The 111606-nt window shown below is 32.8% G+C and overlaps 9 protein-coding genes across 13 annotated transcripts; 3 read left to right on the top strand and 6 right to left on the bottom strand.

The window, feature by feature from the left end:
- Nucleotides 1–2262: 2262 nt before the first annotated feature.
- LOC146901809 (hydroxyproline O-galactosyltransferase GALT6-like) lies at nucleotides 2263–6344 on the bottom strand. The gene is made up of 7 exons (XM_085735617.1): nucleotides 5625–6344; nucleotides 4069–4301; nucleotides 3696–3986; nucleotides 3482–3610; nucleotides 3214–3387; nucleotides 2761–2868; nucleotides 2263–2641 (listed from the first exon to the last, which is right to left on the bottom strand). Exons 1-7 carry the CDS (start codon nucleotides 6328–6330, stop codon nucleotides 2432–2434), a joined length of 1851 nt encoding a protein of 616 aa, XP_085591743.1. The 5' UTR covers nucleotides 6331–6344; the 3' UTR covers nucleotides 2263–2431.
- A 6821-nt stretch (nucleotides 6345–13165) lies between these two features.
- LOC146901808 (uncharacterized) lies at nucleotides 13166–15335 on the top strand. Its single transcript, XM_085735616.1, has 2 exons — nucleotides 13166–14068; nucleotides 14726–15335. Exons 1-2 carry the CDS (start codon nucleotides 13301–13303, stop codon nucleotides 14879–14881), a joined length of 924 nt encoding a protein of 307 aa, XP_085591742.1. The 5' UTR covers nucleotides 13166–13300; the 3' UTR covers nucleotides 14882–15335.
- Nucleotides 15336–28827: 13492 nt separating this feature from the next.
- Nucleotides 28828–35377, bottom strand: LOC146901807 (mitochondrial inner membrane protein OXA1-like). The gene is made up of 9 exons (XM_085735613.1): nucleotides 34820–35377; nucleotides 34621–34711; nucleotides 34491–34538; nucleotides 33237–33295; nucleotides 32563–32638; nucleotides 32328–32459; nucleotides 31976–32083; nucleotides 30252–30306; nucleotides 28828–29461 (listed from the first exon to the last, which is right to left on the bottom strand). Exons 1-9 carry the CDS (start codon nucleotides 35281–35283, stop codon nucleotides 29154–29156), a joined length of 1341 nt encoding a protein of 446 aa, XP_085591739.1. The 5' UTR covers nucleotides 35284–35377; the 3' UTR covers nucleotides 28828–29153.
- Nucleotides 35378–38463: 3086 nt separating this feature from the next.
- Nucleotides 38464–40924, bottom strand: LOC146901806 (putative myosin-binding protein 5). The gene is made up of 2 exons (XM_085735612.1): nucleotides 39831–40924; nucleotides 38464–39596 (listed from the first exon to the last, which is right to left on the bottom strand). The coding sequence occupies exons 1-2, from the start codon at nucleotides 40552–40554 to the stop codon at nucleotides 38809–38811; spliced, it is 1512 nt and encodes a 503-aa protein (XP_085591738.1). The 5' UTR covers nucleotides 40555–40924; the 3' UTR covers nucleotides 38464–38808.
- Nucleotides 40925–50290: 9366 nt separating this feature from the next.
- MOS14 (ARM repeat superfamily protein) lies at nucleotides 50291–65074 on the top strand. Of its 3 annotated transcripts, none has more exons than XM_085738475.1 (27): nucleotides 50291–50588; nucleotides 50952–51029; nucleotides 51152–51214; nucleotides 51389–51436; nucleotides 51561–51707; nucleotides 52489–52620; nucleotides 52737–52777; nucleotides 53441–53532; nucleotides 54880–55007; nucleotides 56206–56281; nucleotides 56426–56546; nucleotides 56632–56731; nucleotides 57030–57111; nucleotides 57957–58039; nucleotides 58328–58447; nucleotides 58934–58985; nucleotides 59153–59308; nucleotides 60001–60124; nucleotides 60219–60300; nucleotides 60382–60470; nucleotides 60577–60651; nucleotides 60775–60829; nucleotides 61598–61717; nucleotides 63230–63322; nucleotides 63407–63552; nucleotides 64115–64292; nucleotides 64404–65074. In XM_085738475.1, exons 1-27 carry the CDS (start codon nucleotides 50466–50468, stop codon nucleotides 64680–64682), a joined length of 2883 nt encoding a protein of 960 aa, XP_085594601.1. In that variant the 5' UTR covers nucleotides 50291–50465; the 3' UTR covers nucleotides 64683–65074. The 3 variants fall into 3 exon arrangements, with proteins under 3 accessions (XP_085594601.1, XP_085594599.1, XP_085594602.1); XM_085738476.1 differs by having other exon boundaries at nucleotides 50573–50588; nucleotides 51574–51707; XM_085738473.1 differs by having other exon boundaries at nucleotides 60219–60470.
- A 1883-nt stretch (nucleotides 65075–66957) lies between these two features.
- LOC146901804 (serine/threonine-protein kinase AtPK2/AtPK19-like) lies at nucleotides 66958–70111 on the bottom strand. Of its 2 annotated transcripts, none has more exons than XM_085738477.1 (6): nucleotides 69501–70111; nucleotides 69329–69411; nucleotides 69118–69238; nucleotides 68839–69012; nucleotides 68298–68405; nucleotides 66958–67765 (listed from the first exon to the last, which is right to left on the bottom strand). In XM_085738477.1, exons 1-6 carry the CDS (start codon nucleotides 70026–70028, stop codon nucleotides 67478–67480), a joined length of 1302 nt encoding a protein of 433 aa, XP_085594603.1. In that variant the 5' UTR covers nucleotides 70029–70111; the 3' UTR covers nucleotides 66958–67477. The 2 variants fall into 2 exon arrangements, with proteins under 2 accessions (XP_085594603.1, XP_085594604.1); XM_085738478.1 differs by having other exon boundaries at nucleotides 69618–70111.
- An 8283-nt stretch (nucleotides 70112–78394) lies between these two features.
- On the top strand, nucleotides 78395–79211 carry LOC146901803 (uncharacterized). Its single transcript, XM_085734391.1, has one exon. The coding sequence runs from the start codon at nucleotides 78410–78412 to the stop codon at nucleotides 78869–78871; it is 462 nt and encodes a 153-aa protein (XP_085590517.1). The 5' UTR covers nucleotides 78395–78409; the 3' UTR covers nucleotides 78872–79211.
- Nucleotides 79212–90977: 11766 nt separating this feature from the next.
- LOC146901802 (Homeodomain-like superfamily protein) lies at nucleotides 90978–92998 on the bottom strand. The gene is made up of 3 exons (XM_085738472.1): nucleotides 92623–92998; nucleotides 92317–92525; nucleotides 90978–91777 (listed from the first exon to the last, which is right to left on the bottom strand). Exons 1-3 carry the CDS (start codon nucleotides 92879–92881, stop codon nucleotides 91376–91378), a joined length of 870 nt encoding a protein of 289 aa, XP_085594598.1. The 5' UTR covers nucleotides 92882–92998; the 3' UTR covers nucleotides 90978–91375.
- Nucleotides 92999–103851: 10853 nt separating this feature from the next.
- Nucleotides 103852–109151, bottom strand: LOC146901801 (uncharacterized). Of its 2 annotated transcripts, none has more exons than XM_085738470.1 (6): nucleotides 108997–109151; nucleotides 108716–108925; nucleotides 104976–105293; nucleotides 104547–104708; nucleotides 104312–104395; nucleotides 103852–104230 (listed from the first exon to the last, which is right to left on the bottom strand). In XM_085738470.1, the coding sequence occupies exons 1-6, from the start codon at nucleotides 109024–109026 to the stop codon at nucleotides 104123–104125; spliced, it is 912 nt and encodes a 303-aa protein (XP_085594596.1). In that variant the 5' UTR covers nucleotides 109027–109151; the 3' UTR covers nucleotides 103852–104122. The 2 variants fall into 2 exon arrangements, with proteins under 2 accessions (XP_085594596.1, XP_085594597.1); XM_085738471.1 differs by having other exon boundaries at nucleotides 108716–108910; nucleotides 108997–109145.
- Nucleotides 109152–111606: the final 2455 nt, after the last annotated feature.

The raw sequence follows: 111606 nt of genomic DNA, 5'->3' as shown, positions 1-111606 counted from the left end.
CCGCTACATTCAGCTTCGGCGGTAGTTAACAACCGCTGGGTACCAGCGGCAGTTAACAACCGGCGTATTTACCAGCGGCAATTAACAACCGTTGGGGGCATTAAGGTCATTTCCATGTGTCAATTGGAAGTATTCCTTGTCAGAAAAGCAACCTTCTTTAGGGCATCCTCAATGGAGGTTTCTTTACCTATTAGGGACCACTTTTATATCCCCGTTAAAGGGAAAATACTTGGATGTATTTGGCCTTTTGTGTCAATATTGGTGTTTTTAGTTCATTTTAAAGGAGAGAGAATTAGGAACACAAACACCAATAACACCAAAATCAAAGGCACCCAAATGCAACACCTATTAAAGATTAATAAAAGTGGGTGGCTATTAAGAAGGGTTAATTGTTCATTGTGCTTTTGACAAATCCGTCAAGATACAAACATGCACTAAAAAAATGAAAAAAGATTGAAGGGGGGAGGAAGAAAAGAAAAACATTGAGGTCAAAAGTTTATGAGCATTTGTGGAAACAAAACGTTTTATTGAAATTTACCAACAAAAAAAAAACGTTTTATTGAAAACACCTGCTTGTCACTCTGACGGTAATTCGTAGCACCGGATAGGCTGGTTCTTTTAAAAAGAAAAATGCATGTCACTGATTATAAGCTAAGTGAAATTGACGTCATCGATACACATTTGATTTGATGTTAATATCATGGTTTCTTATTCTATAAGCACCTTAAACTTTTTGGCTAACGACGTAGTTTTTAATGCTTGCATATACAAGTATGATTTAGATTTACACTCAACCCTTACCTCGTCATTCCAACCAAAGAATGGGGAAAAAAAAGTTCAACAAAGATATTTTTTGGTCTAACAGGTTGTGGTGGTCTCTTAACGAATTTAGATGATAGATAGTTTAAAAGGTACTTATGTAAAATATACATATGTGATATTCTCACCGTTGAAATGTGGGGAATATAATTGGGAATGCAACTCATTTGGAAACAAGGTTTCACTACCTTCAAGTGGAAAGTGGCTCAAAAAATTTGGTTGACATGATCAAAGGAAACGTCAAAATTAATGGCAAGCCACCTCACCTTGGTGTGTCGTATTCAAGAGTTTTTAAGTTCAACTGACAAGTGCAGTTCAATCATAGCTGACGAGAGAGAAATAGAAGTGTTGATTGACTTAGCTAATTTTAGCTTCTCTTTAAATCATTGACATTCATGTTATGAAAATTCATCCTAGTAAGGTTTTGAATCCCTTTTTAATGACATTTTCAGAACTTGCATGCAAGGATATTGAATTTTTTTTTTGCGGGGGATTTAGCCCTCTTTTTCCAACCAAAAAAAGTTAGTATCACCATCGTAATATCCAGTTCAATGAAAGGTAGACAGAGACAATTATTTTTTGATAGTGTCACACACAGTACATGGTAGAAAAGACCTTAAGATCCAAAAAGCGTTTACACATGAATTTACATTTATCTTCTTTTAAAGATACAAGTTGGACTCAAACTCAAAATCATCAAGTCTAAGACCTTTCTTTTAACTGCTAGATCAAATTTCCAGAGTTAGATGAGTCAATATCCATATTACAGTCAATAGCGGATCTTGAGTGATCTTTTAACGGTTTGAAACGAAAAGAAAAAAATTGGTGCAATAAAAATTACCCCCAAAGTGAGGGTTCGATTCTCGACGATGACTTATTTCTTTATCAAAATTAAAAAGAAATACAGTTAAAGATGCAATTGAGTATCGAATCATTGACCTCTTATCCACGAAAAGCTCCCCTTTTAACCTCCACAATTTTAGAGACAGTTCCCACATAATTTCAGTAGTGTTGAAAGAGTGTTAAAGTGAGTGTTCTTACACTCTTCTAAGAAATCAGTTTAAAACAAACTTAAGGCAATCACAGCCTCATAAGAAACCCAGTACCAAATTCAAATGAAAACCAAAGCCAAGCCTGTGATAGATACCTTGAAGAAGAAAAGACTAAAACTTGAAAATTAAGAGTAAAAAATCCCAACCAAAACCCAAACTCGCTATAATTTAGAAGAAAATACTGAAACTTTAAACCTTAGGAATAAAAAAGGCTGCAACTTTGCGTGAAATTCATGTGACATTGACTTAGATCATGTGCCTCACGTTAAAAGGTGTGTTGATAACCTTAATCTTAGCAGTATGTTTGCAGCATCCACCACTCCCTTTCATCTTACCAATCCTAGCCGAAACAAATGACCAACTAGAAAGGGAAAGATGAGATAACCAAATATAACAAGGTGTTAATGAAATTTTTTTATCAGAAGGGCCATTTATACAGTGCAAAAATTTCTATCTGAGCTCCGATATATTTACAAATATACGAAGCTAAACTATGACTGCAAAACTTGTTTTCTTTGTTCATCTATAAATTAAAAAATGGAGTCTAACACCCCACTTTGTTATCTCATGTTGCAGCATTGAGGACTTGTATTCCGCTGCAATTTATCCCAAAGGCACATCATCTGCCTTGGAGATTGGTAATGAGCTGTGTAATAACCTTCTATACAGCCAAACTGGCAGAATCTTAAGCTATGCGAATAGTGTACTGATATCGTGCTGTTAAATTGCTCTACCCACATTCCCATACTCACATCTTCCATTTTAAACAACTGCAAATAAGAGGGGGAAAAAACACCTTTAATCACAATGAACGCACTATGCATCGACCTGGAGACTTGATCAAATAACAAGAAAACAAGAAAAGTGTGCAGTGATATTTTACACTCACCCTTAATTTATGCTTCTCAAATTCAGAAACAATGTAGTGTGCGATATCATAAGACAGAATATACCCCGGTCCATTAGCATATGGTGGATAATCCTCTTCAGGCCACTCCTGAAAACAAAAGGCAACCAATAAAAATCAATATTCTCAATCACAAAAATTATAACCAGCAATAAGTAATGGAGAAAAACTTAAATACAGCTGGATAGACGATGTTTTTGATGATCCTCTCACAAAGGGGCAGTTTTTTTATTTTTGAAACAGTTTTTTTACACATTTTCAAAATATTAAAAAAAAAAATACAAAACTGCTTATTTGAAAACACCACCTACAACACTGCATCTAAGTTTTGTTCTCAAGTTAAACATGATGAGACAACAGCAACTCATTATTTTCTTTCCAAGACAACTCCCGCTCTTTAACAACGAAAAAAACATTGCATCAGGTTCTGATTACCTCGTATGTCACAGCCCATTTACCATAGCGCAAAGGTTTGTGGTGATAATTTATATTCCCAATATAAGCACCCATTGAATCTGGAACCTTCCTTACTTCGTCTATAACAGCATCCACTCTAACAAATGTGTCATCATCACCTTTCATGATGTACGCCGCAGATACTCTATTAACCTACAAACAATGTAGCACATCTTATCTATCCTCTGATTCCTCTTGAAATTTATTTATTTTTCAATCTGACAATTTTAAACAAATAGCAACTTACCCCATATTCACATATAGCCACTGTTTTCAACACAACAAGGTCGTACTTATCCATGTAAGGCACTATAACAATATCTCCAAAAAATTCTGCTTCCTTCTTCAACTCTGCATTAATTTCTATTTTCGGGTGCTGTAAAAAAAATGAAATGTCAAGAACCCCGTAAGAAAATAATAAAGCATGAAATCAAAAGGGTGTGCTATCTCATCAGCATTACCAGTGCTACAAAGAAACGAGCCACCACTTCTGAAGATTTGATAAGACTATGCTGCATCCATGACTTTCTCACAGCCATCCGCTCAGCGAAATGGTTTCCAGCTGATAGGATGCCGATGAACAATTCGACACCAAAGTTAGGTAGTGGTGGGGCACGCCATCTGGTTGAAAATTCAAGATGCTGCTGTGGAGAAATATTAGGATGTGTTGAAGGCAAGGAGGCAGCAAATATAGAATGGACATCAATATCTCCATGTACAGTGAGTCCAGTAGCATCCTCAAGAGTAAAGCCCTGCTCCAATTACAAAAGCAAAATTAAGAAATGGTACAAATCAAAATTCTGGTCAGCAAGTTGAATGACATTCATTACTCACAGTGCGATAAGGAAACGAGACCACATGCCTCCCATCAACATTAAAATGATAGCCCTCCAATCCAGCACTAACAGTAAGAACAAATAGCTTGTTCTCATTAAATGGGAATGGCCAATCAACTGTTACTTTTTTCGGCCGACCTACGAATCTATTCAACCACCATTTTGATACAAACTCCTCTGCTTGCCTATCATCTCCCCCAATCCACTTCTCACACTTCACCTGCCCATCAACTGTTTCAAACACAAGCAACAACTCAATTTAGAGGCATCACAGTTATAATGAATAAACAACACATCAAAGATTCAAAGATAAACTGGACCATGGCATAATTACACTACGAGGCAGTTATTAATGCCATATTCCCACATAGTAACAGTAGAATCATTTCATCTATTTAGTACATTAATGATTCAAATGCAAAATCAAGCCACTTTTTATCCACAAAATATAATATATAATCTCCACTTCGTCAACATTTGACAAAAGTGATTCTAAATTTCGAATTGAACTTGATTTTTGATCTGTTTCTAACCATGGTCGACTGACCTTTAAAAACACATGGTGAACCCCAAATCTACAACTAGAAACTTCCCTACCAATGCACGGTGCATACACTCACATATTCAAAGCAAACACTCCCTTTACACAGTCAACTTAGTTGTAACTGGGTTAAAGTGAAATAACATGCTTCAATGATTTTAGTCTAAAATCAAGTTCAATATAAAACTACCGGAAAACTTTCAAGCGGTGATGTATATTTTATCACTTCAAGTCAAATCTAGTATTCGTAACCAACATGTATACATTACCATCACTCTATTCATTCCGCATGAATTTGAAGTATTGAACACATACATGCATACATCAAAGATGAACCGGACTATGGCACAATTTCATAACGAGACAGTAATGTATGACACATGCCCACATAATAACTGACATTAACATCATTTAATCTATTTAGTACTGAATCATTCAAATGCATAATCAAAGCACTGTGTATAATCTGATTTAAGTGAACATTTGACCAAAGTAACTCTAAATGAACAAACGTGAGAAGCTACAGCTTGGAGGTTCGCTATCGAAACACTCACGAATTAGATGCAAAACGCAAACACTTGCTTTGTAAAATTGACTTGGTGCTAACTAAATTTAAAGTGAAACAACATGTTTGCATGTTTTTACTCTAAAATCAAACTCAATATAAATCAACAACTACAACCAAGTCTTATCCCACTAAGCGGGGTCGGCTACATGAATCAAATTACGCCATAATGTTCTACCATAAACAATGTTACAAATTACAATACAATCCAACTCATTGATCTCTAAATCTTCCTTAATAGTTGTTCTATGTCTTCCTATGTCTCTAGTAATCCGACTTATGTAAAATTTCCAATCCAACTCAAATCACTTCAAGTCAAGTCAAAACTAGTATTAGCAACCACTAACCAACATGCATATTCAACTTAAACAACAATAACCCAAAATCAAAATCTATACTTTACACATGCATTCATAAAATTATAACATAAAGTTAGAATAATCATTACCAGTATCTTGATCAGCCCGAGATTTCCAACCATCACATCTCAAAGAAGTACCCCACTGCATCCTATAGCAAGAATTAAGCTCAATAACAGGCTTCCCACTCCAATCCCCTTTCAACCTTGGATTGAAATGCAAAATCCTTGGTGGGTCTTCACCTTCCACCGTTTTCAAACCCTGCAACTCCAAAAAAAAGTGATTTTTCCCTTCCGAACTCAACGGTTTCCCAACCACCGTTATATGCGACCCTAACGTCAACCCACATGGAATCACCATCAAACTCCCATTCGCCGCAAACTCCGACCCGGTAACCGAAACCGATCGAGGACATGACCCGGGTCGTTTCTCGGGTTTCGGAGCGGTTTGAATTGGGGTTTGCGTTTTTGCAGATTGAAGTTCATTCCAAACGCGTTTTCCATCTTTGACCGATAATTGATACTCTTTGGAATCGAATGCGGCGTTGTTTAGAATCAAACCAGAGAGAATCGAATCAGCTTTGTGATGAGTACTAGGTTGAAGCTGCTGCTGTTGTTGTTCGAGAACGTGCCTTTCAGAACGAGGTACGGTGGTTTTGTTGAAAACAAAAGGGATTTCGAGAGTGAAGAGAAGAACATACAGAACAGCGATGATTATGAGAATTTGAAAGGATCGTTGTTTACAAAGAGAGGAGAACAAAGATGTTACCTTTGTTGTTGTTCTCGCTCTCTTCATAGTTTTTTTATTTTGCTACAGTTTTGCGATGACTATGATATTTTAAGAGTCAAAGGAAGGTTTGTGTTTGAGTCGGCGGTGTTGGTAGCATTCTAGTAGTAAAATTACGGTCGCAAATAAGGAACTTGTTTTAAAGTGGTTTGAGAGAAAAAGGGGAAGTGATTTCAAATTTGCTAATAGGAGTTGTATTTTATTTTTTTACTCTATTTTATTTATTGTTTGGGAATATATAAGAATGGGAATGTAATAAATTGGGCCTAACTCGTGTTTGAATAGTTTATCAACCTTTAAGCAAAGGAATATTCTTATTTCTTACAAATATATTAATTATACCTATAAAAAAAAATTACACCGATTAAAAGAAAAATTAATCAGTTAGAGCGTGTTTGTTTCAAGATTATCATAAGGTTGTGAATTTTATAATCCCATTTTCATACAAGTTTATAAAAATTGTTCACTGATAGTATTATTTATTCATAAGAATAAAATTTACACACAACTTTTTATTCTCAATGTTAAGAGGATGACAACTTTTTATTCTCAAAAATGGAACATAACTACCAATAACTACTCACTTTCATCTATTTTTTTTATTTCTATTTTATATTTTAAAATTAAATAATTTTTTAAACTTCTCAACAAAGTGTACAAAATGTAATATATTAATGTGACAATATTTTAAGACTCTTTAAAGTACATTATAATTAGAAATTAACTTTAATTATTTCAAATTTCATTAAAATGAAATCATTAAATAGGATGCAATACAATTAAATACTAATTCAATGTTGCTTTTATTTTCATTATTATTAACGCGCATTCAACAACTCATTATCATTCCCTCAAAAAAAAAACAACTTATTATCATGTACATTTAGAGGTTTTCTTCTTAATTTTACTAATCATCATTAAATAAATAACTTGAAGAAAAAAATTGACAAGAAGTTAATTAAGAAATTTAAAAATGGTTTGGTGACACGAAAGATGATAGTATTTTTTTCAAAGAAAGAAGGTGATATTTTCCTATTTACTATTTTTAAAATTTTAGTTTTTGCGTTAAAATTAATTTAAAATAAATAATTGACTAATGTTTAAATTAAGGTGCCTCTAAAAAAAATGTATAAATTCAAGTAATCAGACCAGACATTGAACCAATATATGTGACGGTTTAAGGTTCAAAAATCTGATCGCAATGAGTTTAATAGTGATTAATGTGTGTATACTTTTTTAAAAATTTATCTATTAAAATTTGAAGCTTTAAACAGACATCTCTCGTTGATTTGCCAGTGATAACATTACAAGATCATTTAAATATACTTTAATTTATCATATTAAACTTACTTATTTCAAAATAATTAAATACAAAACTAAATAAAGACTTAATTACATCATTAAATTATTCATCTTTTAAAGTTATTTCATATATCTAGCCATCGTTTATCTTTAAACAGACCTCTCTCGTCGATTTGCCTATGTGATAATTGATACTCTATGTTTTTAGCATTTCCCAGTTTAAGATTAATTTCCCGTAAAAAAACATAAAATAAAATCAATTGTAAAATAACAAAGAGACATTTCTTTTTTTACAAAAAGAAAGAGATGTTAAAAAAATAAGATTAATATACCTTCACTCACATTACCATTTTCTTTCTATTTATGTACCAAGACAAGTAATTGCTTACGTGGTAACATAGTAAAATTAAGAAGCCATCCAAATATACTGTGATTTCTTATTCTATAAGGAACTTAATGCATCATTAAACAGAGACTTAATCACATCATTAAACACTCGACTGGCTCTTTTTTTAGGGATTTCCTCTGGCTCGTATAATGATTTTGCTTAAAAAAATTATTGTTTCTTTAAAAAAAAATTGAGGGATTTCCTCTAACCCGTATAATGATTTTGTTTTTGGTTAATAACTTAATGGCTATAATTCCACCATTTTAAGTTGAATAAGCAGAAAATTTGAAGTTCAAACTTTGGTTACTGTATATATAATGCAATATTCATGTCAACTAAGGTATGTTCACAGAAACAATGATTATTTTCTTTAATTTACATAATTAAAATAAAAATGACCTCATAGAAAAAATCAATTTGATTCCTTATGGTTCTCTCGCAATCAAGCTTAGTTACTAACAGAAAATAATACTTCTTAACATCTTTTAACACTGGCTCGTAAATATTTCAATGTACACATAAACGGAATTATGCTCATGGAAACCTCTTTAATGTTAAATTTGTCTTCGAGAGCTTAACCCAGTTGGTATAGACAATACATAATATACGAAAGGTTCGGGTTCAAATCCCGGCCACCGCCAAAAAATATCGTGAGAGTTTTTTTTTCTTTTTGTTCCGTCACAATGATGTATAAGTATATGACAATATTATCATCGGTTTTTTTTTTTTTGTTACAGTAAAATTATCGAATATGACTAGAAATACTTCCTCTATCTTTCAAAAAAAAGTAATTCTATATGTATGCATGTGTAACAAAAAAAATGTATGTATGTTTTTTTTTTGTTACAGAAATGGTATACAAAATGTATGTATGTGTGAACAAATAAAAACCATTTTGGAAATTACATATTTCAACACACGGTTACACAAATATTCTCACGCCAAATACGAAGGACATGATAACACTAAATGCCCTTAAACAAATTAATTGTTCTTGTTAAAAAAAAAAAAAAAAAACTTTGATTGTTTAACAAAAGAAATAACTAATTAAATGAGGACTAAGATGGTTTAAGACTTATAATGTTGTCCGACCTCCACACTCCCATGGATAAGGAATGGGTCCAATTTTATTTATTTTATTTTTTTATATGTGAGAAAAAAGAAGAAAGAAAAATATGAGGGGAAAGGAGGACTACATCCATAAAGAAGACGCATCAAGGGCATCAACTAAATCTAACAAGCTTGATGACAAACTAGGAGTAGACGGGTAGAGAATAAGTTATTAGTTTCTAATTTTGTAAGACATCTACGGAAGCATTTACTTCACGAAGAATGTCCGAAGAGATCTTGTCCAATTTTTCTGCATGAATTCTTTATTAATCTATATCTCGTTATTGTAATGATGAAATTGAGAGGTTTCATCAATGATCTGTTGAACCACATATAAGAAATATGCAAAACACACAATTTTCGTAAACCAACATAATTTGATGCCTACCAAGAGTGCTTAAATTTTTGTATGAAGAATATAAGATAAACCAACAATGTCATAAACACCAAAATGTAATGTTCCATCAAAATTACGCACCAACCCACCAAAACCAGCCTTCCGTGAATTAATCAAAGTTTCTTTGAACACCCTCCTCCAAAAGGCATATATTGTTACCATTTTAAGTCCTTAAAGAGTGCTCTGGAGGTACTCGTTAACATTTCCTTTATTTATAGTATGCCTTCCTCCAAAGTTTGAAATGAATGAATTAAAGTCAATCAAACATCTTTTACACTCTAGAAAATTGCAAAGGAAATGTCTGTTACTTGATTGTGTTATACTCCAAACTCTAAAAAAGTTTGTACACAGATAGAAAGTTCTTGTTCGGGTTCTATTCCAAACTTTGGGATTTAGAAAGAAAGGGTGTTTGAATATATAACTTTCCTTCAAACTTCAAACAATTTGAAAGTAAGAGCCAAGTGTATTTTAGAACCATCCTCCCAACTCAAGAAAATTCGAAAGGAGTGACTTGGGGCTGGCTATATATACACAAGTTATTCTGATAATATTTAAACAATGTGATTCAATAAATTATAGAGATACATAATACAAGTAAATATATATAATGCACGGGATATAAAATAGTTTGTACAATAAAAAGCCTTTTGTAAAATAGTAGCACAATTGCATCTCCAACCAACTCATCATTTTAACAAAAATAAGCATATTAGGAACAAGTTGGAAGAAAAAACTTTTTGTATCCTCGACTAACACAACTTAGTGTAAGTTTGGCTCCATTTCTAATGAAAGCAAAATGATTATGACATGTTTGGTTGATTCAGGAGGAAAATTGATTTTTCCTTTAGAATTGATTATACTAAAAGTTATGATTTGTAGTTCTTGATTCTAGAATTGATCTATACACACATATTTATTTATTCAACTCACTTTTACATAGATGTATTTAAATACAAATCACTTTACCATTGGTTCACTTTTAGTAAAAATCAATTTTACATAATAATCAATACACTCAAAACCAATTTGTATTTTTATTCAAAGTTCCACATGCTTTTGGTCCTTGCCGATTAAACCATCCACCATCACTACGCTGCATCACGTCGATCCAATTTTAGTGGCAAACTACCATACTCATCCATTCCGCTGGCAATCGTTCTTCTCTCATATTTGTTTGATGTTTGCATCACCGTTTCAATGACAATCTTTCCACTTCGGTCTCACGCTTTCCCTCGCCTTCTTTATTTGTAATAATAAAAATTAAACGACCAACTTGTTATAATTATCTAACTTAAAATGCTATTTGACCTTAATTATAAGTTTGTTTGAAGAATAAAAAGAATTGGACTAAAATATAAGCTCACTTGCAAGTACTAAATACTATATAGTATTTGTTCTAAAAAAAATGTTGACATGCCACTATTCTTGGGAGATTAGAAATCAATATTGTACATATTTGTACACAAAAATAAAATTAATATTAGACATACATAAAATGCATATATTAATTACAAGCTTATAATTTGAATTAAATTATTTGAGTTTATCAATTACTAGCATATTTGTGAAATAATTTAGAAGAGTTTATGAAAATAACTTATGATATGTTAAAAAAAGTTGTTTTCAACATATTTTTAATGAAAGATTAATGAAAACAATTCATCATTTACCTTATAAAAAAAAAGTATACAAAAATTTAGCAAAACATGTTCATAATTTTTATCGTTGTTGTCTTAACCCTTTTGTTCTTAAATGAAGGAGACTTGATGATGTAAAGAACTAAATATGGCATGATCAATATTCTTTCAATCAAAATTTGAATTTAGATATCTCAAATGATTCATCTTTATATAGTCTTACTAATCCATTTGAATTCAATTTATGTGGAGAGAAGGGAAATATCAAATATGTGATGGGAACATTGTCCATTTTGGACGGTATTGATCAACAAAGCACCGTCTAGAATTAATGACTCCGTTCGTCGACCACATGTGTAGCATGAGACCACAATCTAGAAACACGATAGACATGTTGAATGGTTTGTTTATCTTCATTTCCTCCCACACTAAACTACGAAAGTGAACAGTACTTCCAAACATATTAGATATTCATAAGTTCACAAATAAAAACAACATTAATGCTATTTGGCTTAAATTATGAGTCATAGCAGTATAATTTTTTCATTCTCATTCTCCTTAAAAATGGACCATATTTTAGCCTAGAGAAGTTTTTTAACCCCCTAGTTTAAGCCATAAATAAACTACTGTATATGAGAAAATCCATTTTGTACCTCTCTCTGAGACATGACCTAACCTTACCTAACCTATACTCCTCTGCTCTATTTTTTTCATTCTCACACACGTAAGTGCTAGTCAAAGGTCAACAATCCCTACATTCATGTGTCATATCCCAACACACACACCCCTTGGCGCGTGACAAAACCAAAACAACACTCAACTTGTGTTATCTAATCTCACCGCACAAGTCTCGGTGGGATTTAGTATGGGAAAGGCTAGTTTTTTCCCACCATGGGAAAGTAAGTTTTAACCATTAGATCTCATGAAGAATACACCCTTATCATACTCCCTCAACACTCAATTTTTCTCCCTCTCTCTTCAACCACACAAACATCAACGATTTCTCACTTTCTCTCTCTACCTCCTCCTCTCTCTCTCTCTCTCTCTCTCTCTCTGAGCAGAACCACCACCACCACCCCTGTTTAACACCTAGATCTCCCTCAATTTCTCTATATTTTGTGATGATTTGATTAATTTGATCAAAGATTGATATGATTTTGGATTTTTTTTTTAATTTCTTATTTTTATTTTATGGCTTTTCATTCCTAATTTTCTGGATTTATAATTAATTTTGTGAGATGAAAATAATAATGGAAAAGATGAACAATCATATGCTCTGGTGTAAGGAGAGATTTCTCACCCAACCCATGAAGCTAGGAACGGAACTCGTCTGATATCGCATAACTTCACACAATTCACATGGGGGAATTGTAGAGCAATGGAATTGTAGAAGCACCAATGGCAAACACGTACAAATTTGACGATTGGAAAGGGACATAGAAGAGGAATTGTAGAACTAACATTTTTTATACTCTTTAATTATGTTTTTGAAATTAAGTTTAGATTTTATAGATGTAGTTTAGTTGTTGTTATGGATGTATTGTACTGTGTGGTTTCTATTCTCTTCTTTTTCTTTTTGCTGAATTTTGTTTCTCTTTTGTCTTTTTAGAAGGTCAATGGATCCAATATTTCAATGAAAATGTTTGATTTTTTTTTCTTTCAATGACAAGTGAAATTAAACATACAGTGAGATTGTTTAATGGCAAAGGTTGAAGACTGAAATTAAACATGGTGGTGGTTAGAATGGTTATATTCTTGAGGGTGGAGAGAGGAGGTTGAGGATAGAGATAGGAGATAAAGAGAGATTTGATACAGACAGACCATAATAAATCTGTGTTCTTGGCTAGATCTAATGGCTTAATCTAACTTTCCCATGGTGGGAAAAAACTTCACTGTCCCATGCTAAATCCCACCGTCTGCCCACCCACAAGTCTCAATCTAATGAACAGTTTCAAGCAAAGTTACCTTCCTCTTCTTCATGTTCTTTCCCCAACAACACCTAGAAAAGCTAACCCAATACACTTTACCACTTTCTACTTCTATAACCCTTTTCTTCTATCTTTCTCCACAACAAAACAAAACCACCCAAAAACCAAAAAATATCATACTAAAACAGAATATTGCTATTTGCACCGTCTATTCAACATGGCACACCGTTCTTCCCGCCGGCGAAACACGGCACCACCGGAGACAAATCCACCTCCTGCTTTAGCTAAGCAACCAAAACCCACCACTACAAAAACCACCATCTTCTCATCATCACCTTCACCTTCTCACTATCCAAAACCAAACCAAGATTTGATTCAAGCTACTAAATCTTCTTTTTTAGTTAAACCTTTTCAAAGTCTTAACTTAGGTAGCAAAAAAACCAAACAACATTCTCAAACCAAACATGTTGACTCACGTTTGCAAGGTAAATCCATGACAACCTCAGCTATATTTGATTCATCAAAACCCAACAACAACACCCACCAAACAAAAATCACAGTACTAACACCAAATCATGAAAAAGATAGTGTTTTTTTGCATTCTAAGAGGACCCTTAAAGAGAAACCACCTCAAAAACCTAGTTCAGAATTGGAAAAGTGGAAACTTCAGGGGTTGTTGAAGAATGAGAAAAAGGTGGTTGAGGATGTTAAGGTTGAAAAGTCAAGAAAAGTAATTGTTGTGGAAAAAGAAGGTGGTGATGTTAAGGAGAGAGTTTCTGTTTCTATGGGTCAAAGTGGTGGTAGAAGAAAATCGTTATGTGGGTCAATGATTGATTTAGGTGATTTCTTTGCAATTAATGGAGCAAAAATGGTTTCAGCTGATATGCCACCGTTTATGCAGATCCATGCTGTTGATTGTGCTAGAAAAGCTTTTGATAGTATGGAGAAATTCACTTCCAAAACCCTAGCATTATCCCTCAAGAAGGTATAATTCATATCATCATTACTCATTACTTGTTATGTTCATTATTCAATTCAATTGTTTTTATTTAAAGTGATTTGATTCTTTCTTTTTTCACAAAGATTCTAAATTAGTTTTGAATGAATTGATTATGGTTAAAAATGACTTAATGTACTATTTAAACCTAGTTCAATTGACAATGTCGGTATTGTTAGACTTGACACTTTTATCGGGTTCGAACCAAGGGTAGGGTCTTGTAGCTGTGTCCGAGTTTTAGTGGTCCTTAGATGACTTTAGCGTATGTTGACGAGAGAATGATTGGTTACGAGAAAGATAGAGACAAAGTCATCAATGTCACCCAAATCAAATTTTGTCTACATGCCCAAAATGACTTGAATGTAAGTGTATGTTTGAATTTAGTGTGGAATTGTCAAAATTGCAGTGATTTTTGACAAACGCACCCCGATCCAAATTTAGCAAAATGATTTGAACAATAAATTATATGTTAGCAATTGTAGTTTTGAACAATCATTTGTCTCCTCCTAAAGAAAATCATTATAAACGTGGTTTACTTTTGCATTAGGAATAATTTAGGGTGTAATTCAAAATTTGAGTGAGTCATTGAATATTTTAGTGAATGATTGGTCAATGAATTCGGTTGTGTGGGTTGAAATATTGCAGGAATTTGATGGGGTGTATGGACCAGCATGGCACTGTATTGTGGGGACTAGTTTTGGATCATTTGTGACCCATTCTGTTGGAGGATTTCTATATTTCTCAATGGATCAAAAATTGTACATCCTTATATTTAAGACTGCTGTACAAAAAGCAGATTGAAGGAAGGTGGTGAATTTGGCAGCAATCACAGAAGATGAAACGAATTTCGGTATAGATTTGTCATAGAAAGGTAAAAAGGCTTAGAGTAGAAACATCCTTTGTACATTGGCTTATGCTTCCAAAATGAATCACCCCCGTTGTTTGTCTTATCATGATTTTACAGAACCTAAGTGCATGGTTAGAATCATAGCGAGTTTGATGAAATCACATTGCTGTATTGTAGCATTGGTTAAAATCGATTATACTAAATTTACCGTCAAATTAAACATGCACTAAGTAGACTTACTTGAAGATATGAAGGCTATGTAAACTAATGGTTTAATAGAAGTAATCAACATTATTTCCAACGGTGGTCACAATTGTTGCTGCTGTATAATCAACATGTATTTATCCATTTAACTGAAATCAAATTTGATTGTACAATAATTAGAACTGGAATTTACTTTCCCAGTCACAGATGTTGCAGTTTAAGCACAGTTTGACACGATCAATTTTTGAGCTCGGTTAGCTTATATAATTTCATATGGTTAAAATATACTCCCTCCGTTTCAAAATGAGTGTCGTTTTAGGTGTTTACACACATATTAAGAAATGCAATGATTAAGAGAAAGAGAATGGTTATTTTACCAAATTATCCTTATTAACTATTGGTTAGTTTTAAAAGTAATATTTTGGAAGTAGTGTGCAGAGTATTAATTGGAGGGTACAATTGAAAAGAAAAAGTTATTATTGCATTGGAAACTGAAAGCGACACTCATTTTGAAACAAATTTTTTTGGCTAAAGCGACACTCATTTTGAAACGGAGGGGGTATTTGTTTGGCAATCATGTTTTCCTCACAAGTTCATGCCGTTTTTTTACTAGTTTATAATATTGTTTGGTAATCTATTTCAAGTTGCATTTGAATTTATAGTGTATAATTTTTCTATTATTTTTACCCATCTTTTATTTCATTTTATATGCATCATCTGGTTCAACATTTCAATTTCATTTTATATGCATCATCTAGTTCAACATTTCATTTTATCAATTTTGTCAATACTATAAATTTAATCTAATAGTTTATACATGTTTTTTTTGAAGGAAAGTTTATACATATGTTGTAAACTAGCTTATCAACAATAAATTTATTTGTTATAAGTTCATCCACCATCAGTTCACTCAATAATCTGCATCAATTGATTTCTTAAAAAAATGTGATATGTTAGCCGCAATTTATGTTGAATCTGTTAAATTGGTTTTTTTAACGGTGTTAAGTTGATTTATATTGATGCATAGTTATGTATTTATTATAATATAATAATATATTACAAGTTTTTATTTTAAGGAATTAATATATTACAAGTTGAATAACATCAACATGATATACACTTCAAATAAACATTGTAAAGTAACAATGGTTAAAATATATTTGTTTGGCAATCATGTTTTCCTCACAAGTTCATGCCGTTTTTTTACCCATCTTATATTTCATTTTATATGCATCATCTAGTTCAACATTTCAATTTCATTTTATATGCATCATCTAGTTCAACATTTCATTTTATCAATTTTGTCAATACTATAAATTTAATCTAATAGTTTATACATGTTTTTTTTGAAGGAAAGTTTATACATATGTTGTAAACTAGCTTATCAACAATAAATTTATTTGTTATAAGTTCATCCACCATCAGTTCACTCAATAATCTGCATCAATTGATTTCTTAAAAAAATGTGATATGTTAGCCGCAATTTATGTTGAATCTGTTAAATTGGTTTTTTTAACGGTGTTAAGTTGATTTATATTGATGCATAGTTATGTATTTATTATAATATAATAATATATTACAAGTTTTTATTTTAAGGAATTAATATATTACAAGTTGAATAACATCAACATGATATACACTTCAAATAAACATTGTAAAGTAACAAATATCCACTATATTTGAAAAATCCTTGAAAAACAAAACTATATTTGAAAAAACAAAATTGTATAAATGTTTACGTTAAAACCAGTAAGTATTGCTTTTGAGAGTATCGTTAAAATTTTTAAAAAAAAAATCAACAAATAACACATTAATATATAACATTTCAAAATAATAATAAAAAAATGATATTCCTTCAAAACAAATTATATGGTATTCAGAGGAAGTATTGTTTTTGAAATGTGATTTGATTTCAAAAATACATCTCAAAATTTGACATTATTCCAACAATTTTTACTAAAAGATATTAAGAAAATATCAAATGAAAATTAATTTTGTTCGGCTTGGTTTTTTTATTGATTTGCAGATATCAATTTAGACCAATTTAAAGGTGAACATCCCTTTACATAAATTCCAAAACTATGTTCGACATCAAAAAGGTGTGCGCCTAACGACCAATGTTTATGTGGCTCCACTTCCTACACCATTGTTGGATTTTTGCCCATTGTCCCATTTTGGCACCAACGTTGTTCATATATTCGTCAGTCGTCACACCAGTTATATAAACCCTACACAACACAACGCAGGCAAATTATTATTTTTAACTACCCGATATCTAGCGGAAATGACCCTAATAACCTAAAGTTTGGTTGAAAAATAAGAAAAATCTGATCAAGAATTGTTTCACCCATGAATCAAAATGATATGATTTTTCTGAACAATTCGTCTAATTAAACGCATCAACCACTAAAACCTAAATATTTGGTTACGCGCAAATTTATCTAAACTTGTGGCAACTAGACTAATGACGAGATGATATATTTAAGTGCATGTTTGTTATCTTGTTAGATTTGACAAAATTACGACACCATGATTTCGACAAGTTCACTATGATGTCAAATTTGCACTAAGAGAATTTTTGTTTCATGTTTTTCCACTTATTTCATGTTTAGTATATGTTTGGTTCCACGGTGATATAAATTGGTTTTAAATGAATTAACAAAGTAAAGATGTAAAATTTGTTAGACTAAAAAATGATTTAAATGTAAAATGATTTATATTTAAATATCAATGTAAAAATGGATTGACAAATAAATTTAAGACTAAAAACTAACTATAGAAGTTCAAAACTATAAATTGTGGTTTCAAATTATAATCAATTTTAGATGTAAAATCAATTATACTTTAGAATACTCGAACATATCAAAATGAATTCTACGACTTTAGAAGTAAAGGTCATGCTAACAATGTTATGTAGAAATTGTTAAATGTTATTCTAGGACACTTGTTAATGATTAAAAAAAAATTGTTAAATGTTATGTAGAAATTTATTTTTTAATCTTTCAATAAATTAAATACACAATTTTTAAGATAAAATTGTTACTTTGAGCTTATTATCAAGTGTCTTAGAGACACTTGTTAGTATTTTTTTAGAATTGGTCGATTTTTCAAAAAGTTAAACAAAAACAAACAGATGGTATAAATATGTAGAATCATTCAAATTTCAAATCTTTTTTTATTTTATTTTATAAATTTTAACAAAAAAGAGAGTGAAGATAAAGTTATTGCATTAATTTCTTTCAAAAAAAGTTATTGCATTAATGTTAGAAAAAGAAAACAACAGGTGGTATATCTCTGATCTGATAATCTGCACTTGCAGTGATGAAAAGGTCATAGATTGCGTGCAGTTCGTATTCACACGTATATCTCACTTTGGTCGTGTTAACTTGTCCCTTAAGGGCACATGTTAAGGAACCTAAAAAGAGTAATTTTGTATTGGAAAACATAATATTTTAGCTTTTAAGAAGTTGACTACAAGACTTTTAATATGTATATTTTTGTAATGAGTTCCTTAACATGTGTCCTTGAGGGCACAAGTTAACATTTGCCTTTTAATTTTTATCTACTAGGAAAACTTATTTGAAACATTATTTGAATCTCATAATTATTCCATTGACCCGAATGACCAGGAAAATGTCGTTAGCAGTGGACACTGTGGTTGGAATTGGTTCACTTGTGATAATTGATAGTATGGGTCTGTTTGATAAGCCCATAAAAGAGCTTTTAGCTTTTAGCTTATAAGATCGTTTGATAAAAAAAAGTCTTGTTTGGTAACACTTTTCACCATGAGCTTATAGCTTATTTCACGAGCTTATAAGCTATTTTTCAGAAGCTACTTCAAGTAGCGTTTGAGCTTATAGCTTTTAGCTTCTCATGTTTTATTCCATATTTACCCTTACCACTTTAACTAAAACCCATGTTTACCCTTAATAATTAATTTATTATAATTTAAAACAAAACAAAAACGATGCTACATCTGCATGTACACACGATTGCTGAATCTCTACCGCGAAACCATTGTTCAGTACAAGACACATACAATTTTTTTTCCTATTGTTGTTGTCCTTTTAATTGTGCAATATAATTTTTATTTTCAATTGTGCTACTGCTGGGTATGTATGTATGTATACGTATGTTTTTTTTTGTTTCATCCTTCGTTCTTTTTAACAAAAATTTTTAATCTTATGAATTGATTATTTTTTATTTTATTCTTAAAATAAATTTGTAAACTTTAGTTTTTTTATTAATGTATAATAACTGGAAACTGAATCGAAATAAATTGAAAATAAATTTTTACCGAAAAACAATAATTTAATAATATTTAAACATTTATTAAATTTAAAATATTTAAAGTATCAATTATCTTAAATATTAATTTATAGTGGTATAAATTTTAGATGAATTAATAATGTCCTTTTATGTAATTTTACATTTATCAGCTAGTTCAACCGCTAATTTTACCAAACACTCTAATTAGCTTATCAGCTATCAGCTAAAAGCTATTAGCTAGCTTATCAGCTATCCGCTATTTTTACCAAACAGAGCCTATATGTCTTCCAAGTTTCAAAGATTCAACGTCTCTATAATGATTTTATGTAGTATTATTTATTTGAATCTAAGATTATTTTCCTAAGAACATCTACAATTACATATCCAAGGAACTTTGTAAATTAGTTTCATAAGATTGAAATATTAATTTTCGCTATTTGAAAGTGTAACAGTGGAAAAGATAAATATGTAATATGGAAGAGAAAAACCATATGTGTGAGTTAAACAACTTAATATCCATATGTGTGAGTTAAACAACTTAATGTCCATAATTTTGGATGAGTGATGAGATTGACAAAATCACATTGCGATAGCATTCTTGAAACTTCAAAGTATAGTTTATGTCAAAATTATATGGTTCGATATGAACTCAAAAGATGCATGTAGGTGATAAAATATTTTATTGGAGTAAAAATCATGTGAATATCATAAAAATTATAATTTTTTATGCAAACAAATTATGTCATATGAAAAATCTGAGGACAAATCATACATGTACAGCCCAAAAAAAAAAGTTTTAGCGGGGTGGTATTTCGGTGACTTTGAGTTTGGTAACTTTAGTGTATTTTAGATGAGAGAGAATGATAGATGAGTGATTAAAATAAATTATTTTAATAAAAAAGAATTATTAAATAGGAGAGAGATAGAGACAAAATCACTTAACTCATCACCGAAATGCTACCCTTTTAGCATTGTTTTAAATGTTATTACTAGAATTGGACTCCCTGTTTTCTATATTTCAATTTATACCCCTGATTCAAAATCACCATTTGATCCCTAATTCAATATTTTTTAATATTACATAGATTCAAATACCGTGACCTACCATATTCATATTCCAGATTTCAATTCCATAATCTCCTAAAAAAAATCGATTCCTTATCCTTCAGATTTTAGTAAAACAAACGTTCTTTTGAAAACGAAGAATTATGGCCTGTGTTTCTAATCTATTCTCATCGTCTTTAAATTTGATATCTAATATCAAACGAAGAATTGAAATGTGAAGTTTAATATTGATATCGAATCAAATTTCAAATATCAAACGAAGAACCAAGAGGTAAAGTTTGAGATTGAAACAAATGAGATTAGAAAACTCTCAAAAAATCTGCAAAGATAAGTTTGATTGTTTTTGGGACAATAAGGTTGTGCTTAAAGAGTCTCAATAATAATCAATCATGAGAATATGCTTGATTATTGTTGAGATACGTTCATGTATTCTGAGAGAAAACATGATATACCAATTGCAAGCCTTATTCTTTGAACCATTTCATTATAGAACTAGTAACAAACCCGTGCTGACGCACGGGTACAGTAAACATTTGTTATTTGTAAAAGATCATTAAATTTTAATAAGAGTTTTGATGTAATTGAATTGTTTGTCAATGTAAAGTAAATATTGAATTATTTGTGTATTATATGTTTGATGGTATAATAAAGTAAAATTGCATTGATTAAGTAATTTAAACATTTTTAAATTAGATTTTTGAATTAGTAGAAGACAATTGATATTAATTAAAATGTAGAAAAGACAATTGAGATGCAACATTAATGCATTGGCACAATTTTAGGAATAAACTATTAGAAAATAACCTACATAGTCCTTCAAAACATTGAGATTAAAACCTCAATCCCACGACGCTTTTTAAACATTTGAATTTTAAATCAAATAAACTTATTCCTTTTCAGCTAACTAAAATCGAGAAATAAATTGGTAATCACATAAAACTCCTTGTAGACCAATACATTTTTTACCACTCGATAGAACCATCACATCCTATCAAAACTCGGATAAATGAACTCAATATAAAAATTTATAATAAACAAATTGAGTGGTGGTTTAGATTATTCAATTATTCTTCCCATAAAAAAAAGGTTATTCAATTATTGGTTTTACTTAAGCGTTAAAAGAGTTAGAGGTTCTGACTTTAAACCTGAACAAATAAGTAAATATTAATAGAAGAATTAATGTTTATCGAGTTTTTTTAAATAATAAAATAAACATTTTTTTTAATAAAAAACAATTTGGGAACGAAAAGTAAAACAACACCATCTTCTACATGTTCCAAATCTATAAATATATTGAAACTAGGTGATTTAATATATTGTTTCTATTGCAGCGAATTTTTTTTTTTTGGTTGAATAATGTAGCGAAATAATTATATTTTAAAGAGATTAATTTTTTTAATTTTTTTTTGACAAGGATTAATTTTTTTAATTAAGATTTAAAATAATATTGCTAACTCACGGTCAATAGAATAGTTTAAATAATCCTTAAAAAAAAGTTTAAACAAATAGTAAAATAAGTAACAATAATAAATCAGACGTGAATTAGAAAAGAAAGTTAAGATGTCCTTAACTCACTTGGATGGGGACATATAGGTAAAGTTTAAGGTTTGAACCTGACCACCACCAATAAAGAAAAGAAAGGGAAGATGTTTCCATTCGTTTTGAAGAAGCTACTTTCCTGGAAAAATAGCTTTTGGGGAATCACCGTTAAAGGTTTGTTCGAATTGAATATATAAAAAGAAAAAGATATCAATAGATAGTTCGAAAAGACTTTGTGTGTATTGGACCTGGAAGCGTTAAGATAGTGCCGGTGGATTCAGATGATTTATGGTATGCATATAATTTGATAGCTCCTGGTGATTCGATCATGGCTGTTACTATTAGGAAGGTTCTTAGAGAAGCTGCTAATGGTGGAAGAGATGTTGAACGTGTTAAACTCAAACTGGAAATTAAAGTTGAAGATGTGACTACTTGTTTTCATATTCACTAATTAACGTGGCAACACATTATTTGATGCATACGTAAAATAAGTATACACTAACAGAGTACCATAGAACTCAAGTTACAACGACCTTTTGTGCTCAGGAAGGTAACTGTTATGATTCATGTTTCTGTTTCGTATATGTATGTGCTTCACGTGCATATCAAGTTATCAACTACATCTTTTACTTGGATAAATCATTTTGGTTAGAACTTAGAACTATATCAAAATTTCGGGAGATTTATGACAATTTCTTTTCGAAGAAAGTCGATATTACTAAAGATTGTGTTTTACCTCTCGTAGGATGTCTGGGATTCTTATGCTTTCGATATTACTATAGAATTAGTGATATTGATATGCTCTAGATCTAAGCTGCCTTCACTAGTGCCAATGATATGATGCGATCTAAGTTGGCTGGTCATTTTTTATTTACTACCTTAATGTCACTCCCATTATGGGAATCCCATACCCATGTAACGTGAGATGTTTATGCTAATTTTATACCCATGTACTGACCATGTGTGTCTTGCTACTGCCATATATATGACCAATTTTATGTTGCATAGGTGAGACAAATTTTATACCATACATAAGCTTGTTTTCACAATTTGATTAATAGATCTTACGTTGAATCAAATGTAATATGACATGACTTATTGATCTGATAGAAGAAAGCATCATTGTACATGGTGCAAGACTAATGCACATTAGATAAAAACTCCATACATAAAACTCAAATCCATCTTCCGTAAGTTCCTTTGTTCACAACAACATATTTCAACTACAACAATATTGGTAAGTAAGTGATGTTAGCGCAGCAAGCTTGTTCAACAAGCAATCAGAAAACCAGAAGCAGTTTTCTATCAGAAGCAGTTTCTATCAGAAGCAGTAACCAGAAGCAGTTTCTGGTTATGGGGTATTTGAGAGAAATTAAGAGAAGAGAAAGAGTATGAATTGATGAAAGTAAAGTTGTTTATTGAATGATATCTATCAAATATGTACAATGAATTGTAGCTTATATACACAACTAGTTAGGTAGCTTAAAGCATAAGCAATGTAACAAACCCTAACCTCTTATTGGCTACACTCTAACAAACTTGTAACAAATTTTAAAACAAACTAAAACAAACTGTGAATAATCATTTAAACATGATTACCACTAAACTAAACTTGAATTAGTAACAAAACTAACATCCTCCCTTAATTCAAGTTTCCACTTCCTTCATTCCAATCAAGCTTCTGAGCTTGATGAACCTGTCAACCTTCAAGGCTTTAGTGAATATGTCTGCAAGCTGCAGCTTAGTAGAGCAGTGAACAATCTGCAGTGCTCCTTTGTTTACTTGCTCCCTTAGAAAATGAAACTTAGTCTCTATATGCTTGCTTCTCCCATGCAGAACTGGGTTTCTTGCCAAGCTTATAGCAGATTTGTTGTCTATAAACAATGCTATAGGTCTGCTAACCTCTATCTCCATTTCCTTGAGTACATTCTCCAGCCAGACTGCCTGACATGCTGCCATACATCCTGCAATGTACTCAGATTCACAGGTTGACAATGCTACAATTGGTTGCTTCTTAGCACACCATGAAATTGGAGCATTTAAGAACTTGAATAGGTACCCTGAAGTGCTCTTTCTATCCTGTTTGTCTCCACACCAGTCAGCATCAGAATATGCTATCAGTTCCATAGAACTATCATTCAAGCCTTTTGGAAATAGAATACCATACTGCAGTGTCCCTTTGATGTATCTCATCACCCTTTTGGCTGCTAGAAGATGAGATACTCTTGGTTCACTCATGAATCTACTGATTATACCAACTGCATATGCAATATCAGGCCTACTATTGCATAGATACCTCAATGACCCTACAATTTGTTTGAACAATGTAGGATCCACCAGTTCTTCATCTTCATTCATCATAAGCTTTACATTTGTCTCAGCAGGTGATGATGATGGATTGCAGTCACTCATATTGAACCTTTTCAATATGTCAGATGCATATTTCCTTTGATGCATCACCAGACCCTCTGCATCTTCAGTAAATTCCATGCCTAAAAAGTATGTCAATCTTCCTAAATCTGACATTTCAAACTCATTCATCATCTGAGTTTTGAATGCTTCTATTTCAGCTTCATCACTACCAGTCACTATCAGGTCATCAACATATAGACAGATAAGAAGTTGATTACCTTCATTTCCTTTCTTCACATAAACACCATATTCAGACTTGCATTTGACAAATTCTTGCTGCACAAGAAAACTGTCAATTCTCTTGTTCCAAGCTCTTGGTGCCTGTTTCAAACCATAGAGGGCTTTGTGTAATCTGTACACCATATTCTCCTTCCCTTTGATTTTGAAACCTGGTGGCTGTGTCACATATACTTCTTCATCTAAAGGACCATTTAGAAAGGCAGATTTTACATCCAGATGATGCATTGGCCAGTTTCTGCCACAAGCTATAGCCACTATCAATCTCACAGTCTCCAGTCTTGCTACTGGAGCATATATTTCAAAGTAATCCATACCAGCCTTCTGCATGAATCCTCTAGCCACTAGTCTTGCTTTGTGCTTGGCTACTTCACCATTTGGTTTCAATTTCAACTTGAAAACCCACTTCACATCTATTGGTTTCTTGTTTGCAGGCAGTTCTGTGAGTTCCCATGTGTTGTTTCTGTTGATTGAATTCAACTCTTCAATCATTGCACCTTTCCACACACTCTCATTCAGTGCCTCTTCATGATTGATTGGTTCAGCATCTGCTAATAGTGCAAAGTGCACAAATTCCCCATCTTCATTAACTAAATTATCTGGAGTGACTTCATGTCCAGCTAATCTAGTTGAAGCAAATCTCTGTCTAGTTGAAGTTCTGATGACTGGATTTTCTTCAGCTTGCACTTCAGGTTGAACTTCAATATCAAGTTGAACTTGTTCAGCTTGATCATCTTCTACAATTGCAGTGGGAATTGTATGACTGGAACTCTTCTCTTTCCTATTCCAATCTCATGCTTCATTTTCACAGATTTTAACATCTCTACTAATCACTATTGAATGATTTAGAGGATGATATAATCTGTAAGCACCTGTTTCATGATAACCAACCAATATCATAGGCTCACTCTTGTCTCCCAGCTTTCTTCTCTTTGCATCAGGGATATGTATATAACATAGTGAACCAAACACTCTTAAGTGTTTTGCTGACTGCTTGCAACCAGTCCAAATCTCTTCAGGAATCTGATCAAGTCTCTTAGTGGGGCATCTGTTCAAGATGTAGGCTGCAGTTCTTACTGCTTCTCCCCAGAAAGTGTTAGGCATCTTCTTCAGCTTGAGCATGCTTCTGGTCATGTCAAGCAGACTTCTATTCCTTCTCTCAGCCAAACCATTATGTTGTGGAGTGTATGGAGCAGTGACTTCATGCACAATACCATTGTCTTCACAAAACTTCTCAAACACCTTTGAGGTATACTCTCCACCACCATCAGTTCTTAAAATCTTAATAGACTTTCCACTTTGCTTTTCTACCAAGATTTTAAACTTCTGAAACATTTCAAATGCTTCACTTTTGGCCTTGATCAGATATAACCAGAGTTTTCTGCTGAACTCATCAACAAAACTGATGAAGTATTTGTTGCCTCCTAATGAAGGAACCTCTAAAGGACCACAAACATCTGAATACACAACATTAAGTGGTTCCTTTGATCTACTAGCCATACTAGAACTGAATGCATTTCTGGGTTGCTTTCCCAATAAGCAAGTATCACAGACAGTGTTTGGTATTTCAATTTTAGGTACACCAAGTACCATTTCTTTATCAACCAAATGATTAAGACCTCTAAAATTGAGATGACCATACCTATAATGCCAGAGCCAGCTATCTTCATCTTTCACCATAGCTGATAAGCAATTCAGTTCCACAGCTTTCATATTGGTCTGAAAAGTTCTATTCTTTGCAAGAGGAGTCTTCAATACTAGCCTTTGATCTTTATCAAACAGCTTGAAGATGTTGTCCTTCATAACCACTGAGTATCCCTTCTGAATGAATTGACCAACACTCAGTAAATTGCACTGCATTCCAGGAACATAGAGAACTTCTTCAATTATTGCCCTTTTTCCATTCTTCCCTTCAATAGCAATATTCCCCATTCCTTCTGCAATCAAGACTCTATGATCTGCAAGCTTCACTTTTGTATTCCTTCCAGGATCCACTTGTCTTAACCATGTCTTGTTACCAGTCATGTGATTAGAACAACCAGTATCTAAGAACCAACTTTCTGAATTGCAGCTCTCATTACTGGTTGTTGTAACCATCATGAATAATGATTCTGAATCTGAATCATCTTGTGCAATTTTTGCTTCCTCTTCATCATTCTTTGATTGTTTTCCTTTACCAGACCAACACTCTGAAGCATAGTGCCCAAATTTCTCACATTTGAAGCATTGAATCTTCCTCTTATCAGTTTTCTTCTTCTGATTAGAATTTCCTTCCTTTGAAGATTCACCTTTTTCAGATCCATTGTTCTTGCCTTTAGATCCATTTCCTCCCTTAGAGTTTTTCCTCTCTTTCTTGGAATTCTTTCTATCATTTTCATCCTTCTTGGTAGTTTGAACTTGCAAGGCTTGTTGAATTGATCTTTCACTGCTCCTTTCTGAAACCATCAATTCATGAGCTTCTAAAGAACTCTGCAACTCCTCAATCTTCAATGTCTTCACATCTTTTGATTCTTGAATTGCTACCACAATGAAATCAAATCTTGGAGATAGAGTCCTCATGATTTTTTCAACAATCTGTTGATCTGTCATTGCTTCCCCACAAGCCTTCATCTGATTCACAAGATTGATAAGTTTGGAGATGTATTCAGCAATTTTCTGATCATCTTCCATCTGCATCAACTCAAACTTCCTTCTTAGTGATTGAAGCTTAATCAACTTTACTTTTTCATCACCTTCATGGTACTTTGAAAGAATATCCCAAGCTTCCTTGGAACTAACCGTTTTTGAGATTCTTTCAAAGTTGGCTTCATCAAGACTTTGTTGAATCAAGAACAGAGCCTTGCAATCTTTCTTCTTCAGATCTCTGTGTGCGTTCCTTTGCACTTCTGTCGCATTCGCTGCTAAATCAGCTACACCATTCTGCACAATTTCAAGCAAATCTTGTGCTCCAAACAGATTCTTCATCAGTGCACTCCATCGTTCCCAATTACGTGCTTCAAGAATTGGAAGATGCGTATTGAAACTGCTGCTACCGTTCATGGTGATTCCTTCAGCGTTTCTTTCTGCAATTGCGTGATTGAAGATCTTGTTTAACCCCTTTTATCGAAACCACAGGCTCTAGATGCCAATTTGTTAGCGCAGCAAGCTTGTTCAACAAGCAATCAGAAAACCAGAAGCAGTTTTCTATCAGAAGCAGTTTCTATCAGAAGCAGTAACCAGAAGCAGTTTCTGGTTATGGGGTATTTGAGAGAAATTAAGAGAAGAGAAAGAGTATGAATTGATGAAAGTAAAGTTGTTTATTGAATGATATCTATCAAATATGTACAATGAATTGTAGCTTATATACACAACTAGTTAGGTAGCTTAAAGCATAAGCAATGTAACAAACCCTAACCTCTTATTGGCTACACTCTAACAAACTTGTAACAAATTTTAAAACAAACTAAAACAAACTGTGAATAATCATTTAAACATGATTACCACTAAACTAAACTTGAATTAGTAACAAAACTAACAAGTGACAAGGATAAAAACCAAAATTATTACGTTACAAAGAACATTTTCATGAAATAATGCGGCAAGACAAAATTAGTCTCGTTTAATCCTTTTGGTCACTATTATAATTAAAAAACTGATTTTAGATTTATTGAATTAATGATGCATCTGGTCTATAGACCAGATACATCTGTAATTCATACCTTCTTGATATTCCTGCCAAAAATTGAATTCAGGCACAATTCTCTTTACATTTCACCAAAAAACTTGTTGGTACCAAATTTCATGAGTAAAAACATAGGTGCGTTTGATGTGCTAAACAGGATGTACTAAACAGAACAGCATAACAGCACAAGACAAACTTTTATGGTATTAAATAATTTTTGGTCTTATACAAAATTTTGGTGGACAAAAAGCTATTTTTGTATTTTAGATAACTTGTACGTGAGACAACAAGGTGTGATGTGGTTTATTGAGGGACAAAAATTTATGTTTTTGTCCTGTCCCTTGCCTCCAGTTTATCATGTCCCGGAAACAGTTTTACAAATCAAACATTGTACAACTTGAGTTATTTCATTTTTTACCAGATCAAAATGCCATAATAAGTAAGATAAAGAAATAAGTACGTAAACTGGGGAAACTTTGCGAGGGTAATTGGATAATAATAACAACAAGAGGATAACGCTAAAGAAATCTATATCATTATAATGTTGGGCATACACAAATAAATTATTATGCTTGCATCCCAGGGTTTTAAATCCTTCATGTATTTCGTCCATATATACCATAAATAAAAATAAATAAATGTAAACCATGGTTAACCAAAAGCTTTAGCTTCCTCGGCAAAATCGATCATAAGCCTTTTTAAAAAATTTATTCTCTCCTCCTCCCTATCTTAATGAAACCCCTAATTTCCACTCCATCCAAGGATAATAACAATATGACAAAAATCTAAGCATATTTGCTACACATGTTAAATGGCATAATTAAGGAACTAATAAAAAATTATCTCTTCTTGTTTTTCTTTCTTCCTTTTACTTGTTTCTCTAAGCTTTTAAGCCTTTGACTAATAACAGCAGCAGAAGAAGAGGAAGAAGATATTTTCTTAGTTGGTTGTTTTGATGATTCAACAGGCAATGATGTTTGACCATTTGCAGCTGATGCAGCATTCGCGGCTGATGCAGCCTTCGCGGCCGACGCAGCTTTTTTTATTTCTTCAAGTATAGAGAAGGAAGCTGGCGGAGATCTGGTGGGGTCTGGAGGAGGTAAATCAGGAACACCCAAAGTTTTCTTTACACCAGGAACTTTAAGCACTGCAAAATTGGAAATAAAAGAGCATACAAGGATCAGAAAAAAATCAAGAAAATCAAAATACAACAGTTCACTCATGTTTTGTAATCCCACCATCCCAAATTATGTTATTCTACCAAAAAATGTTATCCCTTTTTACATGTCTTTTTTGACAACACTTATCTTTGGAGAAGTATAAAGGAAGTCTCACCAATGACATCAACAATATTTAGGCCACATTACTACATGACTATTAGAATATCTTCGAAACAAAATATTATACTAAAGAGATAAATATCCATAAGTATTGACTCAAGGAGTAGGCAGAACTGCTCTAATAAGTCCCATGGTTGAGAATAAGTAATTATACTAACGAGATGGATATTATGTTTTTGAATAGGATAAAATACTGATTGCAACTATGCAATCTTGGCAGAGCTTATAAAACAATCGCATTTCCAGTATAGGGGGTGATTACTTAGCAACAGCAGTCAAACATGAAGTTAATAATTGTGAGTTGCACTGAATTTCATTTATATGTTTAAAACTAGGAGTGCAAGACTGTAAGTTTGAATGCAAGTTCGTCTCAGAAAGATCTGGATCGGCATGCATATACAAGTGAACACTTGACAAGAATAACAAGATGCAGGAGCAATGGATTCTCCAATTACTTGCATCATACAATCTATCATATACTCAAAGCAATAATAAATGGCAGAATCAATGCCCTAGGCAATATGCATTTTCTGAAAACAAATCAAAATTTCAAAATGACAATGTGATATTACAAATGAAAATTGTGTAGTTCCTTACCCATTCCATATGTAAATGAAAACAAATTCGATGTAAGCCAGTAACAAAATATTGCCTGCAAAATTATACATAAACACAAGTTCAAACCACATAGAATGACAGATAAAAGCAGGAATGGTTAGAATAAAATCGGCAAGCACTCCTTTTCTTAATTAACCAAACACCATTAAATCCCTTACATGTCAATTTAATTTTTTATGTGTAATGAAAATGGAGAATCAATAATCTAAAGCAATTTCCTAAGTATGTTTGGATGGAGGGTTTAGGAGGGGGGGCTTACTTTTCTTTTTTAAATTACACACTGCAAAATGATTGTGTGAACGAACTATTATATGATCATTAATCATGATGTTCTTTAAGTTTTTTTAAATATTAAATATATATCAAAGTATATATACTTAGCCCTCCAAAGCCTTCCCCTCCAAAACAGACCCTAAGTTTCCTGACTGGAATAGAATGTTGTTATGTTTCAAGTCAATAGATAACATTCTCCAGATTTCCCAACAACTTTAAAAAATTGAAGGGGATATAAAAATTGGTTGGGTGATTGGGGTGGAGGAGTTAAGGAGCGGAGTGATAAGGAGGTTAAACAAGTTAAACATATACCATTGTCTCAAGTTAATCCTTCGAAATACAAGTTAAACACATCATTAAATATATCATTTTTCCATACAAACTTACCTCTTTTGATTCTTTAACTAATGGCTTAAGGGCACTTATTAGCATATAGTAGTAGTAGTAGTAGTAATAATAATAATAATAATAATAATAATAATAATAATAATAATAATAATAATAATAATAATAATAATAATAATAATAATAATAATAATAATAATAATAATAATAATAATAATAATAATAATAATAATAATAATAACAACAACAACAACAATAACAATAATGATGATAATAATAATATAATGAGAGATGATATTTGTACAACCATTTTGTGACAACTTTCTCTCTCATACTCACATTGTGTTTTTACTTTCTCTCTCTCTTTTATTTTGATATTTGTGACAATACCTACTTTTCTTTGTATATTTTGGTTGTCAAATAAGTTGTCACACAAATGGTTGTTCATATAACATACCTCTAATATAACATACATGTCAGATGACCAAAGACATAAGGTTGAACTTTAGGAAAGGAAGGAGTGTAGTATGGAGCAATTGAGTTAAGTGGAAGCAATTAGGGAAGTGTAAACTTATGGAAAGGTATGATGGGAGCTCTGTTGCACCGACACTTCTGATTGAGGGAGTGTCCCGATGTCAGACATGTGTCATGTCCGACACCGATACAACACCGGCACTTGTGATTATATTAATCTATGTCATTTTCTCAAAAATTTATCGGTGTCAGGTGTCCATGTCTATGTCCGTGCTTCATACGATGGGAGAGAACTGGGTCTCTTGAATCCTAGACAACCCCTGTGATTGTGTTTTGCTCTTTAAATTTTCTCCAGTTTCATACACAGACTCCGCTTAATTATGATATCACCCTGATACTGTTGGGTCAGTAGAGGTAAATACATACAATATTTTCAGCTTTACATGCCTAATCTAGTTTACATGCGTTAAATATACACAACACAACTGATTTTTATTTTATGGATGTCGTTATACTTACGAAGTTGCTAGTCAAATCACATAGCCTCAAAGAGCTTACCATAGTAACATGTCCTTTCAAGACAAAAAGAAGGCCCAGTTAGGGAGGTTTACCTTTGGAAAACTCATGGTGAAAGGAACTGAAAGAAAAGCGAGAACCCTCGAGAATTTTTTCATGGTGTCACCCACAGGATTTCCTTCCATTCCTTCTTGCATATTAAACTGAAGAACAATATAAAACCAATTGACCTTAATGGGAAATCAAATATAACAGATATTATAAGACCACTTTTGTCATCTCAACTTTAAACTGTTTTCTTGTCATATGAAGTGGCTGATATTGGCAAACACTAAATAAAATTCAAAAATTTAATGTAAGACCACACAAACTTTCAGACAAGAACTCAGAAGGACAAACTAGAAAGATAGTAGGGAAAAAAAGGTTTTCAGAAAATGAAATGCTCACCTCTACTACTACTAAGAATGACAATGCAGTCAAAACTGGAAAAATGTATAAGGCATCTGGAGTTGTGAGATCAGTAAACCAGAAAGCTCCACCATGCTTGAATGATGGCATTTTTTCAGCCATGTTTGTTATCTACACCGAAGAAAATAAAATAAAACCGTGAATGGGTAGAAACAATTTAAAGGCTCCTCAGACTCCTACAGGTAGGAGGAATATCGAGGCAAAGTTAGCTTACCGCAAGAAAAAAACTAATGAAGACAGGACCTTGAATAAGGAGTCCCTTCAATGGCGAAAAAGGAGTCACGCCATATCTGCATTAATGAAACCAGCAAAAGAAAAGGAAATCTAGTGAAACAAAAAACCATGATATTTGATTTAATACTTAAAATAAAGGTTCCTTAGAGCCAGAAATCAATTACATCATATTTCTTATATATTAATCATAACAAACCTTCAATCAACTATATAGATCACACGTCCAGCCAAAAGAAATATTAAAATATCTAATTCATTTGATTGTTTACAGAAAGCACCATTTTCAATATAATGAAAACAGCAGAATCAAAATGTAGCAAAATAGTAGTGACACTGAACAGGAGAGGGGTGGAGGTTGAGTAGTTCAATTGGTTTGAGCTAAGAGTTAAAGGAGTTGGAGGACACAGGTTCAAACCCAATGAAAGATAAAATATTAACATAACAACTAATTACTAACATTAATTGGCCGTTTAAAAAAAAAAAAAAGTGGTGACAATGAACATTGAATGTTATGATTTAAGTTATGGCCATCTCAAGTCACCACAAAGATTACTCCGCTGATACATTGTATCACTGAATGCAGTGATTACACTAAACTTGGAGATTGAACTTGACTATTAGCAGTTGTATTAAATAAACAATGAAATGGCTTACTCTTTGAATAGCTCTTTCATCTTCGCCTGACCTTCAGCAACAGCCTGGGGATCAAATGTCTGAAAAATGGATCTTATTGTGATTAGAGAGAAATTGTCTTTGATATAATAACATATAACATGCATGTAAGAAAATAAAAAACTTAAATACGTTTCTCCAATATGTCAAAGAACCAGTTTGTTAGAGATTATTTCATCGAAAAATCACTTATTTAAAATGAAAATATTTTTGATGGTTTGTGTCGGAGTTGTTAATTTTAGATAAAAAGGAGGAGATATATAATAAGAGCTTCAGATTATTTATAATAACTGGATATTGAAATGATTCAACAGATTAAACACTGATTCCTAATTATATGGATATATGACTCCTAATCCTAAATTAAAACGAAAAATAATAAACAAATCACGATAATAAACAGTAATATTAAACTGATCCTACCTAGGAGATAATTTAAAATACTCGAATAGACGAGATTAGAAAATGATCATAAAAGATAAACCAAGATACTCAAATAATATCAATGATTTTTTGATATACTTTATATATACTAAAACTCCCTCAAGCTAAAGCTTTTTTAATCTTCAGAAAATGGAACGAACATGCGACATTCAGATCTTCAGTACTGATCCCTATACGTTTTACTAACGACATGGATCATCAGTAAGACACTTCACTGGTGAACTAAAAACAACAATAAACAAGCCTTATCTTATTAAGTGGGGTCGGCTACATGAATCAAATGACGTCATAGTGTTCTATCAAAAACCATGTCTTTCTCCAACTCATTGATTTTTAGATCCTTCTTGATAGTTTCTCTGATAGTTTTTCTAGGTCTTCCACTAGCTCTAGTGATTTGCCTCCCCTCCATATACTCTACTATCCTTCCTACATCATCCATATGTCTTCTCTCTACATGCCCAAACCACCTAAGTCTAGTTTTTACCATCTTTTCTACTATAGGTGATACCCCAACTCTCTCTCCATCTAATGTTGTCATTTCTAATTCTATCTCGCCTAGTCTTACCACACATCCAAAGCAACATCTCATCTCTGCTATGCTTAATTAATTTTCGTGTTGGTTTTTTACCGCCCAACACTCTATCCCATACAACATTGCCGATCTTACATACTAAAACTTGAAGATATAAGGCTCGTGCTTCTTAACTCACATACATGACAATATAATAGCAAAGCATTGTATCTACTATGAATGGTATTAAGAAATGAATTGATGAAATAAAGCAGCATTACCTTCCCATCCATCTCTGCCTTTAACTCTTCCAAGCGAGGCCTCATGATCTGCAATGCAACAGGCATGAAAGCAAGAAACAGGTATGAAAAGAAGGAGAAAGAGGTATGAAAGCAAAACAGCAGAACATACAGTAAGCTTAGAAGTAGTCTTGAGTTGATTTATTAAGAGTGGGACAGTTGCGGTTCGAATCAAGAGAGTTGTTACAACAATGGCTGACCACCTGATACAAAGGAGCAATAAGGTAAAAAGCACTTAGAAGACACCGGACACGACACTGACACAAACACACACGACACTGGATGAAGTGATAAATGAATGAGTGACTAACCAGTTAAGGCCAGTGTAGGTATGAACAGCATCAATTAAATACTGCAAGCCTTGAACAGGCAAAAAAGAATCTGCAGCAGCAATGGCGACTTCACTAACAACGGGAGCAGCCTGAGAAGATACAGCATCTACGGCCGTGTCGGAGAGAACATGAGCTACATCAGTAGTCAATTCGGTGATCTTGTCGAAACCCTGATCCGGTGTCGTGGACATATTTCTACAAAAATGATTATATCCAGCAGCGAATGGAGAAGATGGGGAAAAACCAATTGATCCATTAAGAGAGTTTCTGAATCCAAAGGACCTTGTTTGGATAAAGCTATTACTGATTCTTCCTGCTGAATCTGGATGGTCGCGTTGTTGTTTACCTTCATCGTCGCTATGGAGAATATAGGTGAAAGAAGGGTTGCATCTTCGATCTATGAGGTTTTTTCCTCTTTGTAAGAGGCAGCGTCTATAAGCCATTGATGAATTCTTTGAAAAATTATATCAAATTAGAGGAGAGAGGAGAAGGGAAATCCGAAAGAGAAGAGATAATGAAATGAGGAAAACCTCAACTGGGTTCAGCAGTGCGACGCCAACATTTTAGGGTTTTAGAATTAATTAATTCCAGTCTTTGTTAATTTTTTATTTTTTTTAACAAATAGATTTTAAACTACAGATTAATTAATAAACTAATCAACCTCCGTCAAAATTTGTTTTTTTTTTTTTTACGGTAAAGACAATTTCAATAACCAAAGTCCGGCAATAAATCAAATGTCAAGACTGCAGAAATATAAGGCGGAGTTTCTTCTACCCATATGCAATATAAATTCTTAAGAGCATATTTAGCTAAACAATGAGCAGCTTGGTTGGCTTCACGCCTAACATGCAAAAAATTTAAACTACGAAAACTACCCTTAAAATTAATACAATCTCGAATAATAGAGCCAACATAGTTGGAAGATTGTTGGTGAGCATTCAACGCTAAAACCACATTAGAAGCATCTGATTCTGCTATAAGATTCAGAAAAGACATGTCTTTTGCAAATTCCAAACCCTTCCGCATAGCTAAAACTTCTGCAACCTCTGAATCTGGTAATGAACAGACTTGCCAACAACTAGCACCAACGACAACACCTTCATTATCTCTCACCACAACATCAATACCCCACTTATCACCCTTTATCGGACATGCTGCGTCAACATTAAGCTTATAGAAACCACTAAACGGAGGTGCCCAATGAACATCAGATTTTGGCATAATTGGACCTCTACTCAGTGTCTCCACCAACATCGTACTAGCACTCTTAAAATTCACAATAGATCTTTGTGCCTTTTGAATAGTGGCAATCACATCAACATCAGTCCCCTCAAAACATTTCTTATTTCTAGCACAGCATATCTCATAACACAAGGCCAGAACATGGACTATGATATCCTCATCGACATCAATAACATTTTTCTCTAACCACTTATGAAAAGGAACATACCTGAATTCATGCGAATCAAATACCACCCCTAAAGAGGAAGCAAACCATATCTGCTTTGACCAATGACATTCCATAAAGAGATGTGAAATTGTCTCATTATGTTCCCCACAAAGAACACACAATGGGTCACTGTTTATTCCTCTTTTAAACAGATCATTTTTTACTGGTAGTTTTTCATGTAGAATCCTCCAAGAAAAGTGGATGTGTTTTGGAATACTTTTTATTTTCCATAATTTTTTCCACACTTTGTGATTATTGTCTTGCATTGAGCTATGTGAGCCATCTGCTGCACGCCTTGCCTTTAAGAAATGGTATGAACTCTTCACAGAAAAAGTAGCTGACCGTGAAGCACCCCACACAAATTCATCTTGCAATTGAGAGATTGAAATTGGCAATTGAAGAATTTGTTAAGCCTCAAAAGGGAGAAAAGTTTCATTAATTAAAGGAGCATTCCAACATCGACTCTCATGGTGAATGAACCTCCGTCAAAATTTGTTAAACTCAAGAAACAAATCAAACTCATATTCCTTAAAAAAATAAATAAACTCATATATAAAGTAAGTAATTGAAATCTCTAAGATGTAGGGCTGGACAAAACCTAATACCCGATCGACCCTGGAAAAAAAAGGGAAAAATTGAGTGAAATGGGTGGGTGCAAAGGGCAACGGCCCATCGGGTTTAAATTCCGGTTTGGTCTGGGTTGTTTCGGGCGGGTTCGGGTGTTGAGTTGTGAACCGTGGGTAACCAAACCCGCCCGCATATAATAAATCCTAACAAACTTGTCCTCGTTTATTCACCAAAAGTTGCCCTCGTTTATTCACTCAGTCTGCCTCCTCACGTTCTCTCACTTTTTTCCAATGTCCTCATCTTCTCTCCTCTTTCAATCTCTCCTTCCCCCCACCTCTTACAAGTCTTTCATTTAATTCGTCTTTCACTCATATCTCATTGCATGAAAACTACACAGTAGAGTTCTATTACATATTCCATCATCACCGCCATTCAAATCAATTTCTTCCCCTTCTCAAATTTGATCTCACTTTTTTTATTTCTTCTTATTTTGTTTCTAGTTTTAGTTTTTTAAGTTAATGAGGTAAACAATGCATATCTATGCTTTGTAGTATTTTTTTTCTTTCTTTTCTTAGTTTTAAACTTTCTCTCATTCCCATTAACCCACAGAAATTTGGTCTGGAGAGTTTTTTTTTTTCAACTTCTGCATTTCTTGTTTGAGAAAACCATGTATTACCCGACCAGCTAACTCGTAACCCATTCAAAATTGAACATGTCAAACTGAGTCTTTAGATTGATCAGAATATGGTATGGTGTCTTCGCCCGCGAGTGCAGTTGGGTTGAGCTATTGGGCCCGAGCCCGCCCGTTGTCTACCCCTAGTAAGAAGTGGATTGTCCAGCACTTATAGCAGGTTGCACTAAAGCTCTCGCATATGTAGGGTCTAGGAAGAGGTCCCACCATTTTGGTGTATTGTACACCGTCTTACTCTATTTCTTACACAAAAGGTTGTTTCTAGGTCTTGAACTCATGACCTTTCAGTTGCATGACAACAACTTTATCGTTGCGACATGACTCCCCCATCGATTGTCCGCCACTTATGGTATTGAATAACTTTTGGTCTTATACGATTTTTGGTGGACAAAAGACTATTTTGGTATATCATGCAACTTGTACGTGAGACAAAAAATTGTGGTGTGGTTTAATGAGGGACAAAAATTTATCAAACACTGCACAACTAAACTTGTCATATTATATCCTTCATTTTTTTAACATATCAATAAAAAAAATGCTTGTGTGCCTGGGAGTATATGCATTCGCGTATGAAAATGACCCCATGTTGGTAAAATTGAGTCATTGTAAGAAGCAGATTGAATGACATTATAACAATAAATGTTTCAGCTTTTTTATCGTATTGTTTGCTAACAAATGGTTGAAATTGATATACGTAATGACCCTGATAAGCCTTAACAAAAAATTTGCATTCATTCATAAGAATATGAAGTTACAGAAAGTCCCCATCAAACATAAGAATTCAATTTATAGTTTTTTCCACAAGAGAAGTTTAGACTTGCAACTTAGTGAAGCTGTTGAAGCAACAAAGCCAACATTATAACTTGCACCGCTTCAATGCAATGCAAGACAGAAGTATATAGTATATACCGATCATGACAGAGAAATGTTGAATATAATTAAATAAACATTTAAAATTCACACAAGTATGTCCAAATTATCATCCTAGCCAATATTACTACAAGCCTAGTAATGGACTAATGGGGATGTAACACATCTTGAAACTCCAAGGCATTCTCACCCCAAAGGATTGCAAATATCTTAAAGCAGTGAGATCAAATAATTTTACTCCTGCTTCTGCTACTTGCGTGGCAACCTTATGAAACCAAACTATCGTGACTCTTACCATTTGGGTTTGAGCACACTAAACATGAGTGAATCAAATCGTGATCGTGCATTGTTTACCTTAAAGAACACCAGTGCAATACTACCATCTCATATTCAATTCTCTGTCAAGGGAGATCCATTTTCAATTTTCTTCCGCGCAAGAAGATATGTTTTCTCCATTCTAAAATCTTTTAGTGATTCCTTGAACTTCCCCCCTCCATTATCTGCCTTCGACGAAGCAGGTTGACAAAGATCAAGGTCTTTTTCCACATCATCCTCGCTTTCAACGGACCTAAATGGAAAGTTATTTCCGCCATGAGCCTTAATATCATCTTCTGTCAAGCATCCATATTTATCTCTATAAATCTCCAATTCGGTATCTAAAGTTTTGACTGCTTCCTCTAGTTTAAGAAGTAATTCATTAGTTTCTTGCAGGACTTCTTCATCATACTCTATCTGCTCCTCCATCATTCTTTGATACTGTGAAGCATCCATTTGCATAGTCGCCTTCTCTTCCTGCAAGCGGGTGATCATTGCCATAGCATTGTTGGCAGCAACAGCTGAAGCACTTCTCTCTTCATCCAATTCCATGTACAAAGCCATGAGCGACTTGCGATCCAAACGAACTTGCCTCTTCAAATTATTTAAGACGGCATCGACTTCTTCATCTTGACAGTTCCCCTCAGTAGAGTCAGATGCAGATTCCATCTTTTCTAATGGTGATTTCTTGCCCGAGATAGAAGACAAAGAAGACCATCTTGGACTGTTGTTTGGAGAATCTGTAGGTGGGACTCCAAAGAACCTGTTACCCCATGGAAATGACGGGGTTTTGGGGGATTCTATGTTTATATCGTCCGATCCTATTAATAGAGGCCAAAAGGCACCTTTGTTTACTTCCTTTACTGCATAAAAAATTGAAAAAGACATTATAAATGTAGGAGTAAATAGGTATTTTAGTCCAATTGAAATTGTAAGCATCGGTTGATTTAATCCTTCAAAAATACAAAATAGTGATTTAATCCCATAAATTGAAAAATATCAATTTAGACCACCAATATGGTGCATTTTTTATTAAGAAATTGCATAAGCTTTAGCAAGCATATTACTACAAAATTCATGTTTTTATTTGCACTCACATTCTAAACTCTGATTTTTCAGGTTGTTGTCATCCTCGTTCTGTTGAAGTTCGAAATCTTTTTTTGCATTCAAGATTCGAGGCGATTCTGTAACACGAGATTCCTCGCATTTTGACGCGATGAATGGATGAGTTTGTGGCGAAGCGGTCGGAGCTTGTAAATTTGAAACAGAGTTCTTTCCTTTAGATATGGAAGACTTGAGTTTCAATGGTGCTCCACAACATGAACACTTTTGAGTACCGTTTTTCTCAACTTGTATAACCCCTTCATCCTTCAAACTCAATTGTATGTTTCCACTATCTTCAACAAAGCAATCCAGATTCTTATTCAAAACCCCTACAAGAGACTTATAGGTATCACAATCTGATTCCTTTTGCGTTGCAAATGAAAGCAAACACCCTTCGCACATCTTCCTTGTATCAGAAAGTTTCTTGTGATTATAACAAAACGCCAAAGACGAAACATCTTTCTTATGAGCCTCACACATGGAACTGTTGTAATAAAAATTAGGAGTCTTATGAGTAAGAAAATGATTCATCTTTGCGCATAGCCAACATGGAATTTCCAAATCAAAAAACCTTGCAAATTCTGTGATGAAAAATGCTAGAAGCCCATCAATGAACAAGGAAATTATCAACACCCACTCAAGCATCATGCACAACACAAAGTGTGGGAACTTTCCTATATTTCTCTCAACAAAACGTATAAATGATCGAGTCGCCATATCAAATTTCCTTCTTTTTTTTCTTGCAAGACCCAACAACAAGTAGAATGCAAAAGATAAGGATAAAACCAAACTTTTTGCAATCTATTGTGTTGGAAAGGATTAAAGACAAATTTGGTGCAATTATTTGAGAAGTTGATAATATCACATGGAAGGAAAGACCATGACCTTGTTTGGAGGGGGAGATCACGACCTTGACTTCTCTGTGTGTTTCTTTGGCTTCATGTGCATGCTTTTGCAAAGGAAGCGAATAAGAATGTTTTGGATGGTTGAACACATTTGGTTATAATTAGAAGAAAAACAGTTGTTGCTATGAAAAACCAATCACAATTATCATCCTAAAATAAAGGTTTGTCTATCAACTTTGTTTTATTATCAGACATGCTGCATAGGATCCTACAAACTCATAAGTACTTGTCAAGAATCACCAACTGTTTTGATTGGCCAGTCAAAGCATTGACCCACCTATGTTTTCCATTAAAATACTTCATCTGTATCAAAATGAGTGTCGTTTTAAGTTGTTGCACACATATTAATAAATGCAATAATGTTGTCTATAGAGATGACACTTTTACTAAAATAGCCTTGATAACTATTGGTGCATTTCCCATCATTATAAATTAAAGTAAAATGTGGTACTTTGTAAGTAGTGTGCATAGTAATAATTAAGGGGTACTATTGGAAAAAAGTAATTAATAGTGCATTGAAAACCGAAAGTGACATTCATTTTGAAACAAATTTTTTTGCTAAACCGACACTCATTTTGAAACGGAGGGAGTAGGGAATTAAAGTGCATTCTTTGTTTATTTACAAAATCAACACATTAGCTTGTTCTTTATGATGTATTTTTTTCCGAAGGAATAGTTAAAACATGAGTAGTGCTATTTGCAACGAACTGCAACATAGCGAATGGATTGCGAATTGTTTTCCATCCTTAGATTTCTTTTGGTGGAAAACATGGGCCCTTGGATAAAAATAAGGAAACCACTACATTTCAAAGTAATAGCCAATGTCGGGAATTTTTCGCTTGATATTCTCTCGCGAGATCAAGCAATTCCCTTAAAACATATCCGATACATTTGTTAAAAAAAAAAAAGAGGACTGCTATTTCTAGCGAGGCATTACTTCACGAACTTATCAAGAAGAGTAAATGGCGTTGGATTCTCATTTGGTGGCATAAACGAGTGGTTGATATAGATTATGGATTATGCTATAATACCTCATGGATTTGGATATAACTGCTCGTGGTAGATTCGCGAGAAAAACGTTCGCTACAAGAAGCATTACTAAAAAAAAACGTACATGTTTAATTTTTTTGTTCGTAACTCTTTTTTTTTCCCGAAAGATACCATATGTGTTTTAAGAAGTTAACACATTCCCACCTCGGAAGAGTTTAATTTATGCTTTTGAGTGAGACCGTATAATTGACACCGTATAACGAGTGCTACTAATACTCTATTTTCAATACTCTGCTCATTCATTTACCGAAAGAGATCAGTGTATATCACATTACTTTATGTGGGTCTCATTTATAAAGTGTAATCCTCATATTAATTAACTCAATAAATGAGCAAGTGTTAAAAAAATGTTGAAAAAAGAGTGTTTTTAGCACTACATTGTTTATATACTTATACATTTTATATTTCTTCCATTCTTTATACTATCCCACGAAGCAAAAAAAAAAAAAAAACACACTCCTCCATTTTTTAGTTAAGGCAAAGACCATCACATGGGAAAATTCCAAAAGAAAGAACTTGTTCTATAAAAGGACAACAAGCCTCGAGTTGCAAGAGTGTGTGGTGGTGTGGTGTGCTGAATAGAGTAGAGATCGGAGGTAGCGGCCTCCAATCAACCAATACCCCCTCCTTAGAGATTCAAATCATTTTTCTTCGTCTCATGCCTTCATCCATTTAATATAGAGAACACAGTAGTTAAGTGAGTCATTAGAGTAAATTGTTAAGGGATTTATGCAAAGAACTCGCTTTCATCCTCGAAGGATTGTAATTTCCCTTTTGTAAACCCTACTATCTTAATGATTTATTCAATTATGTTTTTATCTCTTGTTTTCTCCATTTCTATTTTTGTGTTTTTGTATGAACTAGCCACTTTTGTGGTTAGGAAATGATTATGTAATAACTATGTTTGCAAGTTTAGTTTGTTACAACCCTTAAATCTTCTTTCAAACAAACTGTTTTAACTCAAAATATTTGAAAGTAAAACTTGATCTCTTTTACTTTTGATGTTATAGTTCCTCGAGACCGAGAGGGTACGAGAATGGAACACGTTTGTTTGATATGAGTTAGTCCCTAACTCCTTATGCATCGAGAGGTGGGGGGATCAAGAGACTATTTTGCATGAGTACTATATCTTGGAAAAGCCTGGAAGCACTGAGATCTAACTTGGACTCTTGTCAAAGGCCAAAGGCTCAGTAGAATAACACTTCGGTGGAATCAAACACACACACACACACACACACACACTAGTATATCTCTATTGTATATAAAGGAATACATGGTTTTGGGATAATTTTTCCACTTTCAATTATACCCTTAAACATATTTTCTCATAATTCTACTATGTTGGTGTCATTCAAAAATATAATAATTTATATGGTATTTGTTATATTTTTTTTAGTGATTATATTTACTATATTGTTGGGTTATTGAAAAATATAAGTATATTTTGTTCTAATATCTGAGTGCAAAATATTGACACCTATAATTTTAATAAAAATCAAAATAATTTTATTTAAAATGAAAGCTACATATCTATACTACATATAAAGAAAATACATGAATTTATTTTCAATTTTACCTTTAATTTAAAGCATTTTACTTACTATTTTATATTTTTTATAAGGTCTTAAAGAGTGCTCCGGAAGCAGCCATTAACATTTCCCTTTTTATAATATTATTTAAATTATTAATTAATAAATAGTTAAATCTCAATAAAATAAAAACTCACACTTCAATATGAAAAATATTTTCTTAAAAACATGTAAATGGTTAAATAAGTTTTTTGTCCTAAAAATATAACTAATTATGATTTTAGTCCCTAAAAAATAAAACGGGTTGTTTTAATCCTCACATGATTTTTATTTTGTTTTTGGTCCCCAATATAAATCTGACATGTTTTTGACATTTATTGAATGTAAAAATACAAACATACAAGAGTTGAACATAATAAATGAACATGACATAAACACGTTTTGAACATAAAAAAGTTATAATCTTGACATTAGTATGAAGATAAATTGCCCCATTAGGAACCAAAAGCAAAACGGAAAATTTTATGTGAACGAAAACATTACATTTTATTTTTAAGGAATTAAAATCAAAATTCGATATACTTTTAAAGACGAAAAAATTCACTTAACCCAATTTTAAATTAGAACTTGAATACAAATCACCAAGGTCACGACAATCCAGACTAATGATACTCGTTTCTTATGGTAGGCTTGATTTCATGGCATGCCTCTAAAAAATGCTCCTGAAACGACACGGGAATATACTGGTTAATCATCATAGTCTAATCGGAACGTGCTGCCTCATTATTACCCCGTTTACCACAAAATCCATCACAGTCACTGCATTATATGCGGTTATCTTTGACCAACTTCATTTAATACCAAAGGAATGTTACTATTTTATGGAATTTGTCGGGTTGTATATAATTAGAAGAACCGCTATTTCCCTCGTGGAAAATGCACTTATAACCGGCATTACTCACATGAATTATAACCACTAAAGTTGCATCTCGTAGACTACCATCCTTCTTCAACCACCAGTTACTTACACCATCGTTTCGAGAAATTAATTTTAGGAAATTTCTCCATCCCAAAGAAACACATGTTGAACAGGGAGCATATAGTTATCAAGCAAACATGCCCCCCTCCCCCCAACAAAACCCTTTCTATACCTAATTTAGGGCGGTAAAATTGAAATAGGTTTGTCAAAAACTCTCATGCCAAACTTCCAAATCGTTTTCAGATGCTCATTCATGACATGGAAACAAATTGACTTGCATAGAGGAAGTCATCAATCAAAGAGTGGCCCAACACTTCATTCATACCATGATCGTCCTCCATCTAAATGTTATACCTTTTTCATCTTCAGAAAGGGAAAATCCTTCCATCTTTGCCTCCACAACACAAGCACATATGCAAACAACACTCGAGAAAGCAATATAATAACATTTCGAAATTCATCCGATAGAACAATAAAACATTCGTGCAAAAACCAGAACACCGTGAAAGAACTCAAGTTTTGGAGGCCATCACTACGTCATAGCTGAAAAAGTCCCGGATAGTAAGTTCACAAAAGAGAGCATATAAAAAATAAACAACACTTTTAATATGTTAGTATATCAAATATGACAGGGATAAAAAAAACTCATATCATACGAATGAGTATTCATCCTCACACATTTCTTTATTAAAAAAAAAGTATTTTCACACATTTCCTTAAACCTAATTGCATGTTTAGTTCAACAAAAGGAAATGAGAAATTTCATTAGAACAAAAATGTTAAATTGCAATATTTTTCTTTCTTATAGTGATAATTAACGTACACATTAAATAAAAATATATTCAAACACAAGCATTAAATTATTAAATTATATTTTTCCACTTTTGTAATAATTATTTAGAGGGGTTAAAATTAGTTTTCTAGAAGATTTTACCACCATTCCCTCCCCTCTCCTCTCCTTGAGAAATGAAATCAAACAACTAACATTTAATAGTGTGTCTAAAATCGCGTCAAATCCTTGCCATTCACACATCTACGAAAAGATAAGAACTACTAGTATGGATACCCGTGCCAAGCACGGGCTAGAATTCAAGCATACTTAAGTAAAAAAAATGTTGTATGTATCAAGTGTAAGTTACATTTCAACATTGAATAAAAGAGTGGAGGCTGGACAACATATAAGTTGGAAGACTCATATACTTAATACCTTAAATATTCGGTGAAAATGTAATATCATTCTCACTTGGATGATTGCTCTAGCTCCAATGGATCGATCCACACCATCGTGAGTTCCCCCATAAATTCCAACGGTCGTAACAAAACTCGGTTCGACTTTGTATCGGAAGCGCGAGTGGGAGAGTTGTTATTGTGTCAAATGTGAGTAAAAGTTCAACATTTGAATTCAAGAGTAGATGTTGAGCAACATAATATATCTAATGTCTTAAGATTTAAGGTGAAGATGTGGTGTCAATATCACTTATGTGGTTTCTTTTAGTCTAAAGTGATGATTAAACTAAATGTATGATCCCCGGTAGTAAGAAAATTATGAACTATTTTTTTTAAGTTTTTAGATGTCATGTATTTCTTTCAAACATTAATTTTAAATGAAACATGTATTAAATTTGTATGAATAAAAGCTCTTGCCAATTTGAGATTTTGAATGAGTCGCTTATACACATTACTCATTTATCTTTTAATAATAATACTTAATAAGAATGTAATTTCTTCAACAAATGAGTTCCACAAATAACTATATTGTTATATTCCAACAACACTTATTTATTTTAAAATAATTTATTTAATTAGATCTGTATAAAAGTGAAAAGAGTCGTTTCATAAACATTATTCTCTATTAGGCCCACCATTGTTTATTATGGTGTTAACCCTATGGCTTTAAAGGTAAAGGGGTCCTAGTAATCTTAAATTAAGTTGGGAGGTTAGTAAAGTTTGACCATTAACTGTTCCACCTAGAATCAAACTCATGTTTTCCATAATAATTCGTCGTTGATGGAGCTAATTAACCACATGAACAAAATTTCTTGTTTTATTTATTTAATTTTTTAATTTAACATCGTGGTGATTTTGTTTGAATCTACAACAATTAATAATCAACATTTATTTATCCTCTAAAAAAATTAACATTTATTTATTCAATATTGGTATTAGCATCTTCTTTCTATTTTCATAAACTCCTAAAACATACAACACTCATGACATTCATATTTTTAAATGGTTTTTATAATATATCATTTCCATTATTTTTTTGGAGAGAATATCCTTTCCGTTTATATAAATTAGAGCAATTAGAAAAATATACTCATGAGATATTTTGTATCTTTTTTCTCAAGTACTCCAGTGGTTAAATTCACACAATGAGGGGTATAAGTTTGAACATTGACACATGCATATCAATTTCAATGGAGCTTCCAACCGAGTTGCAATTATAGGACTGTAAAATTTATTTGAGCATTAATATGAATTATGAAATTAGAATTATTTGAAATATTTTTACTAAAAAAACATTGATTGTAATGTGATTGAACTCAAGTGGTTAGTGAGTTCCAAATTAATTAGGAAACCCGAGTTTGATTTTTCAGTAGAACAATCTTTCGATCAAACTCCGGTATACAAAGAGTCCTTTACAACAAAAATATTTTTTTTCACAATGAAAAAATTCCTATTTTGAGAGGTAAAAAATTAATTACTTCACAAATGTTTATAATTTAAATTTAATTTCAATTGAATACCGGTATTAATCATATTTATGTGGTTAAAGGTCACTGCATGAAATATATTAACAATATAAATATAAATTCCATATTAATAAAAAATGGGAATACAATCTTGGTTTAATTTCAAAGTAACTTTTTAAAAATTAGCAACAAATTTGCTTAAATTTTTTTTTTTGTAGCAATTCTCATGGTCCAAGACAAAAAATTGTAAATTATAATAAGTGATGATGGTGCTATGAATAAGAAACTTCTATAATAAGCTGAAAAAATATAATGTAGATAGTATAATATTTAAGGCTTTAGTAAAAAAAATTAAGGCATTTTTTTACCAAAGTTTAAGGCATTGTTGTATACTTAGAAATATTTTATCACAAATAAATTTTAGCATATGTGGTCATATCAATGAACAAAGTTCATTTAATTAAATGTCATAATATTTTCAAATGAAATTCAAGATGATAAAAACAACAATTGGGACAAAGACTATCACTGAAATGAATAGAAAAGACCGTGTTGACTCTTTTTTTGGATTCGATTTATGTCCCTAATTTTTTATCGGGTTAGATTTACATCCCCTACTTTTTTTTCTCCATAAATTTTATTTTTATCTTAAAAAAACTTGTTAGTGTAGATCCTTAAAATGTCAATTATTTTCTATTTTTAATTTGCAAAATGTCTTTTTTTTAGGGAATTAGCAAAATGTCTTGAATAATATTTAAAATGAAAGACATAAGATTTTATTGATTATCATAGTTTAAAAGTTATATATTTAATTAAGAAAAAAGATATCGTATAAAACAAATGTTTTTTTAATGTCAAATGTTAGTAATTAGTTGTTAGATTTTTTTTCCTTCCCGAAACAAAATTAATTGTTTTCTTCTTCATCCAATTTTGTACCAAAACCTATAACATCATGGAAAAACACATTTAAACGAAACCAATAAATACATTGAATTAGAAAATTGATATAACATTAAATGCTTGCATGATTTTGCATCTTTTGTAGAAAAATAAAAGAAAAAAATGTCATGTCCACATGCTATGTTATGGTTGAAAGTTGAGTGGAAAAACAAATATTTTGCTTGCTATACGAATTATATTTGTTGGAAAAAAATTATATTTAGCTTATTGTTAAAAAATACGTGTATGATTGAAACCTTTCATGATTTTGTTAAATCTAATTGGTCAAAAATTAAGACAAAGGGTGCATGAATCCATTTGATTGGTTGAGAAATCAAACAATGATAATAATTTGATGGTTGTCATTGAAACATGTTTTTTTTTAGGAGGCAAAGTGCCATTGAAAGATATTAATAAGAAATCAAAAATTCATTTAGTTTTGTTATTATAAGACTTTTGCAACTTTCCACTTAAAAATAAGGTAATTAATAAAAATATTAATGCAATTTTAAAGCATATGTGATTATTAATTTTAATAATAGAATGAATGATGGATACAAAAATATGACGTTGAATAAAACATAATATTTTTTCATTTAAAAAACATAATAATTTAATAATCTTTAATTAGGATATTAATTTTAAAAATAGTATAAACTCATTTAAATATTTAATTAGGATGAAGGAAATAAAATATAAATGATTGTAAGGTTTACTATTTTTTTGAAAATGCACTTAAAATTTTAGGGTAGCACCTTGCTCCCTTTTAATTAAAGAAAAAGGAACTTTTTGACTCAAAAAACAAAAATCACAGGTGCCATAAAATTGATTTTCTATTATGTATTTCTTATCTTTTTTCACTCCAAAGTTATCGATTCAATCAATTTTTTGAAAATAGGATGTATTTCTTCTTCTCTATTGACTGGTTTCCATCTCAAGCATAAAGTAGCAAAAAAAAATCAAAAACCAAAATAACATATAAAAGAGCAAGATATTAAAAGTAAAATAACAACATAAGAAACATGAGAAAAAATAAACAAAAAGAATAGATAGATAGAAAAAAATTGTGAGTATTGAGGGATTAAAATAAAACAAAAGGGAGATGAAAGTGATTATATTTGAACGTGGTAATAGAGATCCTTCGTATATATTCTAATTTATATGTGATGCATTTCTTCTTTTCTCTTGATTGGCTTCCACGTCCAAAATAAAGATCCGAACAAAAACAAAGAACATTTGTTTTTTGACAGAAACAAAAACAAAGAACATATAAACACCAAAAGAAAATTGAAAAGAGAATATGAATAAGAAACATCAACCAAAGAAATCACATAAAAATGAACGTAACAATAAGAAATGTTAAATAAACAATAAAAAATAAAACAAAAAGATAATGAGGTTGAAAGTCGTGATTTTTTATGGGAGGAAGAGGTAGATGAAAATAATAAAAAAATCATATTGTCTATATATAGGGGGAAAATCATATCATGATCAATTTTGATTGGTTGGTGAAAAATAAGTGAGTCATGATTCAATTTTGATTGGCTAATAGAAAATGAATGAGTCAAGATACATTTTGATTGGTTGATGGAAAAACATTAAATGAAATGGGGTGTATGAAGATGCCACATGTACTTTTGCTCAAAGATGTAAGCTTTTGTATTATATAAAGATGACCTCGTTACTGACATCGCTGTGGTTTTGAAACCCGAAACCAACATAATTATTTCCCTTTTCATCTCTTTCAACAACTAAACCAAACAAACAAAAAGATAAGAACGATGACCTCGTTAATGACATCGCCGTGGTTTTGAAACTCGGAACCAACATAATTATTTTCCTTTTCACCTCTTTCAACAACTAAATCAAACAAACAAAAAGATAAGAATGATGACCTCGTCAGTGACATCGCCGTGGTTTTGAAACCCGGAACCAACATAATTAATTCTTTCCCCTTTTCATCTCTCTCAACAACTAAACCAAACAACTAAGTTTAAAACCATCTCTATCCTAAATTCCCCTCAAAACAAACACATCTTAATCCTAAATCTTAGTGTAAAACGGAACAGGTGCAGTTCATGCGTCTTGGTCCAACAAGGATGAACTCAGCCTTGGTCTGAAAGTGGGACCCAGTTGTTCTCCAACCTGTAAAACAAACGCCACGTGTCCAGATCAAACACACTGTATTGCTTTCACATCTTCACCATCTAAAAAGTGCAATCCACTTTGACATAGCGTCAATCAATCAAACGACTAAAAAACAATCTCTCTAATTAATCCAACGGATAAAAAACCATCTCTCTCTTTCTCTTTCATTAAAATCGCTTTATCAAACCCCTTCAACCCATCCCCTTCACCGGGCGCCAAAAACCCCTTTCTTCGCTTTTATCAACAAAACTCATTTCAAACGCAACAGTGTGTGTTACAAATCCAAAAAGCTAAAACGATAACAGAGTCACGTTTCAATTAAGCTTCTTCGTTTTCGTTTCTTTGCATCCTCGAATCGATTATTCTAATCGATTCGATTTCACCCATGGAGCTTCAAAACACTGTCAAAGATGCCCTAAATGCACTCTACCATCACCCTGATGATACCGTTCGCATGCAAGCCGATCGCTTTCTTCAGAATTTTCAACGAACTCTCGATGCGTGGCAGGTTCAATCTTCAATCCTTTTCAACCTTTCTCGATTTGTTTTCTGATTTATCTTTTTGCTCTACGATTTGTTTTCCACTGTGTACTTTCATATCTCGATGCTTGATTTTCTGTTAATTTATTTTGATTATCGTTTTTGATTCTGGAGCTGTGAACTTCTCTGCAAGTTAATTCATCTATCGGTGAATTTTGTGGAGCGTTTCTATTTCTGTGATTTTTGGATTTCATGGAATCTTAGGGTTCTTATTTTCTTCTTCGGATTGCGAATTCAGTAATTCAGTATACAAACATTGATTTGAATATGCTCATTCTACGGTATATATTAATTACTTTTTGTTTTTTTCGTCTGTTTTCAATCACTGCAGGTGGCTGATAATTTGCTTCATGATCCCAGTAGCAACCTAGAAACTTTGATATTTTGTTCTCAAACCTTGAGAAGCAAGGTGATTCTACTGTTAGGGTTTATGCAATGCTTTAGAATGTTAAGTGAATGCTGATTTCTGGCTGCAAAATTATTGCTAGAAGTGCTTTCTTCTTACTTTTTGAGTGGTTGTTTATGATATAGGTTCAACGAGACTTTGAGGAACTCCCTCCCACAGCGTTCCGGCCACTGCGTGACTCATTAAATGTGAGTGACATTTTGTGGAGAAATTCTGAGGATGTTTATTTATGTTTGAGATGTGCTATATTTTTAAGTCATGGACTACTAACCATGGCTATTTAAGTGTTTAAATAGATACAATACTTCATATGTTTGTGCATTGGGTTTACTTTAATTAGCTCATGTTTGTTTTGAATGCAGAACTTATTGAAGATGTTTCACAGGGGTCCTCCAAAAGTCAGAACTCAGGTATCATGAAGAAGTTTCTTGTGCCCTTCTATCTTCTTTGCGGTTTTTTTTGGGTAGTTTTGTATATTTAATATGGAAGTTAAGTTTAATGAGATGAACTGTTCAAAATTGTCCGTACTTGTAGATTAGCATTGCAGTGGCTGCATTGGCCGTGCACGTGCCTGCGCAAGACTGGGGGGATGGTGGAATAGTGAAATGGCTCAGGGATGAGATGGATTCCAATCCAGAATATATACCAGGATTCTTGGAGTTACTTACAGTTTTACCAGAGGTATATGCGCCGACGTTTCAGAAACTTGGACCATCTTTTGATTTCATTAATGACATAAATGTCTGAATTTCGAGCTGCTAAATGCCAAGTAGTTATTCTTTACAAAATTTCTGTATTGTCGGATAGTGTTTTATGTAGCACTTAACGTATATGACATGAATGTCTGAATTTTGAGCCGCTAAATGCCAAGTAGTTATTCTTTACAAAATCTCTGTATTGTCGGATAGCGTTTTATGTAGCACTTAACGTATATGACATGAATGTCTGAATTTTGAGCCGCTAAATGCCAAGTAGTTATTCTTTACAAAATCTCTGTATTGTCGGATAGCGTTTTATGTAGCACTTAATGTATGACATGAATGTCTGAATTTTGAGCCGCTAAATGCCAAGTAGTTATTCTTTACAAAATCTCTGTATTGTCGGATAGCGTTTTATGTAGCACTTAACGTATGACATGAATGTCTGAATTTTGAGCCGCTAAATGCCAAGTAGTTATTCTTTACAAAATCTCTGTATTGTCGGATAGCGTTTTATGTAGCACTTAATGTATGACATGAATGTCTGAATTTTGAGCTGCTAAATGCCAAGTAGTTATTCTTTACAAAATCTCTGTATTGTCGGATAGCGTTTTATGTAGCACTTAACGTCATACACCTCGTATATTCTACTATAAATGGTCAAAAACAAAATATTTTAATTGAAGTAAGTTTATTAGCTATTTGTTTTGTTGCGTTTTGTCGTTACGTGTAATGCCTTATACTTATTTTGTCGTTATAAGCAGGAAGTATTAAACTATAAGATAGCAGCTCGTCCAGAAAGGCGCCGTCAATTTGAAAAAGAGCTTACTTCTCAAATGGAGGTTGCTCTTAATATATTGACAGCGTGTTTGAGTATTGCTGAGCTTAAGGAGCAGGTGACCAGTCAATGGCATTTGTATTTACTGTCCATTATGTCGTTACTGTCAATTTTTGAATGCTGGTTCATTGTTATGGACTTATGGTGGTGCTTTCATGTTAACATTTCTTTCAGGTTCTTGAGGCATTTGCTTCGTGGCTTCGCCTAAAGCATGGGTACACATTTTCTTTGTTTTTGCCTCTAACTAAATTTTGTTTACTGAATGGTGCATTACTGTTAATGGTAATAGATTGTTCTACACATTATTTTTTAAGAAGTGTTTGGGCATCTTAAATTGTGTAATGTTGGAGAGAAACATTTTATTAAGGCCACATCTATTTTTTTTTGGTATGAAAATTAATAGATCTATCTTAGCCAGGCACTCGCTCATTGTAAGATTTTTTTATAAACATTTATTGCTGCCATTCACATAAAGATTGTTAAAATAACGAATTGTTGTGAGATCTACATACATAGAAATCTTATTAACTAGAAGCGGTAAAAGAGTAGGTGGCATATCTAAAAATGCTGGGTCATTGGTTCCAGTGTGACATATATAAAATTGAATGAAGAGGCCTTAGTATTTTGTATCTTTTTGTCACATTTTAATGACATTAGATGGATTATCAAGTTAAGTGTCGTTTTTTGTGAAATTGATATTGAGGGTTTCTATTCTCTCAATCTTTTTAATGACATTAGATGGATTATCAAGTTAAGTGTCGTTTTTTGTGAAATTGATATTGAGGGTCTCTATTCTCTCAATCTTTTAAAAGGGAAAAGAAGAGGAATAGTACATTTTATTCTATATTATGTTTAAATGTTTTTTCTTTTCTTTTCAGGATTCCTGGATCTGTTCTTAGTTCTCATCCATTAGTTCTCACAGCACTGTCGAACTTGAATTCTGAGCTACTTTCAGAGGCATCTGTAAATGGTACGAATGCTGTGAAAACTTTCTTTCTTTTTCTTCCAAATATATGCTGTTGAAGTTGAACTGGAGATTCTCTCAAGATATTAATTGGGCTGATGTTATATAATTATAATGGGATAAAAAGCTCAGCTGCGTTGAATTTTGATTTTTGGTAGGTGTATGAAACACCTCTTAATAATTTTATTGGGAAAGGTTTGTACCAGTACTTTGCTTAAAATATCATTATAACCAATAGGGTCAATTTAGTGCTTGCGTCACTTGGCATATCATCATAGTACTACTGTCTATTATTCTCATTTCCATCACTTTTCTAAATTATATCAATTAATTGTCAAGTGTTTCCAAGAGAGTGGATCTTTTAGTAATTTATTCACCTACTCCCATGAGTCCTATAAATTTAAGCATTATTAACATTGTGAAGCCAGCCAAACTCAATGAAGGAAAGCTTAGCAATGATATTTTATAAGATTAAATTGTCATTAATTTTTTACATTACTTTTGCTGTTTTCTTTTTAGTATTTTTCGCATTTTTAATGTTTAGGAGGATGAAAAGGGCTAGCAACATCCCACTTCAACACCATCTTTCTACTCCTCTTAGGTGTTGCTAAGAGAGTGTTTGGGTGGCTGTTGCTAGCACTCCTCTTAAGAGGATTATGATATCTTACCCTTTTTTTGAGCATTTGTGACAAAGGAGACAACTTGAAAAGAAAGAGCAATCTGGCATTATAGAATGATAAGAATTTTAGTTAGCTGGTAATTTGAGCGTGATAAATAATTTGCGGCTTCATTAGATAAATAAACTAGGTGTTTTGGGTTGATCGGTCATTGGAGTTTGTGGATCCCGAAACCCTGTTTGTTTTGGATGTTGGATTGGGTTCCCATCATGATTTTTCATCTGCACATCAGATCCGGGTTAACACTCTATAGTATTACAATCTGAAAATGAGACGGATCAGTTTATTGTTGCAGTATTTCTGTCTAATGTACCGAGCTATGCTTTTAAATCAGTGGTAAAAAGTGAATTTTATTAAATGTTAGTCTAGGAATATTATTGAAGAAAAGGATATGCAAATGAACCTGCACAATTTGCCTTGAAGTTTTTTATGCTAATTAAGGTTCCACATGTCCCACTTCTTCAGTAATAGTTACCGTGTTTCTTTTGCTTGTTTGCAAGAATGTTGATATTTCTAATTCTAATTTCTATTGGAAATTGCTGCTTTCAGTTTAAGTTGTTGTTAATATTAGAATGTTATTTTGTTTTATCACTTTGGATTCAATCATAGTGTTGCTTTTCCCATGTCTTTGAATTGACAATGTGGTAATCTTTTTTCCTTTGCACCCTCTTTTCAGTGATTTCCGAGTTGATACACTACACTGCAGCAGGAAACATTGATGGTGTTTCCACTAATGCGCCGTTAATTCAAGTCATTGTTCCTCAAGTTATGAATCTTAAATCACAGCTGAGTGATTCTACGAAGGTAAAGAGACTTCCCAATCTACATTCTTTGGGGCACGAGGGGCTGTCCATTCCAAAACATCATAGTAATTTTTCTTTATGATAGTGCTGATTTAGTTCACTATGTTGGCATTTACTTCATAGTGTAAAATTTATAATGCAATTTTTTGTGATAGCATTGATTTGACTTATAGCACTAGGTTGCCCTCTTATGATGGAGCATTGGTTTGATATTTCTCTGGGGCACGAGGGGTTTTACATTCCAAAGCATCATAGCAATTTTTCTTTATGATAGTGCTGATTTAGTTCACTATGTTGGCATTTACTTCGTAGTGTAAAATTTATAATGCAATTTTTTGTGATAGCATTGATTTGATTTATAGCACTAGGTTTCCCTCTTATGATGGATCATTGGTTTAATATATTTAATTTAGTAGCTAAAACTTTTGGCCACACCGTGAATACCAACTTTCTAGGGAATGAATGCCAGCCTTAGATAACTTCGTGGACATCCAATAAAAAGCCACATCAAATGTTTTCTTAGTGGGATTGCTGTAAATTGTGATACAAAAGAAAATAGATAAAACGCACATAAGTTACACTGCATAATAATGTATACAAAGACTCAGAAACAAATAATTACTCCAAGTTAAAGTTTGTCATAAAAAATAAGCCCTAGCCTACCCGCCTTCTGGAAATTGAATTTGCAGTAAAAAGAAGGCAGACCTGTGAGTACGAATAAAGTGTGGAAAGACTACACATGTTTTACTGGAAAAAGTGTCATCTACCATAGATGTGTCGTGGTGTCGAGTTGGATTGGAAAAGGAACAGAGCAGTAGTGAAACGATATAGGGCATCAATTCCTTGAAGAACTAAGGGTTTTGAACCCTATTTTTATTCTGATATAGTCTTCATTATATAACTAGTTGGGTTGATTAGGTGTCCCTGTCACTGATTTTGTGAGCTTTTGAGGAAAATGCCGTCATATCATTAAACAAACCTTTTCTGAGAAATTCTTCTGGAGGAATTCAGTTCTAATTTATGTGAAAAACCATTGACAGAAGTGATCAACTTTTTCTACCTTGATATATTTATAGCCTTAATAATTATTTCAATTATAGTATGTATGATATTCTCGTTTTTAGTTTACACACACAGTTGCATGCTATACTTCATGTTTAAAGGTCTACTATGGTCATGATCCTTTTTTCTGCCTTTAGGATGAGGAAGACGTGAAGGCAATTGCTAGGTTATTTGCGGACATGGGTGATTCATACGTGGAACTGATTGCAACTGGTATTTGTGCATTGCTATACTCTGTAGTTTGGTGCTTTTTTGCACAGTATGACTGTGATTAACTTTGAAGCCCTCACAAGTTGCTCATTGATCTATCTGGTGTTGAACCAATTGGATCTAAATCGTGATAAATTTATATTCCAGGTTCTGATGAATCAATGTTAATAGTGCATGCATTGTTGGAAGTTGCTTCTCATCCAGAATATGATATTGCTTCTATGACATTTAACTTCTGGCATAGTCTTCAGTTGAACTTAACTAGAAGGTAATTTTTTTACTCTTGAAAGTATGGTTCTTGGTGGATATTGCTTTTACCAGATTGTAAATATAATTATTACATAATCTGACAGGGAGTCCTATATTTCATATGGTAATGAAGCATGCATCGAAGCTGAGAGAAATAAGAGGCTGCAGGTTTTTCGTCCTGCTTATGAGTCACTTGTATCACTGGTGAGTCTTCTTGGTTGGAGACTGGAAGTTGGAATCAAAATTCTCCCCTGCAACATTTGAACACCTTCAGTAGTTCATGGTTTCAAGCCTGTCGTGTGTGCTACCTTAAAATCAATCTTGTTATCATCTACATTCTATATATAATAAAAAACACTATTCTTCTTTTAGATATTATACTATTCTCAAGATTCTTGTAGCTTTCATGCATACTCCTTTTTTTTTTTTATTCTTTCTTTCTTCTTCTTCCAGTAATGACTGAATTGTGTAGTTATTAGATCTTTTCATGTAATTTTTACAGGTTAGCTACCGGGTTCAGTATCCTGAAGATTATCAAGATCTTTCGTCTGAGGACCTTAAGGATCTTAAGCATACTAAATTTGGTAATGGATTTGCGGAGGGTTGTTGTTGTGATGCATTTATTTGTTTCCTTTTCTCTCTCTCTCATTGCTCTACTTGTACACTGATTGATTCTACTCTGGGGTACAAGTATTATACTCATTATTTATTATTATTGTTGTTGTTATTATTATTATTATTATAATTATATACAAGGAGACCAGAATTCTTAAATTGCACTTGCTGGACCTATGTGGTTCTTGTTGGGTATGGCTCACAATTTTTGGTTTTGCTCAAAATATCTTATCATCAGATACAGCATTTTTAGTAGCAGTTCCCGAGCTTTCTAAATTTCTATTGTTTTAACATCAACATACTTTGGCATTGAATTGAAACTTGATAGCTTTCTAAATTTCTATTGTTTTAACATCAACCTACTTTGGCATTGAATTGAAACTTGATAATGAGTTTTCTAATCCTTGGACATTAAATAAACATAAATTAGGTCCACGAAATATCCTTGGACTTCAATTTGGTCTCTATGCTGACACTTAGGATACACTATGAATGGCCAAATCAATGTCCAAAATGTTTGGTGGACCAACTTGATATCCTGTGTATTGTCGGATGACCAATTTCGCGGCTATTGCATGTCTTTTTAATAGTTTTGGTAGTACATTTTATCCTCTACGCTTTGTTTCTCTTTAAATAGTTTTGGTAGGACCTTCTCACATTCCCATCCTTGAATTTCTATGTTCTACAACTCCTTTTTATCATTTGCATGTAGCTAAATTTTGTTAACAGATTGCTAAGTCTCTATCAATTTCATTTGAATCAGAATTAGATGGTATTTCTATTCTAATTGGTTAACTGCAATTTCTTGTTTCAGCTGTTGCGGATGTATTAACAGATGCTGCTTCAGTTCTTGGTGGTGATGCCACACTTAAAATTCTGTATATGAAACTTCTTGAGGTATGTATTACATCTGGACGAGGTTGATTGAAATATGCTTTCCTTAATATTAATGAGGCTTGGAAAGCTCATCTTTAATTTCATTTTAACATCTTTAATTTCATTTTAATCTTCCTTTACATTAATTTAATATTAGCTGTAGACTTTAGAAGTTGTTTCTATTTTTTCCCTCTTGTATGTACTTATTTTTCCTAAATAGCATGAATGTTGTTTCAGCATATAAAAATAATGTGAATGTTATATCCTACTCCTCTTCATTGTTTCTGAACCACCTTTTGCCATTTTTAGGCAGTATCTGGTAATAGTAGTAATGAACAAAAGGAATGGCGTCCAGCAGAAGCTGCTTTGTTTTGTATTCGGGCTATATCAAGTTATGTGTCAGTTGTTGAAGCAGAAGTAATGCCTCAGGTAAGGTTACAGCTTTAGTTTTGTGAAATTTTATTGAACTTCCCTAAAGTATATCTAAATGATTTTACTAAAAGTATGAGAAAACATTCCTTTCATTAAAGCACGCCTTGTACGAGATTCTAGAAGCCACACAGTAATTGATTTTGATGCCCTTGGGCATCAATGAAGGAGTTTTTAATATGGCTTATTTTTTAGGGATTCAGGGAATCTATTGTAATCTCCCCTTTATGTTGATATTTAACCTGTAGTATTTTGATATATTAACAACTTGCTCAATGATTACACAATAATTCTCTAATTTTGAGGGAGAAGTGCATATATTTGTTTTACATAATTTAGGGGTCTTACTTATATTTGATTTGTGTGAGGGCTATATGTGTACGTCCTTGTAATTGTGTGACATCCCCATCCGAATGTGATCTTTTGCAAGCTCATAAACTATCATTGTCTTATATTTTTTGCATTTCTGGTGTTTGTTTCATACAGATCATGGCCTTGCTTCCGAAACTTCCTCCTGTACCCCAGTTACTCCAGACAGGTAATGTAAAGAAAAATTGTGTAATCACCTTCTCACGTGACTTACAGATTTATGAATTCTCTCCTTGTAATTCTGTACATGGTTAAGTTTGTAGCTTTTCTGTTCAGATTTATTTGTTTGGAACCACTCATTATGATGTTTGTTATGTATTGTTTCCATATTTTCAGTCTGCGGAACTATTGGAGCTTATTCAAAATGGCTTGATACAGCACCATGTGGACTGTCTATACTCCCTTCAGTTTTAGATATCCTAATGAACGGAATGAGTACATCTGAAGAATGCGCAGCTGCTGCTGCTTTGGCGTTTAGGCACATCTGTGATGGTATTTATAGTGAACTAGTATTTGAGTGTATTTGTGAACTTTATGTTCAGTGTTTGCCCCTTAGAATGTTGACACGTTACCTAGATGAGCTACAGTAGTATTCAGTGCAAACAAGGTGAAGATGAGTGACTGACTACATTCAATGCTTACAAATCAATTTTCTGAACTGTGGTTCTGACTGAGGCTTTGCAATAGTTTTACCTGAAGAATTTGGTTTGGTCATTTTCATAAACAACGGCTAAAATTCTCGTGCTTTTATGTGAGGATGCAACTTGTTTAAGTAAGTTCTTCAAGAAAGTATTGCAGGAATCTAATTATAAACTAGAAAGATAAAAAAAATGCTTTACTAAATAACATCTGTAATGATTCTTCATTTTTTTCAGAAGAAGAATTAAGAAAGAAAACATTGGAAGAAGAGAATGGGGAACATGTTGCTTTAATTAATTTCCGTTACATTTTTTACTTGCCTGATTTGGCAGAATATTTTGGTACTTGGTATTAAAGCCTCTATGACCAAGTGGTGAACATTATCCTCTTATCTCTAAATAAAAATTGAATTTAATCACTAGGTAGTTTGGTTTGTGCATTGTTCATGTTTCAAAACCAAAGTGGTCTTGCATGAGGGGGCAAGTTGACACTGTTTCATGTATTTGATGTGTTACTTATGACTCAAGATTTGTTTCTGATTTCAGACTGCCGTAAAAAGCTTTGTGGATGCCTAGATGGTTTGTTCCACATCTACAATCGGACAGTTAGCGGGGAAGATAGTTTCAAAGTTTCTGCTGAAGACTCGTTGCACCTGGTTGAAGCCTTGAGGTAATTTGGTTCCCTGAAATACTTGGGGAATAATTGTTTGCTACCGATTCTATTTTTAATGAAGTTGATTTGGTCATCTTAAATTTCAATGTAGTATGGTTGTTACTGAACTTCCTTTGGATGATGCTAAGAGAGCACTTGAGGCATTATGCATACCAATTATATCTCCTTTACAGGTTAGTGTCTGTCTGCTGAGATTTTTAGTTTTACTTACTCTTTTGATGATTGTTTTTTCCCCTTACATTTTGTTCCACCAGGAAGCCATCAATCAAGGTCCTGAAAGCTTAAGTAAAAGTTCTTGTCGTCAGTTAACGATTCATATCGATCGTTTTGCTTACATATTTAGGTGTGTTCAATGTTTTGTACTTTTATGTCTGCACACCCCAACCTTTTTTTTATAAATAAAATAATTTGTATCACAATACTGAACATGCAACTGTATCTACTTCTAGATATGTAAAACATCCTCAAGTTGTGGCAGATGCTATCCAACGGCTTTGGCCAATTTTTAAAGCTATTTTTGACGTGTAAGTAGTCTCAAACTACTCCCCATGCTTAACTTTATATGACTTTCTTTGTTTTATTATGTTCTTTTATTTTTTGAAGCTTTTTTATCTGAGACTTTCTTTTTTTATCATTATCGATGCCAGTCGTGCTTGGGACATGAGAACAATGGAATCTCTTTGCAGAGCATGTAAATATGCAGTAAGTAAGCTGGACCATTATTTTGCTACATTTTTGCGCTGTGAAGAAAGTAATATTTTTTTTTTTAACAGCCAATGTTAATGATAATTAATTGTTAGATTAGTCTTCGCCCGAGTTTGAAGCCGGGACCTTCAACTCATGTAACCCTTGGCTCAAACAAGTTGAGCTACCCAATCCCCCTGTGAAGAAAGTAATTATTAATACCTCGGCGTTTGATATTGAGTATTGGGAAAATTTGAACTTTTATATTGGGTAGAGATAAGGTCTAAATAGAACTTATAATGCCTAGAAAATCCTGACCTTACTAGCTTGTTTTGTTGGGTTGAGTTATACCCGAAGCATAATATGATATCAAAACCTATCCTAGATCATTTAATGGGCTACCCATAGTATCCATACAACACACCCAATAGCCGTGGGAGTGATATTGACAAAAAGTTTAACTCCCATGGTACCTTTACTTTACAAGCCAGTTTTGTGGGGTCGAGTTGAGGCTTATGCAATTGATTTGGGCACTCATCCAACTATTGTTGTGGTTTCAACCCTTGTATATCACGTCTTTATGTGTTTAACATGTTCATGACTAAATTTTCATGTGGTTGAATACTATGTTTATGATGTCTTTCTTTCCTTGGGCTTTAAAGCTAAGTTTTCAGTTGGCTAGACTAAAGAGTCTGTACAAGCCGAGTTGGTTCTATGCATTTTCTTGATAATATTAGTTTGTATTATTCATTGTTGCTCTAGCAATATTCTATCGCATGTTTCTAGGTGAGAACTTCTGGAAGGTTCATGGGGCTCACAATTGGTGCAATGCTGGAAGAGATTCAGAGTCTGTATATGCAGCACCACCAGCCATGCTTTCTTTATCTCTCTAGTGAAGTTATAAAGGTATTCACATCTTACCATTCCTAAGGGAAACCTTTATTGATCATGTAAGCAATTGTTTTGTATGCATACAAAAGTGAAGTTAGATAAATCTTGACTTTGAAGGCTTTTTTTTTTCCTTTCATTTTTTACCTTAGGTGAATTTGAGTACCTTCTTAATTTCAGAGCTTTTTTTGTTATCTAGTTTATGATTATTTTGGCTAGTGCCTGTGTTTTCAGTGCTGCCTCCTGATCTGTTATGGGATCCTTGTGAGACATGCAGAAGACTTGGAGAGTGTTATGTCATTGAACTTGTGATGTTATGTTTGTATTAAAGTTTTAAACTTTTCTTTCTTTAATGAGCTCTCTTCATTTATCCTATAATTTTTCTCGAATAATGGATTTAAAAGTAAATATGATTTCCTTAACTTGTGTCTTGTACTTGGAAGTACAGTTATGTTTTGAGTGGCGGTTCACCATGATTGTTAGGTAGTCGGTGCATTTTTACTTGTAGGATTGGATGATCATGATCCTGTGAGTTTCATACTGCGTTCCAATACCCTACATTCATGAGTTTGTTTCATGGTGGGTTGAATTATTGTTGGTGTTATAAGAGTTAGCATTAGGTTTTTAAGAGTATACGGGCTTGTCTCACTCTCACTCCTTGTAATATGTTTTACTGCACTATTAACCTGATTGTATATATACATTGCTAAAACTGTGCTATGTAGTTCATCTGATATTGTATTACTAAGATAAGGGAGCAATTTCCTCAATTTACAGGAATATTGCAGAAATTGAAGGTCTGCATCTCCCTAACCCAAAGGCTCCAACTATCTTTCAAATGACTACATGCTTCCTTGATAGGAACTAAAATATAGATTGAATAAACATAGATTAATGGATATGTCTCCTTACAATCAGAGGTTACCCTCTATTACTCTGTAGTCAATAGCGGCCTCTATAGAGGTTTAGCGCAGTGACCCCTAGGCACTACACAAAATCCCATTTCATTGTGGTTATGAGTAGCGGGTGCATCGCCACTAATAGCAATCAGATGGTGACAAAATAACTGTTGTAGTGGCCGCCACAGTGAAACTCCCACAAAACTGTCTTATTTGGATTTTTTTTGTCATTTCACTCGTAAATAGTTATTTTTTGTTCTCAGGTTATAGCTGTTCCCTCTGTTTTTTTTAATCAAATTAGCCACTTCCTCCTAAAATTCTTAATGGCGAAAAAATAGGATCCTCCTGACTTGTCATTTCTTCTTCTCCAAATGACTTCATCTCCCCTCACCCTGTGCTGCTTTCCAGCAGCCCTTGCTGCAAACATTATACTTTGATATCCTCTAGACATGCTTTTATTTAATTGACCTGTCTTTTCCTTTCATTTGAATGTTCTTGTTTCTTTGACGATGTCATATGAAAATTCTGATAGAATATGAACCTATAGGAATGTCCAGAATTCTTCCCTTCAAATGGCATGGCCAATGAACTAGTTTTGTATAACTTCGGTGGTTTGTTTTTTACATTTCAGATATTTGGATCTGATCCATCTTGTGCTGACTACTTGAAGAATTTGATTGAGGCGCTTTTCCGGCACACAACGCGCCTTCTCACAAGTATTCAGGTGTGATTGAGGCGAGTTTGCTTTAGCACTTCCTTCCAGATCTATGTATAGTATTTGAATGTCTTATCACACTTTTTGCTGCAGGAATTCACAGCCCGGCCTGATATAGCAGATGATTGTTTTTTGTTGGCTTCAAGGTGTATTCGCTACTGTCCTCAGTTGTTTATCCCCTCGCCAGTTTTTCCTTCGTTAGTTGATTGCTCTATGATTGGGATCACAGTACAGCATAGGTATGGTCTCTCTCCCACACACATACACTCGCACAATGTTGAAAGCATCCTACACTATTCTAAAATGGTATCATTATCATGTGCATTCTCACACTTTTTTTGTGCTTATTTATTTATTCTTGAGATATTAGGAATCCCATAATTATTTTTCATACAGTTCCATGTCTGATTTCCTCCTGCATAAATGTCTGCATTTTACTTTTATTTTAGGCTCACTGTCTATAGGCACCATCTGCATGGAAAGAGGGCATGTATGAATTTTTTTGTTTGTTATAACATATATAGAGTTACTTAAGGAATAGATGCTTATTGAAATTTACAAGTGAAATACTTCCCTCTTAAAATACCAGTTATTTTATAACAAGGGACAGTATTGATTGCTTTTTTTTCTCTACCTTCAAACCTGTTTGTTTTACTTTTTAGTATGATTGCTGCATGTTAACTTGAGTGCTTGTAACTCTTGACGAGACTATGCTATGAGAGTTGAATGAATATCTCAAAATTTTCAGCATTTTGTGGCATGTTTGTTTACCCTTTGCTGTTACCCCCTTCTCTCGTGCAGGGAGGCTTCCAATTCCATATTGCATTTCTTTTCTGATATTTTTGATCTGGCAAACACCACAACGGGGGAGCCATTTTTACCAATCAGAGATAGTATAATTATTCCTAGAGGTTCCAGCATTACCAGAATTTTGGTTGCTTCATTAACTGGAGCACTTCCAAAATCTCGAGTAGAAGTGGTAATTTTCTCAAGTCATTGTTGACTGCATATCATTTTCATATATATTAAATTTTTTCTGATAGGATGAAGTTTAACTTTCTCAATGTCTATGCACCTGCACGTCTCTCAGGTGTCTTACACACTACTGGCATTAACTCGATCATATGGGATGCTAGCACTGGAATGGGCAAAAAAGAGTATTACGTTAATTCCATCAACTGCTGTCACAGACTTGGAACGATCAAGATTCTTAAAAGCACTTTCAGATGTGGCATCTGGAGGTGATACTAATGGCCTATCTGTTCCAATTGAAGAGCTCTCAGATGTTTGCCGGCGCAATAGAGCAGTTCAGGAAATAGTTCAAGATGCTCTGAGACCACTCGAGTTGAATTTGGTGTGTGTATCATAGAGGATCGGTAAACGCCTATGATATGATAAGACCATTTTGTTTAGGTCCTGTCTATCAGTTAGGCTAGTTGGTTGTGTATTATTTGTTATATTCGTTTTTTTATATGCCATTCTCCGATTTTTTTGGGAGAATTTGCCCCGACATGTTGTGTTGGCCAGGAAAAATTAAACGGGGTGCTGTTCCTTTGTAGAGTGGATGTCGTTGTCCTGGTTGCCATTCTGGGGGCGGAGGTTACATGGTATACAATTGTAATTTAATGACAACAGAAAAATGGGGGTAAAATAGAGTACAATCATAAGTTGCTGCAATTTAGTTTGAAATGAATACCGATTTGGGAATATATACTGTGTTCTGGTCATCAATGTTTTCTATGGATAGTTAAAATGATTCAATTGATTTGTGTTCGGGGTTCAATTTTTTTAACTGATTCATGATTGATTTTATTGAAATATAGTTTAAGTTCTTATTTGAGGCTTCTGGTAGCTTCGGAAATAGATTATTCACCCCTTTTCCTCATCTGTTAATTAAAATACAGAATTACAAATAACGTTGGAACATTTTTTTTTTTTTTTTGAAGAAGGAATAACTTTGGAACATACCACCAAAAGATTAACCAAATGTGCATCATAGAAGATATTATCAGTTATTACTACTATAGTATCAGACTTGGATTATTACATGGTTTTTTGAAAGATTTATCTCGTTTGGTCTTGAATATATACGTTTCTCCATTGGAAGTAATCTTGTTTGGAGTCCCATTTCATATCCACATTTCTTCAGGTAAATTTGCTTTTGACGCCTGGGTGCTTGTTTCTATTCTGTCATCTACTAAAACTTTTTACATTTACCTTTTTGATAAATTGATAAGACACTTTTAGACAACACATGGCCTAGAAGTGTATTTTCAAACACCGAAATCAGTTTTATAAATTCCCTTGGATTTTCTCAAAACTATAATTCTCTCAAAGTTTGTTATATCTAAAAAATAGTGAATTTTATAGGTAAGAACCATATGGAAAGCACATAAGAAAATGCATCTAAGTTTTATCCTTTTTTTAAATATGATTTGACACGCTCATTTTTGGTAAATAGAAAGTCTCGACTTTTTAAAGTTTGTACCGCGTCAAACGAGTTACTAACTATTTAAATGGCAACAAATCGGCATACTCATCAAGCTTTCAAACTGTCATTTTGTGAAATGTACCTTAATGCAACCTAGTGTGGGACATTTACAGGGAACCGGCTGAACCCAAACCTATGCTTGTTTACTGGCTTATCACTTCTGTCAAAGACTAGCTTTGCTGAATCATCAACTTAAAGGGTTTGAGCCCTCACAACAGTAACTAGATGCAGGACATCAACAATGGTGTGAATCTGAAGATAGATTCTCTATTTTGATCTTCAATGAAATAGTACAAGAGAATGCGAAAGTACAATTAAAATTGACAATTACGGCATCAAGTCCATTTGGAGAAAAGGCAAATAGTACTGAAATAATAATAACAGGACTAAGCTAAGAGAGAACAGAAATTCAAATGGAAAAGTTAAAGAATGATCATCAGATTCTGCACACCTATGCTGGCCAATCACTGCATCTTTTTATAGAAGGTTGAGAGAATATTCTCTATCAGTTCTTCTCTATCACTTACTCACCTCACCCTCATATCCTCTTGTCGACGTGCTACCATCCTTTTCTGTTATAACAACTGATTTTTGACTTGGCTTCTCTAGCATTACAAGCTCAAGTCAGTTTTCAACCAAAATTACATAACATACAACACAAATATCAACTCTCCCCTTATACACGTCTTATTTTACAAGGAAAACTGCACCAACAATTTTAATATAACTATATCTAAACTTTCTTTAATATAAGTTCAACCATGCCCTAAACTTTTATAACATACATTTATTTATACGGGTGTTTTGAAGATGGAAAAATAAGATTTGTGAAGAGGGAGTAGTGGACTAGAAAATGCTGAAGTGCAAATAGAAAATCCCAAAGTAGATTTTACCCACTGCTTAGATCAAATTATGCTACGCAATAGCTGCTATTTGACAATGTTGTACACTAAATAGTGTAATAATAGTAATTTGTTCAAATTCTGTTAAATTATGACCGCTATTGGTGTTTTCCCTAATGCTTCTCTAACAGTATCTCAATGTTTGTCATTACTTTCTTCTATTGAATGAATGAATGAAAAAAAGTAAAAAAGACTGTGTGAGCCTTAGTTGAAGGGAAACAAAACAGAAGATATTAGTGCCACTTAAGAGATTTATAACCACATGATAGCTGCATCTTCAATAGCTCCTGGCTAAATACACAAGAAGTAAGCTTTAAATGTTAGCTTTCTGTCATAAAATAGGACACTGACAGCAATTCGATACGTACAAATACAATGCTTTTGACGAACAAGAAGTCAAATATAAATATGCCACCCTCACGCACAATAGCTAGCCAAATATGTTAATGCTGATATAAACAAAGCTATTCAAGTAATTTTGACCTTGTATTAGTTCATAACAAGAACTAAACCAAGCTGCACAAATATGAAAGCTACATCAGAGCCACTGGAAACTCTATTCATCTATCTATATATTCATCTGTAAGATTAACCATCGCAATGCTCATTTAAAAACAACTTCGAAAATAGACCGGGTGGCACCTTTGTGAGAGATCTGTGTTACTTACTTGCCAAGAAAACAAATTTAAAATCAGTGAGGCGTGCCTTCTTCGGGTTATTCTTTAATCAGTCCATACAAACATTTTCCTTTGGATTTCAGTGCTATCAGTTTTATCTAGAAGAAAGCCAAGGATTTGGTGCCACATAAGTATAGCCCTGAAAATGGTCACCTGCTGTAGGAGTTGATGCTGGTGAGTCCTCGAGAGGCATTGTTGTCCAGCATCGATCAAAATTAGCCGTGCACTCTTTTCCAGCCACATCAGCTGGTTTAAACTTGGGCTGCACTTCTCTTGCCTCCAATTTGGTCCAATTGATTGACTTAAACCATTTATGATTTTTTATCTGCTCATCTCCATTTGGCCCACTGCCTAACCTTGTTGATGGATCCTTTTGCAGCAACTGTAACAAGTAAACAGGAATCAATGTGCAGTCTTCTTTTAATGAATAGAACTATCCTAATAGAATATAGATAAGGTCACTTTTGGAGTAAAGAAGAGCACTGGTATACAATTTCTCCCAAAAAAGTCACGCTCACCAAGGGCCGGTTTGGATTGGTTTATTTGAGCTTACCTATTGGCATAAACAATTGTGAGACTGTTTGGGAGAGCTTATGAAAACAAATTATGATGTATCCATTAGCTATTTTTAACTAATTTTCATAAGTTCTCTAGGATAGCTTATCAAAACAGCTTGTAGCTTATATGAAAACAGTTCAACTTTATTTTATCTTTTTTATAGAAATAGTTTATACATGACCACTTATATGATAAGTGCTTATGCTATGATCACTTAAATTGTTTATACAAATAGGCCTAAAAAAAGTAATTCAGAAATATACCAACAAATATATGTCAAGGTAGTGAATTCAGAAATATACAATCTGAAACCTTTACACCTAAAGCTTGTAAAGTACTGTGTGTTGTCTACTTACTCCTTTGAGCAAAGAATGAGCGTCACTGGTAAGGTACGGTGGAAATTTAACTTTCTCTTTAATAATTTTCTCCTGTAGCTTCTTTCTGTTAGTATGTGTAAATGGTGCCTGCCAAATGACACTTAACAATCAGGGAAAAGAATGAACGTAACATAGCAAAAACCCTTTCTATTACAGACAATTCTACCTGGTGCACTTACACACACACACAAAAAAAAAAAACTTCCCAATAGCAAAATAAGCAGTTTCATCAAGACATCAATTTCCAAAACAATAATTAATAAAAAGATTGATTCTCAATAAGCTCCTTATCCAAACTTTTCATTCCCATAAAATTAACTACCTTTCCCCTATTGCATAAGCAATTACGTCCAGGACAAGACACCTATAGTTCTTCAAGACTAGATTGGTGGACATATATTAGCGGGATAATTACGGAGGGTTACTCCTTCACATACACAGACACACATACACAATTGACAAACTGAGTAGTACTAAACAATTCAAGAGATGATATTCACGAGTCATGTTCATTCATTACCTTCCCCGTTATCATTTCATACAAGAGCGCTCCAACACTCCACCAATCCGCATCCTTGTTATGTCCTTTACCCAGAAGGATTTCCGGAGCCATATATTCAGTAGTCCCACACATGGAGTTAGATCTCTCAGATTCCTCAATCTCTTTCGACATTCCAAAATCAGTTAACATCACCTACAACATTTAACAAAGAAACATAAATAAGATCAGATTTTTCACCCGATTGCCAATAACACTAAACATAATAATAAATCAAAGGAAATAATTGATATTGTTTACATGGCCATGAGAATCCATGAGTATGTTTTCGGGTTTAAGATCTCGATGCACGATGCCTTTACTGTGAAGATGTGAAACAGCAGATACAATCTCAGCAGTGTAAATCCTTGCCTCATCCTCACTACCCAACAAAACCAAATTTAAAAACTTTAATGTGAATTCAAAGAGTATTAAACAAAACATTATGGATATGATTAGTAACAAAACATACCTAAAAATGCCTTGTCGACATAAATAAAAGAAAAGATGGCCACCATTTATAAAGTCCAAAATCAAATATAATTTAGATTTAGTCTGCAAGTAAACATAAACATTAAGTAAGTTAATTTTATATAAAATTGAGAGTAATTGAGTACTAATTAAAGAGAGAAAGAGAAAGAGACTTGGAAAGAGTAGCGAAGAGGAACAATGAAAGGATGAAGAACTTTAGTAAGAATATCTCTTTCAGCTTTCATATAATCAACATGATTTTTCTTAATGATGTTGTCTTTTCTCATAACCTTCATAGCGAAGATTCCGTTGTTACCGTTTGAAGAATTTGAATCAGAATGAGCAACTTTTTTTCTGACCATGAAGACTTTGCCAAAGGCACCTTGTCCTACAACTCTGAGAATTTGGAAATCTGCGGGACCGAATTTGTGTTGGAGAGGTTGTTGAATTTCTTCGTTTTGTTCTTCTTCGTCGCTGTTGGAAGTGAGTTCGTCGAGGAAGAAGAGAGAGTTGTTGTTGTTGTTGTTATCGGAAGGTGGAGGAGGGAAGCGAGGGGAGGGACCGACAAAGGAGTGGGACCTACTGTGAATGACTTGTGGGCTGGTGGATGGAGATGGGATGGAATCGTTGAATGGACGAGAAGATGAAGATGAAGATGAAATTGGAGGAATGGTGAGGTTGGTGAGATTGGAGGAAGCCATTGCAAACAGAGTGTATGGTTTCTTCTTCTTCTTCTTCTTTTTCTGATTGGTTATGTGTTCGAGGGAATGCCAAATTATACAATAATTGATTGATTATTCATGTGCTCAACTTAATTGCATAATTCCAAGATAGGTTTCAAGAATATTATTATTATTTTTTAAATCAAATGCTAGTATTATTATGTTAATTGACATGTTAGTTTCTTATTTGTCAAAATTCGAACTTTATTTTTTAACTCTTCAACTTCTTAAATCACTTACTCAATCAATTGAATTATTATTTCTCGAGTGTATCTTTTATATCAATTAAGCTCAAGTTTTATTCATCACATTAATAATTAAAATTTAACATTGTTGGGAAGTGGGCTTGGAGGTTGTTAGTAGATCGAGGAGGGTTGTGGTATAAAATATTAGCGGCAAAATATGGGGTGAAAGAGGGTTGTATTAGGAGAGGAGGGACGAAGGTGTCGGTATGGTGGAAGGATATGTGTGTCATTAGTGTGGGGTGGAGGAAGTGGTGGAGCAGTTACTTGATCGCATCAAACTTCATTCTTTGTGGTGGTTGAAGGCTTGCAATTTTTTTCTCGTAGATTTACATTTGTGGTGGTTTGTCTCTTTGGCTTGCTTTGGGTGTATACGGGTGTAATTTAGCTTGTTACTTTTTATGTGTGTTTCATTTCTCTTGACTTATTTGTAATGTATACTTTTGAGCTCATTTAGGTATGCCCTATGTTTCTTGGGGAGATTATTTTAATCTTATCGTTTTTGGCCTTTTAAAAAAATTTAAAAATTTAAAAGTTCACAAGTTTTATCTAAATGTTTTTTTTATTAAGTTTACATATTCAAATATATTTTTATTAATTATTTTTCTTTACTAATATTATTTTTCAAAGTTCACATGGAGATGTTGACAGTAGGCCACACAAAGTCTAATAGTCCGGCCGAATCTTGACCAATTTCTAATGAAAATTGCTCTTTAGACATCTCTTCTAATTACTCAAAAATCCAACTACCGTTGGTTGAACGGAAATTAAGTGTCATTCGATACTTTTTAAATTGGTCTAATCATTTTTAAAATCGGTTTAATCGATTTAAAAAGTCCTCCAACATCTGTTAATTGTCGTTAGGGGTATTTTTGTCAGTGTAGGTTGTCTGAGAGCAAACCACCAGTGTATAAAGAGCAGTTTTCATTTTTAATCAAAACTAACTGGAGTGGGCCAAAAAGCCTGATTGTTATTCAATTTTCTTTGAAGGTTGCTTTTCTGACAAGGAATACTTCCAATTGACACATGGAAATGACCTTAATGTCCCCAGCGGTTGTTAATTGCCGTTGGTAAACACGCCGATTGTTAACTGCCGTTGGTACCCAGCGGTTGTTAACTACCGCCGAATCTGAATGTAGCGGTTGTTAACTGCCGCTACGTGCTTGCCCATTTTCCAGAAGCTCATTTCCATCTTCCTAACCAATTTTAACTTTCATTTTCATCTAAATTTTTTATCAAATAACCAATTGAAAATTCTTCTAAAATTTTCATCTAATAATACCTAAACATATTCATCCAATATTTAACAGGAACATGGTAAAATTAAAACGCAAGAAATGTATATGTCATATAAATAGGAAAATGTATTGAACATGTCATAATAACACATCATGATCATCATAGTCAAAAAAATACAAAAAAAAATCCTAATACTAATCAGCCCTGCCTACCCTGCCTCTGCTGCCCCCTGCGCCGCCTGGAAATCTGATAAGTAAGGATGGGCTCAGTAGCACTAACTATCTGCAGGACCTCCTGGACAACCTCCTCTTTGGTCATCTCGCCATGCCTGGCCGCAATATCTCGGGCTATGTGAGCCACATCCCGGACGATGGTGTGTCAGGCATCTCCCTGGCATGCTCCTCCTCAATCAGTTGCTCCACGTTCGCCGGTCTGGGAGGGGATCCCTCATCAGGTGGGAGAATGCGAGGGTGAGAGACTGTGGCATACCAAGCCATGTAGCCAGGAACATGATGCCATGGTGTCTGACACCCATCTACCCAACCACCTACTAACCATGCAGTAGCGTCCATCAACACGGTAGTCAGCATCTGTGTAGGCACCTGAGGGACAGCTGAAGGATGTCTGAGAATGTCCTGCACAAAGGAGAACTGCCTCTTCACCCGCTCAGGCAAATGACGGTACACCCTCTCCTTCCCGCACATGAGCCATCCAGAGTAAGTGCACAGCATGCTAAATGAGCGCACGTCTCTGCGATCACCATAGGTAGAAAACCTGACGCCATCCACCTCCAAGCGATCCAGGACTACGCGGTAATGGTGCACATCCGTATGCCCTTTGGTAGTGAGCCATCTCCCAGCACATGGTGTCCGCGGGTCCCAATCCCGGTTACGCTTCCTTGGGTAAGGACCTGGCAAATGCTCCAAAATCCATCCCTGCAACAAAATAAATAATACACAAAAATAATTATTTGAGTTAAATATTCAATAAATATTCAATAAAGTAGTTAATACACAAAATAATAGTCTAACATTATAATAAAATTTATAAAATAAATTCATAAAGAAATTAAGATAAATATTACCATCAAAAGAGTCGCAGAGCCAGCCATCGTTCTGTTATTCAAGATAACAGAATCATCCAGATAATCATAGAGGTAGGCTGAGGTCATCCCTCCCCACGACCACTTCCCAATCGCCCCCAAGTCCGCCATGCAATCCAGATATATCAAGTCGATGTGTCTGTTCGTTTTGTTAGTGAACAACGCACAACCGACGAGATATAAAAGGAAACTCCTCACACAGCACGCCCTCCTCTTGGCTCTCTCCTGCATCTCCTCCCTCAACTGTGGACGCTCAAGCCGTCTAGCCTCAGTCAGGTGCTCCTCATAAACCCGCTTCAGTGCGGGATAACTGATATGACCAGGAGATTCCTCCCTAACCTGATCTCTGGCATCAGCATCTGACATGCCCAAAAGCCTGGTCATCATATCAATCGATCGGTCCCGATCCATCAACTCATCGTGCTCCAACATGCGGCCGTAAATAGGAACGTGCAGGAGATTATGCACATCATCCAGAGTGATCGTCATCTCCCCCACAGGTAGATGAAAACTACTCGTCTCCGTGTGCCACCTCTCGCACAGAGCACGTATCATCGCATGGGTCACAGTCGCATACCCAACGTGTATCAAACCATGGAGGCCAGACTCCTCCACAGGCTCCCAAAACCATCTCAAAAGCCTCCTCCGGCTTATCGAGCTCCTTCAACCTCTTCCCTGCGTTTACGCACTTATAACCCGCTTGATCATGCCACATCTGAAATTCAAGTTAAATAAGACATTGTCACTATTTTAAATGATTCAAATCACTTACGCTACGTTATATTAATTAATTAAATCACTTACGCTACCTAATATAATTAATTAAACAACTTACGCTACGTTATATTAATTAATTAAATCACTTACGCTACGTTATATTAATTAATTAAACAACTTACGCTACCTAATTTTAATTAATTAAATCACTTACGCTACCTAATATAATTAATTAAACAACTTACGCTACGTTATATTAATTAATTAAATCACTTACGCTACCTAATATAATTAATTAAAACATTTAAAGAATTTTAAACAATTTAAACACTTACATTATTGTGGTTCACCCAAAGAGGGTTCGCCACGTGCCTCGAGTAGTCGGACAACAATGCCAAGGTCTGAGGTCCTCCAGGAAAGGGAGCCTCTCCAGCAGGATAGGGCGGTATCTGCCGAACACGACCACCTCGTCGTGGCCGAGGCTGACGCTGACGCTCAGGCTCACCCTCGGGAATAACATTTTGTGCCTCCATATAATCTGCCACTACATCCTCTGGCACCCCCTCATCATCTCCCGCCTCCTCATCCTGTGCATCGGCCTCCGGCTGATAAAACATCTGATCCTCCTCCATCTGATCATATCCACTAAAACCCTCCTCATACACACCCTGGTCATGCGCCGGTGTCGGATCAACCACCTGGGAGGAGTAATCCATATGTGCCTGTGAATCCGACCCCTCTCCTCCACCTATACTCAAGTCCCTATGTCTCCGAGGCTTTGGAACATATGGACGTTCAACCTCAAGCTCCCTCCAAGCGCTATTTGTCATGGCAACTTTCCCTTTGCGGACCCTACCCTCTCTAATATGACGCTCACGTGCATCCTCCTCCCCAGCCATATTTGTAAAAAAAAATACGTGGACAATGAAACTTAGAATCATTCAACAACTTAGAATCAAACTTGGTTATTACATCATTATGACCAAACTAATCAAACTAGGCAAAATAAGCAAAAATATATTTAAAACTTTTAAGGCATTGAACATAGCAAGTAACATGTAACATATCAAATTTTAAAAAACATAAATAAGTTGCCAAAAAATCCAACACCTTAAGTGCATTTTAACATAACATATTCAAAATTCAACATAACATATAACATATTCAAAATCCAACATAACATAACACAACAAATTTCACATATTCACATATTCATATATACATTATTAAATTTAACATATTTGGAAAAAAACCACAAAAAAAGCAAGATTATTTCACTTAGGCATTTCATCAAACACCTTAAGTGCATTTTAAAATACTAGCGCAATTAGTGTTAATTAAACATCAAATTCAACTACATTGAACATAAACCTACTCTAAACAACAATGTCAGCTTAACCAAGCCTAAACAACATCTAATTCTATCATAATTTGCAATTTTTATAACTAACCTAAACCTAACCTAAACTCTAAACATTTTGCTAAAATTATCAAAACTAACAACCTAAACAACCTACATTACATGTAAATTACTTGAAAGGTACTTACTTGTTAATTACTTGAAGAAAGTTGCCTCAAATCCGTGCAAATGAAGTTGGGGTCAAGTTGGTTTTGTGTTGTTTTGAAGTTGAAGCAGAAACTGGAAGTTGTTTGCGTTCTTAACATACAGAACTCAGCGGTTGTTAACAACCGCTGGAACTCAGCGGTAGTTAACAACCGGCGTGTTTACCAGCGGTAGTTAACTACCGCCAGGGGCATTACCGTCATTTCCATGTGTCAATTGGAAGTATTCGTTGTCAAAAAAGCAACTTTCATTTTCTTTAGCTCTTGCCTAATTTGTGAAATTTTAATACCAATATGCCCTACTTGAAAAAAAAAAACACCAAAATGCCCTAGTTACGATCAAGTAGTACGAGTATGCCATTTCATTTGGCAGACTTGTCGCCATGAGTATGCCATATCAAATGGCGGACTCGTGAAGCATTTTTTATTCTTTTTTTTCGTTTTTTTTTTTTGGTTGTTTTATATTATTTATTTATTTTATCAATTTTAATTAACATAAAAACATAAATTAAAAATATGGAAAAAAAGTCTAATAAAATGCTTAGTAAAATATTGCAACAATAATATTATATTAATTAACATTAAAACATAACATAAAATGCATAAAAATATAAAAATTAAAAATTAAAAATTATTATGACAAATAAAAAACTACAAATGTCCGTCAGTGCCACATCCCCTACGTCTAATGTAACGAACAGGATATCGTGGTTCTTCCGGTTGTATGTTGTCGATAGATGATTGCATAGAAGAACTGTCTTGTTGAAGCATTCCATTAAATGAATGAAAAAAATCCTCTTTCAACTTCAATACCGTCTTGACGCCATACTTCACGTAGAAAATCGTGATCGGCTGTGCCCCATGCAGCGTTTAATGATGGACTGGAAAAATTAAAATTATGCGTTGGTGTGAAGTTATTATGTGGTTGGGTTTGTTGTGTAAACCGAAGGTCAAAATGTTCTTGGGGTGTTCGGTTTGCATAGAAGGTTTGCGGGGTTTGGTTTGGGTAGAAGCTTTGGGGTGTTTGGTTTGTGATGAATTGGTTTTGTGGAGTTTGGTATGTGTAGAAATTTTGAGGGGTTTGATTTGCATTGAATTGATTTTGGGAGGTTTGACCTCTGTAGATGTTTTGGGGAGTATGGTTTGGATAGAATTGATGATGTGAGTTTTGGCTTGTGTAGAGGTTTTGAGGGGTTTGATTTGGGTAGAATTGGTTTTGGGGGTTTTGGTTTGGGTAGAAGTTTTGGGGGGTTTGGTTTATGCATGTGCCATAGTTTGGTTGGGTATATGGAGGGTTATCAGAAAATGTTACTACGTCCATATTTGAAAGTTGTGGTGTTGTGGCGGACATATTTGGGACTTCAAAATTTTCTGGTGTATCATCTGATGATTCAGGTTGTTGTGAATGTGGGTCCCTTAAATGTATGTTGCTGGAAAGATATTTTGTATACGATTTAAACCAAAGTCTATACTCCCTCGTTGGTTTAACTTCATCTGCATAACGCTCATCATGCAACACATAGTCATGAAAAAATTGTCCTCTTACTAGACAAAACTAGTTATTTTTGTGTAATTGATATTTTACATTGTGCTATCTTTTAATGTAATAAATATTATTGCTGTTACATTTTATTATGAAGTTTATTAGTCTATTTTCAAAATATTTTTAATTTAAGTTTTTAGGTTTTAATAATTAAAAAAAAATTCTACAAAACCACAACAAAAAAAAGAAAAAAACGAAAAACAAAAAGAAAAAAAGCCTTCACGAGTCCACCATTTCAATTGGCAAACTCGTTGCCATGTCACTTTCGAGTGCGCCATATGATTTGGCATACTCATGCTTCAAAAACTCAACTAGGGCATATCGGTATTTAATTTCTCAAGTAGGGCAGATTGGTAATAAAAACTCACATGTAGGGCAGACACGTGAAAAAGCCACGTAGATTAAAATATGTGGAAAGTTGCTTAATAGACACCTCAATTTTGCTCATAATCCATTATTTTTGTGTGCAATTTTCGACTAGGTTGTAACTCTCGATCGACGTTTTTTTTCTTCATATAAGTGAGTAATTTTAAAGGGCCTGTTGAACAACCATCAAATATGTGTCGTCTCATTCTTGAGATGTTTGGAACACTCATCAGAATTCGTCTTTTTTTTTGTGGTGTCCAAGGTTCGAACCCTGGACATTGCATATATTATGCATTGTCCTTACTAACTGAGCTAAGCTCACGGGGTAAGGAATTCTTCTTTTTGCACAAGCACTGAATGTTTTGCAAAGAGTATATAAAAAGTAATTTATAATAGTTCTTTTTTTGTAAGGAATTTTTTTATAATAGTTTTCAGAACTTACAATATATCCACAGCCCGTGAAAGAGCTTGTTTTCATATGGTCTCTAGAATAATTTATAACAAAAAAACAGTTTATATTCCTTCAAAAAAACAAAAAAACAGTTTATATATATAGCTTTCATACGATTTCCTAGTATATAAAACTATAAAAACAGTTTATATTAAAATAGTTTTATTTGTAAGTACTAATAAAATAAAGACAAGTAATTAAATTGATCATCAAAATCACCTCCTAAATAATGAGTATGAGATAACAGTCTTGCAGTTTTTGGTTTTGACTTGGGTTTGATAACTGTACTCCACAAACTCAAGTATTATTTATTGTTCCAAATCCCATTAACATAACCACCCCTAATCCAAATCTAGATCCAAGAATGGTGATTGATTTTCATGCCCCTAAAACACCCTCCACCGATAGTCTATTAATGTTCGGTCACTTTTTAAATCGGTTAATATTGATGTTGAACAATAGTTAATTATCGATATTTTGTTACCGTCTTCAAGTTAGATGTATGTGAGCAATTGCTAGATATCTAATTGATATCTCATCCATCAATTTGAGACCGATCAACTCACATCACATATATCATTAATAATTCATCTTCACCATTGATTTCAGATTGAGCAATCAAAATCAATCATTAGTGCGTCTAATCAAAATCCTCCAAATAATCCCGTAGACCCTAGCCAACTATACGAGCATCTATATATTCCTGTATTATATGATCGAGATCATTAGTTTCTACACTCCTATACGTAAGTTTTCTAATTTAATTTAGTTTTTGCACCGTATCATACCTTCAAAAAAAAGGTGTATATAGAATTTCTATTTTACACAACCACGGATTATATATCAACGTCGGTAACCCAATTATTAAGGACAGGTGTGTTAGTGCACCAACATTCTTTCACTTAACAAATTGATAACTAAAACTAAAACAATTAATATAAGATTCTATCTTTTAATTTTTAATTATATGGGCTCTATATTCTTTGCAAAAGAATCTTCATTTAGCTCAATGAGCAAGGGATCCCTCCACTAAAGGAACACAATTAATAAATAAATTATATTATTTATCAAATTCTCATATGTACACACATATCCTATATCTTATGCTTATAAATACTCCTTGCTTCCCTTTTATATATGTTGCACCCAATAACCAACAACAACAACATGGATTATAGCATAGGAAAGTCCAAGAATGAGGAATCTCTTTGTGAGAAATCAATGAAGGTTGTAGTAAATGTCATAAGGTTATCCTCTTTCTCTATTGCACAAAGGACCCTTGGAGTTGGAGCTTCTACTACTAGAAAATCAAGGAAGGATAAGGATCTTTCAGATTCTGATTATTCCGATATGGAACCTAAGAAGGAAAATATGGTTCCTAACAAGCAATTCCCTGCAAGCAGCAGAAGGTCACAACAGCCGCAGAGCCGCGCAAACCCTACCTATGTTATCAAGTCAGTTGGAAGCAACCGATCAACTGAGTATTTGATCCATAAAGAGAGACTTCACGATGTTAATCCAAATAAAGAGCTTTGTGTTGATGGATTGGCTTCTGATTATATTAGTAAGATACGTAACAAGCTCGGACGCAGTTTATAAGCGACGTTGAAGCCTTCTCTTATCTATTCTCAAAAAAATTATCTTCTTAATAACATGTGTTAGTATTTCACATATGTTTTCTGTTATTTTTTTCTTTCAGAACGATGCGTGCAATATTGCACGAGATCTTTACTAGTGGATCACTATTTGTTTTCATAAATTTTATGTACTATATGTATGTGAAATACTACTTACATAAGTATCTAGTTGTTTTGGTTTTCATGAATAGCTGCAACAATAAGCATAGTTTATGACTTGGTTCATGCTAAAAAAATGTGATAGTTAATATGGTTGTGTCTTATGAGACCTAATTTAACGTTTTCCTTGATGCTTTATTTAATATTCCTTGCTGAATAGATAAGTATTAATGTTAGACTATTATATGGGTGATGCTTTCCAACATGTGGGGTTTGTATGAATTAAAATAAAATGATATCATCTTTGGCATAGAGACTAAAAGTTCTATAGAAATAGTTTCTTTAGCCATTGGTTCTTTAGGCTCGTGTCATGGCAGAATAGATATTTGTTCTTTGGAAAAAATGAAGAAAACATGGATTATGGATAGCATAATAAAATCAATGATAGTGTTTGAACGTTGCAAATTTGCAATCTTAATTGTGGTCCAACTTACATATGCGGATATAAAGATAAAGTGCAAGAAATCGTGAACAAGTGGTTCAAGAATATGGTTGTTAAGCATCTTCATCCAAAGGTTCCCCAAGTCCCCAACATTAATTGAAGCATCTAGTTTTTAATTAAATATATTTTTATATTTCAATAGATAAGAAAGACATCCAGAGTTAGATCATTATGCAGGAAAAAAAATGTCACAATAATATGTATTGGCAATTCATTAATTTTAGGTCTATAGTTCGGAGGTTTCATGTATGTGACCTAAAGAAGTAAAGATGTGGACCACCATAATAGATGCTTCATCACAATAGAGTCCATTTTTATAATTTTATTTAGATGTGATCCACTGCTTGATGGAAACAAGAATGTGTTGAATTGTAATTGCAAACTCTTGAATATAAACTAGTTAGAACTAATGTGCAACTACCTTTTTCCTATTTCTTAGCTAGTTAGTTAAGGCTAGAACCATTACTTGTGGTGCAAGTAAGCCACCGACTACTTGTATATATAATTCCTTTTATGTGAATAAACAAGTTAAGCCTTTTCCTTATATTTCAATCCTCTTCATTATTCTCTCTTTTCACAATTCTTCCTTGTTTCACAAAACCAAAATTAATTTGTTCACCAACAGAATGGGGGTTTAGTGAGCTTTGGAGAAATTGGATGCACTCCTACATATTGCATTGTTTGCTTTTGCATATGACTTATCTAATTAATATCCATCTTTTGTCAAGAAATATTAAAATTAAGTTTCGATGTCTTCATGAGACTTGCAGCCACCATTGTTGGTTTTTCAAATGACGTTTATTTCATTTCAAATGACAAGTCAAAATATGACATAATCTTTGCATTGTCTTCCATGGCTTTGTATAATCTTTGCATGCACAAACTTATTTTCCATAATTAGATTATTAAATCTTATCATATTTAATTTAATAGTGAGATTTATTAATCCAATGATAAAAACAACTTTGTACATGGTGCAAGACATATAACCCTTGTGTACTGTAGACTTGACTTGTGTTCAATATAAATTTTTATAGCATCTTTAATCTTACTCCAAGTCAATTTTATTATGTACAAAAATAAATTAGTTACAAATCGAGCTTGTTCATTAACATAATGATACATAGATAAAGTTCAACTAATTTATTTGAAAAACTAAATTGCAGCTCAAGTTTTACTCTGATTAATAAATCATGAAGCAAAGTTCAATGAAATAATTTTTTTTTTTTTGAACAAGCTAAAATCAATGAAATAATTATTGAATCGAGTGTCGAACAATTTTAAATTGTTTCGATTTATTTATTGTCAAACCTACTCAACTACAATTCACACAATATCTCTTATAGACATATATTAACAAAGTGGAGATTATCTTCATTTTTTTTAAAAGGTATATTTGGATGAAGTATTTTCATAGGGAGGAAGGGCTTGTTTTTATTTTCAAAAGTATGGAAACTATGAAATGTTTTAAAAAATGATTTAAGTCTGATTAAAATGTTATAAGATCATCTATCTTGTAATTCTTTCAATTTTTTAAAATTTAAATCCTATATATCAATGTATAGATTTACTCCGAAACTCTCCCCTCCAAAGTCTTTCAATATCCAAACATCAATTATATCATATGAAGATAAGTACTACAGAAGAGATATATTGAAATTTGAAAGCGTGTTCTTTTACACGTAGAGTCTATGATCAACATTTTGTATGTACAATTAGCCTTCAATTCTCCTTTGAAGAAAAAACAAGTCCTCAATTCAAACTAAGGGTTGATGCTAACGACAAAAAAATTATGCAACACATTAATCAAATAATTAACCATTCCATGTGTAACTCGTGCCTAATTAAAAGATTATCTTCAAAACGAATGTTGGGTTCTCTAGACTTTTTTCCTATGGAATTTATGCCTTTGAAAACAATTGCCTTTTGCTAATTAAATGGGAATCAAAGTTTATACTACGTGTGAATCGAATCTTCCACACAATCCCCACCAAAAATATATGAACAAAGCATTACATCAGTATATGATGGTAGCTCATGATCATGTCATTTCCTCACAATAGTAATGTGAACCATTCTGCCATATTTGTGCTCTACATGTGTAATTGATTCTAGAGTCACAAAAAAAAAATTGATGGGTAACTGATTTTTCCATCTCAAACTTCCACATGTATTGAGAAGATTGAGAGAATTTTGGGTTTCAATTTGGAAGGTTTTTATCTTCTTCTTTTTTGATAAAAGGAAAGCTTTTAAAATTGAGGTTCAATCAAACATTTATCAATAGCAATATATAAAGTGATTATCACATTTTTTTTCATGAATTTTCGTTATTTCAGTTATACCGTTAAATAAATTTGTTTTTAAAAATGATATATTGTTGGTGTTATTGAAAAGATAAGAATTTGTATTATGTATGTTATATTTTTGGTACTCCCTCCGTTTCAAAATGAGTGTCGTTTTAGGTGTTTACACACATATTAAGAAATGCAATGATTAAAAGAAAGAGAATGATTATTTTGCCAAATTATCCTTATTAACTATTAGTTACTTTTAAAAGTAATATTTTGGGAGTAGTGTGCAGAGTATTAATTGGAGGGTGTAATTGAAAAGAAAAAGTTATTATTGCATTGAAAACTGAAAGCGACATTCATTTTGAAACAAATTTCTTTGGCTAAAGCGACACTCATTTTGAAACGGAGGGAGTAAAAGATAACCATGGTTTGTTACTTTTTAAAATTCACAAACATCTATGCATATAATTTTAAGGGAAAATTACACCCACCTCCCTCAAGGTTTACTAAAATGACACTGACACCCCCTTTAGTTTTAAAACTTACACTAACTTCCCTTAAGATCTTTTTAAATAGACAAACACCTCCCTTTTCTATTAACACCGTTAACTTTCCGTTAACCTTTTTTCTTTTAGAAATTTTTGATAAATATTTAATGGAAATTCTTGAATTACTAGGGAGATGAAAAAAATGGCAAAAGCACCGTAAATGTAGTTGATAACCATTTCATTGTTGTAACCAACCAAATCCATCATTGATAAAGCTAAAAGCACTGTTAACCCAGTCAAACACAGCCCAATATCAACATTATTTGTAGCAATTTAATATACAAAGAAAGCGTGTAGTAGCAGATGTTGAAACAGAAGTAAATATTCATGTTGTAGACGAAGCTTCAAAGTCTTATGAATTTGCTCAAAAGGAAGCCAAACATCGACATAATTTTCACTGCAAATCAAAGTTATGCATAAAAGTAACTCAACACAATTCAACAAATTACCATACTAAAAATAACTAAACATAATTCAAGTAACTGATGACACAAAAACGGATTTTTACTTGTATTTGGTTCAACATCCTTCACTGAGGAGGGTTTTTTTTTTAATCCAATTACTTGTATTTAGATTTAGTTGATGATATTAGTTGATTTATCAATGGTAAATTTAACAATGCAGATTTTTTTTCCTGGAAAATTCCCTAAAAAAATAAAGTTAATGGAAAGTTAATGGTGTTAATGGAAAAGGGAGGTGTTTGTGTTTTGGATGAGAACTTAAGGGAGGTTAGTGTATGTTTTGAAACTAGATGGAGTGTCAGTGTCATTTTAGTAAACCTTAGGGGAGGTGAGTGTAATTTGCCCTAATTTTAATCAAAATTTAATAAAAAATTATTGCTTATAAAAAGGAACGCTAGTAAATGCTCCCTTCGTCATATATCAAGTGACCTAGTTGACTCTGTCACGTATGTCAATGCACAATTTTGAACTTAAATTTCTTTAATAATCTATTAGAAAAAAAATTATGAAAATTTGATATTTTAAAAATATGGGAAATGTTAACCAGTGCCCCCGGGGCACTGGTTAAGGAGTTAAATATAGTAATATCTTGCATCGAAAGTTGTGCAGTCATTGCATTAAAAGTTAAAAAGTACAATTTTTGACTTAAAATTACCACTTTTAGCTTCCTTAACCAGTGCCCCGGGGCACTGGTTAACATGACCCTAAAAATATTAATCGAAACAAATCCAACAACATCTTATATGCTATATCTTGTCTTTATATATTAGTAGAAAAATAGGGTCAAAACATGTTATGTGAATAGTACACATTTTTAAATTGGCTCATTTAAAATGGGACGGAGGGAGTATAAAAGACGAACATGAAACAAAAAATATAAATAATTTAATTGAAAATTTAATTAAGATAAAGGACTACTAGTTGTATTATGTGCATAAATATTTACCATAATTAGTAAGTGTTTTAGATTTAATCCAATATAATTTCTAAATAAACACTAAAATGCTTAGACGATAATTAAATTTAAAAGACATTACCCCAGATCAGTCTAATTTTTTTAAAATAAATTAAAGTTAAAATATTGTTTGAAAATAATTATTGTTTTCGGGACAAAATTTGGGTAGAATTATATACTTAAACTCGTAGCCAATACAAATCAGACATAATTAAGTGTATTTCTTGCGTGCCAAATTTTTTGAATTCTGAAAGCTAAAATATGGATGATTGTAAAAGTTTTTTACACAATCAGAATCTAAAATACGAAATGGAGTATGATGTTCGAGAATTATGGAGGGCACTATAAGAAATCACCCATAATTAATGGGCCTTTTATGTAACTTTGGAATTATCAGGAATTTGTAGGGGTAAAGGTATGATTGTAGGGGTGTAGGGTAAAATCTTGGGATTATTGTGCTCTCACTTATCCTAATCTGCAGTGGGCTAGCCTATATAAACTTTCAAACTTAGTCGGCCCAAATTAAAATACCTTTCTTTTATTTTTTGACTATTACTTTTCCCACCCTGTGCCCTTCTCACGCGCCTTGGAAAAATGACTAAATTACCCTCCGAAATACATATTCCGGAATATTAACTTCCGGTCCGGATTACATATTCCGGACTCATTCGAAGTATAAAAGGGAGTTCACCCCCCATTTTTACAGTTTCACTTTTCACTTACTCTCTCTCTCTCCCCCTAATCCCAAAATCCGAACTGCAAAAATCAAACCAAAATCGGTGAAATCTTGCTCAAACGGACCGCATTTGAATCCTTGACAAACATCACATGGAAGGTTAGTTCAATTTTTGTATGCACCTACTGGTGTTAATTTGGTGGATATCACAATCCGCTTTCGGCATGCACTTGATTATGCGCAGACACCTCAGATGTTGGGAGAGACTGCAGTTCATTATGTGGATGCAGTAGATGGATACATCGAGTGGTTTTACCGGGTGTCTCATCTACGCATGATTCTTCCAGACATGCTGGTACCGGTGCCGGGGCCACCAGAGCGTGAGGTCCTTGATGCGCGAGCTGCTCAGGAGGATCGAGACCTTGCGTACTTATAGCTTAGCGGAAGGATGAGCCGCATCAGAGACCACATCTATGTTGTGATGAGAAGTGGTCTCGTGCCGAAATGGACTGAGGAATGACAACATTTGGAGGATGCGTTGAAAGAGGTGCATGATGGGAAAGTTTACCGTCGTCGGGGAGCTACTGAGGGTGGCAGGGGTGGTGGCAGAGGTGGTGGCAGGGGTGGTGGCAGAGGTGCTGGGGGTGTAGTTATTAGGGGTTGATTGTATTTTATTTAATTTTAATGTTTGAATATTTTGGATAATTAAGTTATGTACCATTTGGATTATTATGTTTTATTAAAGTTTGAAGATTATATTGTGTTGTTAATTTTTTTGATGTTATAATTTGATTTTTTGGTTTGCATATGGTCAAAGGCCAAAAAAATTGACTGAATCTGCTCTAAAACAGAGGCTCAGCCAAAACAGATGGCTTCTGCCTCTGTACTGATGCATTCCGGATTTTATAATCCAGAACCATCGTTCACCACCCCCTTTTGTTGGCTTTCAACGGAGTGATTTACACTTTTCGGATTATATAATCCGGAAGTTATCTACAATTTTTGGATTATATAATCCGAATCAATATATTCATAACTGGCATCATCATCCATCAGGGTGGATGAAGTGACATAATACACGAATAAATCCGGAATTAATATTCCGGAATGGGTTCGGATTCTGTTATCTGGACAAGGGGTATTTTGGGAAAAAAAATAGAACGCGCGAGAAAACGCACAGGGTGGGAAAAATAATAGTCTTATTTTTTTTTGAAGGAAACCTTTCTTATATTTTTTATGCAACCAAATTAAAATATGTAACACTTACATTTTAGCTCCAGAAATGCTATGTCCTATTTATATTTTGGTTTTTTTTTGTCTTAATATTTTGGTTTTAATTTGAATGTTTTTTTAATGACAGAATTTAGTAAATAATTGTTAGATTAATATTTACTACTTTTGTTTTGTGTATACATTCAATTTGTATGTATTAAAAATGTATTAATGATTTTTTTACCAAATTACCTGAACTTATTTTACATTGATTTTTTGTAATTAATTAACAAGCAATCAAAACTATGAAGGGAAAAATTAGAAAAATCAAGCACAATAGGATTGATAAAAAATTATTTAGATTTTAATAAGCTGGGATGAAAACTGATTAAATAATAAAAATAGCAGTTAACGTCTCTGATATTGGCTCTGAAATGATTGTTTTGAAGTGATTAATGAAAACATCTAATTTGTTAATTTGAATTTCTTCTTTTTGGTGTTAAAATAATGCATGTTCGTTTAATGCAGATGAAAACGCAAAAAGGCAAAGCATAATAAGTTAGAAAAAGGTTGCGCATTCAATTAAAAATTGTCATAATACACGTTGGGCTGATGGTGTTGATTTAAGTCATTCTAATGTGTCCTCTTGAGCTTAGCTCTGTTGGTATAGACAATGCATAATAATATGCAAGGTTTGGGGTTCAAACCCCGGCCATCAAAAAAAAAAAAGTCATTCTAAAAATCGGTGATTACTTCCATCAATAAAATGGTTAAAAAATTAGTTTAGAATAATGTGATTAATTATCTAGATTCTTTGATGCTTCACGAATCTTAAGACGCATCTCACCTATATTTTCTTAAATAAAATAAAATTGTTTGGGATAATTTTCTAAGGGGTAACGGTTAGTAAATGGACACTGAAAATTGTTTGGGATAAACTAACCTAACTAACAACTCATTAAAAAAAAAATCCAAACAAGCAAATATGATAAATTAGTTTGGTTCTCATATTGTACTTCTGAATGCGAAATCTGATCCCACATGCAATAATTTAAATTTCATATTTGTTTTTAAATATCCAAATTTTAAAATTAAAACGGTTTGCTTTAATATGATTAATTAAATTCTTAATAAATCACTACCAAAAAAAAATTACACTACCAAAAAAAATTAAATTCTTAATAAATATTTTTTGAAGAAAAATTCTTAATAATATATTGCGTCTTATTTTCACACTTTCAATCTCTTAGATAACAATAAAATTGTCAAAACAACAGTTAGAATATAGTTTATTTCATTTATTTAGATTTGCAGCTAGCTTCGCTGCCGTCGGTATATAATTTTGTCTACTTAAATTTGAAAAGAAACACTAAACTCATCCATCATCACCCTGTTAATGAAACTAATAAATATACTCGTACGTAGTTAGCAAAATCAATTTAGGGTGGTCCCTTTATTATGATAAAAACGTGTATATATACAAAAAAAAAAAAAAAAAAATCCTAACCAGAAACATTGTTCTCAAAGAAAGGTCATGTTAATTTGTGCCCTAAGAGCACATGTTAAGCAATCCTAAAATAGAAATATTCCATTAATATTTGTGCATTCAACTAATTAAAAGTCAACAAATTAAATACAATACATGAATTCCAATAATAAGTTTCTACATTTGACTCATTAACTTGTGCCTTGAGGGCACAAGTTAACATTTCCCCTCAAAGAATTATAGAAGCCAACAATTAAGTTGGTGTTGTACAAAAACCGGATAATGCATGCATGGCTCAAAACATGAAGCAAGAGACAATTATTATGGAGAAAGTCTATCATGGTCACAAATATAAATGTACAGTGTTTAGGCACACACACATAAAAATATTTTTTCTAATAATAAAAAAGAACTTGATAATAAAATGATTTAGTCTTTTGAGAAAAATGTTTTTGATGTGTGTGTGACCAAATACTAAACATTTATATTTGTGTCCATGCAAGAATGCCTCATTATTATGATGCTAATACAGCTACCGGCCATTAGTGATTTGCCTTAAATATGTCACTTTCATTAGAAGAGAAAAAAAAGAAACGTGCCTATCTACTAACACCAAACAGGAATGACAGGTTGCCAACCTTTAGAATTTAAACAGTGTTTTAAAAGTCCAAATCGAGAAATTCTTAATGGTCGCAAGACCAAACCATTGCATTTGGTCACATCCAATTAAAAGTTGACACCTCGTACCCATTTAAAGAGAGATAAATCTATCACTAAGAGCATCTTCAATGGGGGGTCCTTACTTAACAAGGACCACTCCCCGTTAAGGACCCACCATTAGAGGAAAAAAAAATGAGTCTCTGTTAAGGAACGGACAACTATATAAGGACCCTCTCTCTCCTGAGTAACTAACGGGTCCCACGTTTAAAAAAGTAATATAATATGTACTACTTGGTCCCACTTACAAAAAGGAGTAATAAAATGTGTACTATTTGACTCCACTTGTAAAAATGAGTAATAGGTAAATTATTTTTGTTTAATGATATAAAGATAGTGGGATATATTTAAATATTTTTCATTGGAGTCCTTATTAGTGTATTGTCATTGGAGTCATTGAGTCCTTAATAGGTATTTTTATTAAAAAATTATAAATAAGTGATGTGTCACGTAGGATCCATTTAAGGAGTCTTTGTTTAGGAACTACCATTGTAGATGCTCTAACAAAGGGAAATCCTTGAAAGAAAAAGAAAAACAGAAAGGAGGAAGATGAAATCCGATGATGCCTCCGACTCAGGAGAAGAAGTGTGCACCAATGGCCACACCTGACACGATGGAGAAGACAGCAGCTACTTGACGTTGATGACGGCGTCAACGCCAGCTGCAATGATGATGGTGATGACAGTAGCGACAACTGTAGCATCGGCAATGACGACGGCCAAGACGTCGTGATTCACTTTCAGACAAACAATAAAACTTTCACGTCAAAGCTCCATTTTTGTCCTCCATTTTTACTTTTTTTAAAATAAATAAAAAAAACCTCCATGGGTCTTTACTCTTTAGTGTATTTCAACAGGGACATCAATTGAGCCAGTTTCTCTACTTCAATAATATAATAATTTGCGAAAAAAAAAGGTCTTAAAACATCAAATTTTGTTGATAAAGTATGGGTTGGTGGTGGCGGTTTTGTTGAATTTGAATGTTTTCAGAAGGTTTCTCATCTTTTGTTTTTTTCATCAAATTAAACGTGTTAATGTATCTTCACCGCCATCAAAATCGACGTTGCCATCGAAAAATTCTTCGCTTCCGACCAAAAAATGATGCAGTTGTTGTACTTGTACCTTCTCCTTCACTGCTATCGTTCCCATCCTCTCTGTTCCTTTTTTTCACACGGTTTCTCTCTTTGCTTATTTACTTTAAATGTGTATGAGGTGTCAATTTTTAATTGGATGTGACCAAATGAAATGGTATGGTCCCGTGACCATCTAAGCATTGCTCGTCTAAATCAGGAGTTTAACTAAGTGATTGAATTAGTGTAGTACTATCAGCACAAAGTTACACACACATAATTAATAAATATCAATTGAAAATTGAAAATTTCAGGAGTTTAACTACGTGATTGAATTAGTGTAGTACTATCAGCACAAAGTTACACACACATAATTAATAAATATCAATTGAAAATTGAAAATTATGGTGTTAAATTTTAGCTTTACATACCTATGGATGCTCAGATTGGATGACACATTTATTATAGCTTAATTAAGATTTTAGGCTCAAATTCAGCTTTGCGCATGCCCGCCCAAAAAAAATTAGCTTGACATAAAATACTAGTTATTGTGTACTTTCATATAATAAAATCATCAATAAATAAATCTTAAGAACTTTTTATTCAAAAGCTTTATAATTTCTCATTATAAGCTAGTGTAAATATTTTAGGTATACATCTAATTCTAAATATACAGTACTGCATTATGATAGATATCTCTTCAAAATATCTTTGTAATCATATCTTTAGAAAATCTTATAACATTATTTGACTAAAATCAATTTTAATTCAAAGTTTAAAAATACAAAACACATAAATTAAAAGAGTGTGTGTTAGAGTGTTAAAAATGAAGTGTTCATAACAATCTTTTTAAAAGAAAAGAAATGCTATGGACACACTCTTTTGAACACTCCTCACATTTCTTCTTAAAACAAATAGTCATTGTCAATTATGTCTGATTTTCATATATTCTTTGGGCCTGTTTGGTTTGGCTTCTGAGAAGCAATTCTAGCCCAAAATCAATTCTCTACAGTGCCAAAAGCAATTCTAGCCAAAAACAACGTGTTTGGTTCAGCTTTTCAGAATTGCTTTTGTCCTCCAAAAGCAATTCTCCATGAAGCTACAAATCCTAGCTTCTAGCTTTTCTAGAATCAATTCTCCTTGAACAACGTGTATAGGTTTGTATATTTTATTATTACAACACGTTATTTTACTTTATTGCCCTTTATCAATTCTCATTCTTTATCAATTCTCCCTTAGCTATGTCTATTTTAGTAATTATACATTTAAAAGCAATTCTACATAATTGCATCCAAACATAAATCATTTTGTTTAATCAATTCTACATAATTGTATCCAAACATAAATCAATTCTCTCAGAATCAATTCTGTCAGAATCAATTCTATCAGAATCAATTCTCTCATAATCAATTATATTTAAAGCTGAACCAAACGGGCACCTTGTGGTTTTATCATCCAGTTGTTTAAAATTTGACACGGATAGAGTGAATAAAGTAAAAAAAGAAAAAAGGTTTGTTGTGATATTCAGGCTTGATTTGTAGATCAATCATTAATATTCAGGTTGCATAAAGATCGTAATCGATTTCCATACTGTGAAAACAAAGCTTTGAAATGTGGGTGAAATTCCTTCGTTTAATATTTTTATCTTAAAAATTATTTTTAAAATAAATTTAGGTTTGATTGCTTAAAATTATTTTAAGGATTAAATAAATTAAACTAAGATCATTTCAAATCTGATTCAAATTTAAAATTAAGATGATTTGATAAAGAATGATAAAATTGTAAAGGGTTTAGATAAGAGATAGTAGTATAATTGAAAAAAAGAAGTTATACCAAACTTACACATTTTTCTTTGTACATAGTGTTATTATAGATTATTTATTTAATTTTATGCTTAAAGTGAATTGAGATCTTTATTTTTTATTTTTTTTTAGGTAAATGAAAAGAAGCTATTCCTAATTCAACCCATCTAGATAAGCAGACAAGCAGTACAGTCCGATTTGAATTTTTAACAAGAACAATGTTTGAACCCAACTTGATATTATCCCCAAATGAGCCACAAACCAACCATTCATTTGTATAGTCCACATCCAACGTTATCAGCAATGAACATAGACTACTTTGTTATTTTTCAGTTACATCAACTACAAACATAAACGACCAAAATAAACAAGAATCTAAAGTCATGACATTTTAATTAACATAAATAAAACAAGAAGAAACTGAACAGGACCTTTCCCGGTCTGTACAAGGAACAGAAGGATCAAATTTAGTAACCTAATAAGCTTTTGTTTCTCTGAATCCATCGCCCTTTTCCTTCAAGGTCTTTTTTCTCTTCTCCCACCAAAAAGATAGGAGTTAGGAGACTATAGATAATAAATATATCTGTAACCTTTTGAGTCCAACATGGTCAATATATGGACTATTGTAATCATCATAAACCACCTTTTTTAAGCAACACTTATGATGTTATCTCCATTTTTGAAACATGGCATTGCATGTAAATGTGTTGATGATGTCTTCCTTTGATCGGACGAGAAGGAAAGTCCGAGGGAAAGTGTTGGAGGGTCAATGGATGAACTGGAACTAGAGGTGATGTCAGACACAATGGAAGCTTTGGGATCTGAAACAACAAAAGGAATTGGATTGAATAGATTGTTGGTTTGGAAATTGTGTTTCACATTTCCTTGTCCAAGAGTGAGTTCTTCCATTGGAGTACTCTCATTAACGCCCAACTCATATACTGACATAAAAGGAAATCCATTGATTTTTCTAGCTTCGGAGGCTGCAGGGCACTGTGAAACATTATCTTGATTCTTGACCTGTTCTTCCTCCATTGGAATTGCAGATACCTGACATAAACACAAAGTTGTTCAGAATCAGATCATGTAAATTATACACTACTTAACAAAATATTAACAAAAATAAGTCAAAGAAAGTTAATATATTAAGTTCAAAATTTGTACAAAATACATCAACTTTTAGTACTCATTTTGTTTATACTTCGTAACAGAGGTTATTTCTCTATAGTCCAGATACATCAACTATTATAAGATATATATCAACTCTTGGCCAGTAAACTCTTTGAAATGCATTCAGATAACAAACATAAACCTATTAATCTTATATCACTCTCCATTCTAGTTTTGTTAGATTTCTTTACAACTACAAAGGATTTCCACACAAAAAAAAAAAAAAAAATTGCATTTCCATTCTATTTTTTTGTTTCCTTTACAATCTTTAATAGCATTGAATCAAAATTAGAAAACCAATAAATAAGAGAGAAAATTAAATCTCATTTTTGCAATACCATAATCCTACTCTATTGATTAGTAACTAATTGAATAGAGTACTTTTACTGTTTCTATAAAGAGATTGCCAGAAAAGTTACCGTGTCGGTGGTGATATCAAAGAGACTGGATCTACGGCGACGGCGATTGAGATTACTTCGGCGGAGAAAGTACTTTTGAGCATGACTTGCAACCTGCGTAGGTGTTCTTGTTTTCACATAGTTCCTTGAGATACCTCTCCAATCACCTTTTCCAACTTTCTGCAATCCAACCAAGAACAGCTTGTGCTCTTCCTCCGTCCACGGAATCCCTGATCCAAAATCAATAACGATAATCACGTTTCAATTCAATGAAAAGCGATTATAAAACAATATAATCCAGATTGAAGAGATTGATCGAATTCCAACCTCGTTTACGTTCGCGGTCGCGGTTTCTGGCGGAGTTTTGAGGAACGGCGTCATCGGCGGAGGCGTAACCGGCGGTGATAACGTCTTTGTTGATATTATCATCCTTGATGATGTTGTTGTTGTCTTGAGGTTGTTGTTCGTATTGTGAGAGATTGTTCATACTGACACTCTTTCTCATAGAATCAACGACGACTCTAACTCCGAAGAGCATGAATTCGCCGGAGACGGTGGAGTCTGCGGTGGTTGAAGCAGAAGACATCGTCGAATCGATCGTTGATTCTAGAAGAAATCGGAATATCGAAACAAGTGAGTGACTCAGCTAGAGAGAGAGAGAGAGAGAGAGAGAGAGAGAGAATAGAAAAGATAACAGAGAAATGAAGAATGAGTGCGTGGTGGTGAATATAAGAGAGACGGCAATGAGGTGGAGACCATGTGGGGTGACTAATTTTTACAATAATTTATTCATTCTTTTTTTTTTTTTTTTTATATGATAAAAAGTCATTGAAACTCAAACACAATTGTAGATGAGTCGAGTTCAAATGCGGATAAAGATGTCCTACTTGTTAATGTTTGTATTTTTTGTCGATTGAGTTAAAATTTGTTGACGTTCATTTTTTTTTGTTAGTCAACTAGTAAAGCGAGATTTTTTATTTTTAAAAGAAGTCAAATATTTCGGTGATTCAAAATTCACATATTAAGATAAACAAATAAATGTCTAAAGTTCGAACTAACACTACCTATATTTATATTATGCAATGTCTTGTCAATTAACCTAGAAAAAAGTTGTGGATTTTCAATTATGTGAATGCTATTTATTAATGGGGAATTAGTCACTTTAGTCCCTGAATGGGGAACGATTCGTCAATTTAGTCCCTGAATGCAGATAAATTGCAAAATAGTCCATGAATGTAGACTTTGTTAGTCAATTTAGTCCCTGAATGCAGACTCCGTTAGTCAATTTAGTCCCTGAATGTAGACTTCGTTAGTCACTTTAGTCCCTGAAATTGACCATGCAGGGACTGTTTTGCATATTATCTGCATTCAGGGACTAAATTGACGAATCGTTCCCCATTCAGAGACTAAAGTGACTAATTCCCCATTTATTAATACCTGGTGTGATAGCCTAACTTCGGCACATCTCGCGCCTATTTTATCATGTGTTAAATTAGATTTAGTCCCTTTTTATTATCCAAAAATAAACCCCTATGTTCTTCAGATATTTTCGGTTAGGCCACACTTGATAATTAACTTTGTCAAAATTTCGTTAAGTGGCAGTAATGTGTTTTTCCATACACCACTTCAAGGATAATATTGGAGGACTATTATTGGAAAACTTATTTGATTATAATGATATGATATGATATTGAGCAATAAGATAAAGGAACTAGATCATATGTATAAAAGAAAAAGATATAAAGCATATAGGTAAAGACATCACAAAACTTAGACAATATAAGAGCATAAAAATTGAGAAATTTTATTTTTAGACACTTACATAAATCTCACTTGTACATTTCATTTATTTATAATTTTTTTAATAACAGTATCTAATAAACACTGAATTCTTCAAACTCAACACTTTACACAAATTTCTTAAACGATGTCCACTAATAATTTATTAATAATTTTATATCATTAAGTTTCAATATTTTAATTTATAAAGGGGTGAAACCCGCATAGAAAAAAGATACATATTTGAGATACTCTTTTCATGAGATATTGATTTTCTTTTCTCCACAAGAGGAGTATATATATTATGTACTAATGCTTATGGAGTTAGGATACTCCCATCGTAGATAATCTAAGTTCTTACTTTATAATATAAATAAGGTCGATTTTGGGGAATGATAGAAATCATGGCAGCAAGTAAGAACTTGGTCACCCTTGCTAACAAATGAGCCTTATCATTTGATTTTCTTCGTACATAACTTATACAAAGGGTATGTAAGCTCATGGATATCATGCTGGATTAAATGCAGAGATAAAGTTGTGTTCATCAACTGCAGAATATTTCTCGTTTCCATATTTGATCATAGTTTTATTCTTCTCTACTGATATTTTTTGGGCAAGCAAACTTGTATTATTTCATTAACAGTATCTTACAAAATACAATCATATTTTTTTTTTTAAAAATGGATAAGAAAAAGAAAATCGTACAAAATAGAAAATGTGGAATAAATATAAAAACTTGAAAAATCAATTGAATATGTAGCTACTCTAACTAGCTTATGAACTACTAATACATTATTTATTTTAAGCCACTAATACATTAGTTTATGAGTGTCTCTTGAGCACATACTAATTCCAATGCAATACACTGGTATGTGAGACGCATCAACGCTCCATCTAAACAGATTTAGATTCTCTCAAGTGAAAATTCTCTTAAGTTTTTTTAAATGGAATTTCAAGTAGTTGTTGTATTTTAATGATGGACAGCCGAAAACCTAACACCCTAATTAATAGGTTTAACAATAAAAATCACATTTTATATAATAAATAAAATACCAAAACGAATACTATAAAAGATAATATAAGATAATATAAGGAGTACAAAATATATACATTTTTTTTGACGAGTTGATTATATAAAATATTATACTACTCCCTCCGTCCCTATATGTAAACACCCTTTTATTAGAGGGAAATGGTGGTTACATATAGGGACGGACGGAGGGAGAGGGAGTATCTTTTATGTCCCTCCTGTATACAAAATATCCTCCTTGTATTATCTTTTATGTCCCTCATAAAATATATGCACTTGACGAGTACAATGAGAATCAACATAATTTACTCAAATAAAAAGGAAAAGGACACTTTACAGCCAATCCTCGCCTGTTATTAAGCATCGATATGTTAAAAAAGAAGACATGTTGCGTTGTTGGCTCGATTCTCAAGTCCAAATGTCGTAAAATAATTGGATTTTAAGGTAGTAACAAATCACAAAGTAATAGTATGACCAAAAATGAAAAGAAAAAAAAAAAAATCATTCGTTGACCATAGGTTCTTTCAAAGATCCATCCAATTATTATGCTACACATAACCTAGGATCAAGAACTTTGTATTTTATGGAACTCGTGTCGTGTGAGTCGTGTTAGTAAAAACTAAAAAGCAATGGAGCAATTTCGAAGTTATCACACATGAAAAAGTCCTTGAGGCACAAACAACCGTGTCAAATGAAACCCTAAAAAAAAAACCGTGTCAAATTAAATCAAACGTAGAAGGGGTCGGTGCAAAAACTATGGTTGTAGTAAAATAGAACTTGACAACTTGTGAAGTTTTGATGAAAACTTAATAGAAACGCCATGAAATTTTGAATTTCAATTTTTGTTAGCATGTCCTTTTCTCCTAACCAAGAAAATTATCCTTTTACTATCGTTTCCTAGGGCAAAAGTAAAATAATATTTACACACATATATCCCAATAGAAACTAACTTCCCTTACGTTTACAAGCACACATTTTCCGTAAAAAAAATTACGTTGCATTTCAAGTCAAAAAATAACGTTTACAATTCACAAACATCTCCACCTACCCCCAAGTAGTTTTTACAATTTAAAAGTATGTGGCTAAGCTTTTTCTAAACAAATATTAATCTAGGTCACAAAGTACTTCTAGTAATTTAAATATTTATAGAGCATCACGTGATAGTGATATATCTTTACCAAGTTACCTTATAAAAAGAAAATTTTACCAAACTTACACTAGCTTTAACGATAACAATATTCCAAATTTTATAATGAGTAAATTACACTCTCATCCCCTCAAAGATGTTTGAATTACACTCCTCTCCCCTCTTATGTTGAAATATACACTCCCATCCCCTCTTATTCAAAACATATTAGAAAACTTTTCACTCCCCTCCCTTAAGAGAAGCTTGAATTACATTCTCCTCCCTCCTTATGTTAAAATCTACACTTTACTCCCTCAATATTTATTTTTTATTTCTAATAATCTAGAAAAATAATAATAATCTAACACACTTCGGAAAAAAATAGTATTGCGAGTCTATTTTAATATAATAAAAAATTGAATACAGATTTTTTGCTATTTTTTATTCACAATTTCATTAACATGTAGTTTTAAACCCTATTATAAAATATAAAACAACCCAAAATAAAATTAGAATATGTGAAAAATTACTAAAGACAATAAAGAATGGTTGTTTAAAAGTTACATTTATACTCTAAATATCATTGACATTTAAATTTAATTATCATTGACATTTAAATTATAAAGAAATGAATTAATTTTTCTTAAATGATGGTTCAAAATTAATATATATCATAAAAATGTTTATTTATGTTAAAATAGATTAAAGTGTGTGCATATTTAATTATTAATGGATGGGGTTGTAATTCAAGCATCTTATAAGGGATGGGAGTATAAATTTTATTTTTCAAGGGAGGAGAGTGTATATTTTAACATAAGAGGGGATGTGAGTGTAATTCAAGCATCTTTGAGGGGAGGGGAGTGTAATTTACTCTTTTATAATTTCATATTCTTCTTTTTAAAAAGTGACACGTTTTTTTTTGTGGTGGCCGGGGTTTGAACCCCGGACCTTGCATATATTATATATTGTCTATACCAACTGAACTAAACTCACGAGGAAAAAAAAAAAGTGACACATTTATGCTGTTGAAACATTGTTACCTAACTTTTTTTTTGAAGACATTGTTACCTAACATGAAATGTAGCACAAATCTTGTCCAAAAAATGTAGCAGAAATGGTCAAGCAGTGTTGGACTTATGGAGGAACCATAATTCGATCTCCTCATAACATGTTTTTGGGGAGAAGCTAAGATAATATTATGCGTTATAGCTCGAGTAAACGTTAGTCTCATTGTTGGTCCAAACTCCAAAGGATCAAAACCGGAGTTTATAGTATATACATTGAGTCACTAACAAAGATATATAGATCTAGAAATTTTGAGTAATGAAAGCAAAAACAAATACTATAAATATGTATTTAGATAAAAATACATCGTTGTATAGGTGATAAATACAATAATTAGTCAATAAAATTTTGAGAGGGAAATGCTTAATTTTTAGTGAGAGTAAAAAATTCTATTCGATAAGTTGTAAACAAAATAATTAAGTTAGTAGGATGTCTTCCCTAGAGCTACTTGGACTCGTGCGTGATGAGTAGGTAGGTCAAGTATGTAGACATCACATATATCAAATGGGTCATGTATATACACATCAAATATATCAATTAGATTGAAATCATATACATACACTCCTGCTTAATAATAAATCACGAGATACTTAACTTTTGAGAGAATTGTATTGCAGAATGAGAGAGGAGATTTGAATCTATGGTGGTTAGCTTTGCTTTAGTTTTCTTGTGTAAAATTGTGTTTTCGTTGGTTGTTGTTGTTTGTTTGGGTTAGTCCGTGTGTTCATTCATAGTTTGCCAAGTTAGCCGTGATCTTGTAGATGTATAAGTCAGGAGCAAATCCGGTGCTTAATTTTTTTTATTTGTTTGATTATGCATTAATTCTGTACTTTACCCCGATAGTGGGTATACCCCAATAGTGGGTAGTGTTCTACACATGGTGTAATATTTGGCTTTCTAGCTATTTTATTGAATGAAATATCTTCTTTGACCAAAAAAAAAAAAAAACTTTTGAGGTAATTAAAGTATCATTATTTTGGTGTTGGTGTTTTAAAATTATCCTATAAATAATGTTTGTAAAACAATGATACCAAAAAGTGGTAAATTAATAAGAGACATTTTTCGTAGAAAAATAATTAATCTTACAACTTAGAACAAAAAGACTTATATTGAAAAACACTTTTTTTTCTTTCAAAAAAGACTTAATTATACTTAGAGAAAATCTATATAATGTTTTGCTTGGTGATTTCCAATCAACTTCTTAACAATTTCGGTATAATTTGACCAAATAGCTAAAGAGTAAAGGACATATTGTCCACATTGAGCTGCAGGAGACAAGCTCACAGTAGAATCCATTTTCTAATTTCCACTAATGAACTCAAACACATGGCCTCCTCAGTTATTATCTTTTAATCACAAAAGATTAGAGGCCACATGCATGCATTGAAACTAAATCTTAAATCTTTTCATCTATCAGATCAATGGTCAACCTTACACCATTTTTAGCAACTTGCCACTAAACTATTATTTAAACATTAAATATGTCCATTAACCGTATATTAAATTAAACTCTCACATGATCAACACCCTAATAATTTTGTTAGATTAGTACTACTAGCAGTTAGTATAACACTTATAATAAATAAACAACTGCCCCCAGTTTTATATTTTATACGCTGGTTGTTTAATCATATATAGAAAAGGGACAAAGAAGATATTATTTTAGTTGCAAAGATAATGTTAATGAAAAGGATTGCATTATATTCATTATTTATGTGGAAGAAGTAGAATATTTTTGTCTTAACCATATGCTTTTCAGGAGAAAAAGACCTCGTTCATTTAAAGTTCGGTCAAGTAATGAATAAAGTTTGTTTAAAAATTGTTTAAATAAAGAATTTAAACTCAAATTTTTTAAATGATTCGTCTTTAAATGAAATTCTTTGACAACTAACCTAATCAGTCGTTTAAGAAATATAATATGGTAGCTAAGTGTCGCACAAGTCTTAGCTAAACTGATAAAAATATCAAAAAATTTAGACCAACGTTATAATCAAGATTTAAACATGATATTTTCACTCTGTGTCTGTGAGTTTACGATGACTTTTCTATTTTGTCTGTCTAAAAAAAAGAATATGGTAGCTTACTAAACATATTCATTAATATGATTGGTCATAAATAGGGTTGGGAATAGGCCAGGCCGGCCTACAGGGGCCTACGGCCTGGCCTGTTTTGGCCTGGCCTGGCCTGGCCTGTTTAGTAGATAGGCCTAGGCTTAGGCTTTTTAAAAAGCCTGTTTAGTTAAATAGGCCAGGCTTAGGCTTCCAGAAAAGCCTGTTAAGCCTAATAGGCTGGCCTATTAATACTATTTATTAAAAAATGTTTTTTTATATTAAAATAATTGCATATATTAAAAATATAAATATCTTTTTCTCTATCTAGTAGTCCCATAATAGGCTTTGTTGTTATAGACTTTTAAGTAGGCTTTAATCTAGTTAAAATTTACTTGTAGTTAAATAGGCTTTTAAGTAGGCTTTAAGGCTTGTTTAGCTTATTTAGTAGGCTAAATGAACTATTTGATGGCCTTAATATAAAGTAGGCCTGTAAGTAGGCTTTCAGGCCAGTCCAGACTTTTAAATAGGCCAGGCCAGGCCAAGAAAAACGGCCTATGATAGGCCATAGGCCAGGCTTAGGCCTGTAAATTTTTTCGTAGGCCAGGCTCAGGCCTATCAAAGCCTGGCCTGGCCTGGCCTATTCCCATCCCTAGTCATAAAGATTATCAAGGGATGATTTTTTTTGTTATCCCTTCGACCCAGGTACAACTCTTTTTTGCTATAAAATAAAACATAATTGTGTGATATTGATTCACTACTAGATCAGCACCGTTCGTGGTGGGGTGCAACTGTGAATGGAGGATAAGCCTCGGATAAGGCATTGTGGGGTTCCATTATCTCATTTTGTGATTTTCTGTCCTTTTCTTGTAAAATCAAATCAATCAAAATTCCTGACTCTATTTACAAAGTTGCATCTAAGTTAACGAAAAGGTTCAATACAGCTTTTGATTCCCTTCATTCTTCTAGAGTTATCTTTTATTTTCCTCAGTTTACATTGTTTGTTTGAATAATGAGAGTGACATACTTTTCACATGCATTTTTTCAATAATATTTGATATTGATTAAAATTCATATGAATTTCATCAAATTTATATATGATTTAGTGGGATCTATGTAAATTTTAATTGATAAAAAAAAGCTTGCTAAAAAGTGTATGTTAAAGAATATAATGTTATCATCACTTTTCTATTTGCCTCTAAATCGAAAAAGGAAAAAAAGACATTTTTTAAGAGAAATCGAATTCAATAATAGGTAGAGGAATAAAATTTTCGATTTCCTTTCCTTGGATCATTACGAATTTGACATGATCGGCGAAACAATGTTACTTCTAGAAGTGCAGAAAAGAGTCTCGATCACAGCAAAGCAAAACAACAAAGTCTCTATTCGTCCACACGAACGGTGCTCCTCTGGTTCCCGATGCTAGCCAAGCGATCAGAGCCTAGAAGTGCAGAAAAGAGTCTCGATCACAGCAAAGCAAAACAACAAAGTCTCTATTCGTCCACACGAACGGTGCTCCTCTAGTTTCCGATGCTAGCCAAGCGATCAGAGGTTCAGAAGAATTAGAGTTTTTAAAACCTGCAACCGCTTACTTCAGCACAAGATTTCTATTTATAGAACTCTAGTGTGTTCTGCAAGTAAGAAATCACTATTGGGCTTTCTCGTAAGCCCATTAACTCATTTAGCCATTTGCTAACTAATTAGCGTTATTGCCTAAACGGGGTGAAGATCCTCTCCATTTATTATCCTCTCCATTTCTACCATTTGGAGAGATAAAGACACATAAAAAAATCAAAAGTAATTAATCATGGTGGGACCCACTTTATGGTAGGACCCACTACCTATTTTATGTGTCTATCTCTCTCCAAATTGCATACTTCCATTTATTTCCTAAATGGAGAGGATCTTTACCCGCCTAAACGCACCCATCTTATAAGTCTTACTTATAATTATCCTTTTGACCGTTCTTTTGTGTGTGACCTTATAATTTCTTGTCACATTGACAATAATATTTAATCTTATATTTAATATTATAAACAATGATCGGTATCTAGCAACACATCATTGCTACCCAAGTGACAAGAATGTCAAGTGATCTGACGAAACCTTTTCCATGATAATGTTCATGTGTACAATTACTCCTTTGTCCTCATATCTATATTGATCACATGACATAGATTAGGGGTGTCAAAAATACAGATGCTCATGGATACCTGCGGGTAAAATCTGTCATGGACACGGGGCGGGTAGCTAAATGGGTATCCACGTGTATAATAAACGAGTATTTGACTACCCGTTATTATATGGATCCAAACACAGATTTAATTGTTCCCGTGCCTGATAATAAATTAAATAGATTACTAAAATATCCTTATATATCTTACTACTTAAAATTGTCACCTCATTGTCTTGTTGATTATTTGGATTTTGATTTAGAGATTTATATGTTTTTATTTCATAAATTGGGAAGTCAAATGAAGTTATTGAAGTTTGGAATGCATGTGAAATTTAGATGTTTATTTGAATGTTTTTATGCTTTTATTTTACTTCAAGAATTTGTATGGTTTATGTAAGAATCATAAATTTTCCATGGATTATGTATGAAATTTTTAATGGATTATGTATGAATTTGTATGGTTTATGTAAGAATCATAAATTTTCCATGGATTATGTATGATTTATGAAATTTTTAATGGATTATGTATGAATGTTTAAAAGTTGAAATTTTTTGGTAATTAAAAAAAGTTATTCTTAGTACCAAGAAATAAATGAATTCAAAAATTCACGGGTACCAATGAATACCCATGGATACCTCGATATCCACGAGTACCCGCATACAGGGGCGGATCTATATAGAGGTGAGGGTGTGCACCTGCACACCCTGAAATTTCAAAATTTGCACATATAACCTTATATTTTTTGCACTTTGCATACCCTGAAAATTTCTCTTTGCACCCGTGGTTCACTATTCTGTCACAAAGAAATAAAAAACTGAAGTAAGAAGTGAAGGTGAATCGTAACCCAGCATACTGGAAGGAGAAGTGGAAGGAGTATAAAACTAGAAATGAACCAGAGAAGAAGATGAGGGAGGCGGCAACTTTTGTTTTAATGATTAGCCAACAATTAACTAGGGTTTTGTATGTATCTTATTCATGGACTTGGGTCAAATGTTACTTTGGGCCAAGAGTGGACTTTAAGAGATGTTTCCTTTTCTTACCCCGTATGTAACTTATAAGCATTCTTTTGGATTTTTATTTGACAAAAGTACTCTTTTGGATAAATTAAAAGATGGAAAATAGTTATTATTATCGATATTATTATGTATACTCATTGTATGTACTACTATATATTAGTGTAGGGTTTTGTAAAATATATATACATATATATAATGGTGTAGGTTTTTTCTTCTAAATGTATCCTTTGTTTATTTTTTATTTATTTATAATTTTACTTAATAAACCAATTTTCTAATTTTAGATCAAATCCAAAATAATATACGTATAATTCAAATTTAAATAAAAAAATAGTAATTAATATAAAAGAAAAGTAATTTTGACAAGAAAAAAAAATGATTGAATTTGCAAAGTTTGAACTACATGAATTTTTTTTGCACCCCCTGGGCCAGGGTCCTGGATACGCCACTGCCCGCATAGTGGGTACCCACGAGGGTACGGGGCGGGCAAGGGTATCATATTTATCCAATGGAGCGGGGGCGGGTATCATACTGTTCGTACTCATGGGTACCCATTGACATCCATAGCATAGATTTTGTCACCCTTGTATGGATCAATATTTATATTTCTTGATCCTGAAATATACTGAATAACGAATAAGCCCGATATATCATATTGACTTAATTCAACATGATCTTGCAATTTTACAGTCATATTTCATCAAGAGGCCTAAAGATATATCTCATGTTATGAGGAGGGACAAATCTCATCTAGGACACTCAAGTCCCTCAACATGATTCGTCAAGTACCCATTAACCAACGTTATGGTTATCATGTTAAAGACAACGTTTAAATGACAATAAAGCACTTGAGTCCACATCTAGGGATCATAGTAGTTTCAGGTCTAAGAGTGAACATCTTTAAATAAACAATGTGATCAAAGTTTAAATAGACTAACGAACATGAATTTTTAGGAATTTTGACTATATATTGTATCATATTTCAGTTCTAGTTTATAATATTAAATTACTGGAAAAGTTAACAAATTAACAATTTAATTCAAAGTATAAAATATAATATATTAATAAATAATAATAGTCATATTTACTTAAATAGGTCAGCTTAAAAGACTTTTTAAATGATCTGTAGCCTTACCTTTTAAGCTAAATATGTTTTTAAAAAAACTTAGGTCTTCTCTATTTAAGAAAAAAATCAGGTATATCGTAGATTAAACCATAGACCCTGTAAGCCCATCATGCATATTCCCACCCCTAATTTGCACACATCAAATATTTTTCAACTACTCATAAATTAGATAAACATGAACAAATCCTTATCTTGGGGATGCCTGCCAAAAGTAACCACCACACCAAATTATTCAACTCAATAAATCCTACAACATTGCACACCAAGGTTTGTGTACATCAAATACAATTACTTTCTTATGTTGTATAGTACTCCCCCTCTTGAGTACAATTTAGTTAACCTATCATAGTAAATCAAATACAATTATGGAGTATATTATAACAAATTAATTACAATTTGTAGCATTTGATATATTTATTACATATATTTTTGCGAGTGAACTGATGCGAGGAGCATATGATTATACCAGAACAAACCCTTCCATCACTGTAATAGCCTTCCCACGCAAAAACACTCTTTGTTTTTGCTCATCAATGTGAATATTGAGAACTCCCCCTCTTGTTGATGTCTGCACAAATGTAAACTATACATTAATACACCATTGACAAATAAGCAAATATAACACTTATTGTGTTACAAAGAAGAGTGCCTGGTAAGCCTTTAAATCACACTTTCCCAGCTTCTTACTCCAATAGGATGCCATTCCTAAATGTGCAGTGCCACAAACAGGATCCTGAAAGGAAATATATTGACAACATTATCTGATTTATCCTATTTTCATATATTGAACCTTAGCTTACTTGAGTTTTCTATTGATAGTTTAGAAAACATTGGCAATGCAATTGGAGGAACATTATGATCATAATTTTCAATTATTTAATTACCTCATTGATTCCAATTTTTGGACAGAAGAATCGGCTGTAGAAGTCAAATCCCGACCCAGGAGGTGCAACTCCTGAAACACTTACTCCCCTTACAGGTAATTTAAAAATTGCATCAAAATGTGGTTGTACTTCTGTCACATTCTTTGCGGATGCAACCACAACCTAGAAGAAAACAAAACATCCAAAACCAAAAGGAAAAAACTAATATATTTGCAAGGACTAAGAAAACAAACAAAAAATTAGAGGAACTACATAAAAAAGTTGTATATTTAAAAGAACCAAAGACGTTAAACCTATTTTTTTTAACTTAAGTTAATAACAAAAGAAAATATATATGTAGTAAAAAAAAACATATTTTAAATTGTTATTCATATGGTAATGCTAGATATAATAGATAAAGAAGAAAGCGGATTGATTAGTAGGAATTACAAGCAAGTCATCTTGAATCTCTGTCCTCTTCACATCAACAATGGAAGCCTCACTCAATACTCCAGAAATAAGTGAAATATCATCAAATTTTAGTTCTGAAATTGGGTCAGCAGGAAAATCCAGTTCAACATAAAATACATCCTTAGCTTCATGGCTTTGGAAATTCTTCATGCCACTAGTACTATCATTGATCGATGAGATCTTTTTAGCAGTTAACATTCCAGATTGTGTCATAAATTCAACAACATCGTTGTCCACTAAACCAGATGAAAAAGCCACATGTGCAGCTGCTAATGTGGCGTGGCCACAAAGATTATCCTGTATTACATATATGATTTCGATAATAATGTTAACAATGGTTAAAAAAAATGTTTCCGAAGAGAAATTATTATTAATAACTCTGTCATTTTACAATTTGTCTCAACAGAAACTTGGACTACAGAGTTAAGCTCTTGCCAGAAAATTGACATCTCTTGGACATGTTAACAATGGTTTAATGTTTTGTGTGGTAAATTCTTGTCCAACTAAACATCTGTGTTTTGTGTGGTAAATGAGTAAATCAGGTAATTGAAATTCTAACACCGCTTTTCAATCAATTTATGTATATCATTTGAAATTTTAAATGAGTTTTCGCAGGAATGTTTATAATAATTTTATAATAATCTATTCTAAAAAATTAGAATTTTTTAATAAAACATAAATTAAATATGAATTTTTATGTTTTTTGCGCTTAAAATTTCATATTTAATTCATGTTTTATTAAAAAATTCTAATAAAAGATTCTTATAATATTTTAAATATTTCTCCAAAAATTCATTCAAAAATTTAAAGGGTACACATGACCTAACTTAAAAGCAAGGACTAAAAGCGTGGACAGAAAATTTTTAAGAGACTAAAATCAAAGGAAAATTTTAGCGAGACTAAAACAAAAAGTTGAAATATTTATAAGGACTCAAATCATATTTAACCCTTTATTTTTTAACTAATTGATGACTATATTCTAAGTAATTGACCAATGAAAAGCATTTATCTTGCGTATAATTATAACCAGTGTATAATAATTTGCTTCATTCCTTAAAAAAAAAAAATTGCCTCAAAATGCACAAGCTTTTGAAAATATATATGCAGTACTAATAAAATACATACGATATATTTTAACATGACTATTGAAATACTATATTTTAACCAATGAAGTAAAAAGTATTCATGTATATAGTGTATGAGTTATACAAATTATAATTTTGTTGAAATATTTACGCAGAAGATATTGAAATTATGCAGTACTAATGAAATAAATATAATATTTCTTTTTTAACTTATTGATTAGTGAAAGATGATCAATTTTAATTAATAGATAGTGAACAAAATTTGTCTCTTGTATGGTTATTTCTGTTTTAATTAATTGATTTGTGAAAGGTCATTTTTTAACTAATTGACAAGTGAAAAAATTTGTTGTGTGAATTGTTTATACAGTAAATTATTTTTTTTGACAAGGTTTATACAGTAAATTATAATTAATGTATTAAAATTTTGTTGATTTTTTTTACATGATATTCGAAAACATCGTACTGATGAAATATATATTTTGCTTTTAAATAATTGGAAGAGAGAGTAATAAGTAAAGAGTGGGGATACATTGTGTTGGAAATTAGATAAAAACTCATATAAAGCAAAATTAACAGTAACTAATAATTAAAGTGATCAAACAAACACATACAATAAAATAAGATAAAGGAAAGGAAGAAGAGCACAACGATATTTGTTTACTGAGTTCGACCAAAATTGATCATCTATGTCGGGGTGGAGAGAGCACATCTTCAATCCACTATAAAAGAGTCTCTTACCCTTCAACAATAATCATTAATTTTAACTTTTTCCCAATCTTTTCTCTTGAAGAAGAGACTCGATAATTTCACTCACAAAGGTGTTTCAAATGTTTTCCAACCCTAGGGAATAACCTAAAAGCACTCAATTCTTAGCATTTACTCTTCTAAGAAATTCTCTTTTTTTTATAAACCCTAGTTTGCCCCGCTTCCACCTCTTAGTCTCCTATTGCTGAAGAGAAGCCACAAACATACAGGGACCACTTAGTCGAGCAAAAAAAAACAAAAATTCGCAAAAAAAAGTCTTGCAGAAGATGTGTCCCACCCCGCGGAAGCCACAGTGGCGCGCGCACACCCAAAGGAGGCATTAGATCTGTCAAAACGGGCTAGCCCGTTAAGCCCGATTAGTTGTAGGGTTTGGGTCTTAAATTTTGAGCCCAAATTTTTATAGGGCTTTTTAGCCTGGCCCTAAATAGCCCCGTACTCGTTTGGGCTAGTCCGCATGGGCCGCGGGTAGCCTGTTAGCCCGCATAACAAAAACAATCTTATATATTATATATATATTTTATATAATTATTTACTTAGTTGATTATTAAAGTAAAAAATAAAAGTGAAAATTCAATGAATTACCACACAAATATAAAAGTAATATAAAATTATATTTACTCGTTTCGTTACTTATAATTTTAAAGATCGAATATATAAATATCTATAACCATAAAGTACGTAATTTATTTAAAATTGCTTTCTTCAACGTTTGTACAAAAATGTTTACAATTTATTTTTTTGTGCTAGGCATTATTTAAACATATTAAAAATATATTACTTATAAGAAATTTTATTACAAGCCAGCTCGTGGCCCGTGTAGGGCCGGGCTCGGGTAGTATTTTTCAAGTCCGTATTTCAATCAGGCTTTTTGGCCCGACCTAATAAAGCACAAAGCCCATTAGGGCCAACCCTAAATGGGCTGGGTAGCTCGTTTTGGCAGCTCTAAGAGGCATGCTTGAAATGCCTCATGGCCTCTCTCGGGCGCCGCGGGGAAACCTTTGTAGCAACCAATAGTTTTTAACTGGGATTTTAAGGCACTATCAACACGTTGACTCCAAAAATAACTTTGAGATGAGTTACCTTTGTTTAATAACTCATTATAAACAATGAATTTCACTAATCCAAACATAAAATCCAAAATTCTTTTTTTTGAAAGAATAAAATCCAAAATTCTTATTGAGTAGATTAATATAATTTTTTTTATATATATTTTGAAACTATTTGATACATCGCTAAATAGTTTCAAATTAATGTATTACCAAGCTTTTAAAAAACATACGCAAATATCAATTACTTGATTACATACCTACGAATTTCAGATTTATATAAAACTTTGTATGTTTGGTCATGAGTATATACGAAAATAATCAAAAGTTGAATTAGTGAAAAGCATTGTTTATAATGAGTTATTAAGCTGAGTAACTCATCTAACAATTACTTATGAAGTCAATACATTCCATTCTTAAGTAGATGTAATAGCACCAACAATTGATTGGTTCAAGTGATAAGAGACTTAGACCCCTTAAACAAGTGGTCAGGGTCTCGATCTTCCAACTCTTGTGTATTGAAAAAAAAAATGTTAAAAAATGAGAATTCATTTTGTGTACCCCAGAAGTATCTCGAAAAAGATAAGTTAATGTTATACAGTGGTGGAAACTAAACTTCGTACCGATAGCATAGCATGGTAACCATACAAAATAAAGTAGATGTAATAGTAGTTAATGGAAATAAAAATCGAGGTGTGTTGGTCGCGTGTAGAAATAATAATCAGAGAGAATGCTAAAGTATTGTATCGTGAATTTGAAGTTAATTTTTTTTTTTTTTACCAATTGAAGTTATAAAATTTTGGGTGTTAATCATAAACAGTACCTCGACTATAGGACTAAACCATCTAAGATGAAAACGGGGGATCTCGGTTCCTTGTTGAATGGGAATCAAATAACAAGTCATAGAGATATTGAACTCAGCTGCTAATGCTTGCAACCATTCATCATCCCTCTCTTCTTCTAACAAACACACTGCTGCAGGGTTTCCCTTAAACGCTGACTCAGTGAAAGCATCCACCTGCATATACAGTAACTATTTCAATAATAATTAATAACAACTCAACAAAATGCATGCATTAGAACTCAAACAAATAATAAACATACCACATAGTATTTCATGGGTTTCTTTGACATGCTCTATGCTATAATTTGATGGGTTTCTTTGACATGCTCTATGCTATAAATGAACACAATCTTCTCCTTAACATGCTCCATATATAGTATGTGTTTGTCTTGTCTGATATAAAGGTGTGAGATTCGGTGGATCCAATTCTAAGAGATCTTTGCAAAATCCATTTGCATGTATGCTTTATGCTTAGAACCAGTGGCGGAGCCAGAAATTTTAGATTGTGGGGGCAGTATTCACCAAAAATTTATGGCTTCTACCTATATTATGCAATTGTCCCTAATATAATTTCTGGTTCCTACATATATTATGTAATGTCTCTATTTCCACTCATAATTAAGAATAGTGCAATTATTAGTGTACAATTAGAAAAAGTAATTAAGATTGCATTAAAAATTGAAATGATCATTTAATTTAAAACAAAATTTTATTACAAATGAATCACTCATAGCACAAAAAATATATATTATGATTTTTTTTTTGGTCAAATAGGTTGGTAATTTGAGCTCACACATTTTAAATATGGAGAAGTTGGGTGTTCGGAATTCAAAACACGACTCCTACATATATTATGCAATGTCCCTAATAATTGAGCTAAACTCACGGGAAAATATATCATGATTAATGGATCAATTTATCAATAATTGAGATATTAAATAATTTTACTAATTTTACTTTGATAATATAAGTTTTTTTTTACTAACTAATGGGGGCATGAAGTAGGCTTAACACTATTACTAGTATTAGAATTAGAATATTTGTGGAGGCACATGCCCACACAAGGGCATATGTAGCTCCGCCCACTGTTTTCGAATTGGTTCTCTAATCCCCTTGCATGCATGCTTTATGATTAGAATTTAGAACCAACGTTTATAATGGGTTCAAGTATCCTTTGTACCATCATTAATTCATTTTAGGGTTTGTCTAACTTCTAACATGTGCAATATTCTTTTATATATGAAAAAAATAAAGGAAATTCTTTGATACCTATAGTTTGGTACTGATACATTGTAAGCAAAAAAGGATAAGGCTTCAAACTCTACTTTCTTACTGTGTGATGTTGATTCAGTAGAGTGCGGTTCGTGTGTGGTGGGGGTGCAACCTTGAAGGCATCGGATAAGGCTTTGTTCTACCATATCATTCTGTTATTTTCCGGTTCTTTAAGCTTGTAAATTAATCAGTCGCAATTCTTGACTATATATAACAAAAAGGTCCAATACAACTTTTGATTCCCTTCTTTTTTTTTGGCGGTGTCCAGGATTAGAACCTCAAACCTTACATATATTATGCATTGTCCTTAGTAACTGAGCTAAACTCACGGTGACAGTTTTTGATTCCCTTCATTATTAATTCTGAAATATCTTTATTTTATTCCTTTAATTATTTGTTTAATTTATATTATCCCTTTGCTACTATATGTGTTAGAACATAAGTAACAGACGATTAAAGAAACAAATGTAAAAGACAATGAACATGATCGATCTATTAATTGTTCTCGCAGTTCGATTAATGATGTCTACCTTTACAATTATAGTATTGTTTAATTTCAATGATGAGTGCTTGAACTTGCCACTAATGATTGGTTTGATCAACATATCATCTGCTTTCTCTTATGAACATTTTCAAGTAATATCTGTCCAAATACAATTAACTCTTTGATATCGTGAAAACTAACAATATATTTGGTCTTGGCATTATACACTTGATTGTTTGACAAATAAATAAAATTCTGACTATCACAATGCAACTGAATTCCACCTTGTTTAATATTCAAATTTCTCACCAATCTTGTAAGCCATAAGTCTTCTTTGGAAGCTTCAGCTGCTGTCATGTACTCTGCTTTAGTTGTCGACATGTCCACGATGGGTTGAAATGATGATAATTTAGCTGCAAAGATAATGATATATAATGTTAGTAATTTGTTGTTAGATTAGATTTTCTCATTTGTTCGAGTTTGAACCCAGTATCTCCAACTCCTTATATTTTAACTCAAATCAGTTGAGTTACCCAAACCCCAAAAAAATTGGTATTTAATACAAACATGAATGCTAACAATTTTTATTTAATATCTTTAAGTATTTCATAATATTACCAATTTAATTTTTTATATATAATTACTGCAATGTTACGTGTGACATGTGTGAATACACATGTCTTTTACTAGCTAATAAATATTAAGGTTTCCGTGTTTTCACTTTTTTATTTTCTGTAGTGTTTGTGTTAGATTTTTTAAAAATCCATTTTCTTAAAAAAAAAAAAAATCATTTTTAGCTTTAAAAATGAAACACTATTCCAAGTAGCTTTTCAAAACTGTAACCAAAAAAAAAAAGTTGCTTTTCAAAACATTATTTTTTTTTTCTTTCTAAATACACGGAACTCAAATATAAGAGCTTCAAAAAAAAAATTCAAGTGTAAGATATTCAAATCCTAAGAAAATGATTTTTACGATAGTAAGCAAACAAAAATATTTTAGATTTTTATAAAAATCTCTAAAAAGAAATCTATCGATTCTTTTAACCCAAAATCTATGTTTTTTAAAGCTGAAACAAACGCACCCTTAATCATACTTAATTTACCATTTAACCAAA

This window comes from Medicago sativa, chromosome 8 (assembly GCF_051527215.1).
Source record: "Medicago sativa cultivar Bolivia chromosome 8, Bolivia_mono, whole genome shotgun sequence".
NCBI lineage: Eukaryota > Viridiplantae > Streptophyta > Magnoliopsida > Fabales > Fabaceae > Medicago > Medicago sativa.
This window is presented reverse-complemented; position numbering and strand designations above follow the sequence as displayed.

Bases quoted from the DNA above. Each gene is read 5' to 3' on its own strand.
- LOC146901804 (XM_085738477.1), bottom strand. From the start codon at position 70,028: ATGGCTTCCTCCAATCTCACCAACCTCACCATTCCTCCAATTTCATCT. The intron at 69,239-69,328 runs GTATGTTTTGTT...TTTGTTGGGTAG, and splicing joins TGTCGACAAGGCATTTTTAG to TGAGGATGAGGCAAGGATTT. The intron at 69,013-69,117 runs GTAAACAATATC...TAAATGTTGTAG, and splicing joins TCATGGATTCTCATGGCCAT to GTGATGTTAACTGATTTTGG.
- MOS14 (XM_085738473.1), top strand. From the start codon at position 50,466: ATGGAGCTTCAAAACACTGTCAAAGATGCCCTAAATGCACTCTACCAT. The intron at 56,282-56,425 runs GTATTTGTGCAT...TTTATATTCCAG, and splicing joins CGTGGAACTGATTGCAACTG to GTTCTGATGAATCAATGTTA. The intron at 61,718-63,229 runs GTATTCACATCT...TTTACATTTCAG, and splicing joins TCTCTAGTGAAGTTATAAAG to ATATTTGGATCTGATCCATC.
- LOC146901801 (XM_085738470.1), bottom strand. From the start codon at position 109,026: ATGTCAAAGAAACCCATGAAATACTATGTG. The intron at 104,709-104,975 runs GTAATTCCTACT...GTTTTCTTCTAG, and splicing joins AGATTCAAGATGACTTGCTT to GTTGTGGTTGCATCCGCAAA. The intron at 104,231-104,311 runs GCACTCTTCTTT...ACATTTGTGCAG, and splicing joins GTGATTTAAAGGCTTACCAG to ACATCAACAAGAGGGGGAGT.
- LOC146901802 (XM_085738472.1), bottom strand. From the start codon at position 92,881: ATGTCTTCTGCTTCAACCACCGCAGACTCCACCGTCTCCGGCGAATTC. The intron at 92,526-92,622 runs GTTGGAATTCGA...ATTTTGGATCAG, and splicing joins CGACCGCGAACGTAAACGAG to GGATTCCGTGGACGGAGGAA. The intron at 91,778-92,316 runs GTAACTTTTCTG...TGTTTATGTCAG, and splicing joins TTGATATCACCACCGACACG to GTATCTGCAATTCCAATGGA.
- LOC146901808 (XM_085735616.1), top strand. From the start codon at position 13,301: ATGGCACACCGTTCTTCCCGCCGGCGAAACACGGCACCACCGGAGACA. The intron at 14,069-14,725 runs GTATAATTCATA...GAAATATTGCAG, and splicing joins TAGCATTATCCCTCAAGAAG to GAATTTGATGGGGTGTATGG.
- LOC146901806 (XM_085735612.1), bottom strand. From the start codon at position 40,554: ATGGCGACTCGATCATTTATACGTTTTGTTGAGAGAAATATAGGAAAG. The intron at 39,597-39,830 runs GTGAGTGCAAAT...TTTTTTATGCAG, and splicing joins GAAAAATCAGAGTTTAGAAT to TAAAGGAAGTAAACAAAGGT.
- LOC146901807 (XM_085735613.1), bottom strand. From the start codon at position 35,283: ATGGCTTATAGACGCTGCCTCTTACAAAGAGGAAAAAACCTCATAGAT. The intron at 32,084-32,327 runs GTGAGCATTTCA...ATTGTTCTTCAG, and splicing joins CATTCTTAGTAGTAGTAGAG to TTTAATATGCAAGAAGGAAT. The intron at 30,307-31,975 runs GTAAACCTCCCT...ATAATTTTGCAG, and splicing joins TCACCATGAGTTTTCCAAAG to GCAATATTTTGTTACTGGCT.
- LOC146901809 (XM_085735617.1), bottom strand. From the start codon at position 6,330: ATGAAGAGAGCGAGAACAACAACAAAGGTAACATCTTTGTTCTCCTCT. The intron at 4,302-5,624 runs GTAATGATTATT...TGTTTGAAACAG, and splicing joins TCGGGCTGATCAAGATACTG to TTGATGGGCAGGTGAAGTGT. The intron at 2,869-3,213 runs GTAATCAGAACC...TTTTGTTTTCAG, and splicing joins AATGGGCTGTGACATACGAG to GAGTGGCCTGAAGAGGATTA.
- LOC146901803 (XM_085734391.1), top strand. From the start codon at position 78,410: ATGTTGCACCCAATAACCAACAACAACAACATGGATTATAGCATAGGA.